The sequence below is a fragment of the Leptonychotes weddellii genome, chromosome 9, assembly GCF_054177405.1.
Source record: "Leptonychotes weddellii isolate Sample4059 chromosome 9, ASM5417740v2, whole genome shotgun sequence".
NCBI classification, from domain to species: Eukaryota; Metazoa; Chordata; class Mammalia; order Carnivora; family Phocidae; genus Leptonychotes; species Leptonychotes weddellii.
Window position 1 is genome coordinate 25,541,283 of NC_138377.1, and position 143,120 is coordinate 25,684,402.

Sequence of the window (143,120 nt, forward strand, 5' to 3'; positions counted from 1 at the left end):
CTTGATTTCAGCTCAGGTCATGATCTCAGGATCATGAGTCTGGTTGAGATTCTCTCTCTCCCCCTACTTCTCTCCCTCTCCTTCTGCCCCTTCCCCTACTTGCATGAGTGCATGCTCTCGCTCTCTCAAATAAATAAATTAATCTTAAAAAAAAAAGCAGTTGGAGTTTTAAAATTTTTTTTAGAAGTTGGAATTTTTATAGGAATTTCATTGAATCTATAGGTCAGTCTGGGGGGCGGTATTCCCATTATAACAATATTAAGTCTTTCAAAACATGAACACAGGATGTCTTTCCATTTGTTTTTTTAAATTAATTTTTAAACATTTTTTAAAGATTTTATTTATTCATTTGAGAGAGAGAGTGAGAGAGAGAGATCACGAGCAGGGAGGGGAGGGGGAGGAGCAGAAGGAGAGGGAGAAGCAGACTCCCCGCTGAGCAGGGAGCCTAATGCAGGGCTCCATCCTGGGACTCCGGGATCACGACAAGAGCCGAAGGCATACACTTAACTGACTGAGCTACCCAAGTGCCCTTGTCTTCTTAAATTTCTTTCAATAATGTTTTGTAGTTTTCAGCATATGAGTCTTGCATCTCGTTGGTTAACTTTATTCCTAAGTAGTTTATTCTTTTTGATGCTATTGTAAATGGAATTTTTTTCTCCTGAAACCGCAAAACTCCTAGAAGAAAATATAGGTGGTAAGCTCCTTGATATGGGTCTCAGTGATGATTTTTTTTAGGTTTGACAACAAAGCAAAATCAACAAAAGAAAAATAAACAAGTGGGATTACATCAAAGTAAAAAGTTTATGCACAGCACACCATCAACAAAATGAAAGGGCAACCTACTGAATGGGAGAAAATATTTGCAAATCATATATTTGATAAGGGGTTAGTATCCAAAACATGTAAAGAACTCATACAACTCAATAGCAAAATAGAATATTATTTTCATACAGTTGACCAACGGGTACATAAAAGGTACTCAACATTACTAATCAGGGAAATACAAATCAAAACTGTGATGAGATGTCATCTCACACCTGTCAGAATGACTATTATCAAAAGATAAGAAATAACAAGTGGTGGTAAGGATGTGAGAAAAAGGGAGCCCTCATGCAGTATCGGTTGGAAATGTAAATTGGTGTGGACACTATGGAAAACAGTATGGCGGTTCCCCCTAAAATTAAAAATAGAACTACTGGTGGGCCTACATGAGTCAGTCAGTTAAATGTCTGACTCTTATTTTGGGTCAGGTCATGATCTTAGGGTCATGAGATCGAGCCTGTCGTTGGGCTCCATTCTCAGCACAGAGTCGGCTTGAAATTCTCTCTCCCTGTCCCTCTGCCTGTCCCCTGGATCATGCTCTTCCTCTAAATCAATCAATCAGAGCAGAACTACCATACAATCTGGCAATTCTACTTCTCGATATTTATCTGAAGAAAATGGAAAAAAAAAAAAAGGGATGCCTGGGTGGCTCAGTGTGTTAAGCGGCTGCCTTCGGCTCAGGTCATGATCCCAGGGTTCTGGGATCGAGTCCCGCATTGGGCTCCCTGCTCAGCGGGGAACCTGCTTCTCCCTCTGCCTGCCACTCTCCTTGCTTGTGCTCTGTCTCTCTCTCTCTGACAAATAAATAAATAAAATCTTAAAAAAAAAAAAGAAAATGAAAAAATGCTAACTTAAAAAGATATATGTACCCCCATGTTCACTGTAGCATTATTTACAATAGCCAAGATATGGAAACAACCTACATGTCCATTAATGGATGAATGGATAAAGAAAGGGTGGTATATACACACAATGGAGTATTATTCACCCATTAAACAGAATGAAATCTTGCCATTAGCAACAACATGGATGGAACGTGAGGGCATTATGCTAAGTGAAATAAAAAATACTGTACATTCTCACTTTTATGTGGAATCAAAAAACCCCCCACAAAACTGATAGATACAGAGAAGAGATTGATGGTTGCCTGAGGTGAAGGGGGGGTGTGTGTGTAAAATGGGTGAAGGAAGTCAAAAAGTACAAATTTCCAGTTATAAATTAAATGTCATGAGGATGTAATGTACTACATAATGACTACAGTTAATAATACTCTGTTATACATTTGAAAGTTTCTAAGAGTAAATCTTAAAAGAGTTCTCATGATGAGAAAAAAAGTTTTGTAACTATATATTGTGATGGATGTTAATTAGAGGTATTGCAGTGATCATTTCACAACGTATACAAACACCTGACATAAATATAATGTCACATGCCAATTATACCTCAATAAAATAAAATAAGTCAGAAAGTGTTCCTTCCTCTTCTGTTTTCTGGAAGAATTTGTGTAGAATTGTATTTTTTTTTTCAATAAATATTTAATAGAATTCACTGGCAAAGTCATCTGGCCTTGGAATTGTCTTTCTAGGAAGGTTTTATTTTCATTTTTTAAAAAGATTTTATTTATTTATTTGACAGAGAGAGACACAGTGAGAGAGGGAACACAAGCAAGGGGGGGTTGGAGAGGGAGAAGCAGGCTTCCCGTGGAGCAGAGAGCCCGATGTGGGACTCGATCCCAGGACCCTGGGACCATGACCTGAGCCGAAGGCAGTTGCTTAACGACTGAGCCACCCAGGCGCCCTCTAGGAAGGTTTTAAACTAAACTTCAACTTAAAATCTGTAGATCTCCTGAGTTCTTGCTGAGAAATTTTCTCTTCCTTTGTATTTCTCCCTATAAATTCTAGTCCCTATAACTTCTCGATACTCTGAACTGTCTCTCTCTCTCTCTCTTCTAAGATTTTATTTTTAGGTAATCTCTATACCCAATGTGTGGCTTAAACTCACAACCCCAAGATCAAGAGTCACATGCTCTACTGACTGGCCAGCTCAGCGTCCCTGAACTTTGTCTCTTCAACTAATGAAATGGCTAGGATCCGATTGGGTTCTCACTCCCTGCACTGTACCTGGGAACTCTTTCCAGGTAGTAACACTGTGGCAATTGGCAATTGTAGGGCTCACCTCACTTGTTTCTTTCTTTCTTTTTTTTTTAAAATTTATTTATTTATTTGACACAAAGAGAGAGACAGCTAGAGAGGGAACACAAGCAGGGAGAGTGGGAGAGGGAGAAGCAGGCTTCCCGTGGAGCAGGGAGCCCAATGCGGGGCTCAATCCCAGAACCACAGGATCATGACCTGAGCCGAAGGCAGACGCTTAACGACTGAGCCACCCAGGCACCCCTCACTTGTTTCTTTTTTTTCAGACATTAATGTCTTTTGCCGCTTGTTGTCTCAAAATCATTGTTTCATATATTTTGTCTAGCTTTCTAGCTGCTTAATGTAGGAGGGTAAATCTGGTTCCTATTACTCCATCACGGCCAAAAGCAGAAGTCCATTTAATTTTTTAAAAGATTATTTATTTACTTGGGGGGGGCGAGGGAGGGCACGGAGCCCGACATGGGGCTTGATCCCATGACCCCAAGATCATGACCTGAGACAAAACTGAATTAGATGCTCAACCAACTGAGCCACCTAGGCACCCCAGAAGCCCATTGAATTTTTAAGATTACTTTTGTATTTTCTCCCTAAAAGTTCTGCCTCATCATTTTTTTTTAAGATTTTTATTTATTCATTTGACAAAGAGAGAGAAAGAGTACAAGCAGGGGGAGCGGCAGGGAGAGGGAGAAAGCAGGCTTCTGCTGAGCAGAGAGCCCGACATGGGGCTCGATCCCAGGACCCTGGGATCATGACCTGAGCCGAAGGCAGACGCTTAACCGACTGAGCCATCCAGGTGCCCCCATTTTTTATTTTTTACAATTTCTTGTTAGTTTTAGCAAACAATTCAAAAATTTCTCTCTATATAATTATTCTCTATATATAATTATTATATAAATTATTCACAGCAGTACTGCTGTATTAGTTTTCTGTTGCTGCTGTAACAACTTACCACAAATTTAATGGGCTTAAAACAACATAGATTTATTATCTTATACTTTTTTTAAAGGTATTTTTATTAAAGCAAGGGGACAGGACCCATCCTGTCCCTGGGCAGGAAGAGCTGCCCTTATATTTTATACGCCAGAAGTTGGATACAAGATCACTGGAGTAAAATCAAGGTGTTGGCAAGACTGTGTTCCTTCCTGAGTTTGTAGGGGAGAATCTGTTTCCTTGAGTTTTCCAGCTTCTAGCTGCTCCCTTCCCCTCCCGCACCCCTGGATTCCTTGGCTCTTGGTTCCTTTTCTCCATCTTCAAAGCCAGCAGCTCTGACTCTTTCTGTCATCCTATCTGTCTATGACTACAGCTGTGTAAGGCTGTCTGCTCTGTGATTAGATCAGGCCCACTTGCATAACCCAAGAAACTCTTCCCATCTCAAGATCCTTAACTTCAGTCACATGGGCAAAGTCCCTTTCGCCATGTAATGTAACATATCTACAGTTTCTGAGAATTAGAATGTGGACATCTTTGGGGGACCATTATTCTGCTTATCACCCTTTCTGTCATTTGAGAGTACAGTGGTGGCAGGACATAGAGAGTGCAGTGGGAAAGGTATTCAGTGGAGACAATGGTAATGATGGCATCCTACCCTGAACTCCCATGGTGAGAGCTTGGTTGTGATTCCTGCTAACTGCCTCCCTTGTACCTGCCCAGTTTTTGAGCCTGACATTCCAAACTTCTCAGCAAGTCTAAGATACCTAAGAGCTGTCCAATTGATTAATTTTCTTTTTCAATACAGAGTGACGTTCTGAGTTCTATCTTCATGGGTAACCACATCATTTCAAGGAGAAACATAACTTTAGAATTTAGTTATTCTGGTTCCCTGGGCAAAAACCATCTCTAATAAGAGGTCTATACATGTTAGCCTTTTACCATAAATATTCAATTGATCTGATTACTTTCGTTTTTTTTTTTTTTTAGATTTTTATTTATTTATTTGACAGAGAGAGACAGCGAGAGAGGGAACACAAGCAGGGGGAGTGGGAAGGGGAGAAGCAGGCTCCCCACTGAGCAGGGAGCCCGACGTGGGGCTCGATCCCAGGACCCCGGGATCATGACCTGAGCCAAAAGCAGACACCCAACGACTGAGCCACCCAGGTGCCCCTGATCACTTTTTTCTTGTTCTGATCCTATACTCACCAAGCACCTTTTCATCAGGCTTCTCCATAGGGATTTTTTTTTTTTTTTAAGATTTTATTTATTTGTCAGAGAGCAAGAGTACAAGCAAGGGGAGCAGCAGATGCGGAGGCAGAAGCAGGCTCCTCGCTGAGCAGGGAGCCCGACACGGGGTTTGATGCCAGGACCCTGGGATCATGACCTGAGCCGAAGGCAGCCGTTTAACCGACTGACCCACCCAGGCATCCCTGCAGGCTTCTCTATAGGACTATTCATGAGAACTATTATGGGAACAAATGTGTTAACTGTATTAATTTTGAGTATTCCAATCTGGGTAACAGTAATATTTCATTGTGAACTATTGGATTGGCATCCTCAATCTGGTAAGATTGTTTAGAGAGTGAGAGATCCACTCTAGGTGGGTGATAAAATAAAAATTCTGTACAGGTAAGGCTGAAGGTTGAATTCTGGGCTCTGGCAAATTTAACAAGGAAATGAATGTCATCTCTTAGCACCATTTGGGAAATGGATTTATCTTAATCCATACTGGATACCTGGATGTAGCCACTTAGAAATGTTCATTTTAGGGACACCTGGGTGGCTTAGTCGGTTAAGTGTCCAACTCTTGATTTCCACTCAGTTCATGATCTCAGAATCATGAGATCAAGCCCCACATCAGGCTCCGGGCTCAGCAGGGAGTCTGCTTGAGATTCTCTCTCTCCGTCTGCCCTTGCCCCCCTCTCTCAAATAATAAATCTTAAAAAAAAAAAAAGAAATGTGTATTTTAGTAGCTAAAGACCAATTGTGTGTCAGTTTATGTTAAGGATTCCCTTTAAAGGGGAAGTCGAAGGGCACAAGCCTGGAAACCTGTCTTCTACTTGTTTTATATTTCCCGTTGTGGCTAAATATTGTTGAGATCTTTTTCTTGTTCTTGTTCTTCTTCCTTTTTTTTTTTTTTAATGTAATCTTTACCCTCAATGTACGGCTCAAACTCACAACCCTGAGATCAAGAGTCACATGCTCTACCAAGGGAGTCAGCCAGGCGCCCTTGTTAAGATCTTTAAAATGTTATGTTGAACAATTTAAGGAAATGATTCTATTAAGTCCAAGGCCTTGGTTTGCTTACCCTGTAGAATTTACTTTTATGTTAACTTTTACTTCACTAACTTTTTTCCTAATTAAAATTTAAAAATTTTATCTTTTATGGTGAGATTTACAAATGGAAGAGTGCAAAAGACATATACATGGTTTATTTTTTATTTATTTATTTTTTAAAAGATTTTATTTATTTATTTGACAGAGAGAGACACAGTGAAAGAGGGAACACAAGCAGGGGGAGTGGGAGAGGGAGAAGCAGGCTTCCCGAGGGCTTGATGCGGGGCTTGATCCCTGGACCCTGGGATCATGACCTGAGCCCAAGGCAGACGCCTAACGACTGAGCCACCCAGGTGCCCTGACATATACATTGTTTAAAGCAAAATTATCAAGTGAAGATTAGTGCAACCACCACCTAGGTTAAGAGTTGAACACTGCCAACACCCAGAAGCCTAACATGTGTCCGGATCATCAGTTCCCTCTCTGAGCCAACCACTAGCTTGATTGTTTCGTTTTTGTTATATGACTCAGACTATGGCAAACAGTTCATCCTGCTAAAAACAACAAAAATGTTGGTAAAATATTGAAGAGTCAACAAGAAGATAGGTAAATATCAGACTAAAATCTAGGTAAAGGCAGGATCTAGAGAATAAGTGGAGTAATGATGTCACTTTTACCCTGGGGCATGTTCCTTAATTGGCAATTTAAGCTTGGTTTTTCTAGTCCTTAAGGGCCACGTGGGTCAGAAGACAAAGCCCAGGGCCTGGTGGATGTGGCAAGTCTAAAGCTGGGACCGCAAAGGGCTACAGTTTCAGTGTAAGGGTAAATTATCAATAAATAGACCATTCAACAGACTGAATGGAAAGAATGTTGTCTTGGAAGGAGGAGATTGAGGAGAACTGTAGAGGGGGCACTGGACGCATAAGACAGCCCTCCCAGAGATATGTAACCCAATACACATCTCCTGGTGATTTAAAAAAAATTCCAAACAGTGAATATACCCTAAAGTGGTCCCTCTGGGCAGAAGGAAAAGCAAATCCTCTCTGGAGGAATGAACCTTTATCCTAGGCCTCAAAGAATTCCCACAAATAATTTTCCAAGTAAAATGCTGCTCACAGTAAAAAATAAGCACATGAAGAATGAAAATGAATAAAAACAAGCAACAACAGGGGCACCTGAGTGGCTCAGTCATTCGGCTTCTGCCTTTGGCTCGGTCATGATCCCAGGGTCCTGGGATACAGCCCTGCATTGGGCTTCTGGCTCCGCGGGAAGCCTGCTTCTCCCTCTCCCACTCCCCCTGCTTGTGTTCCCTCTCTCGCTGTCTCTCTCTCTGTCAAATAAATAATAAAATCTTAGAAAAAAAAAGGCAACAACACAGAAATGGGTCTCATAATTCCAATTATCTGTTAAATAAAAACTATTTTTTCCATTATTATTGACATATTTGCACTTACATAGTAAAAAACGTCAAGAATATAAATTTGTTTTGGGGCGCCTGGCTGGCTCAGTCTATGGAGTGTGCGATTCTTGATCTCAGGGTTGTGGGTTCGAGCCCCACATTGGGTGTAGAGATTACTTAAAAATAAAATAAAATAAAAAGTACAGGGGTGCCTGGGTGGTTCAGTTGTTTGAACGTCCGACTCTTGGTTTTGGCTCAGGTCATGATCTCAGGGTCTTAGGGTCGTGGGATCCAGCCCTTCATCTGGCTTTGCCATCAGTGCGGAGTCTGCTCGAGATTTTCTCTCCCTCTCCCTCTGCCCCTTCCCCTTTCCCCCCCTGCTCTTTATCTTTGTCTCTCTCTCTTGCTCTCTAAAATAAATCTTTAAAAAAAGAGTACAAATGGCGTGCCTGGGTGGCTCAGTTGATTAAGCATCTGCCTTCGCTCAGGTCATAGTTCCGGAGTCCTGGGATTGAGCCCCGTGTTGGGCTCCCTGCTTAGCGGGGAGTCTGCTTCTCCCTCTCCCTGGGACACTCCATCTGCTTGTGCTCTCTCACTCTCTGTCAAATAAATAAAATCTTAAAAAAAAGTACAAATGGATTTATTTTTATTTATTTATTTTTTTAAAGATTTTATTTATTTATTTGACAGAGAGATAGTGCAAGTAGGCAGAGAGGCAGGCAGAGGGAGAGGAGAAGCAGACTTCCCGCTGAGCAGGGAGCCCGACGTGGGGCTTGATCCCAGGACCCTGGGATCATGACCTGAGCCGAAGGCAGCCGCTTAACCGACTGAGCCACCCAGGCGCCCCTGTACAAATGGATTTAAATGAAGTCTCTCTTCTTCCTCACCTTAGTTATACTCCTTGGAGGCAATCATTTTCCATGGTTTTAGGGGTGCTTATTACAACTTTAAAAAAATAAACTTTAAAATGGGTATCCTTGAGGCGCCTGGGTGGCTCAGTCGTTAAGTGTCTGCCTTCAGCTCAGGTCATGGTCCCAGGGTCCTGGGATTGAGCCCCGCATCGGGCTCCCTGCTCTGCAGGAAGCCTGCTCCTCCCTCTCCCACCCCGCCTGCTTGTGTTCCCTCTCTCGCTGTCTGTCTCTGTCAAATAAATAAATAAAATCTTCAAAAGAAATAAAATAAAATGGGTATCCTTGGTTTCAGAAGAGAGTAAGTACCATTTTATTCCCAAAATATATCCTCATTTTATAATTAGGAGTATAAAGCAAAATATTAAGCCTACAAAAAATTACAGTGTCAGTCTTAGGAATAAAACCCTCTAGGGAATTTTTCTTTTTTTTTTTAGATTTTATTTATTTATTTATTTTGTTTTAGCAAGATAGCATGGGCAGGGGGAGGGGCAGAGGGAGAGGGAGAAAGAGACTCTCACACAGACTTGGTGTGGAGCATAGAGCTCGACATGGGGCTCCATCTCACGACCCCAAGATCGTGACCTAAGCCGCTCAACTGACTGAGCCACCCAGGTGCCCCTTCTAGGGAATTATTAAGAGCCTAGCTCAAGGGGCACCTGGGTGGCTCAGTTGTTAAGCGTCTGCCTTTGGCTCAGGTATGATTCCAGGTCCTGGGATCCAGCCCCACATCGGGTTCCCTGCTCGGCGGGAAACCGGCTTCTCCCTCTCCCACTCCCCTTGCTTGTATTTCCTCTCTCGCTGGGTCTCTCTCTGTCAAATAAATAAATAAAATCTTTTTTTTTTTTTTAAAGATTTTTTATTTATTTGACAGAGAGACACAGTGAGAGAGGGAACACAAGCAGAGGGAGTGGGAGAGGGAGAAGCAGGCTTCCCGCTGAGCAGGGAGCCCGATGCGGGGCTCGATCCCAGGACCCTGGGATCATGACCTGAGCCGAAGGCAGACGCTTAACGACTGAGCCACCCAGGCGCCCCTAAATAAATAAAATCTTAAAAAAAAACCAAAAAAAGAGCCTGGCTCAAGACCTATTCTCTGAACTTATTAAAAATCCCTCCCCCCCCTTAAAGTAACCTCCACACCCAACATGGGGCCCAAACTCACAGCCCTGATATCAAGAGTTACACCCTCTGCTGACTGAGCCAGCTAGACGCCCCTAAAATCCCTCTTAAAAAAAAAAAAATAATGGGGCAACTGGGTGGCTCAGTTAAGCGTCTGCCTTTAGCTCAGATCACGATCCCAGGGTTCTCCCATGGAGCCCCGCGCCAGCGGGGAGTCTGCTTCTCCTTCTCCCTTTCCCACCGTCTCTCTCCCCAGCTGTGGGCGCGCTCTCTCTCTCTCTCTCAAATAAATAAATAAAATCTTAAAAGAAAAGAAAAGAAAATCTCTTTTCCTTTTCCTACTTTGAAACTTTGAAGTTTTAAGGTGCTATAGACAGCTTAGTTTTTAATATCCTGGTTTGTGATAAGCATAGGAAAAAAAATTCTCAGTCATTTGTGCAGTTAGCCCAACTGTTGGCTATCTGCCCAGTCTTGAAAACATAATTTTCAGCAATATAACCCTTATATGTGGCTCACTCATTATTACTCAGATTTGGTTTTACTATTGGTCTAATTATGTCCTATGAAACATAAAAGAGTATGTGACTAAGTCAGGAGATGGATTCTTGTCCCAGCTTTGTCAATAATTTGCTGTGTGACTTGGCAAGTCCCTTAAACTTAGTTTTCTCTACTGGGTTAACAATTGTCAAGATAGAATCATAGAACGTTAGAATTGGCAGAGACTTCAGAATTATAAAGTACAATTCCTTTATTTCATGGAGGGGTTGAGCGATTTACCCAGCTTTCTAGAACAAGCGCTCAGTCTCCCGCATCTCAGACCAGGGCTCTTTTTATTACATCAGGCTTTCTTTCAGTGTCATTCCAAGAAATAAACAAAAATCCCCGGAAAGTGAAAGCACTAAACAAATATATGGCTTTTTAAGAAAAGCCAGATAACAATGTTAACCATTAGCCTGCACCGTAGCCCGCAAGCTTGTCTGAAAATGAACCCCGTCTAACTTAAAGATAAAATTCAGAAGTTCTAAAACTATGTAGAGAAGGTCGAAAAGTAAAAGGTAAGGTAAAAAAATTCAGCTTGGAGAACACCCATAAAGGGAAAACAAAACTCCAAGAAGAGTAAATTCTTTTATCATTTCTTTCTGGTCTTTTCCTAACTTGGGCAAGGTGAAATCAGGGAAGAGGAGATTGCCTGTTTTTACACATTTCTGAAGGAATCGTGTGCAATATGTGTTCGTGAAATAGAGTTATTTGCCTCAACTATACTACACATTACATCAGTCATCTAACTTAGCGCCATTCCCTCTCCGGGCACTACCCAAAACAACGCGCTGAAATCTTCGAACACCGCAGTAAATGCAAAAACTCCAAGTCCCGAAACGCTCGACGGCCAGTCTTCACCGCCTCCTCACAAGAGCAGCCTTTTTCGTCCTGGGAGTTGTAGTCATTTAGAGCCTTGATTTCCGGGATGTGGGGAAGGACGCACGTCCTGGGAACTACATTTCCCAGGAAGCTGTGCGCGCCCTTCTCCGCCCTCGCCGGCGTAGGACTCCACCCCCTCCCGCTCCTCTCTCCCTGGACTGCACTGCTCACGCCTTCCTGGTAGTCTGAGCTGGGAGAAGTTCACTCCGATCAGCTGATCCCAACTGACAACAGGAGAGGAGGAAGCCCGGGAGGCAGAGAAGGAGGAGGGGGGGGCGAGATGGAGATGAGGATGGATCCACCGGTGCCCTGAGGAACAGCCCCCGCCCCCGCAGGCGCCCTGCGGTCCCCCGACGCCGCCTTACCGCGGCCGAGCTGCTCCGTGGTGGGATCCCCGGGCCGCCGCGGGCGGGGAGGGAAGGGCACGGCCCAGCGCCGGGCGAGCTATAGTCCTGGAGCTCCGGCTGCCCCCGGGGGGGGAGGGGGCCGGGTGCGGCTGGGGTGGGGGTGGGGTGGTATAAACAATGGATTCGGCTCTAGCCTCTGCTAGCGTGGGGGCGGATTTTGGGGGACCTTCTTTGTTTAGACTCTGCTCGTGCCCCTCGGGTTGTGGTGGTGTTGCCCGGGAGAAAGGAAGGGTGAGGAACCCCCGGCTGGAGAGAGGTGTCGAGGTGGGGGCCCGAGTGGGCAGATTGTTTGCTTGGCCGGTCGGGCGGTGAGGTGTTCTTTTGAAGGTTGATTTTATATTTTTCTAAATTGTGGCGAATTTCGATTTTTGTTCCCGTTGTGGGAGCTGCTTGGGCATGGCTGAGGTTAGGGTGTAAATAAGGTCTCCTAGTCACTCCCTTGCCTTCCTTGTTTGTCTAAAAATAAGATTGATTGATTGATTACTAGAGGGAGGACTTTACATTTCGTTGGGGTATTAGAATGGAGGTCAAGGCTAAGAGGGGTTAAGAATGTAATTGTAGAAGTGACAAAAGCCTCTTTCCTGCCCCAGTTATCTTTTTTTCCCTTTCTTCTTTTTGAAGTTATTTTTAAGTTAGTTTTTGAGTGACAGAGAGAAAAATTATTTGTTATAACTCACTGCAGGCCTGGCTTTGCAGTGGGCCTTAGAGGAGGAATTCTGTCTCCTGTTGCTCCCTTTTTTTGCAATTAGAGAAGGGACAAAAGGAAGTACAATAATTGTTCTTTATTGTTTTTAAACATGACATGGTGACTTTTGTTTCCAGGCTTAAGGTCCTTCATAGACATTTGTCTAGAGTTGAAACAATCTAACTAGATCTGCCAAAGGCTTTGATGGAGCTAAAGTCTACATTATTATCATTTCTTTAGATTTTTACAGGTCTCTTTATTCACCTCATAAGTGTGTGCTGCAGGTTAGGGGAGTGCAGAGGGTTGTCCCTCCAAGGACTGTTTGCTTAATGATTTTGATTCTGAATTATTATAATAACTGGATGAACAGAGAATTTCAGTCTGTGAAATGAAGAGACAAAGTCTCTGAAATGCCTTGGGCCTAGAGATAGTGGCTGTTTTCAAAGGGAGGAGCCTTGCCCATGATTTTGAGAAGAAATTTCTAGGATCAGAAGTAGCCTGTGTAAGTTTTATAGTAAGGATGAGATTTCTCTCAGGAGTTCTGGCCTCATATTTAACCACAATCTTTTTTTTTTTTTTTTTTTTTAGGTGACTTCTGTTTTTAAATTAGTGAAATCCTTTTCCTTCCTCTATTGTAGGTATCCCCTGAAATATTGACTTGAGGTTGGATTATATTGCAGAGCTTCTGACCACTCTCTTTCACTACCAAACCCTTGTGGCTGAGGCCCAGCTGATGAGCCCACCTCAGTGAACCTATCGGATCTCTCTCATATAGCCATAAGAGACCCTTTCAAGTTAACTTTGACCACAACTTTGCTTGCACTTTATGGAGGATAAAACCATCAAACCAAATCAACGTTGCTGCTGACACAGGAATCTTGGAGGCAGAAAATTAAAAATTCCAACATTCGTGAGTGTGAAGAATTCTGATAGGACACCGAAGGTTTGTTTTGTTTTTGTTTTTTTTTAAGGTGTTCAGAATCCAGTGAAAGTTCTGCAGTCCTCAGACTCAAAAGCCTTTGTCTTCACTCCTGGGGAAAGCCCAGGGACCGGTCTATGGTGGGTGATTTCCTTGCCAATCTGAGTATGAGTGCTCAGACGTCCCCAGCAGAGAAGGGCCTGAATCCGGGGCTGATGTGCCAGGAAAGTTACGCCTGCAGCGGGACTGACGAAGCGGTCTTTGAGTGTGATGAGTGCTGCAGTCTGCAGTGTCTCCGCTGCGAGGAGGAGCTCCATCGGCAGGAGCGCCTGAGAAACCATGAGCGGATAAGGCTCAAACCTGGCCACGTCCCTTACTGCGACCCCTGCAAGGGCACCAATGGGCATTCGCCGGGTATTAGGCAGAGGGCAGCCGTGAGGTGCCAGACCTGTAAAATCAACTTGTGCTTGGAGTGCCAGAAGAGGACTCATTCCGGGGGTAACAAAAGGAGACACCCTGTTACTGTGTACCATGTCACTAAGGTCCAGGGACTACTGGAGGAAGAAGAGCTGGATGAGGAGACCAGGAGGAAGAAGATGACTGAGAAGGTCGTGAGTTTCCTCCTAGTAGATGAAAATGAAGAAATTCAGGTGAGCCTGTGGGTGAAGTGCGAGTCCTGTGGTCGTGCAGCAGACTTGTTGTTGGAAGATAGCTCTCAAAAGGAAAAGTCCAAGAAGAGCTCACATTTGATCATTAAAGGGCAAGACCCCTGAAAGCTTAAGTTGGGTGGAGTCAGATTTCGTCATTTAACTGGTTGTGTGACCTCGGGCTGAATTACTTTATCTCTCTGAGCCTTAGTTTTGTCATCTATAAATTGGAGACAGTGCCTACTTCTTCGGGTGGTTGTGAGGATGAAATGGTACCATGTGTGTAAAGCCTGTTGCATAACAAATGCTCAGAACATGGTAGCTGTTGTTGTTATCGTGTTACTGGGGTTATTGTGAGGGAGATCCGACTTAGATCAGCTTTCTGAGTGAGAGCGCTTGGCAAGTTGATAAATGGGACTGATGAGGGGCTGTGTGTGCAGGGTAGGAGACACCGTGGGTCCTCTAGGAGTGCCAGGCAGCAAGTCATAAACCTGCTAGCTCAATTTAGAGAGAGGGGTGGTCTTTAAAAAGTGGCTTTTGATAAGGAGAGTATTCTGCCAGATGGCCTCTTTTCCTGTACAGGCTGATAGGAAAAGCCAGTGAGGGCACCTGCCATTACAGAAGGACTGGAGAATATTTGATTGGATTCTGAGTTGGGGCAAGGGTAGAGTGTGATGGGAGCAAGCTGGGGAGATTGTGGCGTGTGACAGTTGGGGGTGACTACGGAAGGGGTGGTATAACGTTTATACTTTCCAGGGAAAGTAGTATAATGTCCATGCTTTTGAGTGAAGACTGTTTGAGTTCCGTGCTTGCTTCTCCACTCACCGTGTAACCGTGGAGAGTGATTTGAGCTTTGTGCCTCAGTCTCGCTTGTACTTCCCAGTAGTAATTGAGAAGATTCTGAGAGAGAGTAAGGAATGGAAATGGAAGGGCCCTTATCACAGGGCCTGGCACATAGTGTCCAGTACCAGCTCCTTGTTTCTGTCAGTGTCTGTGGTAAATTGACTGGGTACTTTGCAGCAGTGATGACTCCTCAAGTCTCCAGGTTGGGGGAGAACCTTTGTAAGTTGCTGTTTGACACTCCAGTTGCTCACTAAGAATTTTTCAGCTCTGTCTTTTTCCTCCTTGGTAAGGTTATAGAAATGCATTACATCATGATTCCATTGTCAGCTAAATACTTTGCTAACACAGACTTCTTTATTGGCTGAGAGGGACTAATGGAGTTATGGAAGAGTGACCCAGATCCCAGTCTGCCTCCCTTGTTAGCAATAATGTCTTCATTATGGTTATGCTCTAATTGGGTGACTGTGGACTAAATATTTTATAAATGGAACACTTGGACTTGGATGATTCTTGTTGGTTTTGCCACCAATTCAGCCTATGGAAAGTCATATTTTGGATTGCTGTCACTTTTGTAAAGCAAGAGGAAGATTTGGAATGAACCAGTAATCCTCATGGATGTTGTGTTGGCACCAAAAAGTATTTTTTGAGGGGAGGAGGATGTGTATTTTTTTCTTTTTGTGCCATTGATACATGTTCCTTAGTGTAGAGAATTAGGAAAATATATGGAAGTGTAATGAAGAAGACAAATCCAACTACGCAGAGATGATATTTGTTCATCTTTTTTCTTGGAGTGTATAATAATGTATGTAATTGGGTTGTTTGTAAAGATTCCTCCTGCTTTGCTTTCCTTCTTAAACACTGACCACTTCCCATGAAGTAACAATTTCTTAAGCTTAAGCAGCACTGGTTAGGACTAACGGATTAGACATAGAATTTATTCTTTTTAGGTGGTGATTTGTTCTCCCAGAGTCACAGTGGAAAAATACTTTGAGAGAATGTCTGGTTCTGTTTTCTAATGTGAATGTCCAAAACAATTAGATGATTGTCTAATCTGAATCTAGATTATAAATTCAGCCAGCATGTGAACTCCTGGAGAGCAGGACCGGGTGTTAGGCCCTGTGTCATGCACAATGGTAGGTAGGTACATTGTCAGCGCATAAATACCTGTTGATAGGTCGGTGATGTCACGTTTCAACTTCAGTTTTTAAAAAATGGGTATCGTGCACATACCTAGTTAAAACCTAAAATAACATAAAAAGGCATATGATCGCAAGAGTTTCCCTCCTACTCCATCCCCTTAGTCTCCTCCTTTAGAACAATCACCACGAGCAATGAACTACGTGCCCTTTTAGAGTTTTTTGACATGTATTTATTAACGTATGTATGTATCCTTTTTATTTTTATTTATTATTTTTTAAAGATTTTATTTATTTATTTGACAAAGAGAGAGAGTGAGAGAGGGAACACAAGCAGGGGGAGTGGGAGAGGGAGAAGCAGGCTTCCCGCTGAGCAGGAAGCCCGATGTGGGACTCGATCCCAGGACCCTGGGATCATGACCTGAGCCGAAGGCAGACGCTTAACGGCTGAGCCACCCAGGCACCCTATCCTTTTTATTTTTAAACAAAAATGAAATCTGATATGCTTACTGTTCTGTCCCTCAGCTTTTTTTCACTAAAGGATACATCTTATTGCTATATCAGTACATCTTATCAGTACATTGAGGTCTACCTCATTATTTAAAGGCTGTCTACTATTTTGTTGAATGGGTTTTCTGTAATTTGAGCCTGTTAGTGGATACTTGAGTAGTTAAAAACAAGGATATATTGACTATCCTGTGAATCTATTTAGAAGTGGAATCTCTTTGTCAAATGATATGTGCATTTTATTTTATATATTTTATTTTTTTAAAGATTTTATTTATTTATTATAGAGAGAGAGCGTGCATGTGCATGAGCGGGGGGGAGGGCGCAGAAGGAGAGGGAGAAGCAAACTCCCTACTGAGCAGGGAGCAGCAGACTCCCTACTGAGCAGGGAGCCCGACCATGTGGGGCTTCATCCCAGGACCTGGAGATCATGACCTGAGCCCTAGGCAGATGCTTAACCGACTGAGCCTCCCAGGCACCCCTAATATGTGTATTTTAAATTTATAGATACTACCAAATTTCTGAACCTCATTTTCTTCGCCTCTGAAGTACTTCGGTGAGTCCCCTGGGTTCTGATATTGACTCACAATAGCTAAAATTTAAAAAGCTCTTAACTATGGTTGTTAGGAGCTGTTAGGAACTGTTCTTAGCACTTGTATGAACTCATTTAATCCTGATGATAACTGTGTATTAGTTTCTTATTACTGTGGTAGCAAATTCCCAACATTTAATGGCTTAAAACAACGCAAATTTATTTTCTTACAGTTTGGAGGTCAGAAGTCTGGAAATGGGTCTGTATGGCTGTGTTTCTTGTGGGACTCCAGGGGAGTGTTTCTTTCCTTTTCTAGCTTCAGGAGGCCACCTACATTCTTTGGCTTGTGGCCCCATTGTCTAGCTTCAAAGACAGCAATGTAACATCCTCCAATCCCTCTTTCTGTCTCTCCACTTCTGTTGTCATATGTCCTTCTTGGCCCTCTTGCCTCCCTTTTACAAGGACACTTTGATTAGGTTGGACCCACTTGGATAATCTAGCACTGTGTCCTCCTCTCAAGGTGTTTAATGCAGTCACATCTGTAAAGTTACTTTTGCTACATAAAATGAGCTATTCACAGCTCTTGGGGATTAGATCGTGGTGAGTAGGGGGTGCAGTTTCAGCCTACCACACCTCATGAAGTAAGTTGTAGTCAGTTTGGACTGCTGTGTATGATAGAATACCATATGCCATTAAATTATATATCGTCCGGTAGCATATAAACAACAGAAGCTTATTTCTTGCAGTTCTGGAGGCTGGGAAGTCCAAGATCAAGGTGCTAGCAGCTTTGGTGTCTGGTGATGACTGACTTCCTAATTCATAGACAGCCATCTTCTCTTCTCCCTCTGTCCTCAGATGGTGGAAGGGAGTTCCAGAATCTCTTTTATAAGGGCACTAATCTTATTAATGAAGACCTCCCTTCATGACCTGATCACCTCCCAAAAACCCCACCTCCTAATACGGTCACATTAGGGGTTAGATTTCAACATGAATTTTGGGGGAACACAAACATTTCATTTATAGCATTGTGTTTTATAGGTGAGGACATTGAAGCACAGAGATGAAGTAACTTGCCAGGATCAAGTTACAGTAAGTGGCAGAGGATTTGAACATAAGTATCGGGCTTTAAAATCCTTGCTGTAACTATGACACTCCAGTTGCCTCTGACCAAGTCTGTTAAGCTTTCTGATTAAGCTTTTTATGGCCAGTACCATCAGCTCATCAATTCCTCAGGGCTGCTTGCTGTGAGGAGCAAAGAAAGCACAGCTCTATAAAATGCAAGACAGGGTTTTTGAAGAACTGTTTACTCACAATAGTAAAGATTCTGTGAGTTAGGCCCCATCTTCATTTTTCTTTTTATGTTTCTAGGCATTTGTGGGTTTTGACTATTTTCAGTTTTGTCCATAGGAATTATTTTAGAAGCTCGTAGGCTGTAACATATGTGTGGTTTTCTCAAATTCTTTGGCCTAGTGTCTCCTAAGATTTGTTGCTTATGGTTTAAGTGTTATTCAGTTTCTTTTGGGAAACCTGAAAGTTCCTTTTAGAAACAAAAAAGTTCCTTTTAGAAGTGTGAATTTTATCATTACCTTGTTATTTGAGTGTGTACTATAGTGCTAAATTTGAGGAGAGACTGGCTTTTGGTCTCAGAAGCAAGAATTCATTTGTGGCTCTTAAATGGACACATTTGGTCTATTAGCCAAAAGCATTCATTAATTGATCACAAGTACTGAGCATATACTGTGTGCCAGGCACTTTCTAGGTTCCAGGGATACGTGGCTAATAAGACTTGGTTCGTGGCATCATAGACTTACCATTCAAGCAGGGAAAGTGGAGTTCACATGTGTAAAACGCATAAAAAGGGATCAGGTGTAGTATTAAGCAAGAATGACTTGGAAGCTACTTGTGCAGGATGATCAGGGAAGGTTTTATTGTAGAAATGACTTTTAAGCAAAGACCTGATGGATACTACCACCTGGGGATATAGACCTCCAGGCAGAGGGCAATGGGAACAAGTAGAAGGTGGATGGGATGTTCGGGGTGTAGGAAGAATGCCAGTATGGTTGGAGAGAGCTGGCAGAGAGTGGTAAGGGCAGAAGCACAGAGGTAAATGGGTTCCAGATCATGTGGGGCCTTGCAAGCCATAGAAAAAAGCTTGGCTTTTAAGTGTAATGGGAAGCACCAGACTGCTTTATGGTAGTTAAGTCACATGATCTGACAGAAGTTTTCAAGAAATGGCTTCAGTGTAAAGACTAGATTGAGGTGACTGGCGGGGGTGGGGCAAGAAGAAAAGCAGGGAGACCACTTAGGAGGCCATTGTAGAAGATAAGGTGAGAGGTGGCTTCGATTTGGTGTTACCGTTGACATTGGGGAGATGGAAGGACACTGATGAGAGCTTCGGGGTTGGTGAACACATGGCCATTGTGGGGAGAGGTGTGCCTGGAGAGGGCATGGAAGCTCCTCACCCTTTCCCCATACCTCTCCCTACACATCTCTGCATCTGGCTGTTGATTTGTATCCTTTATCATATCCTTTAATAAACTGGTAAGTATTTAAAAAAAAAAAGGAAAGACTGATGAATTTGGGACAAAATTTGGGTGTAAAACAGGAATGCTGTTGCAGAGTGGAGGGTGAGGAATGAGAGAACTTTCAGTGGTGACTTGACTCCTTGGCATTTTGTTTGTGCAGATCTCACCGGCTTAATACCCTGTATCTTCCTGATTTGATAAAACTAAAAGTCTTTAAGAACCTGATTCGTACAATAAAGAGTTAAATTAATCTCATTTGGTATTATCTAACACAGTGGTTCTCAACCAGGAGTGATTTTGCTCTCCCAGAGGGCATTTGGCAATGTTGAGAGACATCTTTGGTTGTCACAACTGGGGGATGTGCTACTGGCTAATGGGTAGAGGCCAGGGTGTTGGTAAATATGTTACAACACATAGGGCAGCCCCCCACAAAAAGAATGATCTGGTACAAAATGTCAGTTGTGCTCTGATTGAGAAATTGATTTAACGGATGAAGGTTTGGTCTAATAGGAGATCTGTATTCTGGTGACATGGCAAACATACCAGGGACAAAAAGTTTAAGCTATGCACCAGTTTTTCCTCCCTCTCTTGGTTCTGTTTGCTCCCCAGAAGTAATGTAGCTGAAATCAGTATTCTCTTTTGGCATACTTGGCAACCTCTCCAGTGAAATGGTTACTTTCTTCTGTGTTGTATTCATTGATTTTTGTAGGCCTCAGTGGAACTGTGCTAGGAAAACCAGAGGACTTGCAGGTCCATTATTTAGAGTCCATAGTGAGTAAACAATCCACACTGATAAGTCATCCATAAGCTCTTGAACTTAGAGACAACACCCTTAGCAAGTAACTCAAAGGTTAGAAGAATAAAGTTCTGACAATTGGATTTCTTAGTGGAGGAAGAGGATAGTATTTTTCTATTTGTTGTGTCTTGTGAGGGATTCAGACATCCTGTCTTATCTGAATGTTTACTGGTCAGAGAAAAAAGTGAACAATTGTCTTTTTTTTATTCGTATGCATATCTTTAAACCCCATATAAGTTTTTCTTTTTTTCATAACCACCCCATTCTCTTCTTTGTCCCTTTTCTACAAACTTCCTTTGGCTGTCTTCTTTCTGAGAAAGTAGAGCAGCAAACTGACGAGAAATTTCACCTGTTTCCCTTTCAGGGTCATGACCCCTGACTAGGACATTAGGAGAGCCTAGGAGCTTCTCATGCCAAAGACTCCTCAAGGGAAGTCCTCTCACGCTGAACGTGCAAGGTGATAAGGAAGCGCAGTGACCCAGGAACAGCCAATGACACGCTAAGCAAGTGTCCACTGGGGCAGGCCTTCCTTGACTCAGAGATCTACAGTCTTGGCCCACTCGGAAATGGGAGGCCAAAGTGAGCCTTCTTCATTCCTTCTTCAGCACAGTGGTGGACTTTCTCTCACTGAGACCGTTCCTTTAAGAAGACCCATCACGTTGCTTGGCTGCTTCACTTGTTTACAGTCCCAGAATAGTGTGGCTCAAAATACTGGGACTTGGCTTTTTTTTTTTTTTAACTGGTTAAAGGAGACATTATTCTTGTGAGATTCTGGAATGGAAACCAGCAGAGCATGTTTTCATACTGTATGGGAACCCTTGACCACAAACTGGCTCTGCTGGTCTGCACCATTTTTGTGCCCCTTCTGTCTTGGACTTAATCTGCTAGTGACCCCTCTGGCCTTGTCATCTGCTTCCTGGTCTAGGGTACCTTGTTGGGGCTTGGTCTTACAGACAGGCTGGCAGAAACCCTTGAGGACTTAATTCTGGCCAACAGGTCATGAGCCAGGGGAATCAATGTAAATCGTGGAACTTCCCCATTTTTGCTCTGCACATGGCCAAACCATTACAGTGTAAGGACTAGTTTTAGTGCTGTGGCTGGTTAGCCTTTGGCAAGTTCTGGTCAGTACCTGGATATATGTGCTGCAGTATTAATTCTTGGGTGCCGTATAAGAAAATATAACAAAAAAACCATAGATCTGCTTAGGGGCTGTCAAAATCATAAGCAATAATTGGCTGAGTAGCAGACGCTCCCTCCCCCATCACTGTTTTTTGCTTCTAGAAACCCAAGGAAAAGCCCCTTTTGCTTGGTAATAGTCAGGGGAAGGCATTGGATGGAATTACTGGGAAATGCAGGGTTGAGGATGACTCAGGCAAACAGAAGGAGGAAAGGGCCCCTATTATGTGCTTCCGGTTTCTGCTCAGCATCTTCTGAGCTTTCTCAGCCTTGGGCTCATTCAGTTCTAACAGGGTCCTGGCATTTAACTTGGGAGGCTATTTTTTTTAGTACAGGGCTTTTTAAAATTTGACCCATATAAGCCATCAAAACCACTGTGAGTCAGCTTTTCAGGGAACCTGTCTTTAACTCTTTCAGGTCACCTCCTGTTTGTGTGATTCTCTTTCTTTCTGTTGTTACTTCCTTGAAGTGATTGATTTTTCTGGAATAGGGCAAATATTTGGCTTTTTGAGCCAGGGTTAATAGAATAGGCAGATTTCTTATTAAGTTGACCTTATATGTTTTTCCTGTGGAGGCATCTCCTGCATGTAGCATCCTTGAGTTTATCCTGGAGATTGCGTAGCACGGAAGTGCTTCTGACAGCTGGTTAAACTTTCTGGGGGGGGGCGGCGCTTTGCAGGAGCTCCCATGAGACTATTTCTGAGGTTAGAACTGCTAAATGTATTGGTGAAGGAGGGAAAGAAAACAAGGACATAGGGGGCCACCTGGGTGGCTCAGTTGATTGAGCTCCTGACTTTGGCTCAGGTTATGATCTCAGGATTCTGGGATCGAGCCCCCCATCGGACTCCCCGCTTAGGGAGTCTGCTTGTCTATCTCCCTCTCGCTCTGCCCCTCCCCTCACTCGTGCGTGCTCTCTCTCTCTCTCAGATAAATAAATAAAATCTTTACAAAAAACAAAAACAAAAAAACCCCACAAGGATATAGAAAGTTCCAGGCAAGAAGAATTGGAAGGACATATGGGAAGGGATACAGAGGGACTTTTGGAGGCAGGAGAGCATGGATGTTTCCTGGGAACCTGTTTTGTTCATTTTCCCATTTTTCCAGTGGCTTTTGGCCAGCAGTTAAGAGACTCTTTGACTGGTTCGTGTGGTCAGTTTGGTGGTGACTGGAGTTCTTGGGCAGAGATGTAGGTATACCAGCCATATAAAGCACCTGACCTCTGGCTTGACCTCACTGGAGGATGATTTTACTTTCTGGTAGCTTCTGGAATTTTTTTCTGCTTCCCAATTTCCTTCTATTTGAGATTGAATTATTGCTGTCTTTCCCAGGGAATTTGACTCTAGATGTTAGAATGTTTGAAAAGAACTGACAGCCTGGTTCCTGCACGTAGTCACAGACATCCTAAATTCAAGTTAAGAGACAGCATGATCCTGAGCAGTTCAGTTCTAGAGTATTCTAGAAATTCCTCTGCTTTCTAGCCCAATCCTTTCTGCCTGGTGAGTGTCATCCAAATGGCTAAACTTGTTTTCCATAATCTCTCATAACCTTTTCTTTCAAAGTACTCAATTCAGTTTATCTGTATCACTCAGCAGCAGTCATAAACATTTATTGAACGTCAATTATGTGCCTTATTAGTTTGAGTAATCTCTATGGAAAATGTTTTAAAATGAAAATTCAGAGGTAAGTGAGCCTGGGCGGTCGGGGGAGGAGATGGCAGAGGCTTCACTCTCAGGACAGCTTAACTCTCTTTTGTACTTGTCTGTGAGTAGAGGCTGTTTGAGGATCCCATAATTCTTTTTGTACACCCTCTCTGGTCCTGCTTGGTGACCATGGTTTAGTTTGAGGTCATAGGTCATAGGTGACCGCATAGGCACTGTTGCCTTTTTCCCTCATCTTTCTCTCCAGTCAGTTTTGTTAATTAGATCTAGACTGTGACTGATGAACAGATGGACAGATGGACAGCCTGCTTGCCTGTCTTTTTCTGTCTTCTTTCTTTCCTACCCTGTCTCCTCCCTCTCTCCCTGCCCTCCCTTTCCTTGTTCTTCCTTCTCTTTCCCCTTCTCCTCCCTTGCCTTTCCTTCCTTCTTCCCTTCCCTCATCATTCTCTCCCACTGTCCTTTCCTCCTCCCTTCCTCTACTTCCCCCTACCCCCTTCATGAATTAAGAAGTTAAATCTGCCAGTGCCAAGGGGGAAAAGTTTCTTTCTAGAACTAAATAGAAATGATTTTAGGTTTATGTTCTGTTTTGGGTTGTGTATGACATTTCTCTTCCATTTTCATTACCACAGAAAATTGCATTCACTACATTGTTTTTATTTTTATTTTTTTATTTTTTAAGATTTTATTTATTTATCAGAGAGAGAGAGACAGAGGCAGGCAGAGGGAGAAGCAGGCTCCTTTGCTCAGCAAAGAGCCCGATGTGGGACTCGATCCCAGGACCTTGGGATCATGACCTGAGCCAAAGGCAGACGCTTAACTGACTGTGCCACCCAGGCATCCCCACTACATTGTTTTTAAAAGGATTGACCTAAAAAGTTTTTGGCTTCATAGTGCAGCCTTCCTTGGGCACCATATTAAAAAGAGTAGCCCCTGCCCTGGCCTTGTATTTCTAGTCTTCTCTCCTGATTTTTTCACACTACTTACCACCATTTGACATAACATGTACTTTTATCTATCTGTCTATTTATCTATCTATTTATTTTTAAGATTTATTTATTTTAGAGAGAGAGAGAGTGCCAGCGTGTACGGGAGCGGCAGGAGGGGCATAGGGAGAGGGAGAGAGAGAGAATCTCAAGCAGACTCCCTGCTGAGCATGGAGCCCAATGTGGGACTCGATCTCATGACCCTGAGATCATGACCCGAGCTGAAACCTTGAGCCAGATGCCTAGCTGACTGAGCCACCCGGGTGCCCCTCATATGTACTTTTAAAAATCAGGTTTGTTGTGATATAGTTTCTGTGTGATATAATATATGCATTTTAAGTGTATGGTTCTGTGGGTTTTGATAAATGTATATCCACATGTATAAAAACCACCACAATCAAGATACAGAACATTTCCATCCCCCAGAAAGGTTCCTCAGCAGTCACTGATCTGTTTTCTATCACTATAGATTTGGTTTTCCTAGAGTTTCATATAAATAGAATCATGCAGTACTGTTTTGGGTCTGGCTGCTTTCAATCACTGTAATGTTTTGGAGCAGGGGATCATTCATGTTGTATGTCCCAGGTCACTTCTTTTTATTGCTGAGTAGTATTCCATTGCATGGATCTACCACAATTTGTTCATCTGTTGACTTGTTTTTTGGTGTGTGTGCTATATATTTTAATTGTTTGAATATGGTCTTTCTTCTTCCCCATTAGAATATAGGCTCCATGAGGGCAGTTATTTATTTTTTTATTGAGGTGTAATTTGCATCACACGAAATGAACCCCATGGTAAAGTGAGTGAGTCGGTGGTGTGTAGTACATTCACGGTTTTGTGCAGCCACCACTCTGTCTAGTTCTCAAACATTTTCTTTTTTTTTTAAAGATTTTATTTATTTATTTGAGAGAGAGAATGAGATAGAGCATGAGAGGGGGGAGGGGCAGAGGGAGAAGCAGACTCCCCGCTGAGCAGGGAGCCCGATGCGGGACTCGATCCCGGGACTCCGGGATCATAACCTGAGCCGAAGGCAGTCGCTTAACCAACTGAGCCACCCAGGCGCCCAGTTCTCAAACATTTTCATCATCCCGAGTGACAACTCTGTGCCTATTAAGCAGTCTGTTCCAGGGAGGTGACTTTTTTGGTCTTTTTTTATGTAACTTTTATTATTTTCCTGTTATAAAAACGAGACTCTGGGGCGCCTGGGTGGCTCAGATGGTTAAGCGTCTGCCTTCGGCTCAGGTCATGATCCCAGGGTCCTGGGATCGAGGCCCGCATCGGGCTCCCTGCTCCTTGGGAGCCTGCTTCTCCCTCTGCCTCTCTCTCTCTCTCTGTCATGAATAAATAAATAAAATCTTTAAAACAAAACAAAACAAAACAAAAAAAACGAGACTCTGCATGTTAAAATACTGAAAATACAGAACTATGGAAAAGTACAGAATTTTATCTTAATTTTACAATAAAAGAAGGCCACTAGTACCTCATTTCTTTTTAATGTTGCATTTACTTTTTTTTAAAAACAGTTTTATTGAAGGACACCTGGGTGGCTCAGTCGGTTAGGCATCTGACTCTTGATCTCTAGGTTGTGAGTTCAAACCCTGCATTGTGCTCCATGCTGGACTTGGAACCTACTTAAAAAAACCAAAACAAAACAGTTTTATTGAGATATGATTCACATACTATAAATTCACCCATTTAAAGTATACAATTAATTGGCTTTTAGTATATTCATGGATATGTACAACTATCACCACAGTCACCTTTAGAAAATTAAAAAAAAAAACCACATCATTTTCGTTGGGCAGTGATTTTTGTCTCTTCTGTTCATCAGCATCTAGAACAGTGTTTGGCATATAGTAGGTACTCGATATTTGTTGAATGAATGAAATGCACTCATGAGGATAAATCAGCTTAATCATTAATTCAGTAAACATTTAATCAGTGCCTATGTGCTGACAACTGAGGACAGTAGAAAGTGGCACTCAGATACTGAGCTTGCCCTCAGGGAGAGGACAGTCCAGCGGTAACAGAAGACAAATACATGGAAATAAGATGGATGATGTCAGAGTGGTATAGAGAGGATGTTATAGAAATTCAGAGGAGGGGGATACTGCTGGAGGGGTTACTATTACTGACTTTGTTTTTATTTTTTAAATTTTTTAATGTTTTTACATTTCTTGTATTTTGTTTTCTAATACATTGCTTCTAGTGTAAAAACATAACAGTTACTTGTATTTTGACTGTATCTTGTGACATTGCTAAATTTATTAAGAACTTTGAGTGCTTTTTTTTAAAAATTTAAATTCAATTAACATAATGTATTATTAGTTTCAGAAGTAGAGGTCAGTGATTCATCAGTCTTTTTTTTTTTTAAGATTTTATTTATTTGAGAGAGAGAGAGCACAGAGGGAGAGGGAGAAGCAGACTCCTCACTGAGCAGAGAGCTCAGTGGATGCGGGGCTCGATCCCAGGATCCAGAGATCGTCACCTGAGCTGAAGGCAGATGCTTCACTGACTGAACCACCCAGGCGCCCCCATCAGTCTTACATAATACCCAGTGCTCATTACATCACATGCCCTCCTTAATGTCCATCACCCACTTATTCCTTCCCCTCCAGCAACCCTCACTTTGTTTCCTATGATTAAGAGTTTCTTATGGTTTGTCTCCCTCTCTGATTTCATCTTGTTTTATTTTTTCCACTCTTCCCCTATGATCCTGTTTTTTTTTTTTTTTTTTGGTGCAAAAAGGTGATTTTATTAAAGCGCAGGACAGGACCCGTGGGCAGAAAGAGCTGCTGATCCTGTTTTGTTTCTTAAATTCCACATATGAGTGAAATCATATGATAATTGTCTTTCTCTGATTGACATTTTACTTAGCATAATACCCTCTAGTTCCATCCACGTCGTCGCAAATGGCAAGATTTCATTTTTTTGATGGTGGTATTCCATTGTATATATGTACCACTTTTTTTTTTTTTAAGATTTTATTTATTTATTTGACAGAGAGAGACACAGCGAGAGAGGGAACACAGCAGGGGGAGTGGGAGAGGGAGAAGCAGGCTTCCCACTGAGCAGGGAGCCAGATGTGCGGTTCGATCCCAGAACCCTGGGATCATGAACTGAGCCAAAGGCATACGCTTAACGACTGAACCACCTGGGCGCCCCATATATATACCACTTATTTATCCATTCATCTATCAATGGACGTCTGGGTTCTTTCCATAATTTGGCTATTGTGGACATTGATATAAACATTGGGGTGCAGGTGCCCCTTCAGATCACAAATTGTATCTTTGGGGTAAATGCCTAGTAGTGTAATTGCTGGGTCATAGGGTAGCTCTATTTTTAACTTCTTGAGGAACCTCCATACTGTTTTCCAGAGTGGCTGCACCAGTTTGCATTCCCACTGATAGTGTAAGAGGGTTCCTCTTTCTCCTCATTCTCGCCAACATCTGTTGTTTCCTGACTTGTTAATTTTAGCCATTCTGACTGGTGTGAAGTGGTATCTCATTGTGGTTTTGATTTGTATTTCCCTGATGCTGTGAGTGATGTTGAGCATTTTTTCATGTGTCTTTTGGCTATTTGTATGTCTTTGGAGAAATGTCAGTTCATGTCTTCTGCCCATTTCTTGATTGGATTACTTTTTCTTTGGGTGTTGAGTTTGATAAGTTCTTTATCAAAGATAAGAACTTATATCTGATAATACATTTGCAAATATCTTCTCCCATTCTGTCCTTGGTTTTGTCAACTGTTTCCTTTGCTGTGCAAAAGCTTTTAATCTAGATGAAGTCGCAATAGTTCATTTTTGCCCTTGCTTCCCTTGCCTTTGGCGATGTGTCTAGTAAGAATTTGCTATGGTTGAGGTTGTAGAGGTTGCTGCCTGTGTTCTCCTCTAGGATTTTGATGGATTCCTGTCTCACATTTAGGTCTTTCATCCATTTTGAATTTACTTTTGTGTATGGCGTAAGGAAATGGTCCAGTTTCATTCTTCTGCATTTGGCTGTCCAACACCATTTGAAGAGACTGTTTTTTCCATTGGTTATTCTTCCCTGCTTTGTTGAAGATTAGTTGACCGTAGGGTTGAGGGTCCATTTTTGCGTTCTCTATTCTGTTGCATTCATCTGTGTGTCTGTTTTTGTGCTAGTACCATACTATCTTGATGATTATAGCTTTGTAATAGAGCTTGAAGTCCGGAATTGTGATGCCACCAGCTTTGGTTTTCTTTTTCAACATTCCTTTGGCTATTTGGGGTCTTTTCTGGTTCCATACAGATTTTAGGATTATTTGTTCCAGCTCTGTGAAAAAAGTTGATGGTATTTTGATACGGATTGCATTGAATGTATAGATTGCTCCAGGTAGCATAGACATTTTAACAATATTTGTTCTCCCAATCCATGAGCATGGAACAGTTATCCATTTCTTTGTGTCTTCCTCAATTTCTTTCATGGGTGTTCTGTAGTTTTCTGAGTACAGATCCTTTGCTCTTTGGTTAGGTTTATTCTTAGGTATCTTAATGGTTTTTGGTACAATTGTAAATGGGATCACTCTTTAATTTCTCTTTCTTCTGTCTCATTGTTAGTGTATAGAAATGCAACAGATTTCTGTGCATTTATTTTATATCTTGCCACTTTGCTGAATTCCTGTATGAGTTCTAGCAATTTTGGGGTGGAGTCTTGGGTTTTCCACACAGAGTATCACGTCATCTGCGAAGAGTGGGAGTTTGACTTCTTTGCTGATTCGGATGCCTTTTATTTCTTTTTGTTGTGTGATTGCTGAGGCTAGGACTTCCAGTACTGTGTTGAACAATAGTGGTGAGAGTGGACATCCCTGTCATGTTCCTGACCTTAAGGGAAAAGCTCTCAGTTTTTCCCCACTGAGCATGATATTTGCTGTGGGCTTTTTGTATATGGCTTTTATGATATTGAGGTATGTTCCCTCTATCTCTTCACTGTGAGGAGTTTTAATCAAGAAAGGATGCTGTACTTTGTCAAATGCTTTTTCTGCATCTATTGAGAGGATCATATGGTTCTTGTCCTTTCTTTTATTAATGTAGTGTATCACATTGATTGTTTTGTGGATGTTGAACCACCCTTGCAGCCCAGGAATAAATCCCACTTGGTCGTGGTGAATAATCCTTGTATTTATTTATTTTATTTTATTTTATTTTTTTAAAGATTTTATTTATTTATTTGACAGAGAGAGACACAGCGAGAGAGGGAACACAAGCAGGGGGAGTGGGAGAGGGAGAAGCAGGCTTCCCGCTGAGCAGGGAGCCCGATGCGGGGCTCAATCCCAGGACCCTGAGACCATGGCCTGAGCCGAAGGCAGACGCTTAACGACTGAGCCACCCAGGCACCCCGGTGAATAATCCTTTTAATGTACTGTTGGATCCTGTTGGCTAGTATCTTGGTGGGAATTTTTGCATCCATGTTCATCAGGGTTATTGGTCTGTAATTCTCCTTTTTGGTGGGGTCTTCGTCTAGTTTTGGGATCAAGGTAATGCTGGCCTCATAGAAAGAGTTTGGAAGTTTTCCTTCCATTTCTGTTTTTTGAAACAGCTTCAGAAAAATAGGTATTAATTCTTCCTATTATTGACTTTAAATAGTTCTAGCAATGTTCTTACTTCACCAGGGCTCTGCTGTCGCATTCCGCACAGAACGCAGGCCCTGCTCAGTCTCTGCCTCAGACACCAAAGATCTCCTTGTAAGGCTGTGTCATCTGTTAAGATCTTCGAGATAAAGTATGAGAAGAGCATTTTTAGTGAATCTGTGGTATAGTAATAATTCTTGGAATCACGTCACATCATTCTTCCGAAGACTGAATGCCTTCTTATGCATGATGTATGTATTATGCGATCTCATAACTGCTTTTTCTTTAATTGAAAAGACACATCCTTTTGAGGGAGGGAACAGTAAGTATCGAGTGAGCATCTTGTTCCAGTATCTCTAACTCTTTAATGAGAGCGCACTGGAAGCCTTCCCTCGGAAGGGTTTTTACTTGGGATAATGGAATGAAATTCTGTGGTGGCGGTGGTGACTCTGGCCTAGAGGCAAACAGTGTAGCTACAGCCATGATGTCAGCCAGGTCTTCTAGCATTTACTGCCTGATCGCACCGTGCCCAGGGCCCCACGTGCAGTGATCTCGTTTAATCCTCACAGCAATCCTCAGAAGTAGATTGTGTTATCCCCATTTTACAGGTGAGAAAACTGAGGCTCAGGAAAGTTAAAGGACTTCTTTAAGGTTATTCTAAAAATCAGCGAGTGGTATTGAGGCAGGTTGGTTGAACCCTTCACGGTAAAGCTATACTGTTCCCTTCCCCAGAGGGAATATGGCATTTAGATATTCATTCATTTATTTTACAAATATGTATATATTGATTTCCTGTTATGTGTCAGTCCCTGGGCTGGGGCTGCAGTGGTGAAAACACAGAACAGACCCTGGCCAGCACGGAGTTATGTTGTAGTTGGGAAGCTCAGAACCAGGAAGAACGGAAAATGTTAAAAGAGATGGTGGGTGGGGAACGGAGACTTCGAGCAGGAGAAGGGTTGAGTGAATTGCCCATGGTCTGATCCAGGTAGAGGTGGACCCGAACCTAGCTCTCTTGTCTTCTTCCTGGCCTGGTGCTTTTATTGCTAAGTCTTTTATAGCTGGCCAAATATGGGTATGCCGTGTCACTTAAGAGGGGGCTGTGTCTCCATCTGGAAGTTCTTTGGAAGAGTCTCTTGGAATGATGTGGGTCTTGAGGATGACTCGGTATTTCCAGTCTGTCCTCAGATTTCAGCTTTGCTTTGGAAAGCTTTTTGTTCAGATACAAAAGGATAGCTGGACAGGGTGAGTTGGGTGAGATCAAAGAAACTGATCATGGAGCTAAAAATGACTCTCTTTGGAGAATTCAGTTTGTGGATCATTTCTACATACTTTAGAGAATTCAGTTTGTGGATCATTTCTACATACAGACACTCTTTCTTGCTGGAGTAGGAGGGGAGCTGCAGGCGGAGTCTGAGAGGCTCTGTGTCAGAAGCACCGCTGGTGGTTCTAAGACAAGGGAGAATTCCTGACCTCTCAAGTAATGGAACACTTTGGGGACACTGGAGTGGAAGAAAGTGATCTTTGCCCTTACCAAATGTGCTCAGTGTGTTTGTGAAGCTAATCTCATGACTTCAGTGGTCTTAAGAAAACATTTGATTGAGAAACAATTGTGTTTTTGTATGAAATTCTGTGGACACATACATGGATAAACACAAAGTTACACACTCCTTTTAGGATAGAATGAAAGGAAATTTTCTGGACTTGCTGGGTTGGAGAAACAGGTTTACTAGAACTTTCTGACAGGGTTTTGCTATTGGAATGTCACCACCTTATCGTTTGGGTTGTAAAAGTAGACTGGCTAATGATCTGTTTGACATTGTTTTAGTAAAATCTTGTCTGAAAATTAGACCATGGAGTTTAAATCATTGCCTGGAGTTTTTTTCAACATGATGAAAATGGCTCTGGATTTTTTTTTTTTTTTTGAAGATTTTATTTATTTATTTGACAGAGAGAGTGAGAGAGCACAAGCAGGGGGAGCAGTAGAAGGAGAGGGAGAAGCAGGCTCCCCACGGAGCAGGAATCCCGATGTGGGGCTCGATCCTGGGATCATGACCTGAGCTGAAGGCAGACGCTTAACCATCTGAGCCACCCAGGCGCCCCTGGATTTTTTTTTTAAGATTTTATTTATTTATTGGAGAAAGAGAGCGAGAGAGCGTGCATGATCAGGGGCAGAGGCAGGGGCAGAGGCAGAGGCAGAGGGAGAAGCAGACTCTCCGCTGAGCAGGGAGCCTGACACCAGGCTCAATCCCAAGACCCCAGGGTCATGACTTGAGCCGAAGGCAGACAGTTAACCAACTGAGCCACCCAGGTACCCGTTTTTTTTGTTTTTAATCAGAGAGAGAGAGAGAGAATGGGGGGGAGAAGGAGAGGGAGAGAGAGAATCTTAAACAAGTTCTTTTTCCAGCACAGAGCCTGACATGAGGCTCGATCTCACGACCCTGAGATCATAACCTGAGCCAAAATCAAGAGTTGGACACTGAACTGACTGAGCCACCCAGGCGCCTCAGCTCTGGATTTTTCTAGGAAGAGTTCTCTCACCTTCCACTTCTCCTTTACCTTCCCAGGAGAAGGAAAATGTTACCTAAGTTCTATAACTGTCTTGGTCTAACATCATCAGGTCAGTGCCAGACACTAGAGGAAGCTCAGTATGTGTCCGTTGATTAAAATATGCAAAAAAGAAAAAAATAAAAGAAGCAGTCAAGCTCTAGTTTCCTTTTGGGATAGTGGTCCCAGTTCTGGTGAGAGTGAGAATTTGGTTTGGTTTCTTTGGGTTCTGTCTCTTCCTCTGAACCCAGGTAAAAATAGATGAAAATAAGATAAATCAGAGACCAACATGTAAAAGTAATTACTAGGAAGTTCCCTTTGGCAATAACTATTGAACTAGGCTAGTTTTAGAATCTTGGTGGGGAGGTATAAAATAATCTTTGGTTCAGAGGTGGGATGTATATAAGCATTGGGTTGTAATGGGTTGGTAGGAGAAACCAAGCTTCTCTTAGCTGAGCAACCAAGCTTTAATTAGCTCCTTCTGTGACTTTGGGGAAGGAGCTGGTCTTTGCCCTCATCCACAGGGAATATCTTCATAAAAACTTAAAGGTCTGTATGATTTTAGTTGACACAGATTAGATCCTTTTTGTCTCTAGAGGCCAGAACTGAAAGGACCTCAGTGCTGAGCTACTTTCCTCTGTAGTGTTTTTGGGTGCCTTTGGGATTTCGCTTCCGTGGTCTCTGTACTTTGTTGAACTTTCCTCCTTTTGAGGCTCTTTACTTCAGTTCCTTCCTCATCTCTTGCTTTTCCCTTTGCAGAGAACAAAGCTGTTTTCCCTCAGAACAAAGCTTATGTGGTTATTCTTTCTGGAATGATTCTCTAAGGGCTGAGAAGGAATTTCTTGTTGGAGATTGTCATCATTCCCATTGCTTGCTTGGGTCAGAGGTTGACTGCTGGACCCTTTTCACTACCATAAAGTGCTCTGAATTCTAAGTTGGAACAGTGGAGATCACTGAGTACTGTTAGTATTTCATTTTAGAAACTCTGCTTGGAACCCTATGCAAAGGGAAAAAGCTTTGTGGGTGAGATAGAGAGGTGTACTGTTTGGTTTCTTAAAAACTCTGGGTGTTAGACGGTCACTTTACTAAGAGTCAGCTGTAAAGCCGGTATTAATACCATTTTTTTTTCTTTTTTTCCAAAGATTTTATTTATTTATTTGAGAGAGAGAATGAGAGAGAGAGAGCACGAGAGCAGGAGAGGGAGAGGCAGACTTCCCACTGAGCAGGGAGCCCGACGTGGGACTCGATCCCGGGGCTCCAGGATCATGACCTGAGCCGAAGGCAGTCGCTTAACCAACTGAGCCACCCAGGCGCCCAATACCATGTTGTTTTGATGAGGGGGAGAGGAAAGGAGTTATCAGAGCCACTCAGCGAGTTCTTTCATTTTCAGGTGGAATCAGTTTAGATCTTTTTTTTTTTTTAAAGATTTTATTTATTTGACAGAGGGAGAGACAGTGAGAGAGGGAACACAAGCAGGGGGAGTGGGAGAGGGAGAAGCAGGCTTCCCGCGGAGCAGGAAGAGTGAGAGTGAGAGGACCCTGGGACCATGACCTGAGCCGAAGGCAGACGCTTAACGACTGAGCCACCCAGGCGCCCCGGAATCAGTTTAGATCTTAGCACATGGCTGATTTAGTCCCTGCATGAGCAACTTCTGGGCCACAAGCGGGTGCAAGCCCGGCCGTTACTGTGGTGCCCCCGGATGCGTTTGCAATGGGCTGGTCTTCAATAAGAATGGGTCCTGTTTAGTGAGTGCTTACCATGCACCGGGCAGTGCCTTTTACCTGCTTTATTTCTTTTAGCCTCTCAGGATCCCGAAGGGTTGCGGACTCTTACTGTCTCATTGCCCTGACGCGTCAGTAGTGAAGTCGCTTCTCCCAGGCCAGCAGGGGCAAAGCCAGGAGTGGAATTTGGGTGTTTCTGACTTGTCTGACATGCAAGAGATGGCCTAGTGGGCTCAGGAAGAGCAGAAGGTGGGAGTTGGAGAGGGCAGCCTTCCCGAGAAGCATTTCAGACATGTAGAGCTGGGCGCGGGAGTGGAGCAGAGTGGGGTCATTGATTGCAAACTGGCAGAACCAGTAGAGCTGGAGCCTTGTTCTCTTCTGCCTCCTTCCTTTCCTCATCAAAGGGAATCTTCTTGTCTTTTCTTTACCTACCCCCCCCCCCCCCCCCCCCGCAATCAGTCTTGCTACTGCCTAGGCTGCTCTCTCCTTTCTGGCTCAGGGGAAAAGGCCCACAGCTTAGGGTGAGCTGAGTAGTGTAACAGAGAGCAAAATAATGTGGAAGGCAGAAGAAGGAAAAAGGAAGTACAGCGCCAGTTCAGCAGGCATTTTCTCCGTTTCTCTCTTTACTGGACTAGCCATCACCACCCAGTTAGGGGAGGCAGCAGTGGCTCTGCCCTTATTTTACATGTGAAAACCAATACAGTCAGTGCAGGTTGTGCAGGTTAAATGGTTATCCAAGGCTCGTCAGATTCGGTGGCGTATGCCTGACACGTGAGCAGGTATGTTTAACCTGCCCCAGGACACTGGGTGCCAAAATAAAGCCCCCCGCGTGCTGACAGGGAGTGCTTTATTTTCATCCCATATGAGTTGTTTCTCTTTCTTTTTTTCTTTTTTAAAGATTTTATTTATTTGACAGAGAGAGATAGCGAGAGCAGGAACACAAGCAGGGGGAGTGGGAGGGGGAGAAGCAGGCTTCCTGCCCAGCAGGGAGCCCGATGTGGGACTCGATCCCAGGACCCTGGGATCATGACCTGAGCTGAAGGCAGTTGCTTAACGACTGAGCCACCCAGGCACCTCCCAAATGAGTTGTTTCTGGATATATGTTCCATGCATCGCCTGGTGGGTACTTCATAGGGATCCTGAGACAGTTAATTGTGTACCGAAAGGCCCCCGTGTGCCCCCTTTCCAGGCGCCCGCTCTTACGTAGCCCCGAGAGCAGCGACCTCATCAAACTCCTTGCCAGTAGAGCTTTAGGGCGCTTTTGTTCTCTTTCTCTTGCGGCTAGCCTAGCTGTTTGGGACCAGTGAGTGACACCAGTCCCAAATGGGCTGTTCTGTGTAACTTCTTGTTCCTCTCAGTTGTCTGGGACAGTGAGCCCATCACCGGCTTTATCGAATGCTGCTGTGTGTGAGGCCCTGTGGAGGATAGAGGGTGGAGAAAAGTGGTTACGGTACTTAGCAACATGCACGACATTCATTCATTTATTCATTCAATAACCAGATATTGAGCTATTCCTACGTTCAGGTTGTGTCCCAGATACTTGGGACGAAAAGATTGGATAGACATGGTTCTGCCCTCATGGATCTAGCAAAGGCACTGTCATTGTAGTGGGCATTGGGTAAATTATTAGCATTGTCATTAACCTTAATGCATTAATAATGCAACAATAGTGATATTATTAATAGGATATGAATAGTCTACTATCTTGATGAGGTTATGGGAAATGAGGGTATTATCATACCCATGGTCTGTCTACATTTCCCTAACTGCTCATTATCCAACAGCAGACTCTTGAGAATCAGGAAGGTATGTTTTCTCTTGTGGCTGGAGGATACTAGGTGTTAAGGTTCATCACTCCTTGCTGGAGTAGAACATTGCCTGTTTGGATTAGGAGCTTTGGCTCTGAGGTTCTGTATTTTGAGATTCGGGGCCCTGAGCATCTTTCTGGGGATCCAGTCTGGGATCTCACTGGCACCAGGTCTCTTCCCTCCTGGCCTGACTTTTTAAAGAATTACAGCATTCTTTAACTATAAACAGAGGAATTATGGATGGATGAAGTTTGACCAATACATTTTTTAGTATAATCTCCATTTTATTTTTTTTCCAGAGAACAGTTTTTCTTCAGTCCTTAAGGACTTAGCTCCTTACATGGGCTTTAGTGGAGGTCATAGGGCAGCATCTATCTGCAGGTCTAAATCGGGGTGGGGATGTTTGGTCCTACGATGCTTCACGAGAGCGATTCCTGACTATCTTGCTGTGGATGTATGTTTCACATACAGCTTGGGAAGCACATAGGCATCGAAGACACTTGCTTTGGAAATGTCCCTGATGGCGGTGGCCTCTACTATGTTCCAAATACCGAACTTCTTAATGGCCTTGTCCTTGGGTATGCAACAGGCGCAGTTGGTGCGGCAAATAGGCTGCATGTGGCCGTGGCCATTTTTGACATGACCATTATTCCTTTTCTTCTTGGTCATCTTAGAAGTGAGGGTCCAAGAGAGCCATTTTTTTTTAAAGATTTTATTTATTCTGAGAGAGAGAGAATGCACGCAAGCTGGGGAGGGGCAGGGGCCGAGGGAGAAAATCTCAACCAGACTCCATGCTGAGTGCAGAGCCTGATGCCCGGCTCGATCTCAATACCCTGAGATCATGACCTGAGCCCAGATCGAGTTGGACGCTTAACTGACTGAGCCACCCAGGTGCCCCCCCTTTTAATAACAGCTTCATTGAGATGTAATTCATATACCATATGTTTCACCCCCTTTTTTTTTTTTTTAAAGATTTTATTTATTTATCTGACAGAGAGAGAGACAGCGAAAGAGGGAACACAAGCAGGGGGAGTGGGAGAGGGAGAAGCAGGCTTCCTGCTGAGCAGGGAGCCCGATGTGGGGCTCGAACCCAGGACCCTGGGATCATGACCCGAGCCAAAGGCAGACGCTTAACGACTGAGCCACCCAGGCGCCCCTATTTCACCCTTTAAGTGGATAATTCGGTGTTTTTAGTATATTTTAAAGTTGTGCAGCCCTTAGCACTAATTCCAGGACATTTTTATCAACCCAAATAGAAACCCTCTACCCATTAGCAGTCACTCCGTAGTCCCTCCTTCCCCTAGCCATTGGCAGCTCCTAATATACTTTCTGTCACTGTGAATCTGCCTGTCATGGATATTTCATATAAATGGGATCCTAGAATATGTAGTATTTTGTGTCTGGCTCTTTTCACTTAGCATGATGTTTTCAAGGTTCATCCATGTTGTAGCATGCATCAGTACTTCATTGCTTTTTTATGGTTGAATAATACTCCACTGTATGCATACACCACATTTTGTTTATCCATTCATCATTTGATGGACATGTGGGTGTTTCCACCTTTTGGCTATCATGGATATTGCTGCCATGAACATTTGTGTTCACGTTTTGTGTGGACATGTTTTCAGTTCTCTTGGATACGTACCTGGGAGTGGAATTACTGAGATATACGATAACTCTAACTTTTTGAGAAACTGCCATACTGTTTTCCAGAGTGGCTTTGCCGTTTTACATTCTCAGCAGGGCATGAGCATTGCAGTTTCTGCATACTCTCATTAACACTTGTTAATCTTTTTTTTTTAATTTTTAATTTTTTATTATTTATTTATTTTTAAAGATTTTATTTTATTTTAAAGATTTTATTTATTTGAGAGAGAGAGTGAGCAAGAGCAGGGTGAAGGGCAGAGGGAGAAGCAGACTCCCTGCTGAGCGAGGAGCCCGACGGTGGGACTCGATCCCAGGACTCCGGGATCATGACGTGAGCTGAAGGCAGACGCTTAACCAGCTGAGCCACCCAGGCACCCTAAAGATTTTATTTTATTTATTAGAGACAGAGAGCTCACGTGTGAGCAGGAGCATGAATATGAGGGGTGGGGGGAGCGGCGGAGGGGGAGGGAGAAGCAGACTCCCCACTGAGCAGGGAGCCCCACGCAGGGCTCAGTCTCAGGGATGACCTGAGCCAAAGGCAGATGCTTAACTGACTGAACTACCCAGAGGCCCCTATTTATTTAATTTTTTTAAAGCTTATTTAAGTAATCTCCACATCCACTTCAGGGCTGCAGCCCACAACCCTGAGATCAAGAGTCGCGTGCTTCACCGACTGAGCCAACCAGTGGTGCTGGTTGGTGCCCCCAATAGCTATGTGAAGATTTTTGTTGTTGTTGTTACTATCTTTTTGATCATAACCGTTCTAGTGGGTATGAAGTGAGACTTCATTGTGGTTTTAATTCACATTTCCTTAATGACTGGTGGTGGTGAGTGTTTTTTCGTGTGCTTATTGGCCATTTGTAAATCTTTGGGAAAATGTCTATTCAAATTTTTGGCTTAATATTTAATCAGTTTTTTTTTCTTGAGTTAAAGGAATTCTTTTTTTTTTTAAGATTTTATTTATTAATTTGACAGAGATAGCTAGAGAGGTAACACAAGCAGGGGGAGTGAGAGAGGGAGAAGCAGGCTTCTTGCTGAGCAGGGAGCCCAACGCAGGGCTCGATCCCAGGACCCTGGGATCACGACTTGAGCCGAAAGCAGATGCTTAACTGACTGAGCCCCCCAGGTACTCCACTCGTATGTCATCTTCTAAGAGTTTTATAGTTGTAGCTCTTTCATGAGCACTAAATTGTACTGCCTAAATCTTTGAAAGTTCCTCCTAGCTGTTTGCTGGGAGTTAGGCTGGATGGGAGCCTATCATCCTGGAGCTTCTTTTCTTCTTTTTCAAAGATTTTATTTATTTATTTAATTCACAGAGAGAGAGAGACACACACACAGCATGAGAGGGAACACAAGCAGGGGGAGCGGGAGAGGGAGAGGCCGAGCAGGGAACCCGATGCGGGGTTCGATCCCAGGACCCTGGGATCATGACCCGAGCCGAAGGCAGTCGCTTAACCAACTGAGCCACCCAGGCGCCCCATGTAGCTTCTTTTCTTTGCCACCTTGACCATTCAATCAAGGACCTTGACCTTGGGAAGCAGTTGTTGTTCTTGCAAGTTTTCTAACTATTATGTGGTTTATATTTCTTTTTTTTTTTCTGAAGGTAATGAATGAAGAGGACTTTATTAGGAAATTGGACTGTAAACCTGATCAGCATTTGAAGGTGGTTTCCATTTTTGGAAATACTGGTGATGGAAAGTCTCATACTCTCAACCACACTTTCTTTTATGGCCGTGAAGTCTTTAAAACTTCCCCTGCCCAGGAGTCCTGCACTGTGGGGGTGTGGGCGGCATATGACCCAGTCCACAAAGTAGCAGTGATAGACACAGAAGGGCTCTTGGGGGCGACGGTGAATCTCAGCCAGAGAACACGACTGCTGCTTAAGGTCCTGGCCATCTCAGACCTCGTCATCTATCGAACTCATGCAGACCGGCTGCATAATGACCTCTTCAAGTTCCTTGGGGACGCCTCAGAAGCTTATCTGAAGCACTTCACCAAGGAGCTCAAGGCTACCACTGCCCGCTGTGGCCTGGATGTCCCCTTGTCCACCCTGGGCCCTGCTGTTATCATTTTCCATGAGACTGTGCACACTCAGCTGCTGGGCTCTGGTAAGTAGACAGAGGACTGCGTCACAGATTGACCTTTCTGGGTACAAGGAGGCAGCCATTGGGCTTCTGTAGTAACTTGGTGGAGGGCGATTGCCCAGCAAAATTTCTGCCTGGGCAAGACCTAAGGGAGTGTTTGAAGAAGGGTGGAGTGAGCAACAGTGTTAGAATCCAGTCAGGATGAGGGTTGAGGATTACCGATTGGCTTAGGCAGTAGAGAGCGCCTTGGTGATCCGGATAAGACCTGTTTCCCAGGGATGATGGGTGTGAAAGCCTGATCAGGATAGGTTAAAGAGAGAATAGGAGGAGGAGAATTAAGGTTGTGTATATATTCCACTCTTTCAAAGAGTTCTATTATAAAGGGAAGCAGACAAATGAAATGATAGCTAGAGGCTGATGTGGGATTTCAAGGGGTTTTTCCTCCTTTAAATTGAAGCTAGGAGGTATTGCAGATATTTGTGTACTGGTGCAAATGCTTTACTAGGAAGGGAACAATGCAGATGGAAGCGAGCAGAACAGTTGGAGTGAGGCCCATGTGTGTGGGTTGGCCTTAGAAGCATGGACAGTCCCTCCGTTAGCACAGGAGTGAAGGCAGAGTATACGGACATGGTTGCAGGTAATTGGTAGATGTGGTATGTGTGTCGGACTTGTCTTACTGGTTGTTTCCTTAGAGAAGTAGGAAGCAAATTCCTACCTGAGGATGACCTGAGGATGAGGGAGCAGTGCAGCAACAGTAATTGGACACAGGTGGGGACAGCAGTGTTAGCCCCTCACTCACTCATACCATTTACCTGTTCATTCAGTCAACGTAGTTTCTTTCTTTTTTTTTTAAGAGAGCGGTGGGAGGGACAGAGGGAGAGAGAGAGAATCTGAAGCAGGTGCCATACCCAGCGTGGAGCCCAACATGGGCCTCGATCTCACAACCCTGAGGTCATGACCTGAGCCAAAATCAAGAGTTGGATGCTTAACCGACTGAGCCACCCAGGCGTCCCATCAGTTAACAAAGTTCCTTTTTTTTTTTTTTTTTTTAGATTTTATTTATTTGAGAGAGTGAGTGAGAGAGAGAGCATGAGCAGAGGGAGGAGCAGAGGGAGAGGGAGAGGGAGAAGCAGACCGCCTGCTAAGCAGGGAGCCTGACGTGGGGCTTGATCCCAGGACCCTGGGATCATGACCTGAGCCGAAGGCAAGACACTTAACTGACTGAGCCACGCGGACGCCCAGTCAGCCAGATTTCTCAAGTGACACAATGTCATGTGCTGAGCACTGGGGCACAGAGCTGAGAAAAGCAGTTCTCACCCTCGAATAGCTCCCTGTCCAGTTGCGGAGCCCACACGTGTTCTCTAATGTAGCAGGTGTGGGTTCTGGAGCTGTGGGAGTGTGGAAGAAGGACACGTTACACCTCCTGAGGGGGTCTGGGAAAGAGGAGTGGAGATGGGGCTTGAACCTAGACACGTGGCTTGCTAGGGCAGGAGAGGAAGGATGCTCTGGAACGTGCAAACCCCTGGTGGCTTGAAGGGGCAGCTTGTGTCCCGGACCCCGCAGGGTTCGTGCAGGTAGTTCTGCCAGAGCCTCCTGAGCCCCCTCTAGCCCCTCCGTGCGTGCTCCACGCAGCAGCCAGGTGCTCTTTCCCAAGCTTTATTTATGCTTTAGATCGTGCCGTACTCCTGCTTACAAGCTGTCAGTGGCTTTCCCTACAAACTCATGACGGTGTCCTTACTCTGAGTCCTGCCTGTTCTCTGAACTCCTTCTCTGGTTATCCCCTTCCTCCCCTCCCACTGCCCCACATGCCCCCATCGCGCACAGGCGTGCACACACCACCTCTGTGTATGCTCCGTCCGGTAGCCACACCAGCCTTTTCTGTGTTTTCACCTTTGCGTATGCTGCTCTGTCGACCTGGAACACTGTTCCCTCCGCAGGCCGTACTTCATACTCAGCTCAGCAACCACCCCCTTGGAGCCTTGGCTCACCATCCCCTGTAGAGTGGTCCTTCCTGCCCCCGAGTTTGCACGCTTACTGCATCGCTCTGTTCCTTTGCATCAGGACCCTTGTCACTATCTGAGATCCTCCTGTGTGTTTGCTTACTTGTTTTTGTTTCTCTCCCATTACAACAGAAACTCCATGAAGGCAGGAACCTTGCCTGTCTTATTCACTGCTGTGCCTAAAGAGCCTGGATGAGTGCTTGATGCTCAGCGTTGTTGGATGAATAAATGAAGAGGTTCTCACTGTGTCTGAAGCACAGATTGTATGGGAGGGAATGGTGGAGTTACTTGGGGGTCAGAGCATGGGCTGCCTTGACTCAGTTCTCAAATAGGACAGGAGCCCCTGAAGGATTTTAAGCAGGGAGTTACACGATTGGATCTGTATTTTCTAAAGATCGCACGGCAGCCTGTTGCAGGATGAACTATGGAGGCATGGCTGGAGGCAGGGAGACCAGCCAGGACATTACCATGGTGCTAGATGAGAAGTGATAGGGGCCGAGCCTGGGCAGTGGCACAGGAGGGAAATGGACAGACTGGGGCTATATTAAAGAGTTAGAATCGGAAGGACCTGAGTCTAGCGGGAGAATGAGAAATCTAAACGTTCCAGCAGATGCTTCTTATCAGGTGATCTGAGGTAAGGAGAGAAGGTTGGAAATACTGACTTGAGGATGCTTCCTGTGATCCACATTTCTTTTTTTTTTTAAAGATTTTATTTATTTGAGAGAGAGCTCATGCGTGCTAGAGCACAAGCAGGCAGAGGGGCAGAGGGAGAGGGAGAAGCAGATTTCTTGCTGAGCATGGAGCCCGATGTGGGATTCAATCTCAAGACCCTGGGATCATGACCTGAGCCAAAGGCAGATGCTTAACCGACTGAACCACCCAGGCGCCGACCCCCCCCACCCCGTGATCTGCATTTTTATGCCACTTTGGATTTTTACAACCTTCATAAGGGGAAGGTTTAATTTCTAGTTCAGGATTTTGAAATAACCAGCCCTTCACAAATAACTTTTTTTTTTGCTTTGTACCATACCATGTTAGGTGGTTTTAAAAAAAATAAATGCTAACTTACTGTATCCTTGTTATTCGGCCCACTCAATAGCAGCCCCATTTTACAGATGAAGCTGAACTCAGAGAGCTTGAGTTATGTAACCAAGAGTTTTCCAGCTAGTAAGTTGCAAAACTGGGGTTCAAAATAAGGTTTCCTAATTCCTAAATCCAGAGCTCTTTCTAAGGAATACTGTTGCTGCTGCTTGAAATTTGGAGATGGAACCAAGGCAGCCAGAGTTTATGCAGGGTAAAGGAGAGGTGCCACAATTGTGGGCAAATTGATAATTAAGAGTTTTCTGTCTCATACTTTCTGATTTTATTTTATTTTATTTTGATTTCTTTTTTAGAGAGAGTGAGTGAACAGTAGGGAGGGGCAGAGGGAGAGGAAGAGAGCATCTTAAGCAGGCTCCACGCCCATCGGCGGGGCTTGGTGCTTGATCTCATGATCCTGAGATCATGACCTGAGCTGAAATCAAGAGTCGGACATTCAACCGACTGAGCCATCTGGGGCGTCCCATTTTCTGATTTTATTTGATCCTGTTCCTTTTCTGGACTGAGGATTCTAGGTGGGAGTTAGAAGGCAAATGAATTCTCTGTTTTACAAATGAGGAGAACCCAGCTCCCATAATCATTTGGGAGCAGAGATTCTATGTCCAGAGACAATCTGTGAGATGATGTTGGGTTGGGGGGAGGGGGGCCAAGCCGGTACCTGGGTGGCTTTGGGAGGAGTCACTCCTTGATGGTTGACCCTGGGATACCCTGGGACCCAAAGTCATTGCCACAGGAAAAATTCAGGGAGAGATGGATTTAGGGATGAACTACGGAATTTTGGCTACTTCTTTTTGATGACTGTACTTTTAAATGAGTAAGGCCGTATCTCCAGTAGTAATTGGAGTGATTTTGTTGTTGTTGTTATTAAAATATTAAAGGAAATTAAAAAGTCCTTCTAACATTTATCTCCAGGATATTTATTGAATTCATTTGTAATACTACTCCACAAATTTCTGGATAAATATTGGTGAAACTACCCTCAGCTACATTGGCAGTTTGTCTGTAGCTTCACCAGCATAAGACCAGCATGTTCAAAGTAGCCATTTGTTTTAAATGTTCATTTGTAGGTGACTGGTTAAATATGTCCATAGGATGGAGGACTATGTAGCTATTAAAAAAAATAAGGAACTTCTCAGAGTATCATGAAAAGAATAGGTCCTTACAGTATGTAATTGATTCAAGCAAGTTGCATGTATGTGTTGGTACGTGCGTAGGAAAAAGAAGTCTGAATGGGCAAACAAACACTGAATTGTAGTCTCCTCTGGCAAGTAGGAGGGGGCAGAGGAAATCTATTTCTTTCATGCTTTGACCTGTTTGGATTTTTTTACAATGAGCACATTAAAAAAGACTTTCCCTTGAAGTATGTATATACAGAGAGTGCACATCCTATCACAAGTGTATTAATATGATGAATTTCACAGTCTGGTTGTACCCGTGAAATCAGTAGCGGAAAATGACATGAAATGCCAGCACCCTCTTCATGGGGAAGCCCTGCTCATGCTGCCTTCTGGTTAACAGTAACCTGAATCCTAACAGCGTAGATTAGTTCCGCCTGTTTATGTACTTTAGAGAGTCAGATTATATATTACTTTTATGATGCAAGACAGATCTTTTTTTTTTTTTTAAAGATTTTTTTATTTATTTATTTGAGAGAGAGAGAGTGAGAGAGAGCGCGCAAGAGGGGGTAGGGTTAGAGGGAGAAGCAGACTCCCTGCCGAGCAGGGAGCCCGATGTGGGACTCGATCCCGGAACTCCGGGATCATGACCTGAGCCGAAGGCAGTCGCTTAACCAACTGAGCCACCCAGGCGCCCAAGATCTTTTTTTTTTAAAGAAACGTTATTGTTTACGTACCTGTTTCCTTGTCCAGATCACCCCTCGGAGGTGCCTGAAAAGCTCATCCAGGACCGGTTCCGGAAGCTGGGCCGCTTCCCTGAAGCCTTCAGCTCCATTCACTACAAGGGAACGAGGACTTACAACCCTCCCACCGACTTTTCTGGGCTGCGGCGAGCTTTGGAGCAGCAGCTAGAGAATAACACCACCCGTTCTCCCCGGCACCCGGGGGTCATCTTCAAAGCCCTGAAGGTCAGTTGGCTCCTGCCCTGAGTGCTTCTTGTTGGGGTACCAGTGGGTGGTGAGAACACTCAGCTCCCCTTTTGTTGGTGCTGGGGATTGGAAACGGGCTGGAAAGCGAGGTTGTCGGGAAAGGAAGCACAAGAGTGGAGTTTGCACCTGCCGAGGGAGAGCTCATTCTGCTAAGAGCATGAGCACAGAGGGATCTTGGGTTAAAGTTAAAAAGTGACAGGTCCCCATGTTGGAGAAAAACCAGGCTTTCAGACAATAGGAAACAGCATTCATTTCCTGTGGTATGGCCCCGCCCTGGTGAGTTGACCTTGTATTGAGGCTCAGTTATCTGAACAGGATTCACCTTTTTTTTTTTTAATCTATATTAATTTATTCAAGAGGGCCACTTTCTGTTATCACTATAAATGGAAAACCAGGACCACAGGTAGAAATTTCCCAAGACAAAAAACAAACACAGACACACGATAACAAAAATTGCTGTTTATTATATACCAATGTTCAGGGGACTCTGTATGAATTAGTTCATTTAATCCTCCTTACACCACCAGTTTGGGGCTTGATTGGCTCAGTCGGTAGAGCATGCAACTGTTGATCTCGGGGTTGTAGGTTCAAGCTCCATATTGGGTGTAGAAATTACTTAAAAAATTTTTTTTTTTTTTTTAATTTATTTGACAGAGAGAGACATAGTGAGAGAGGGAACACAAGCAGGGGGAGTGGCAGAGGGAGAAGTAGGCTTCCCGCTGAGCAGAAAGCCCGACGCGGGGCTCAATCCCAACCTGAGCCGAAGGCAGACGCTCAGTGACTGAGCCACACAGGCGCCCCTAGAAATAAAATCTTAAAAAAAAAAAAAAATCCTTACACCAGCTTCATGTGTTAAGTATTGTTACCCATCCTCATTTTGCAGATGAGGAAATTGAGGCACAGGGAGGTAAAGTAATTTGTTACACACAGTTACTAACTAAGTAGCAGCTCTGGCTAGTTTACTCTAGAGCTCCTTAAAACCAGGAAGAATCTCCTGCCTCTCAACAAATATAACAACATATTATTTCCTTTCTAGGGACTGTTGTTCATGGAAGGTTCTGAGACCGGGGCTTGTTTTTTTCTTTATTTAAAAGGGGGATTAGCAAGTGTTCAGGAGATGATAAAGATAATGCTGTTACCTGAGACTTTCTCTTTAACAGAATCTGAAATTTTGAAAATGAATTTAAACAGGAGTAATTTCTTCTGTGGAACTTGATGCTATTCACTGTATCACCTACAGTCCTGTGCCATGCCCCTAAAATTCATCTTGTATACACCAGTGATGTGAGGCCTATCTTTTGGGAAACATCTCTAAGCATTGTATCTTTGTCCTTTTCAATCAGGCAAATTGTTTTTCTTGTGTATCTCAGCAGTATTGTCAATGTATTGTTTTGATAATACAGTAAAATCCTGTTTATAAAGCACCCTGCTCTTCCAAGGATTTTTGTTTCCCATCCTTTTTTTTTTTTTTTTTTAAATTTATTTGACAGAGAGAGGGAGTTAGCGAGAGCAGGAACACAAGTGGGGGAATGGGAGAGGTAGAAGCAGGCTTCCCGCCGAGCAGGGAGCCCGACGCGGGGCTCGATCCCAGGACCCTGGGACCATGACCTGAGCCGAAGGCAGACGCCTAACGACTGAGCCACCCAGGCGCCCCTTGTTTCCCCACCCTGATGGTTGGTGCTTACGTCTTTGTAACAGAGACCCTGCCATCTGGGTGAGCTGCAAGCCCACCAACCACAGCAGATGCTGTATAACCTGTCTGGGGCCCTCAAGGGTTAAACTGTTGCTCCTTCTTTATCAGATGGCATCTTAGGCCTCACAAGTGTCTGGGTAGGTGGGATCACTGTGCTAGGTAGTACCACTTCACTCCCATAGCAGTATGGCTACTCTACCATTCCTACGTCATTATGGCATCAACAGGCAAGAAATCACTAAAACAGTGGTAGTGGTGGTGGTGGGGCGGAGAATGGGATAATCGGAAAGTATGCCTTAAAAAGTATTTTCCATTATTGAAAATTGTCGTTTTAGAATTGACTAGGTCGTCTCAGTGAAATCTTGATGTCTTATCACAGGGCATTGATCAAAGCATTCCCTGGGCCTAGTAAAAGCTGGGAAAAGACTTCCCAAAAGGAATGTCAAAGTTGTTGATATCATTGTGGGAATAGGAATTCTAAGTTTAGGACAGTTTGTTCAGTGATCCATTTATATTGTGTTTGTCTAAATCCGTATCCCCTGGCTTATGTTAGGAATACGTGTTAAGTGTAAAAGACGTTGGATACTGTAGCGGAGTTAGGGCAATGGAAACAAGAACCAGCTACAATCCCTCCACCTGGGGATAGCCATCGTCAGCATTTTAATGTGTGCTCTCATAGTGCATGTTCTGGGTGTTAAAAAATATATATATATAGCTTGTTATCACATTATAGATGTAAACTTGTAATCCTTTCCCCGTGAAACTTCATAAACATTTTACTGTATTATGTTTTTAGCGTGAGAGTGAGCGGGGGAGGGGCAGAGGGAGAGAGAGAGGAGAGAGGGAATCTTCAGCAGGCTCCACACCCAGTGCAGCACTCTTGTCTCACGACCCTGAGATCATGATCTGAGCTGAAACCAAGCGTCGGACACTTAACTGAGCCACCCAGGGACCCCAACATTTTACTGTATTATTATATGGTTTTTATAAATAGTTTTGATAACTGCACAATATTTCTTTGCCTCAACATACCAAAATAACAGTTGTTGGATAAGAGATTATAAGTAAAATTTCTCTGTTAAAAATAATATTGTGGGGCGCCTGGGTGGCTCAGTCGTTAAGTGTCTGCCTTCGGCTCAGGTCATGATCCCAGGGTCCTGGGATCGAGCCCCGCATTGGGCTCCCAGCTTGGTGGAAAGTCTGCTTCTCCCCCTCCCACTCCCCCCTGCTTGTGTTCCTGCTCTCGCTCTCTCTCTGTCAAATAAATAAATAAAATCTTAAAAAAAAAAAATACCACAACTAAATATCATAAAAGCTCTTTCTGTATCTGGAATTATTTTTCTGGGTTATATTTTCTTGAAGTAGATTGTGTCAAAAGTGTGTGTGTGTGTGTGTGTAAATATAAACATATATGTGCATATATATATAAATATATTCATACAGTGAATGTCGCATTTCTGTCATTTCCTATAATTGGACATGGAATCCTATTTAAGTACTTTTGCTTATTTGGTGTCTTTTTTTTTCTGTTTTGCCTATTTTTAGTATTTCAGGGATTTTACTTCAGTAGTTTCTGATCTTTAGGGCACCTGGGTGGCTCAGTTGTTTAAGCGACTGCCTTCGGCTCAGGTCATGATCCTGGAGTCCCGGGATCGAGTCCCGCATCGGGCTCCCTGCTCGGCAGGGAGTCTGCTTCTCCCTCTGACCCTCCTCCCTCTCATGCTCTCTGTCTCTCATTCTCTCTGTCTCAAATAAATAAATAAAATCTTTAAAAAAAAAAACAAAACAGTTTCTGATCTTTACTATGTACATATTTACTTTAGCATTCTTTATAATGAATTCATCAAAGGGATCCCTGTGAATACAGCTTCCTTTTTGCAGTTTGCTTCCCGCACAGCTCTGTGTTACCATGCCTGCAGGCTTAGGATAGAGGAGCAGGAAGGGAGCAGGGCCTTTGGGGCAGTGCTGGGTGGGTGGGATCTGGAGAGAGGCTGGGAAATGTTGGCAGAATTGGAGCTAGGGATATGAGGATGCCCTGAGGACTAGGGGATAGAGACTGGGGCTGGGAGGGATAGGAAGGAAGGGATAGGAGAAAGATGAGGCAGGCTCTGGTGCACACAGGAACAGACTTTGGGCATAGCGGATTTGCTCAGTCCATTGAGTTTTTAAAAGGTTTTGGGCGCCTGGGTGGCTCAGTTGGTTAAGCGACTGCCTTCGACTCAGGTCATGATCCTGGAGTCCCGGGATCAAGTCCCGCATCGGGCTCCCTGCTCGGCAGGGAGTCTGCTTCTCCCTCTGACCCTCCTCCCTCTCATGCTCTCTGTCTCTCATTCTCTCTGTCTCAAATAAATAAATAAAATCTTAAAAAAAAAAAAAAAGGTTTGTGGGATTCAATGTAGACAGTTTGTGAATCTGGGTAAATTGCGGATCAGAGTTCGTTGTACCATTCTTGCAACTCTTCTACAAGTTTGAAATTATATCAAAAGGAAAAGTTGTTTTTTTTTTAAGATTTTATTTATTAGAGAGAGAGAGCACAGGCAGGGGGAGCAGCAGAGGGAGAGGGAGAAGCAGGCTTCTCACTGAGCAGGGACCCGATGTGGGGCTTGATCCCAGGACCCTGGGACCATGACCCGAGCCAAAGGCAGATGCTTAACTGATTGAGCCACCCAGGCGCCCCTCAAAATGAAAAGTTACCCTTTAAGCAAAGTTTGTGGTTTTTGCATTGTGGTTGCTTTAGGCGGGATGTTTGTGTCCTCCCAAAATTCATATGTTGAAACCCTAATGCCCAAAGTGATGATATCGGTGGGCCTTTGGGAGGTGATTGGGTCATGAGGATGGAGCCCTCACGAATGAGATTAATGCCCTTGGAAAGAAGCGCCAGAGAGCTCCCTTGCCCCGTCCACCAAGCAGGATACAGTACAGAGGCACCATCTGCAAACCACGGAGGCAGGTCCTCACCAGAACCTGACCTTGCTGGCATCCAGATCTTGGGCTTCCAGCTTCCAGATTTGTGAGAAATACATTTCTGTTGTTTAGAAGCTATCCAGTCTGTGATATTTTGTTTTAGCAGCCTCAACGGACTAAAGACAGTGGTTAAAAGCTTGGGTTCTGGGGGCGCCTGGGTGGCTCAGTCGTTAAGCGTCCGCCTTCGGCTCAGGTCATGATCCCAGGGTCCTGGGATCGAGCCCCGCATCAGGCTCCCTGCTCCGCGGGAAGCCTGCTTCTCTCTCTCTCCCACTCCCCCTGCTTGTGTTCCCTCTCTCGCTGTGTCTCTCTCTGTCAAATAAATAAATAAAATCTTTAAAAAAAAAAAAAAGCTTGGGTTCTGGAGTCAGACAGACTTGTGTTGGAATCCCAGTTCTACTTACCAGTGGCTTGGTCTTGGCAACTTACTTTGTTTGTTGGTTCATTCATTCAACAAATAAAAGAGTGCATCCATGTGCCAGGTAGAGTTTGAGGTGCTGGAAGTACAGTGGAGAACAAGATAGACAATAACCTTTGTCCTCCTAGTACTTCTTCAAACCATTTTCCTCATCTGTAAAATAGGAATAATAAAAGAATGTTCCTAATGAAGTTGAGCTGAGGATCAAATAGAACAGCACACTTGAAGAAACAAAGTACGTGGTATATAGTAAATGTTCAGTACGTGTTAAATAGTGTGGAGACTATTAAGGAAAAAACTGTGAAAAATGATTGTATTTGAATAATTCATGAAATAGATACTTCTAATTAGATTTGAGGTTAAGGTCTACTTAGATGTACTGGTGAATGTCCTTGAAATGGCTTAAGGGTAGTCACAGTGGAGGATTACACTCAGGTATTGAAAACATCCTCAAGAGAGGCTTAGGCCATACTGTGGTATACAAAGGGCTGTGAATCTGATCAGTATAAATTTTAATGATGAGGCCAGTGGCTGGGTTCTAGAGTTCCTTAGGTTTTCTCTAAGCTAACCCAGCTTAATGTTTAAATTAGACTGTCAGGGACACTGACTGCTGGAAGCAGTAATTAATGCTCAGGGATTTTACCCTCAGGGGACTTGGATGTCCTACTCCAGGCCAGTTTGTTAGGCAATTTTGAGAAAAATAGTTCCACTATGCGTATGAGGTGGTATGAGTCATGAAGTTTTCTGTAAATACACTGAGCCTGGTCAGCTGGAGTTGTAATGATTCGTGGTAACTGGTGTCCGAAGAGTTTCACCTGGACCCTATATTTAGTTCTGTTCTCTGGGGCAGAGACTGGGATGTGGGACCTGTTGCTTCTGTCCGTGGGAAGGAGTTATCGGTTTCAAAACTCACGTGTTTTTGGCTCTCCCCAGGGAATTGTGGGGTGCTTGCAACTTACTGAAATCCTTGAAAAATTTGATTTTATCTTTTTTGGTTGTTGTTTTGCTTTTAATCTCTTCTTTAAATTAGAAGTTTGTTAATTTTCCGATTATCGTTCTATAGAAAGCTACTTGTAAGGTCTGCATTAGGCAAATTGACCCACTAGAGTTTTTATAGCTGTTAAGACACACTAACTGAAGTTTTCATAGTTCATAGCAGTGTATAATAGAATGGCTGTCTTTTCTTCATTGATTTTATTTGGCTTTACGTTGTATTTATTTCTACAAGGAACCTTGAATTCTTTTTGGAACAGAAGAGTGGGGATGGGCATAAACATAAATTATCAATGTCAGACTAATTTGTTTGGCTTCCAGCTTCTCCCAGTTTTTTCTTTCTCTTTCTGGTATTTTTAGCCTTGTCCAATTCCTCACTAACTCACTGAGTAAAAACACTTTGTGAAGGCCAGGGCTATGTTCTAATATGATAAATGTAATTTTTTTTTCAATATGGTTTTCTCTTTATTTTAGATAAAATATACAGGAATATGGTCAGGAAAAAGTATATAAGCTTTTGGGAAAATGGAGAGACAAATCACCTAAGAGGTGATCAAACCTGTGATGCACAAATGAAGAAATCTCAACTCTCTAGCAATCAAAGAAATGCAAATAAAAACCACAGCATTAGGAGGGCAGACACTGATAATTCTGGCAATAAAATTTTAAAAAGGATGTGAAGCGATGTAAACTCTTACAGACTGCCAGTTGAAGTTCAACTCAGTACAACCACTTTGAAATGTCATTCAGAAATACCTAGTGTAGGTGAAGAGATGCATAATATATATTCTAGCCAAATCATTTCTAGGAATTTGCCTTAGAGAAACTCTTCCACTGGAAAACAGGGAGACCTTTATGAGGATGTGAATAGCAGCTTTCTTTGTAATGGCAATGTATTTTTGTGTAAAAAATGGATAAATAAATGGTGTTAAGTGATCCTTTCTACTTAATTTTATTTGTATTTTAATTTTTAAAGAAGATTTTATATATTTATTTGACAGAGCGAGCGTACAAGCAGGGGGAGCGGGAGAGGGAGAAGCAGGCTCCCCACTGAGCAAGGGGGCTTCAACCCAGGACCCTGGGATCATGACCTGAGTCGAAGGCAGACGCTTAACCTATGGAGCCACCCAGGCGCCCCTTGCTACTAAAGAGAGAATTGGGGTCATAGTGTATGTATGTGCAGTTACACACTTCGCTTTTCTCATGGAACATTGAAGCCTAGTATTTTTTCCCCACACCATTAAATATTTTATGAAAATATAAAGTAGCTGTATGCTTTTAAGATGGATGGATCATTTTTTACATTTAATTTTGCCCTTGTTTTAGTAGTGGTTTTCATTTTTTCCTGCTTACAGTTTCCATGTATTTAAAGGAATGGGCCACATTTTGCCTATTTCCTTAGGATCAATTACAGCTCCTAGTACTATTTTGGACTGATGTTGGAATGCTTACGATGTACCATGCTCTGCACTGCACATGGAGTGAAATTCACTTCATGCTCGTGCCAGCTCGATGAGGTAAAGACGTGGAGGCACAGAGAAGTTAATTAATTTGCCTAATATGACTCACTTAGTAAGTGGTGGAGAATTTGAACCAGCTAGTCTGGCTACCAAGTCTATGCTTTTAACCCAGTGCTATATATTTCTTCTCAATAGTTATTCTACTTCTAAGAAGGTCAGAGGGTGCAGCCATCTTTAAAGGTTCCCGAAACATATTGCCAGTTGCCTCTTGAAAGGATATTCCCATAAATTGTATTTGTTTGGTTATTTTAATGTTTAAAAAGTCATTCCTTAATTTCTAAAAGCAATATGTGTTCATGATAAACAATTCAAATAGTACAGAAATGTGTAAGGTTCAAGTTAAGGTCCCTCCCCACCCCCATCGTAACCATTGTTAATACTTGTATATGCCTCTAGAAATTTTTAGTCCTACATAAGTGCATACATAAGTATATGTATGTGATGTATATATTTTCTCCCTAAATGGGATCATATGATTCCTACTGTTCTACAACTTGCTTTTTTTTGCTTTATTATGCATCTTGGTCATCTTTCTATAGTAGTACATAAAACATACCGTATTCTTGGGGCTCAGTCAGTTGAGTGTCTGCTTTGCGCTCAGGTAATGATCTCAGGGTTCTGGGATCGAGCCCCACATCGGGCTCCCTGCTCAGCGGGGAGCCTGCTTCTCCCTCTCCCTCTGCCTCTGTTCTCTCTCTCAAATAAATAAAATCTTAAAAAAAAAATACCACATTCTTAATGCCATTAGTATATGTTAAAAAGTTATTAGCTGTATCTTATTTATGAGGTTCCACCTGATTCATATAGCATTGTTGGATTCAGAGGGAGCCCAAGTGCTACTTTTCATGTTCATTATTGAATAGGAAATGTGATGATGAGGAGGCAAGAGTTTGCAGAATGTGTGCAGGAGAGAGGTCTGCAGGCCTTTTCTCTAGTGGCCTGCTCAGTTGTTTCCTGGTGTATCATGCTGACCTGATCGTTCTTCTGCCAGTTGGCCACGGTGTGGTCCAGGCTCCAATCCCTCTTTTCTAGCAGGATTATTTCCCACTTCTTGACCACTCAGTGCTTTGCTCAGGTTCCATGGGAGCAATAGCTGAGACATCTCCCAGTAGAGTATACCCTCACTGAGCAAGTAAATCTGTTTAAAGATAGCTGCTTAGTTTTCTATTGAATAAGGGAATTGATACTGAATTAACTGTTGTCTGTATTTACAGTTCTGAATACGTGAGAGAACCATTTTATAGTTGAATTTGTATAGGTTTTATATAATACCTTTTTTAGCCTCTGATCTCTAAGTGTAGAAACTCCGACTTTCCAATTCTGTCACATCAGGAAGTATCTATTTATATAAGTTATTATATTTTGTGGGGAGAGGTGGCATCAGTGATTACGTAAGAGTCTCCATTTTGAATCAGAAAATTCCCTGCTAGCCTTTGATGACTGGGACTAAACCTTACAGATTCAATAGAAAGGGCCATACTGTTGCCAAGGTGACTAAAGTTCAAGATCATCTGGTCTCCAGGCAACCTTTTCTGGAGTTGCCTCAAATGCTTTCCCTAGCTTTCTCAGGAGAGGTCTCCCTGCCTTCCTCTAACAGCTTGGGGCCTCAGGAGGAGGAGAGCCCAAGAAAACCTGGAATGATGGGAGGTTTGGAATTTTTTTTTTCTTAAAATATTTTATTTTTAAGTAATCTCTACACCTAACATTGGGCTCGAACCCATACCCCGAGATCAAGAGTCCATGCTTTACTGATTGAGCCAGCCAGGTGCCCCTGAGGTTTGGAATTTTTGAAAGACAAATATGTGGATTAGGTGGCAGTGTCTACATTGGAAAGGAACAATCAGGCTATAGAAGAAGGAGGATAGTTTCTCTTTACCCTTGTGTCTAAAACACACTAACATCAGGATTTTTTTGTAAACAGTTCTACTGTTACATTCCCCTACTCTTGATTGATGTCAGTCCTCCTGAAGCTTGTTAGGGTCTGATTCATTACCAGCTGCCAGCTCTTCATTGACTTGTGAGGGAGGTGAGATGCTTATCGTGTTACCCAGCGGGTGAGAGGTCGGGTGACCAGTGTCTGAGTGAGGAGGCTCGTTAGCCTGGGAGTTCTTCTCTTTCTGATGTCATAAGAGATTATGGCTGCCCTGGGCAGCATAAGCCAGCAGTTAATTTGTCTAGGGCAGGTGACAGTGGAGGTTCTGTGGGCACATGCCCCATGGAAATCAGCCTGCAGGTTGTTCCATGCCAAGCTTTGAGATCCTTGCTGCCATTTTTCTGGAGAACCTTCAGAGAAGTGAGCCAGGCCACTTGGAACAGAAAGAACCTCGTGCTGTCACGGTTACTCGGCTGCAGTTGTATATTTGCTGGGGAGTGCCATCGCCCCTGAATTCAGCCCAGCTGGTGAACTCATGCCAGATTTGATATGTTCCCTAAGGGCAACTAGTACTTAGGTTATCCTTCCAGTTACCTGTTTAAAAGAAAAAACCCTGGGGCTAAAAATATTATTTTTTTGGTTTCCCCTATACCTCTTTAGTAGCTTTTACATTCCTTAGTGATCTCTTTTTTTTCCTTCCTCTGTTCCGCCATTAGATACATAAGCATCTTTTTAAAAAAATATTTTTATTTTTTTTTAAAGATTTTATTTATTTATTTGACAGAGAAAGACACAGCGAGAGAGGGAACACAAGCAGGGGGAGTGGCAGAGGGAGAAGCAGGCTTCCCACTGAGCAGGGATCCCAGGGTCCTGGGATCATGACCTGGGCTGAAGGCAGACGCTTAACGACTGAGCCACCCAGGCGCCCATTTTTTTAAATTTATTTTTTAAAAGATTTTATTTATTTATTTGACAGAGAGAGGCACAGTGAGAGAGGGAACACAAGCAGGGGGAGCGGGAGAGGGAAAAGCAGGCTTCCCGCCGAGCAGGGAGCCCGATGTGGGGTTCGATCCCAGGACCCCGGGATCATGACCTGAGCCGAAGGCAGACGCTTAACGACCGAACCACCCAGGCGCCCTTTTTTTATTTTTTTAAGATTTTATTTATTTATTCATGAGAGAGAGGCAGAGGCAGAGGGAGAAGCAGGCTCCCCACTGACCAGGGAGCCCGACACGGGACTTGATCCCAGGACCCTGAGATCATGACCTGAGCCGAAGGCAGATGCTTAACCATCTGAGTCACCCAGGTGCCCTATTTTTATTTTTTTACATTTGATCTTAGCCAAAAGGCCGAGAAGCAATTATTTTTATTTTTTTAAAGATTTATTTATTTGTCAGAGAGAGAGAGCTTGCACACGCACAAGCAGGGGGAGTGACAGGCAGAGGGAGAAGCAGGCTCCCCACTGAGCAGGGAGCCCGATGATGGACTCAGTCCCAGGACTCTGGGATCATGACCTGAGCCAAAGGCAGACGCTTATCTGACTGAGCCACCCAGGTGTCCCAAGATTTATTTATTTTTAGAGAGAGAGCGAGAGTGTGTTCACACACAGATGGGAGGGGCAGAGGGAGAGGGAGAGAGAATCTTAAGCAGACTCTGCGCTGAGTGTGGAGCCCCACATGGGGCTTGATCTCATGACCCTGACATCATGCCCTGAGCCTAAACCAAGAGTAGGACACTTAACTGACTGTGCCACCCAGGCACCCTGATACGCAAGCATCTTTTTGCAGCTAAATATTCGCCCACTGAGTTCAAGCCCCACGTTGGGTGTAGAACTTATTAAAATAATAAAATAAAATGTTCACCAGCAAATGCAAGCAGCTATGAAGACCAGTGAGCTATCATGGAAAGGATGGAAAGGAGAGAGATCCCTTGCATTACCTGGGTTAGGTAGGAGGGTATCTAAGGAAGAAAATAAGAAAATTATCAGCATAAAAAAAAAGCAATAAAAATGGTTAATAATGGCAGTGAATGTTTTGAGCTCTTAATTTATGCCACGTGCTCTTCATCTGTAAGTTCCATTGGTCTTGACCGTGTAATCTGTGAAGATGCCTACTGAGGAAGGTACTCCTAGCAGCCGCTTGTTATAGATGAGGAGATAGAAGCACAGAGGGTGCAGACCCACCAGTGACAAGCTGAAATGACTGGGGCGGGGGGGGTGTCTTATTTATTTATTTATTTATTTAAGATTTTATTTATTTATTTGACAGAGACACACAGCAAGAGAGGGAACACAAGCAGGGGGGGAGTGGGAGAGGGAGGAGCAGGCTTCCCGCGGAGCAGGGAGCCCGATGCGGCGCTCGATCCCAGAACCCTGGGATCATGACCTGAGCCGAAGGCAGACGCTTAACGACTGAGCCACCCAGGCGCCCCTTATGTTTTGTTTATGCAGATTGTCCATTCAGTTTCATACTCTACCCATGTCTGCTTTATCTCTATCAAACTTCCTCCCCCAATCTTTCAGTAAATTGATGCATTAGGAAGATAATGCTCTATTTTCGCACCAGCCAGTCCCGGACAGCTATGCACCTACCTATTTGAGAAATACAGCCGTAAGAATTCTCAGTAATTTGGCCAATCAGGGAGCAGCTAGCCTTAAATTTTTTTTTTTTAAAGATTTTATTTATTTATTTGACAGAGAGACACAGCGGGAGAGGGAACACAAGCAGGGGGAGCGGGAGAGGGAGAAGCAGGCTTCCCGCGGAGCAGGAAGCCCGATGCGGGGCTCGATCCCAGGACCCTGGGATCATGACCTGAGCCGAAGGCAGACACTTAACGACTGAGCCACCCAGGCGCCCCTAGCCTTAAATTTGAGAGTCTGTGGGCATGGGATGAAGCCTGGCACAGAGGCAGGGCCAAGGTGAGGAGGGGAGGGCGGGTTTGGTGTGCACATGGGGGTTGGTGCTGGACCACCTCATTCCAGAGGTCCTAGTTGAGAACCTTTTAGGTTCGCTGCTTCGCTAGGAGCAGTGGAGGATACAAAGGTAGGAAACGACTTTCACAGCATGTGTGATCTTGTCTGGGAGGTAATATCCATACAACTGGGCCATAACTTTGCATCATCGCCCAATTACTCAATATGTACCTCAGGTATTGAATATAACTGGTGTTCAGAGAAGGCAGAGTGTGGTATGTCTAGAGTGGTTGGGAAGGCTTCGTGGAAGAGGGGAGACCAAAAAAATCCTGGTAGGATAGGTTATTTAGAAGTAGGATAGCGGCACCTGGGTGGCACAGTCTGTTAAAGCTTCCAACTTTTGGTTTCAGCTCAGGTCTTATCTCAGGGTCGTGAGATTGGGCCCTGCATGGGGCTCCGAGCTTAGCGCCAAATCTGCTTGAGTTTCGCTCTCTCCCTTACCCTCTGCCCCTCCACACCCACCCTTGCATGTGTGCTCTCTCTCACGTAAATAAATCTTAAAAAAAAAAAAAAAAGAAGGGGCGCCTGGGTGGCTCAGTCCTTAAGCATCTGCCTTTGGCTTGGGTTATGATCCCAGGGTCCTGGGATTGAGTCCCGCATCGGGCTCCCTCCTCAGCGGGAAGCCTCCTTCTCCCTCTCCCACTCCCCCTGCTTGTGTTCCCTCTCTCACTGTGTCTCTCTCAAATAAATAAATAAAATCTTAAAAGAATAAAAAGGACAGAGGAGAGCAGTGTAGGCTAGTGAGTGATTCTGCTTTTGATTATTATTAATATTCATCTGTATATTCATTTGTATCCTCTCTCTCTCAAAGCTCAGTGTTTTCCTAGGTTACTCCTCACAAAATACCCCTAAGAGGACAGGACTTATATATATTACTTGTCAGACCTTTATTGTTGGTCTGAGTCAAGGATTGTGACCTGCTCGGCCATAGCTGGCAGATCCCAAGTGTGATCCACGCAGAAGCTGTTTGAACGTGCCTGGGTGAGTCATGCACCCTCACTTTGACACACTCCTTGCCACTCTTCCTGTCTTACACCTGACCTGACTCAACATTGACTTCAGGTGCTTTTATCAGCACTCGAGTTCGCAACTCGGGATATTAACGATTTCACTGAGAAAAGGAGAAGGAACTTTAACAAGTTCCCATTAAGTGAAATTCCCTTCAGAGCTTGAGAACTTAGGTTTAAAACCTAATCTGCTCTTTTCCCAAATCTCCTCTTAAATTTTCTTTCTTTTCTTTTCTTTCTTTCTTTCTTTCTTTCTTTCTTTCTTTCTTTCTTTCTTTCTTTCTTTCTTTCTTCCTTCCTTCCTTCCTTCCTTCCTTCCTTCCTTCCTTCCTTTCTTTCTTTCTTTCTTCCTTTCCTTTCCTTTCTTTCTTTTTCTTTCTTTCTTTCTTGATTTTATTTATTTGAGAGAGAGCACAGCAGGCGGAGAGTCAGAGGCAGAGGGAGAAGCAGACTCCCCACTGAGCAGGGAGCCCGATGTGGGGCTCGATCCCAGGACCTTGGGACCATGACCTGAGCGGAAGGCAGACAGCCAACTGGCTGAGCCACACAGGCACCCCTCCTCTTAAATTTTCTTTTGCCTTTTTAAAAGGAAGTAACATCTTGTCTTTTTGTTGTAGGCCACTTTTCTCTTCCCCCTGAATAGTGTGTGGCTGCCTCAGAAAGGGAGATTGAAACTTGGAAGCTGGGAGCTGCATGCATATGATGATTTTTAAAGTCTGAAAAGGCCATTTCTCTTGAATTTATATAACTTTTCTCCACTGCATATGAGTAAGGGCCTGGGGGGCAGGGGGGAAGAAATCAGCTTGAAGGATGCTTTGTGTGTAAAGTAGTGAGTGAAAACAGAGGACCAGACATGGAAGCTGCCTTTCAACATAAAATTTTCAGTTTGCTTTTGCAAATACTTTATCTTTCTTCTTGGCATTTATTTTGGCCGTTTGCTGTGTTTTAGGTTACTGTTGTTGATAAAAGGCTGCCAAACACTACAATAATTCTTCCTTGTTTTTTGGCTGATGACTTTTTTTCTACATCAAGCTAGTTCTGTGGCCTAGTAAACGCCAAAAGAGCGCCTGTGGTTAGAACTGGGATAGAGGCCCAGGGAACTCCCAGCTCACCACTCAGCTCTGCCTGTCTCTGACTTAAAGACGAGGCCTCTTCTCAGGTCTCCGTTTCTTGGTTCTAGCTTCAAAGGATGAAATGGCATTAGGATCTGTGGTGGTTTTGCATGAAAGACTGAGTGTGTGAGATGTTTATAACCTCCAGGGTAATTAAGAGAGCACAGTAACATTGTTGGCTTCCTTCTGACCTCCAGGGGGAATGGGCTGGTTCTTCTGAGGTTTCCTCTGGCGAGGATGGGTGCAGGTTGGGCCAAGAAGGTAAGGAGCAGAAGTCATTGGGTTGCCTCTTCCAGCAGTGGAGACTGTAAGAAATAAGCCAGTGACGAGGGGAACTTAGAAAGGCAAGTAGCGGTAAGAGCCAGAGCGTGGGGCTCTCTGCCAAGTGCCTTCATGTGTCGCCTTCCCTCCTCGGCAGGCACTGAGTGACCGCTTCAGCGGTGAGATTCCTGATGACCAGATGGCGCACAGCTCCTTTTTCCCAGATGAATACTTCACCTGCTCCTCCTTGTGCCTCAGCTGTGGGTAAGTGAGGCTGGCCATCTTGGGCAAAGAGACGCAGACTTCAGACTTCAGTGTGCGTGCAGGTCCCCTAGGGTCTGGTTAAATTCCAGATTCTGAATTAAGGGTGGGTTGGGGTCTGAGAAGGTGTATTTCCAACAAGTTCCCAGGTGAATCCCGGTGGTCGGGGGACCACACTTTGAGGTTGTAAGGGATTCTAGGATACATGGCTATGAAGAGTCCTCTGACGAGTCCGAACTGGTTTAGATATGAAATTGGCTGGCTTCTGGCTTGGGCAGGTTTTTACTACAGAAAACGTTAGGTTGCTTTGTTTTTCTACGTTTCTCCTACCAAGGCTTTTCACTGTAGTCATTCCGCTTGCTTAACTCACATTTGCCAGCCTCGTGTGTACAAAGCTCTGTTGTAGTAGGTGTCAGTCCTGGTTGATTCCTTTCACTGTGAGGGCAGACTCTGAGAGCACATTAGAATTCTCCAGGGAGCTTTCAAAGTTACCAAGGCCTGGGCCTCACCTCTGAGGATGCTCACTTAACAGAGCTGGGGTGGGGCCCTTCGTGTTGGTGCGTTTGAAAGGGTCCTCAGATGATTCTGATGTGTTGAGAACATTGAGTTAGGGCAGTGCTCCTCAAACTGTAATCTGTGTGTGCAGCACCTTGGGGTTTTGTCAGAGTGCAAATTCTGCATCAGCGGCCTGGGTGAGATTGTGCATTTCTGACAAGCTCCCGGGTGACGTGGTGCTGCCCCGTCTGTTGACCGCACTTTGTTACCAGGGCCTTGGAGCCTCGATTCTCACATTTGATCATGCGTCAGAAAAACCTGACGGACATGTTAAAATACGTCGGGCCTTGCCTCCCCAGTTTCCGGTTCAGTAGGTCTGACAGAGGATCTGAGAATTTGCATTTCTGATAAGCTCCCAGGTAATGCTGATGTTGCTCATTGGGGCCACACTTTAAGGATCCCTGGATTAATTTGAGCTGTTGACGGCTATTAAATCACAGTCTGGTGACTTGTCTGATGGAGCTCAGGGGACTTAAATGCAATGTGTCGGTGAGATCGCAGTCTCCGGGTCCCCACCCCGCCATCTTCTTCACCATTGAATTGTCTTCACTCCCATCAGGACCACTGCCCCACATCCTCCACCTGTATCCCTCTAGAGGAGGAGACCTGAGCCTTTTGTTGTGAATGGTCTTCCTGCATTGAACCCTGTATGCAGGCTACCTGCTGGGCACTGAACTACCACCACCTTGGCTCTGAATCTGTAAAAAGGATTTGCTTTTAGATGATATGGTCTGGGCTGGGGAGAGCTAAGGATTATGTTGGAGAGGAAAGCGGGATGTTAGTTGCCAGCGTGATTTACCTTCCTTTTTGTTTACCCCATAGCCCAGCATGAGGGGCTTAGGTTCTGTTGGATCATCACTTTTCCATTCTGACAGCCTCACCAGGGTTTCCAGAACTTTCCCTTCTATCATGGTGAAATTCTAAAGTCCTGTTCTCTTGTTTTTGCGTTGTCAGGATGGCAGAGCTCACTGTTCATTTGGAATGTTTTCTTGTTCAGCTTAAGCCTCCTTTTAATGCATTGCCAAATTTTGGAGGTTGGTTTTTGTTTTACATCTTGGCAGCCTGTTCTCGTTCAACTTCCCATTTTGTGCTCTTTTGGATTTTGGGGTTTCCTGAGCGCCATTCAGGTTTTATCACCTGTCAGGGCGGCATCTTCCGGCTCCTCCATTCCTTCTGTGGGGCCGTCCGCGCGGGTTTTCCAGGAGGAGAGTCCTCCCTCTCTTCTCCTTTCTCCGCACACAAGGGTGATAGTGGCCTCACTTCCGTCGTGCTGTTGAGTCTCGTATCAGAGAGGCGTGTGGATTTCTGAGACACACGCGGCACTCTCTGTGCTCAGGATTCGGGGCCCAGTTCATAACCCTGGGTCCGGCTCAGGGTCCCACTCCCCCGTGTGAGTGCCGGGGTCTCCTTTAGCCACCTCACTGTCAGCTTTTGGGCTTCACTCAGGGCTGGATGTAAGAACAGCATGAATCATGGGAAAGAAGGAGTCCCTCATGAAGCCAAGAGCCGCTGCAGATACTCCCACCAGTATGACAACCGAGTTTATACCTGCAAGGTGAGTGCTCTGCTCTGGCAGCTGGCTTGCTGATCCTGCTCTGCTTTTGGGAAAGACTAGTGGCCACCCTTTGCTGTGTCCCGAAGTATTTGATGTTCAAATCCACTCTCTCTGGGACTTCTCCCCAGCTCTAACCAGAGGAACTCCCATGCCTCCATTGCTGGGGCCCCTTGGTTTATTTATTTGTTTACTGATTTATTTCCCAGTCTGTTTTCCCTTTATTCTGTTGAGCTTTGTATGCCAGGGGCATATACACTGACTGTTCATTCTTCTCCAGAGCGGGAGTGCTCTGCAGGAACCCAGTCTAATGGCTTTTCGGGGGCGGGTATAAATTACAGCTCCGTTTTGGGGCCTGGGATGGGTACACATTCAATTCATGATCTTTTAGGGCACTGGCCTTTTTAGAGAAACGACCCTTCCCCTGCTGCGCTGAACTCAGGGTCTGCAAACCCTGATATGGTTTGTGGGAAGGGGCCTGGCCAGGGACACGAAGGGGCCAGGGGGTCTGGTGTACAGAAAAGAAGCTGGTGGAGTGCTCCATGTTTCAGGCGTGCTATGAGAGAGGCAAGGAGGTCAGCGTAGTGCCCAAGACATCCGCTTCCACGGACTCCCCCTGGATGGGTCTCGCAAAGTATGCCTGGTCTGGGTGAGTTTAAATGGCGACGATGTAGCTGAGGGTTGTGGTGTGTCGGTCTGCCAGGCACCTGGCCCGGTAACAGTACCTCTTTGCTCTGCTTGTAGGTATGTGATCGAATGTCCCAACTGCGGCGTGGTCTACCGGAGCCGACAATACTGGTTTGGGAACCAGGATCCTGTGGATACGGTGGTCCGGACAGAGATTGTGCACGTGTGGCCTGGGGTAAGAGCTGCTTCATTTCTCGTATCATTCAGTTATTCATGGGTGTGGAGAATGGAACTTGTGTAGAATTAAGGTGCACCTTGAATTTTAATATTTTGGTGGTTGAGGGAGGCAGGATCTGGAGAGCCTTTCTTGTCCTAGACCCTTACTTATTTTCATTTCTTCTTGCCTGAATATTAGAAGCACAACTTTAAACTAAATGTTGAGCTCTTATTATACTGCCTTAGCAAATAAGGTATTTTTTCATATTCTCATTTCCACATGCATGTGTGTGTAGATGCAGGTATAATTTACGTGCCATTTACCGGCTTTTTCTCATACCTCCGTTTTACTTTCACATTGCTGCCACTTTTCATGATTCACATTTGTAGTCACTGGAACATTCTGTCGCATGTTCTGGTTTGATTCTCCATCCCCTTCTTTTTGACCATTCATGCTGTTTATGATTTTTTTTATTATCAAAATGCTATAGTGACATTCTTTATGTGTGAAAGCCTCTGTTCTGGAAAATTCTCTTGAACTACATTCTAAGAAGGGGGATTTCTATCGACCCTTACTATTTTTTAATTTGACTTTTGAATTCAAGATATTGGAAAAACAAATCTGTTTGGAGGCAGTGATGTGCTCTTGTTCTTACCAGTAAATCTACAATACACCCAAACCTTGTCTCTTCGTAGAAAAAAGATGAGTGATTTTCTCGAAGGGACTTACCTTACTTGGTGCTGTTCCCCTTGCTGGGTGACTCCTAAAGGTACCGGTCAGCCTCACAGGCCTACCTGCAGAGCCATCTTGAGCTTTCTGGGGTCCTATAGCTCCCATAAAACCGAAGATTTCCTTATTGTTTGTTCTTCTCTCCAGTTTCCAGTCCCACCAAAATGTGTTCCTGTGGTATGGTCTCATTTCTGGAGCCCACCCTCTTGGCACGATGGGCCGGGCCATCCTGTCCCAAGGACTTAATGTGGCCTTGACTAGTATAACTTTCTCACTACACCTTTTCTGAGTAATGTCTTTTGTTTTTGGACCTGTGTTTTTTCTTGTGAATGCCGCTGTCTCCATGGTAAGATGGTTCTGTTCCAAGAAAGCAGTGATATCATCGTTCCCTTTTAGGCCACATTCGTCATGGTTCTTGGGATTAGGGGATACAGGCCCCTCCCCTTCTGTTCGTTCACTCAGTCATTATGTCAGCCCAAGTATTGGTTGAGTACTCTGTGCCCAGAATTGAACCTGATACTTTAAAAATACAAGAATGAAAAAGGTAGGCTATTTTCAGAGAGCTCAGTCTAATAGCGAGTCAAATACATAAACAGGTACTGTTTTTACACATGGAAACAGGATTCTTAACAATGTACAGGTATTAGAGGAAGCCAAGAGGAAGGGCTCCTAACCCAGCCTGGGGTGGGGGTGGGGGCTTCCTGAAGGAGGTGCCCTCTTTACTCGAATACCTCCTGGATTGTACATCTTGCTAATGGGCAGGTAAGGCCTGAGTTGAACAGTTGTGCACCACGTCTTATGGTCGCCGTGAAGGGAGTAAGTCAGTAATGACTGGTGGGTGTGATACTGCCTAGAAGCTGGAGGGATTCGTGATCTGTTCCCACTCTTCTCTGCCAGGGAGTTTGTGGGTTCTGAGTTGGCCATTGATGAGTGTACAACTCACCTGAGATCCCGTCTCCCTCCTTGCCTTTACTCCCTTCACTCAGAGCATGATGGGAGCCTGCATTTTCATTTCAGACTGATGGATTTCTGAAGGACAACAATAATGCTGCCCAGCGCCTCTTGGACGGGATGAACTTCATGGCTCAGTCGGTGTCTGAGCTTAGCCTTGGGCCCACCAAGGCTGTGACTTCCTGGCTGACAGACCAGATTGCCCCTGCGTACTGGAGGCCCAACTCCCAGATCCTGGTATGGTGCGGCAGGACGCCCCTGCATCCCTGGCGTGGCCCCTTCTGCTGGTGCCATTTTGCCCTGGCCTAAGCTTGCTCTGTGAGGGAGGCGTGGGATTTCTCTTTCAGCCAGGTTCGATCCCAGAGCGTTAGAAAGCGGGGGCACGTGAGGAAGCCATGTTCTCTTGCCCATTGATTTCTCTTTGTCTTACTCTGCGGTTACTCTTTTTGGTGGATTATAGTTTCTTTGCCTCCAAGGGGTAGTTCTTATTGGTCAGATGTCTGAGGTGGTAGATAACAGAATCTGGAGTAAAAGGGGCATTTAGAGGTCATGTGGCTTGATGCAAAAATCTCTGCCCACAGCAAGGGAGCCCTCAGCTTTGGTCCACACACTTTGGGACAGGAAGCTTGCTCCTCACCCCCTTCCCAAAGGCTCCTTTGAGAAGCCGCGGAAAAAAAATGAATTCTCATTGGTCTTCTTGCTAGACTTAGCAGAGTCCTTTCTGAGGATGCTGTGACTCAGCCAGACAGATTTGAGGTGGCTTTCCAGGCACATCTCAGGAGAAAATGGGTCACAGCTGGGCTTCAGTGGGTGCGCTCTATGTGACTGGAGGTCTCAGGTTCTCTCCATTACTGCTGTCGGGGTCCTGCCGTTCTCAGTGGTCCTGGGGTCCTCTGCCGGGGTCTCGCTGGCTTTCTCAGCTGGTAGAAACGAATAATACCTGCCCTTCTGTTTGTTTTGGGCTTGGAACAGAGCTGCAACAAGTGCGCTACGTCGTTCAAAGATAACGACACCAAGCATCACTGCCGCGCCTGCGGGGAGGGCTTCTGTGACAGCTGTTCGTCCAAGACCCGGCCCGTGCCCGAGCGGGGCTGGGGCCCTGCACCCGTGCGGGTGTGTGACACCTGCTATGAAGCCAGGAATGTCCAGTTAGGTAACGTGGGGCCCAGGAGCTGCAGGGGTGGGGGGGCCCTCTCTCATGCCTCACCCCGTTCCAGCCCCGTCACTCTAACGACGGCAGCTGCCCGCCTGGCCCTGGCCGGCGTCCTCTAAGCTCTTTGTTCATAGAGTCCTAGGGGTGCGAGTCCTGGGGGTGGGGGGTTCACCCTGTCCTGTGTTTACCAGACATGGCTTAGACTGGGTCTTCTTCCTGGAGAAGGTTCTGGGTCCTGCTCCTAGAACCTTTCTGGCTTACCCTGAGAGGAAGGTTATAAAACAGCTCCAGAGGGTGGAGGTCAAGGACTACCAGAGCTCACTGCAGGGCAGGAAGCACAGTGGTATCCTGGGAGAAGAATCCAGAAGCGCTCTGCGGTTGCCCCGAGTTTCCCATTTGGGAAATGACTAAGAGGTGACGGCTTTTCCTTTCTCACTGTCTACAGATGTGACTGAGGCACAGGCTGACGATGAAGGCGGGACGCTGATTGCTCGGAAGGTGGGCGAGGCCGTGCAGAGCACTTTGGGAGCCGTGGTGACAGCCATTGACATACCACTAGGTGGGTGTAGTGTGTGTGGGATGAGGGGTTTCAGAGTGCCCCGGGCTGTCACTGTGTCGGGCTTGCTGACCTAGATTGAGCTGGGCAGCAAGGAGTTGACGGAAAATTTACGTTTGCTTGCTTCTGCTGAACCTTAGTGGTTTCATGTTTAATCCTGGAGGCCATCTCTTACACCATCCATTGCTGCATAACAAACTACCTGAAAATGTAAAGGCTTGAAACAACCGCCATTTTTTTTTTAATTATTTTATTTGACAGAGAGAGACACAGTGAGAGCAGGAACACAAGCAGGGGGAGTGGGAGAGGGGAGAAGCAGGCTTCCCGCAGAGCAGGGAGCCCGACGCGGGGCCTGATCCGAGGACCCTGGGATCATGACCCGAGCTGAAGGCAGACGCTGAACGACTGAGCCTCCCAGGTGCCCCGAAATAACACCATTTTATCATGTCTCACAACTTTGAGTCAGGAAGGGTAATTATTATGGTCTAGGTGGCATTGCCTGGAGTTGCCACCTGATAGTCCAGTGTGGCAGCCTGTGTCCTGAGGGGCCAAGCCAACCTCGCTTACACGCTGGGCACTTTGGCAGGACTGCCTGGAAGGCTGGGCTTGGTAGACCCCATCTCCATGTGTTCTTCAGGCGCCTCTACATGGTTTCTCCAGGGGTCGTTGGACTTCTTACGTGGGGGCTCAGGACTCTTAAGAGCCAATATCCCAAGAGATAGGAGGTAGAAGCCACCAGTGTCTTGAAGGTCTGGGGCCGGAAGACTCCTCTGCCGTAGACTCCTGTAGTCACAAAGCCTGCCTGGATTTGAGGGAGGGGGCAGGAGTGTCAGTTTGTGGCTGTCTTTAATCAACCACACCAGCCAAGCCAAGCTGTTACTCATTAAGGATTTAAGATCCTTATTCACCTCCAGTTGTGAGGGGTACCTGTAACTAGGAGGGTCAGAGGGAGGGGAAGGGAAACCCTCCAGTGTGTGTGTGGAAGGCTTGGGCACGGTTGGCTGGGCCTGGGGTGTTTCTGCCCATTGCAGGGGAGCGACTGAAGGCTCCTGGGTGGGTGGTGGTAGAAATCACTTGGATCTGATTTACCGTCCTTGTGGCTCAAAGGTGAGCAGATGATGAGCTTTTGACTCAAGGAATAGATTTGGTAGGAATAGATTTGCCCAGGCTTGAAGCTCAGGTTGCATCCGCTCTCGGCTGCCTGGGAGAAGCGGGGCTGCCCTCGGCACAGAGAGCTGGCCGCCTGTGCTCCCCAACGGCTCACCTGCGCAGCGCCCACTGGCTGTTGGGTCCCAGGCCAGTGTGTCAGACGTGTCACGTTATTTCTTGTAATCCCCGTAACTGCTCTTGAATGTGGGTTGTTGAAGAGGAGGAAGCCAAGGTCCTGAGAAGTTAGATAACCTCTCTTGATCCTGCAGCCGCTAATTAGCACGTGCTCAGTGGAACTGGGATTTGAATGAAGAGATATCCTGACTCCCAGAGTCTGGGCTTCTTTTTTTTTTAAAGATTTTATTTATTTATTTGAGAGAGAGAGTGAGAGAGAGAGCACAAGAGGGGGGAGCAGGAGAGGGAGAAGCAGACTCCCTGCTGAGCAGGGAGCCCGATGCGGGACTCAATCCCGGGACTCCAGGATCTTGACCTGAGCCGAAGGCATTCGCTTAACCAACTGAGCCACCCAGGCGCCCTGTGGGCTTATCATTATTCCAGTGGTTATTTTTTTTTAAGATTTTATTTATTTATTTATTAGAGAGAGAGAGAGAGCAAGCACAAGCAGGGGGAGAGGCAGAGGGAGAGAGAGGGAGGAGCAGGCTTCCCGCGGAGCAGGGAGCCCGATGCGGGGCTCGATCCCAGGCCCCCGGGATCATGACGTGAGCCGAAGGCAGACGCCTAACGACTGAGCCACCCGGGCGGCCGGCCCCGATGGTGCTTGATGCAGCTGCGCTTCAGGATCACCTGTGAGCTCAGTAGATGCGCAGATCTCAGCACCTGGGCTGCAGCTCCGGGTCTGACCTGCATGGTGTGGGCGCAGGCCAGGGCTGTGCGTGTTTTACAAGCTCCGTAGGTGAGGGGCGCCGGCGTGGCCGTGTAGGCGGGCGCGGGGGCGGCAGGGCCGCGAGCCGGGGAAGAGCCTGACGGTGCCCCCTGGCCCGGGGGGCCTCGCTGTTGTCCCTCCGCAGGGCTGGTGAAGGACGCGGCCAGGCCGGCGTACTGGGTGCCCGACCACGAGATCCTGCACTGCCACAGCTGCCGGAAGGAGTTCAGCATCAAGCTTTCCAAGCACCACTGCCGGGCCTGCGGACAGGGCTTCTGTGACGAGTGCTCCCACGACCGCCGGGCTGTCCCCTCGCGAGGCTGGGACCATCCTGTCCGAGTCTGCTTTAACTGCAATAAAAAGCCCGGTGACCTTTAACCCCAGCTCCCTCTCCGCGTCCTTCACAATTCCTTAGGTTCTCAGGGTTAGAAACAGAAGTCTCATTGAGGTCGGCCCTCCTGCCGGGCACCTGTCACAGTGTGTGTCCTCTACTCCTGGGGCCACTTTCCTGGGGTGGGGGTGGGGCAGGTGGCCAGCCGGGGCGAGCCTGGCGGCCGGCCCGAAGGTGTGAGCCCCTCAGCGCAGGGGTCCGGGCAGCTTCCCGCAAAGGGGAATGAACCTGAATCCGTTGCGTTTATTTCAGTCAAAAATAATAAAGATACAAATATACGTGTAGATACATCTGAAGGGAACGTGGAGCATATTCAGGCTGCTGCTGGCTCTGAAGACTTAGCACAGTCTGTCCCCAGCACGGGGACAAGGTGGCCGCGGCCACAGGTCTTCCCCACAGAACAGAGCCAGGTACAGAGCCACTGTGTCGCTAGTCACCTTTTGCTTCTTCTCTGTGAGCCTTTGAAGCCTCTCCTTTCCTTGCCTTTTCCCAGGTACCTCTTGCTTGGAATGGCCCGACAGGAATCTCCGGGGGCCCTCTGGGGTTGGATCCCTACTCTAGGCCTCGGCCGATGTCAGTCATCAGAGACTGCCCAACTTAGTGTGCGGGTCACCGGCATGGGTGGAGGGTAGGGGGTAGGGTCCTCGGCCCCGAGTACTGGGGAGAGCACGGGAGGAAACGGGCCTTCCCCAGCGGGGTTTCCTGCTTCGTGATGCTTCTGTGTCCGCTTGGCTTTCCCAGAGGCTGCACCCTGCTCCTAAATAGAGCACCTGCGTCCTTCCCCTCCGCCCCTGCGGGCCCACCATCTGCTTCTGAGTGTTGCACTAGGATTTTTATTGCTTATTTTGAAGTGTCTTAATTCTTTGTTCCCTGATACATGTCCCCTCTGGCTATTGGAGGGGTGATAACGAGAATCTTCCAGGGAAACAGCGCTCCGAATGGACTGTTAGTTGTTTTAAATATATATAAATATTTCAACGGATCATTAAGAAAAAAATTCTCTCTGGTTCTTGCAAGAGAAGTCAAGTGAACTTTTGTTTCTCACCAAGAGCCGGGACATCCATCTCTCATGACTGGAAAGACTGTTGTGCTGAAACCCTGTCATCGGGGCGGATTTTATCTTCAGTGGCCAAACGTGAAGAATGAAGTGCGACGTAGTTCCTGACAGAGCTGGTGGGTGGGCCGCGCTTCAGGGAGGGACGTGGCAGGCGGTCCTGGCATGAGTCGGTGTGACGGGAGCCCCGGCACGCGCTGGTCCTCCTCGGACCCGCGTCCTTACGGCCTCCCGTGGCCCAGTGACTCAGGCCCTACTCTCGTACTGTGTATTCTCAAATTCGCCATTATAAAGGAATCTTCCTGCTGAATATGGACTGTGCTCTTTCCTTTAACCTCCTCAGTAGACCTGGCCTCTTTCTAGTTGATAGGAAAGTAGCTGGTGGCTTTCAGAGCAGAAGCCAAGCGAGAGGCATGCTTCTGGGGTAATATTTGACCTTTAATACCTCCGTCTATTACTCTAATAAGAACTTAGAAAAAAGCAGAGCTAAATACCACAGAACTGTGATAGGGGTTTTCATCTCACGACGACGGGCTGTTTTCCCTCAGCTTTTAGACAGATCGCCGCCTCCAGCTGTTTGCTAACAGGGAACTTGGTGGCTAGTCCTTTAGAGAGGGTACTATTGGCTGCTCACAGAACTTTCTGGTGGTGAGGGCTCCACGCATGCTCCCTGGCTGTGCCATGGCCCTGCACTTGCGCTGTTCATCAGAGTTTTCCCCAGCGGGCGGCCACTGGCCGTGGGGTGGGGGAGCCACATCAGCCCGGCCCCGAGTAGGGCCGCCTGTGTCAGACGCAGCGGGGGCCACTGCCTGGCGACTTGTGTGCTCAGTTTCACTTGGGAAGCTGTGGGGCCTCAGTCCACGGGGAGTCCTCTCTCACGGAAGAGTCTAGGTGTTGCTACTGACCTAGGGAAACCCTGGGAAAAATTTTTCTACCTTTTTATCTGTTGCTTCCCTTTTCAGTCCCTTGCCCTGCCTTCTCTGTTCAACTCCCACGTCCGTCCTCCATGGCCTCCTCCTCCTCCTCGTGGGCACGGACACTCTCATCTTTGTCCTTTCCCTCGACTTTCCCTGTCCTGTTCTCATCCCTTTCATCCTTACCCCTGCTTTTTGGGTGAGTGGACCGGAGGGGTGTATGGTGGTGGCCCTTTGTCCCGTTGTCTTGCGGGGGCGGCCCTGAGCACGCGTCTGCCGGGCCACACAGGAATGACGCAGGACAGTCTTCTGCACGCCCTTCCTTACATTAGTCAGACCGAGAGAGTAAAGAGAAGCGACCCAGTGTTGAAGTAATCAAACGTTTGCTTTTTTTTTTTTTTTTTAAAGATTTTATTTATTTATTCATGAGAGAGAGAGAGGCAGAGCGAGAAGCAGGCTCCCAAGGAGCAGGGAGCCCGATGCGGGACTCGATCCCAGGACCCTGAGATCATGACCTGAGCCGAAGGCAGACGCTTAACCATCTGAGCCACCCAGGCGCCCCAAACGTTTGCTTTTCTTGTCCTATACTTCCAATCCCAGCCTCAACTGAAGGGGTGAAAACCAGCTAAACTCGGGATGAAAATGGCTTAAACTATTGAACTGTTTTAATACAAATTTCCACTTGATAAATCTTCTGAAACTGAACATAACATCAACCAGTGTCCAGATGAAGAAACAGGACATGATTGCAACCCCAGAAACTGCCCACCCGCCGGCCCCCACCCGGAGAGCCCACTATCGTGACATCTAATAGTGCAGATTAGTTCCCCCACCCTTTAGGGGGTGGCTGCGTAAAGGCTTTAATAAATTTCTAGTTTGGGGCACCTGGCTGGCTCATTTGGAAGAGCACGCAACTCTTGATCTCAGGGTCGCGAGTATGAGCCCCATGTTGGGCACAGAGATTACTTAAAACAAATTTCCAGTTTGAAAGACTTGCTCCGAGGTGGGGATCACTGGTGAAGCACCTGGAGAGCTGGGATGGAAGGCTTTAGCTGTGGCTGAGAACCACATGGTCTCCTGAGCAACGGGACACAGGGGGACCCTTCCGCATCCGTTGGGTTTCGCTCTACTGGTTTGACTTCCCAATACATGGGTGCCAGTTAACACCAGGGACTGCTGGGACTAAATATGGTTGATATTCTCGAAAACACCCACACTGGGAGGGAGGGAGTGTGTTCGTGTTTTATAGCTGAAGACACTGGCTCAGAGAGGTTCGGAAGCCCAGCGTCGCTTGACCAGTGAGACTCGAAGCTGGGGTTTGATTCCAGGCGGCCCTGAAAAGCCTCAGTGCCTTCTGCGCTCCGCCCTGTGTCCCCTGCCCAGGGAGAGCTTAAATTTCCTTCCTCCTCCTCGGGTTGTGAATTCTGCATTTCCAGATAAGAGAAAAAGGTACCTGCTGTGTTGTATTAGGAGGCCTTAGCTTTACATCTGTTCATCATGGTAAAGGGGAGCACTACTTCCCTTTCACTAAAACATCACAGAAACTGGCTCATAGATGAAGCAAGTTGATCTGGCTTGTACCATTGGAGCTCAGCTTCCGGTTGTAAAAAAAATGGTAATTTCCCCCTCCATATTTGTATCTTCAATTTCAGAATTTCAGAACTTTCTGGTGGTGAGGGCTCCAGGGGGAGAAAACTGAACCCATAATGGCAGCCCATAACTCTTACCACCGATGGGGTTCGTTTTAGAATCTGAGTTCTGCCTTCTGTTAAATTACACCTGGTGCAACTTTTTCCTTTTTTTTTGTTCCTGGGAAACTCAGACTTAAGAGCACTGAAGCACAAATGGGACAGAGGTATGTGGAGTTAGAGAAGGTGTAGTTTAGGGATATGCTCATATGACCGACGCCATCTTTGAAACTGCCACTCATAGACCACAGCATGTCCTTCTGGGTCTGGTGGAATTTGGCAGAGTCCACTGGCCCATAATGCCAATACTGGGTGACTTCATCCACTGCTGTGGTTTCAGCTGCCACCTTATCCTTAACTCCAGCCTGAATCACTCTCGAGGCTCTGGCTCCTCCAGCCCTAGACATCTCGCTTCCATTTCCCAGACACCATGTCACCTCGGTTTAGGCAGCCCTGGGCTATCGGCAGCATTTATTATCCGGGTGCCTTTGCTCAGATTGTGGCTTCTGCAGAGAAAGTCCTTTTTGCTGTAGCTGCTCTTAATTGAGATGAAGCCAAGAGCGCAAGTGGGTGGGGGGCAGGAACAAGCCAGGAGATGGAACAGAGACAGGCCAACCAGTCCAGAGGTCACTTGTGGGGGACAAAGATGGCTGGTCTTGAGGAAAGAGGACAGAAGGGAGGATTAGGTTGAACCGAACCCAGATCTTAAACTTCCAGGCTTAAATAAAAAGTCCCATTCTGTCAAGCCCAAGGGGCCTAATGGATCTCAGGGTTGAGCAGGAGACGCTTCTGGGTCTTCCACTTATTAGAAGACCTGGGCTAGTCACTTTGTTTTTTTTCCTTCAGTATATTGGAGTGACCGTCACCTACTTCACAGGATTGTAAGAATGAAAAGGCGATGATGCTGGCAAAGCTAAGCTTTCTGGAGGTTTCTGAGACTTAACAGTGGGACTTTGACAGATGGAAAGGAGGGGAGTCCGTCTTGCTCGGAGGCCCAGGTGAGGGAGAATCTTGAAACATTTGTGTCCTGAGACCAGGCAGGAGGTGGAGATGGGGCAAAAGGGGCAAGGCACACATGACCCAATCTCAAGGCCACACATTCTGAGGCACAAGACCACACTGAACGCAGGGACCCAGGAAGATTGCTCCTGTGGCAGGGGCCACGCAGTGGGTAGCCCGGAGAGGCATACGGGAAAGGGCCCAGACGCCGCAGCATGCACAGAATGAAGAGGAGACCGAGTTTGGCCTGCAGTTGTTTACAGAGATGGTTGTGGAAAATTTCGGCCAGGACAGATCTAGGGCTGACAGGTGAGTGGGGCTAACTTGGTCTCAAAGGACACTTCTGGGGAGCCGTTGGGGGACACCAAGGAGGCTGTCCGCCCTCCCGAGCACGTTAGGCTGGCTGAATTCTAAGGTGGCTACACAGCAGGATGGTGTGAAGCAGGTGTTTATCTTGTGGGCGTTTGTTATCCCCAGTGCTAAGCAGAGCAGCCGTCCTCTCAGCCGCTTACAAGGTGACAAACCAGCAAGCAGCCATGTATCATCACAGCGTGGTGCTGCGTCCCATCGCCGGCTCATCCTCCACCTCTTGCTGTCACTGGGGAACAGGGCAAAATGCCCTAATAGATGTGCAGGTGAAGAGAAAAAAAATACTTCATCCGGACTGTGGGGCATTATGTTAACAAGCAAACAGACCATAATGTTTAATTTCTCAGCTAAGTCTGACTTTTCATACAACCTATACCAGATGTTAGAAGTGACTGCTAACCAGAGATCAAGAACAAATTTGCTAAGTTTAGAGTTTTTAAAGAACCACTCCCTCCCTTTTTAAAAAGCCTAGGGGAAATCGAAAACGATTCTTTGATAACTGTGTCTGCCTAACAAGGAACTTGGGCCAGGACACAGGTGTTGTTTAGAAGGTATATGGGGACAGGGCCATCATGTCAGAACTCCCTGCTACTCTCCTGAGTAGTCCTGTTGTCTCCACTGCTTGGGGAGGGATCCAAGTTGGACAGGGTAGCCACCCATGGGCTCCCAGCTCCACAGAAACAATACAGAACCGTGGGGGAAACTGCGTTAGATGGCCAGTGCCAGCAATTTTAAATTGCAGATCCTGTAATGAACTTGTATACTGCGGTAACCTAGAACTTGTGGGGACAAGAGTGAGTGTTCATGGCTCAGCAGTTCTGCTTGTGTGTTGGGCAGGGACACGCCACCAAAGTTGATCCAAAAGACCCTGCAGTGACAGTGGCCACCTGGACCCTTCAGTCACGTAGGTGTTTCCTGAGACCGCTGTGCAGGTCAGTGCCAGGGCTGCAGAGATACGGGGGCCAAATCTAAATGACTGACCACCTACAAATCCTACCATTGCTGAGGACCAGAAAAGTGCATTTACCTGGTGATTTCAAGATCATGGGCTGTTAGCTGCACACGTACGCTGGCACCAGGCCACTTCCTGATTTCTCCACAGCACTTGCCTTGATAACACGAGCGTCGTCTGCGACTGGAGGATCCTGAGCAGCAGGGAATGTGGTCTCAAGTCTCTCTGCTGAACAGGCCTGAGATCTGAGCAAGTCAGTGTCTCTGTGCCCAGACTTCCCCACCTGTAAAGGGATGCTAATAATTTTTACATTACTCCTGCTGTGCCACCTTTATGGGTTGTTACAAGGATCAAGGAAGATGGGGGAAAGTTCTTTATAAAATGAGACACTAAAAATATTTGCCATAACGTGTAGCTCATCTATCAGATGACCAATCTGATGGTCTCATCATTTTTGTTTTTGGATTTGGTTCTCGTACTAGGGTTCTGGCAGGAAACAGAATTAACTACCACTCAAGGGAGTAACTGAAGAGCTTAACTGGCAAAGTTCCTGGGCTAGCAACAGTGAGGTACAGTTACTAGGAGATCTGAAGGGACGAATGGAGAAGCTGCTGGAACCCAGAGAGTGCGCTGTTCCAACAGGGGCTGCGGCCTTGGGTGGAGGGACACAGCCACGGCCGCCCACAGCCCAGCCAGAGGGGGACCAGGGAGCTCACCGTTGTAGTCCCTGCAGGTCAGCTTCTTGGGGCGTGCACAGAGCAGGCGGGAAAGGGCACGGCGGCTCTGGAGGGCCAGGTGAAAGCTCTCTGGCAAAGCCATTAAAGCTGGTCTATCTCTATTACCCCGCCCCCAAGATCTGAGTAGACGTTACTGCAGCTGGTTCGTTGCTGTAGCGGACAAGCATCAATCCTGATCTAAATCATTCACAGAAGCGAGGAAACATGCATGGTTCTTTCTAGTTTATTGTTTGGTAGAAAGACAGGTTCTTGAACGCTGTATAAACATCTCACAAAGTGCTTCTTGTAGATTACAAAAAGTCAAAGCCAATTTTCTTTGAGATGGGGCCCTTAAATCTGACATTCAAGTCACCGTAATAGAAACAGGAGCTATTATACCTAACGTTCTGGAAGGCACCCCAACAAAGGCACGCTAGGACCTGTTTAAAACCTTTAGCATCTAGAAAGATCCATCTTTCCTTCCAATGCCTATGAATGGTGGTAAAAGGAGAAAGCGAGGTCTGCTATGGATGCTGAATAAGTCTTGAGAAGCCTTTTTAAAAATGACTCCAAAATCCAGCCTTCAGTCTTCATCTCTAGAGACTCAGAGAAATGACCCCCCTTCCCCCCGCGCCTTCCCGGTCTCCCCAGCTGACTTTCTCCAGTCCACGCGCACAGCTTTCCGGGACCCAGGCACTGACTGCACGAACAGCCTCACCCAATGTCCTCATTGGGCTTCTTAAGAGGGCTTTTGGTGAAAGCAGCAGCTTTAATTTAGTTACTGCCAATCTTCAGCCCTTAGAAAAGTATTTCTTGTTTAAAAAAAAAAAAAGGGAGGGGGGGCCACAGACTATTCTAAGGAATTTAACAAGGAAATAAGTACCTTTTATGAAAAGGACTTTTGAGTTCTCTGAGCTCACAACTTAACTGAAAGAACTTTACTGAAGTGTCTCCACATAAAACAGCACCTACTTCCCGGCAGCTGGATGGATGGGATCTGTGTACACAGAGCATCCATTTAAAATGCCCTCAGCGGAAACAGCAATTGTGGCAGAAGTCTGGCTGCTCCTTCCTCCCTTACGTCAAATCCACATCCCTCCAGGCTGCATCCTGTAGAATTAGGTGTAGGAGAAACAGTAAAGGTCCTGCTGGACGGCCATGAGCAGCCCTGGGGCTCCCCGGAAACCCCCAAGCCGAGAAGAGAAGGCCACACTGGGGATGTCAGCCTTGGAGGTGGGGTGTGGGGAGGGTATGGTTCTGAGCAGGCAGGCATCATGGAAGCTCCAGATTCTCGTGTAGCAGTCCTGGCCCACTAAGAAAGAGGGAAGACACATGGCAGGTTAGAACACACAGGAGCACTTGTATACATGTGGACACGGCTTCTCACGATTCCTAAGGGACTCCACTGAGCCAGAACACAAACTCAAATGGAAATTATTTCTGCTGATAATCTGTACTTCTTGAAAATCAAAGTCACAGGTCTCCCTGGTGCTCCAGAGTTACAACTAGTCGCAGGTACTCCAAGTGACAAGATGCACTGGCTGGTGTCCCCAGGCATCCTGGCGAACAGGTGGCCACTCTGCTTCTCTTATGTCAAGGGCTGCTCAAGGGAGAGCCCAGCCCCCTGGTCTAGGTGACATGCAACTGATTTCCTTTTTGTGAAAGAGTAACCAGGAAGATCTCTTCCCTTCAGTATATCCTGGGGACACACCAGGTGACCATTCTCACCAGAGCGGTTTCTGGTTTGACGGCTCAGTTTCTAAGACCAGGTGAGTCTCTGGAGCTCACAGCCGGAAGGAACGTGGCGCCGAAGCAGCCCTGGCTGCAGCAGCCCAAACAGGCTGCTGGAGATCTTCAGAGGAAAGGGGGGCAGATATCAGGGTCTCTCGGACTTCACCTCACTCCCTCAGCTGTGATGGCTCAGGCTGCCTGGCACGTCGAGGACTGCACTAGCCCACCACCCACGTCTGCCTCTCAACGGGCTCCTCTCTTTCCTGTTACCTAGAGCACAGCGGCTCTACTGAGGTGGAAACTAGGCTTAAACAGGAAGCTAAACAGCCTGAGAAAGTTCTAACAAAGTGATGCTTCTTTGGCACAAGAGAAGATTCACAGAGAATAAGTACATTCTGGAGGCGTATCTGCAAATCTGAGGACATGTCAAGACCAAGAACATATTCCTTGATGTCAAGGGCTTACTATTTCATGTGTCAAACCACTGAACTTCCATGCTATCAGAATATTCTGTTGCCCCAGAAACAGCAAAATCTGCAATCAACTTGTAGCCCTTTTCAAGGGAGTTTAGTAGCTCAACACCTCTGCTCCTATTCTGCAGATAGGGATCCCCAGGGATAGTGTTAAGGGGACCAGGAACCAGTTCCATCACAATTACCTTAATTTCTTTTCTCAACATCCAAAACTGGAAAGTGAGCACAAAGTACAGGGAGCCTAAGCTTTTAAACAGGATAGGATAAAGGTCACACTGAATGCTGACCAGGTGGACACCCAAGTCTCAATGTTTTACTGCACGTAACTTGCCTGTTACTGAGGTGATGTTCTCCCACCAATGTGAGGACAAAGGGCTGTCCCACCTGGCGGCCATTTAACTGCTCCTTACTAATGTGCTGTTCTATGTCCCATCTAGTGTCTCCGACCAGCAGCCCACAGTCCCACGTACGAGGTTGTGATGTGGAGTAATTTCTCCCTCTGCCATTTGATAGGACAGAAAGAGCTCCCCTTCCCCAGGTTACCTGCTACCACAATTCCTTCTTCCTCATGCACGTGCAGGGGCAGGTAGGCGTACTCGTTCACATGACCTTCGTACTGCCTTATACACTTAGTGGTCCTCAGGTCCCACAACTTGATCTGTGGAAAGCACAAGGGGCCATTAGAGGGTCCAGGAGGTACACTAGTGAACCCAGGCAGGGCAAGGTGGTCTCCAAACACCTCTTAGAGTGAGGGAAGTCTAAATTTCAAAAGCACCAAAACCAGTTTCATGTCAGTCTACACCAGGCTGGGCTCCCAGGTGGAGAAAGCAACTGCCCTACACAGCCCACAGCTCGTCTCCAGCTGCCCTTCCCCCGCTACTGTCTGGCGCAGGCTCTCTCTCTCCCAAAAGATTTTAAAGTAATCTCTACACCCAACATGGGGCTCGAACTCATGACCCTCAGATCAAGAGTTACACACTCGTCCGAATAAGCCAGCCACGTGCCCCACCACGAGGGTCTTTGCTGAAGAGTCCTTCACCTGGCAGAGCTCTACACCAGCGGCTCCAGTGGCCTGAGTCATCAAGTGCTACCCCCCTACCGTTCCTGCCATGTCGGATGCCATCAGGTTTTGCTCTTCTTGGAGGATTTGCACAGAGGTCACTGCTGAGTCATGGAAAAGGCGGGTGGCCTTCCAGCCCTTGCCCTGATTTCGACAACGCAGATCTATGGCAAAGATCTCCCCAGAACGACAGCCATTAAACAGCAAAGGAGCCTATGGAAAGAGAATGAGTGGTACCACCCCCTCTAAGACTGGGAGGGGTGCGCCCTCCAGAATACAACTCCTGCCTCGCCTCCCCTCTCCCAGCCCTGGGTTAGCGGTGTGGGCGATGGTGTGGTCAGGCTTTGAGCCTCAGTATAGCTGGAGGGTAAAAGAACTGGACCCAGGTGTCTTCCAGTGTCCTCCCCACTGGCTGCATTGGCCCCTTAGGCCTCACTCTGTGAAGCTCAAGTGAAGGTGCCTTCTCTCCACCAAGATCCTTTGTGAGAAGCCAGGGGGAGGAATATGGGGTAGGAGAGATCAAAGATCCAGGTAAGGCTTGCAGTCCCAAACACGGCAGACAGCTGAAGCAGCCTGAATAACACGCCCTGTGCTTACTGCACAAAGCAGGTCGGCACACTCTCTCCTCCATGCTTAAAGAAAGATGGCATTTTCAGTGAGCAAGTCTCTGAAGTGTATTGTCTAAAAGTAGGATTTTTAAACTTATAAATTACATAACTTGAAAACTGTATGAACCTAATAAGTATGATGAATTGGGACTTAATTTATACATTAAAAAAATTACTTGTCCTGCTGGCTAATCCAAGTACTCAAGAACTGCTAACAATTCATTTAAATAGGAAGCTGTTTAAAGCCAGTTTAGCCAGACCTTTCTGAATCAGCCAACTTTCATCCAGTGCAAATATAATCACCAAGTAACCCGCTAATCCTTTCTGATGCCCTCTTTTTTTCCCCCTGAAAAAGCGAGACGGCCAGATGCCACACAGAGGGATCCAGTTTCAATCCAGCAAAACTTCCACCCTTGGGAAACTTTACATTGCTCTCCTCCCCTAATCCAACCAACCATGAGAGCAAACTGCTGGGCCAAGACATCACTGCTGGTCCCAAAGGACTGCCGGTGTCCCGTCACCACGTTGGTCACTAGGACCCGCCGAGACAAGCCTGACAGAGACAGAGGGGGCAGAAAGAGAAGCATCACTCAGTCTGGAGAAGGGGTCCGAAGCCTGTGAACACCTTTCCTCTGGGGACCCGTCGGGGCAGCCGCGGCTCACCTGTGCTGAAGGAGTTATTCGCCTGAATGTTGAGGGACCACGCACAGGACCAGGCCCCAGGGATCCGGAAACTGCAGAGCATGCCAGGCCGGTCTCCTGCTGAGGGCAACAGTGAATATAAAAGGTGGCTGCTCTCGAGGGACCTTCCCTCCGTGCTGCCTGCCAGGCCAGTGACCGCCCGATCTCGGAGACCTCCAGGAATGGTTGCTCAGAGATCTATACCTTGGCCTTTCTGGCTTTTATGGTAACAAAAAAGACACTCAGCTAGGGTACCTGGCTCAAAAGGGGCTATTCTGAGAGGGAGCACATGAATCTTTCCTGACTTCGCAGTAGTGTTAGAACTAACTGCCGTCAGGGAGGCAGTGTGGCATCTTGACAAGAGGGTTCCAATCCCACATCATACTATTTGATGGGTGATCTCAAGCAAAACATTTTTAAAATAAGCCTTTTAACTAAGAATCCATAAAGGGCACACACCCCAAATAGAGAGTGCAACGAGTGATCACAAAGTAAATGTAGCCACATGACCGTCACTCAGGTTAAGAAGCAAAACATTCCAGAACCCTGATACCCCTCCCCGTTACGACCTCCCCACTGTTCCTGAGAGGGAACCACTGTCCTGGTCAGTTTTGTAAGGCAGGCTCTGAACCTCTCTTCGCCTCAGCTTCCTCATCTGTAGAAGCGGTGGTTAACATACACTCCTGCCACACAGGCCTGCCACACGATGAAATGTCAGGCACCAGGCTGAGTCTGCATCACCTCATTTAATCCCCCCGTAACCCGACGGGGTGGGTGTTCTCTTCACAGAAGGTAAGCAACCTGATCACGTTGGTAAGGGGCAGAGCCGGGATTCATGCCAGGTCTGCCTGAAGGCCTGCACTCTTAGAGCCTTGAGTCTTGTCTAATGAGTCCTAAGTCTCTGAAAGACTGAAAACTTAATACCCAGAGTGCCACCTGGAAGGAGAAGTCCAGCTGCCTTCAGGCACACAGATCGCAAGCAACGCCAGCAGCAGGTGCCAGGCTTTTCTGCACCATCTCTACGGGCAGCCCAAATAAATACTTTAATCTCGCACTTTTAACTGTTCTGGCTGCTGAAATGACCCCAAAGGAGGGGTATGTAAGGACGTGCGCACTTGCAGTCCGAATCCTGGGTCAGGTTGCAGGAATTCTCCGACAAGTGCTTTCGCAGGCTGACTCAGGCTCACGCAGCGTGTGCTTCCCACCCCTCCTGTCCAAGCCTTGGCCACGGAGTTTACACCATCGTGGGCTGCAGCTCCTGGAGGCAGGGACCGAGACCTCCCTCAGAGCACCTCCTCCTCCGAAGGGAAAGGACCTGGTACCTGGATGACTACTGACGAACAGCGACGCTGGGAGCAGGGTGGCACAGCCCGGAGTCTCTGCGATGCCCATGAGGCAGAGCCTGCAAAAGCTGTTAAGGACAGTCAAGTACAAGGGTCTCTTCTGGGAAGAGAATGGGCATTAGTACCCTTCAAGAAACTGTAACACCACGAGCCAGATTTAACACGTTCCCATATTCCATATTTAGTTTCAGATTTATTATTTATTTATTTATATATTTTTAAAGATTTTTATTTATTTGACAGCAAGAGAAGGAACACAAGCAGGGGGAGTGGGAGAGGGAGAAGCAGGCTCCCCACTGAGGAGGGAGCCCGATGTGGGGCTTGATCCCAGGACCCTGGGATCATGACCTGAGCCGAAGGCAGATGCTTAACGACTAAGCCACCCAGGCGCCCACAGTTTCAGATATTTTAAAAGGAAAGAAAATGTCACACAGTTGAAAGCCTCTCTGACCCCTGCCCAGTCCAATTCTTCCTTCTCCTCTACCCAGAATCACATTCTAAAACTGCTCTGAGTTCTGCGCCGTGCTCTATTCTTTCCACAGAGCATCTTTTACAACTCTCCATCTCCACTGTCTTCTAGATTCATCTAGGTTGATTTTGTAGCTCCAATCTCTTCACTTTCACAGTGGAGCATGCCTTTGTATGAATATACAACTCATCTGTCTCGTCTCCCGCTGATGGGCACTTCCGTGGTTTTGGGTTGTTTTGCTCTGCTGCTGGAATGAGCATCCCCTCCTGTTTTCCTGTCTCATACGTCATGTGTGGGAGGCTGCTTCAAGGCAGTGTTTTCTTGAACCCACGGTACAAGTTTCATTTTGCTACCAAGCTCTACATACACACAAAGAACTGAAACAAAAGTTTCATAAAGTATCTGCTCTTACTAAATATGGGACTCATTATTTTCTAGTCGGCTTCATTAAAAAAATGCCGCTCACAAATGGACGTAATGGCCCACAGAGGGAGGTCATGCCGTGCAGTCTGGAAACAGCCTGATCTGTGCTCATCTGAACGGGCATAATAACTGACACGTCATCATTTTAACTTCAGTTTCCCAACTACAACCGGGTGTGCTGATGCATCGGATCACAGTTGCTTGGGTTTCCTCTTCTTTGAACCTCCTGTCTGTGCCTTACCCATGTGTCTGCTGGGCTGTCTTCCAAGTGATTTGCGTCCTCTCCCTTCACAGCCAAACTTCTCTCAGAGGAGTCTGTGTTTCTCCCACTCCCTTGTCTTCCTTTCACTCTTCAGCCCACTGAAACCCAGTCATCGTCCAGTTAAATATCCTCCCCGAGGTCTCCAAGGGACTCTCTTTCTCACACTGATCAACACTTTCCAGCCTTGCCTGTGGCCACGCAGCACTGTTTCCAAAGACACGCTCGGTGATGGACTCCAGAACCCCCTCTGGGAGGTCCCCTTGGACCTTCTATCACCTACACTGCCTGGCCTAGATCCTGAGCTGCTTCGACTCGTGCCTCTCCTCCACCCCTGGCTCATCCACCACACCCTCTCCCCTGCCTGCAGTCTTACAGCAACCGCCCCCCCCTCCCGCCCCGGTCTGAGGTCTCACCCTTGCCAGCTTCTCATAAGATACGCCTCCAGGGCCACAGTCCTCCAGAACATCCCAGCACCAGGTGCCCCACCTTGCCAGAGACCTTACGGATACTACTAGACCACTTCCCGCTGCCCCAGGTGCCACACTCCCTCCTGCCGCTTCCTTCTGCTGGGAGCTCCGTCCCCTCCTTCCCATGCGGGAATCACCTCCAGGAAGGCCACCCCGATCCCTCCATCCCGCCAGCATCCTGCTGCCCCTCGGACATCACGGCAGAGACCGAGCGCCTGCCGTGCTGCCCACTCTAGCACTCACAGGGATGCGTCTGCCCGACGGCCTCTGGTGGAGCGGACGCGCACAGCCCTCACTGAAAACTGTAAATGTCTGCAAAGTTTTCAGGCAACATTCCTGGTCGTCTGAACGTGTGACGTGTGCATGTCACGCTGCCTTGGATGGCAGGCCCCGTGTTAAGTATCTCTAGTTAGAGAGACTGCCGAAGCTATAAACGATAACCCTGCAGCTGGGCAGCCCAAGTCCTTCCTAAAGAAACCTCTTTTGCTTCTGGGTTTGGAGGGTGAGGATGTGGGGAGGAGTCCCTACCCAGGTGCACTTTTAATTACTAGGACTAAGATCCAAACTACCCTTACACTTCGTGTGATGCTAATGGGGCCATATCAGTTGGTCCTTTCAGAGGCCACAGGGGTCGAAGAGCCCAGGAAGGGCAGCCTCGGCCTAACCTCTCCCCATTTTGTGGGGGGAACTGCAGAGGACCGGGCTCAACAAGGTGCCATTTTGGTAAAGGGAGAAAGTTCCATGACCTTCAGCAGAAGCAGCAGGTGCACAGAAGCCTGAAGATTACCGAAGTGACCACCAGAGGGCAAGCGACTGAAGAAGCTACCACAGACCACGCTCTGTAAACCCAATTATACGGATTTTTATTCTCTCCTTAGCGTAAGGAGAGAAACCTGGGAAAATGTCATCCTGTTTTAAGATCAGAAATGAAAGCAAGGTTCTTGTTTTCTCTCCTTTAAGATCTGGTCTCTTCTGTCCTCTGGTAAGATCATCACAGTAACAGGTGGTCCTATCCCTCCCACAGAATCCCATCAAATGAAAGCCACATAAAATTTTCAATTTACAGGCCACACAGTTTTGTGTTGGTCTTACGTAAAATGATAACCAGATCTCTAATGTACTTTAGGCTTTTAAAAATAGAGTGCTGTGGAACAAATTCAAAAAACCCCAACTGGTTCCGATTCAGCCATCATGTGCGGAGAACCCATCATGTGCCAAGCACTGTGCTAAGTGCATTCACAGATGTTAAATAATGTTAGCCCCGGAACAACTCCCGAAGTAGGTGCTAGGTACAGTGAGTGGTCAGAGTTTTAAGAACTCATTTATTATGAAAATGAACCATGGACAAGACTCATGCACATGTGGCTTTGGCTCAAACCGTATTACTCCCAGAAGCACAGGACAGACCGTTGTCTTGTCCATCATCAACAGCCCCCAGGGATTCCAGAGGAAGGGTCCAGACAGACTGACGCTGTACTCCTGTGCTTTTAGCAAAAGAGCCCTGATTGTTCACTGAGACGGCAGAGACTAGAATGAAGAGAGCTCTAAAGGCGGCTGTCTCTGGGGGCGCCTGGGGGGCTCAGTCAGTTAAGCGTCTGTCTTCGACTCAGGTCATGATCCTGGGGTCCTGGGATCGAGCCCCGCATTGGGCTCCCTGATCAGCCAGGAGTCTGCTTCTCCTTCTGCCTCTGTCCCCCCACCCCCTGCTCATGCCCTCCTCTCTCTCTCAAATAAATACATAAAATAAAAAAAAAAAAAGAAAGTAAGAAAGAAAGAAAGAAGGCTGTCTCTGACAGGGACCCTAGGCACAGAGCCCACACACTCATGTCCAACGCCGAAGGATTCCCCTCTCCCCTTTACTGATGTCCACCCTCAGTCTCCCCCCACAAGAGGCCCGGCCCACCCTCAAACCACTGTAGCTCTGAGCTCCTCCTCCTTCACCTCAGGAGGATGTGGGGTTCCTGCCTAAGGCTTTACCGTTCCTAAGTGTCCGGCACACAGTGACATCAGTGTCACCGTGGGAACTCCGCTATTGCTCCATGGCAATCCTCGTTCTCTACCGAGCTGCACTATTCTTTCCTAAAGGGTGAGATGTGCATACAAAATGGGGCAGACCTCTGGCCACTAAGATGCCATCTCACAAAGCCCACAGATGCCCAGCTCCACACCAGGGCATGGCCTGCCCACCAAACCTCTTCATCTGCCAAAAGATACAGAATGTGGGAGTCCAGGTGATTCAGCGAGGCCCAGCACACAGAGTTTACCTGGTGAGGAAGCACACAGCAAGACTGGTTTGCCCACTTGCGGAGAGAAACAGACAAATGCTTTCCTATGGAATAACTAATGCGGATGTAGACACGGGACTTCTTTCTTCAGGTCTCACTCCTTTTAAAGGGGCTGGAACAAGCTCCAGAACAGGCAAGTCTCCCCTGCTCCACCATGTAGGGCCTTGAGAGGAACAGGGAGGCAGTAACCCCCAGACTTTGGTCCTCTGTCATTAGCATGGACCTCGCAGTGAGGCCTCTGGTATACTCTGGTTTGGGGATGGAGTCTCTGCAACAGCAGGGGACAAACCTAACTCTGAAAGGCATACTGTATTCTCACTTCAACCAGAAACCATTTTCAACCTGTATCCATCTTGTGGCTCAGGTCCCAAATGAACAGAATGTCACTGCTTCTTACACATGCAGTCATCACCCCCGTGGAATTTAAAGGTTGCTCCCTAGACAGCAAGCTGTGCTGTATTATATTTATTTAACCTCTGTGTAGGTCACAGACTGGCTGAGTGACTGATGCACCAGAGGACTCCCCACTCAGCTACCTCAGCCCCCAGCCCAGGAACTCTGTGCTTGGCAAGGGCTCCTTTGGGTCACTTCAATCCTCCTGGAGGGAAGGTCTGTCCAACCAGTTAAAGAAGCCTTTCAAGCATTAAGAAGTTTCACGCCTTCTCCCAACTATCGACAGTTATTTCTCTTCCAAGAAAAGAAACTTCTGAGGCCGTTTTCTTCCCCTACGGGTTCTCAAGAGCTACGACTCCATTTTCCCTGGGGAAAATAGGTACTCAAGCTCCACCTTCTTCACAAAGTTCTCTCCTCTCCTCTGAATTGGGCCAACTACAGCAGGGCCCTTGGATCCAAAGTGCAAAGGGGGCTGCAAGGCTAATTAATGGGAAAGGCAACGTACCTTCCGGTTGGTGAAGTAAAGGTTTTCGTGCATATGCACCTTGAGTGAGGGGGCCTTCAGACCTCGTAGGCTGATGATGCCATACTTGGAGCCTCCGACTTTGACATCATTCACTGTGAAGAGCCGGTCACTGTTGGTATCTGCCTGGAGGGAAAAGAGACTACAGGTCACCTCCCTGGCTGAGCCAGGCGAGCTGAGCTGCCCAAGACCATCTGCCCATCTCTCTAGGATCCCATGCTCTGTGCATTTTCATGTGAGTGCGCCTACCCACGAGGGAGCGTGGAGCATGGAGGTCATCTAACTTGCCCCTACTCAGCCCAGCTGTCACCCGGCAAGGCTGACAGCTATGTGGTCTCATAAGCAGGAGCAGGGCTAAGGGCAGTGAGGGAGCGCCGTCAGGAAGTCTGAGGTCTGTATAGTGACTCCACTCAGCATTGGGTTTGGAAGAGTCCCAATGTCCACCCAGGTGAACTGTTTAGATGGGCCATGTGGTGACATGTAGCCATCATGAAAGCCACACACAATGTGGAAAATGCTAGTTGTATCCCTGTGAAGGGGTAAAAGGAGGATACAAAATTGGATTCCCATTACACAAGCACTTTTCTCCCCACCAAGTAAAAAAAAAAAAAAAAAAAAGCAAGCCCACTGCACTGAAAAAAAATTACAATAGAAAAGACTGCATTGGGATCTGAGTTTTTTTTCCACTTAAAAAATGTGATTACTAATTACTTCACAACAAAATGTGTTTTACATATATTTATATACACATACATGGGTTTGGATGCTGGTGAAAATGTATTCACTTTCCAAGTTTATTCAGAAAGCACGCTTCCTGAGCGCCTGGGTGGCTCAGCTGGTTAAGCGACTGCCTTCGGCTCAGGTCATGATCCTGGAGTCCCTGGATCGAGTCCCGCATCAGGCTCCCTGCTCGGCAGGGAGCCTGCTTCTGCCTCTGACCCTCCCCCCTCTCATGTGCTCTCTCTCTCTCATTCTCTCTGTCTCAAATAAATAAATAAAATCTTTAAAAAAAAAAAAAAAAAAGAAAGCACGCTTCCTGAAGAATCATTACAGTGACTAGAATCAGATTGGAAAAACTGATCTCTGGGTGGCAAAGCACCCTTCCCAAAACTCCAGTCCACACAGCCAGCCAATCAGCTCTAACTCCGGGTGACTGGGAAGGTCTCTGAGCCAGTGCAAGGCCTGTGTGAGGTGAAGCACGAAGACTGGGGGCTCGGGCCATACTAAGCAGCACGTGCATCCCTACCTAGTTTTACCGAGGAACCCGAGGGAAGGGGCTCCTGAGGAGAATGAACCGCAAGAAAATATTCTACTGATTCAGGTCAAATCGTACCCCCAGACGATTAAAGTAAAGCCACAGGAGAGAATGTGAGTCCTGGAATACCCCTTACGTAAGGGTTCTCCTGTTGAGGTCTCCTGGGGCAAGACCTCAAGGGTCAGCTCTGTGGCTTCAGATTCCAGTCCTGTCCAGCAGGATCCAATCTGGATCCTTCTCCCATTCTCCTTAGCCTTTCCCCGGCCTCCAGGAAGGACAGGGCTTGCAGGGCAGGCCATGCTCTCCTGTAACCTCGAGCTTCTAGTCTAACTCGGCGGACCATGAGGTCCTCTGCCAACATTTCTCTGAACTCTGGGTTCAAGCACTTGGCTCTGGCTTTAGCCTTGGCTTCCAGCCCAGGTCTAACCTAACGAAGAGAAGACTCTCTGCTCCCTGTAAACGATATGATAAAGGTGTGCCAGATGTGCAGGCCCAGGAGTCCAGGCCTGTGGGCCCCTGCTGCTCAGGTCAGAGCCAGCGAACAAGGGAGTAACACATGGTTGCTACTGAAGGACACTGGAGCTTCAGGTGTGGCCACCACATAATGCCCCAGTATAGGAAGGATTAGAAGCCCCTAGTCCACTGCATATCTTTTAGTCTGTAACCAACACACCCAAGGGAAAATTACTTTGTGACAGTTCTCAGTCAATGTGTGGTGGGCCCAGGCTCTCAGACTGAATGACAGAGCTATAGTGCGGGTGAGCATTGTCAGCAGGCCCGCCCTGCCAGCTCAGCACCTGCTAGCGGGTAGCCAGCAGGCACACGTTAGAACCGTAAAACCACGGGGACACTGCCTGCTTTCATGGCACTGGCTTCCACATAACTAGGCCTGATGAAAGCCAAGGTTAAGCCACGCAGTGTCAGGGGATAAAAGCTATACCTCTGGCACCCACAGGGAGCTCCCTCCCACTCACCAGTATGAGGTTAAATCGGTCGCTTGCCAAAGCGGAGGGATCCGAGCTCTGAATCTGGACCTTTTTCCTCTGCATGCAGCTCACTCGCAGCTCATGAGCTAAACTGCAGAGGGAAAGAGGGGCGGGGAGGGCATGGACACTGTGCCTAGACACCCATGAAGCAGACTCCGAGGCTCTGCCCTGGCCCACACCCTGGAGACCACCTCCCCTAGTCAGCCGACTCTCCTCCCGAGTAATTCTCAGCAAGGGAGCTGAGCGGGATCCCAAATCATCTCAGTTATAGAACTCTTAGGAAAACTAAGGCCAAGAAATGGGTGGACCATCCACAGGGTCAAAGAAAGTTAGAACTAGACAAATTTGGTTTTGGATCATCTAGTACAACTCTTTCCCGAGATGAAAAGAATGTGCCTGAGAAATGAAACAGCATGCCGAAGAAGAGGGCCCAATTAGTAAGAACCAGGTATGGAGACCCTTCCCTCTCCATATCACGGCCACCACCCCACTAAGAACAAAGCAGGTTTTAAGGTGAAGAGAGATCTACCTAGACCTTAACTCTTTTCCTTCTGAAGAGGGGGATACAGGAGAGAACTGCCCTACCTACTCTGGCGGGTAACCCTTGCGTGGCCCACCCTTTCTAGCTTTACCTTGAGCCAATCGCTCTATTCTGAGCCTCAGTCTCTTCTGAAAACTGGGGGAAGTACCAATCTAGCTCACAGGGTTTTAGTTGGAGTATCAGTCATCACAAGTATATGAAGTTTAGTACACATACATCCCTTTAATGCTCTCTTTTGGGTGACAACTGATTGGAAGGGGAGGAGGCAGAAATCTCATGGTAATGAAGTTATAGGACCTTCATTACACTGACAATGATTTCGAGTAACACAGAGAAAATGTCTTGAGAAATTTCTGCTGAGTTTCTCTGCCTAGATCCCTTCTCCCTCTGTGGCCTCCTGCAGGAGACTCTCCCCTTGCTCTAAAGGGAAATGATTTTCTCAGGGCTGGTTTTAGCAGAAGGCAGGCTATGCTCCTCCCCCCTCCCCCCCGCCCCCAACTGTGAGGACTCCTCAGAGTGGTTATGTGCTCTAGCCTGACTGGCTTCTTGGACCATGGAAATAAGAAACAGGAAAAGAACATTCATGAAAAAAGCTTAACGAGGCTTTGTCTTACCGGCAGTAACTGGTGACATTGAGAAAACCCAGCTTGCTTTTCTGTAGCAATGAAGATGCATTAAAGCCCATTCTGGCTATTTTCTAAATAAAACCAAAAAGATTCAATGAAGTTTTAGGTTATGGGATAATGGAGAATGTTTCTAGTTTCATAGGATCTAATGAAGAAGCAGGTGTACTAAGTTGGCAGAAATTATATGCATAGAGATCTGAGGGTCTCCTCTCCTTGGCAAGAGGAAAAGTCCATCACAAGAAAGCACATGTGAGCTGGAAAGTTGGCCTGGTGCCCATGTCTAAGCTCCCCATCAATTCACCTGGGGAGCCAGGTGAAGAGATGAAGCCACCCCACTAGTGAGCACAAGAACCGTACTGGTCACTCGGGTCTTCACCAGGCTTTTCGTTTGACCAGGGGTGACCACGGAGCCCCCATAAAACCACTGAAAGGTCCTGGCATTTAATCCCCAGAAGGGATGCAAGAAATCCTCATATCCACACACCTTGGTTTTCTATTTAAGGTATACAGTTACTGAAACTGTATCATACCAATTCCCAAGATTCCTCTGGGGAAGGACAAGATGTGAGTATCACTGATGAAACTTCGCAGGTAGGGCGCCTGGGTGGCTCAGTTGGTTGGGCGACTGCCTTCGGCTCAGGTCATGATCCTGGAGTCCCGGGATCGAGTCCCGCATCGGGCTCCCTGCTCGGCGGGGAGTCTGCTTCTCCCTCTGACCCTCCCCCCTCTCATGCTCTATCTCATTCTCTCTCTCAAATAAATAAAAAATCTTTAAAAAAAAAAAAAAGAAAAGAAAAGAAACTTCACAGGTAAGAAAAGGGGCGGTGGGAGATTTCTTGCCTGTTCTCATCAGAATCTCTTCATCAGATCCCTACAGGGGGAGCTCAATGCCACACCCCCAAGTGCACCATGCTAAGTGTTATCGGGGCATCTAATCGGCACCTCCCATCACCAGTGGAGGGGACAGGGTGGCCACCAGGAGTATGGAGCCCACCTTTTTCTGCTTGTCTTCTTCCTCCAGCAGCTGCAGCCTTTTGCTTTCCATCTCCTTCTGCCGGATGCCCTCCTTTGTGAGGGGGTTGCAGTTGTTATGTCCAGGGAGCAAGCGGAAGTATCGTTTCTTTTCAGGGTCAAAGTAATACCCTGGCAGATCTTTAGTCAAAAGAAATGAAATCCACTTCAACTTAGAACACTGCACGGACCCACCTCTGAAGAAACCCAGGGGTCTGTCCACACCACCCCACAGATGTCTGTCTGTTCTGAGGGGCAGGAGGTGGGCTAACGTTGTCAGTCACCATCCTGTGCCCATGGGGGGAGCTGTCTGCCTCAGGATCCCCATTCCTGACACAGCCAGGATGTTTAGTTAGTGTTTCAATTTGCTCTGAAATTTCCTCCAAGCCAGGAAAGGGCTGGTGACCCACATGGAGTGTACCCACATGCAAGTGAAGACACACAGGGCTAAGCAGGGCAGCCCAAGCAGATGTAACCAGATGATGAGGCAGGACGAGGTTTCATCTTTCCCCACAGGCAGGGCCACAGGAGGTCTACTGTCCAACAGACAGCCTCACCTGGCACGGAAGAACTCCCAGCTGTGCCGGATGAGGTCGATGGGGCCTCGTCATCGCCGACATGGCCAGAATCCTGTGAGCTCTGCTGTGTCACTGAGTTACCCCTGTTGACACATAGTCATAGTAACTCACAGTGAAGGGCTGGAGTCCCAGTCATTCTCTTACCGTAGGATCCTGCAGGGGTCAGTTCAGGCAGTTCCATGGCCTTCACCCCAGCCCTCTGACCCTTCTGATTACTTGGGGAGCCCTGACCTCTCCCTTCTCCTTGAAAGCAGTTTACCTACTTCAAATATGCAAAAGTTAGGACAAGGTTTTGGTTCCTCATCCTTAACAGGATGTGTGTCACAGTAAGTCCCTTTCCTTATCTCCTCACTTGAGCATTTTGTAAGGTCTTTTTGAAATTTCCAGATGGAAAGAGGAATAATCTTTGCCAATAAGAATATTATCAGCTAGGCTCATTTGTCAGTTCAACAGCAGTTACAAGGCAGGTGCATTTTATTCTTTACTGGATTTAGCAATACAAAGGGTTTAAATTTTACTTGGGCACACCACCTTACAGATGGAGAAACTGGCGTTCAGGGCACAGAGGTGATTTGCTCAGTTAATACTGGGATAGAGCCATGGTTTAAACAGTTGATTTGCAAAGCTACAAGCAGCTTCTGTGGCAATTACAGGCTGAAGGATATAATGATAGAGCAAAACACCTAATTTTAGAATCCTGACAAAATCTGCTTTAAAATCAAGAACTTCCTCCCCATCCCCCAAAGGAATACAAATTGAATAAGTATGCTGAAGGAATGAAAGAACTTTCTCTTTAAATAAATGTCTGTAAATACTAACCATGCAGTTTCAGAGAAAATTATTTATTCTCCCTTTTTATGGCCTGGAGCTTTCTGAGGCAGCTCATGTGTGATCAGCAGCAAGAGGAGGAAGGATTAAGTGTCACAACAAATGTCTACATTTCTAGTCCAAGGACTGCTGCTCCATTCTTTCCACACAGAGCCCAGAAGGTGGCTGCCCAGCGTGTTTCCACATGACTCTGCCAAAGCAGAGTTGAGACTCTCTTCTTGCACAGATCACATTTTGCTACACATTGTACTCTTGTGGGAAGGCCTGGGGCCCAAAAAATATCCATGGTTCTCCTTACAAAACATACAAACATTGGGCACTGTCCTGATCGTTCTACAATATGGGTCAAATCTGCGACTCTGCCTTAGAGTAATAGATTTTATTCTGCCCCACCATGTATGAAGGGCCTACTCAGAGCCAAGCAGCCCATCAGAGGCTTTCCATGCAGTATTGCAAACCTCGTATTAGCTCTCTTTTGTATAAGAGTGACTCAGAATGATTAAGTAACTTGCCCAAATTCATACAGGAGAAGGCAGAATGTCAAATCCGGACCTCCCAATTCTGAAGCCCTGTTCTTTCCACAATATTTTGATGGTTTTTGTTACTGTTTAGGTTCACCTGTTCTAGAGAAGCATCTTGGTATTTGTCATCTTCTGACCCTGTAGCTAGAAATCTGTCCATTTTAGGAGGAGGTCTGAAGTGTGGAAGAGTTTTAAAATTGGCAAGTGGGCCTCTTCTGGTGCAAAGACTTCTGCACGAAGGAAATACAATCTAGTCTCAGCACAAGATAACCCGCCCATACCAGGAGAGGACACCTCCTCACAGTCCAGGGCCAAAAGGACTTCTGGCCATAAGAACAATAAGCTGAAAGTGGAAAATGTTTGCACTGGGGGCTTCAACTCAGTATAAACTAGGTTTTACTTTCTAAGCGGGGTAGTGGGTACATGATGTTCACTGTATTATTCTGTATACACTTTTGTGTTCATTAAATACAATATGATATATTTAGCCTTTCTAAGGACTTAGGCTGAATTAATGAAATTAGATCTCCAGGAAGCTATTTTCATTGGCTGGGAAAAAAGGGAGAGAGACAGAAAAAGTGCAAACTAGAAAAACAGCTTTCCAGTTCTATCTGATACTGTCTACTTCTAAGCCTCTGGCTAATGCTCTGGCCAGAGGTCATGGTCACTCTGAAAAGAAAGAGCGTGGCCATATCTCCTGACTACTCCAAGTGCAGCAGGCGGGCTGACTTGCGGCAGCGGCGCCCCCCTCAGACCCTGTGCTGCGGTGACAGCCCTGGTGACTCGCGCGCACCTGAGGCCGCCACAGGGCTCGCGTGGTCCCGGGTAGCAGCACTTGCCTCTCGTCAGAACCCTGTTGCCTGAACCGAGGGTTCTGCTGGTTGCTCCTTCTCCCACGTCTTCTATTCTGCCAGCTGTTTTTATGCATTTCTTCTCCTAAAAGAGAAAAAAAGCAAGTTCACATGCAAATGTGTGTGCGCGCGCGCGCATGCGCATGCACGTGCTTTGCTGTCTGCTTGACAGCTCCTTCATGCTCGGAGCTAGGCAAGGGGGTGGCCCGACCTGGGTTCTCACCGGAGCCACCACACCACGCCTCGCCTGTAAGGGCTGCCTCCAGGTGGAGACAGCGATGAGACCCCAGGCTTCTGGAGCCACTTCTCCAGCTACAGTTCTTACCTCACAGTTGACACCTGGCCTGCCAATCTGCTGACCTTCGCTTCCTTGGGTCACTGTGTGAGGTGATGACAGATTCTCGCAAGTACTTTAAATGGCAGCTGAAGCTGGCATGAGAACTCTTAGGTTATTCTTCTTTCTTTTCTTTACCAGATAACACCAGAGCATATAATCTTTCAATCCACACACATCCCTATTCATAGAGAATAGTTGACAGTGAGCACTTTCTCCTACACAATTCCAGCACGGAGCAGGGAAAACTGTGAACACAGTTAAACAACAGCCCGTGTGTAGGATTTCTCAACGTGCTTTATAAAAGTTTTAGCTTCCCGAAGTAAGCAAGCTGTTAAAGGGACAGATGTGCACATGCATTTTTTTTTTTAAAATAAGGAATGAGAAAAGAACGCTTCTTACTGATATTGCCATATTTCAGGTGGCTTTTTCAAGTCTTATCTTGTATAGCCTGAATCTATCACTTAACTGCCAGTTTCAACATTGGGAATCACATTAAGAGTTTTTTTTTTTTTAAGATTTTCTTTATTTATTTGACAGAGAGAAACAGCGAGAGAGGGAACACAAGCAGGTAGAGTGGGAGAGGGAGAAGCAGGCTTCCCACCGAGCAGGGAGCCCGATGTGGGGGCTCGATCCCAGGACCCTGGGATCATGACCTGAGCCGAAGGCAGACGCTTAACGACTGAGCCACCCAGGCGCCCGACACATTAAGAGTTCTTAAAAAGACCAAAATGGTACACGGACCAGCTGCTGTGAGTTCCATGCCTTCCCAACGCCTGATTTTTCCCCCACTCACAGGAGACAGTGATGACATCTTACTGAATATGCTTTTATTTATTTTTTACTGAATATACTTTAAAACCACATTCAAATGCCATAACAAAATTAGAAAAACATTTCTAGGGCTGAATGAAACCCAAGAATAGATTAGAAAACTATTTGCCTTTATTTCCCAACTTCTCCTTCTGAGTGGGGAATGCCTGTTGGCATCAGAGCACCAGAAGTCTGGACTCCCGGTCCAGTACTTACCCCAACATTTTGCGAATTCTGTAACCAAGGCCTCAGTTTGCTTGCTTCAGACAGTCAGTCTGCCACCCCCACGGGGCCATTCCACAACCTGGATTACTTGCACCAGATGCTCTCCAGTCCTGTGCCAGAATTAATAAGCACCACTGAAGAAAAGCATGTAGCCGTGCTGAAGTGGAGCTATGAGAAATATCTTATTTTCATCCTCTGATGAATTAAATGACTTTAATTATTCCTAGTCTGAGTCACTCCTGACAGCTCAGGGTGTTATCCCTGTCCCAACATATCCCTTTCCGCTTTCTTCCAGTCCTCCTTCCTTGCTAGCATAGCTCCCTACCTCACAGAGAAGAGAGATGTTGCCAGGTATGAATACTCCCAACTTCTCTCCCTTCCCTTCCACAAATACCTGCCTTTAATATTTCCAATGGTCTTCCCGCTTGTCTTGGGAGAAACGGGTGTCCTTGTGCCTTTTCCTGGCAAACCCACCCCACCTGGCTATTGCTCTCATTCCTTCTCAGACCCTACAGATACCTTTCCCGTATGTTTAACCAATTTCCCCTGTCCTTACCTCACCTATGGACATGCTCAGGTTTTTCATTTGTATGTGCTTCATCTCTGACCCAAAAGGAAGAGGATATCCTGAGCATGTGGTCTATGTGCACACATCCCACTGCTTGTTTCCCAGTCACTCTTCAACCCACTGCAGTTAGGGCTCCTCCCTCGCCTTTCTGCTCAAATGCTCTTGTGAGGTATTTAACTAATGATCCCCCTACCTGCCAAAGTTAGTCGTCTCTCTTTATTTAGCCCTTATTCCTAAAACATGTGATGCCACGAAGCTTCACTCTTCCTTTGGCTTCTGGAATAGCTTTCTCTTGTTCTGTCCTAGATCCTCTTCTTTTCATACATATACCAACTCACCTGCCAACACAGGTTCATCTCCAACCCCTAGCATCCCTCCTGGGCATCAACTTCTACCGTCACTCCTCCTTCCACAGCGACAGCAGATTCAGCAGGTTCGGAGCCCAGAATCTCTCCCTACTTCCCTGCCTGCTCTTGTACCTATCCATATTTCCCTTCTCTGTAAATACCACTGCCGCCCTCACCCCTGTCCAGTAGTATAATAACTTTATTCAATTTCCTAAGCAACCCACTTTCATGGCTCCTGGACACCACACACATGGGTCTCCCTAAGGATCAATCACCTTAATCTTTATTTACGAATAAAGTTGTATTTACTAACTAGTTAAGTTACAAGCTAAGAGGCACTATGCAGAGGAAGGGAAATAGGGCCAGTGTTAAGAAAACTGGTAAGAAAAAGAAGCCATATTGACCTAAAGATTATTATTAGCAACTCTATAAAAAGATAAAAATTTCTCTAGATTGCACATTCTGTACATAGGACTCCAGTTTGCTTTAATTATGAAATAATGCAGGACTACATTGAAGAACACATATAATGGTAAGTCAAAGGCTTCAGATCAGGAGGCAGGAGCATGGCATGCCTGTATCCTCAAAAGAGGGGTGCGGGGCGCCTGGGTTGCTCAGTTGGTTAAGCGACTGCCTTCGGCTCAGGTCATGATCCCAGGGTCCTGGGATCGAGTCCTGCATCGGGCTCCCTGCTCTGCGTGGAGCCTGCTTCTCCCTCTCCCACTCCCCCTGCTTGTGTTCCCTCTCTCGCTGCGTCTCTCTCTGTCAAATAAAGAAATAAAATCTTTAAAAAAAAAAAAAAAAGAGGGGCGCAAAATCAAGGACATAGTAAATAATGAAATAACTGGTGACTGCTGATTTTGGAACATTTCTAAACCACTAACTCACACAAGCACAGGGTCAGGTCCTGCAACACAAGGAGAGGCTGACGACATTAACTGATTTAATAAACATGATCAAGCCAAAGTCATTTAAAAAAGTCACGATAAATAGAAGTTGACTCAACACAGAAAGGGTTAGAGTGGGATGAAATGATACCTTTTCGTACTTTTAAGCCTATTTCAGGGGTGGGGAGAGTGTCTTCCCTGAATGCAGACATAGTTCACTCTCAGTATCCACTTTATGCATTATGCTTGCCCTTATCACTCTGTACTAAACTTTGTACTCCCATCTCATATTAGGTGTAATGTGAATTCTCTAAGCAAAGATCTTGCCTTGTTCCTTCTGTTCCTAACACCCATGACCTAGTTGGTTCTCAGTAAATGTTCACTGAACTAAACAAAAAACAAACCCAAACAACCCTGCAGCTACTTTAAAATCCCAGGTAGCCCCTTTCTGCTCTAGGCATTTTCATTTGCTATTCAACACAGATTTACGGAGGGCCCACTGGGCCCTGGGGAGCAGGCAGAGATAAATAAACTGTGGTTCCCATTCTCAAGACACTTGCTGATCACCAGGGACATAGTCGTGAATGAACCGATTCCTGCAGTGCCTCATAAGTGAAGACCCAGGTCTCTCCAGGTGTAGCAAAGGAGGAGAGTCATTCTTTGAGTGGAAGGGCTGGAGGAGAGACAGAGTTTGAACTGCATCTAGAAGAATGAGTGTCAGGCAAGGGGGTGAGGAAAGGGGCCTGCAAGCAGCTTGGTATGGCCAGAGGCTGGGGGATGAAGCTGGAAAGGGAGGCAGGGCCAGCCCATGAGGGCTCTGACAGGATTAGACACACATGTTGGAAAGGGCACTTTACAGGTAGCAGAGAGAATAAGCTGGAAGTTAAGGGCTGCTGCAGCAAGCTAGGGGAGATGAACCTTCCCACTATGGAAGTGACACTTGGGACAGAGGATCTTGAATTTAGAGAGACTCAGGAGGTGAATTTCATGGGAGAGGTGGAGACAGAGAAGTGAAGAACCAGTAAGTGACTGACTGGTAGGGTCCTGACCTGGGAGACCAAGATTAAGGACGAAGAGCAGTTTGGGGGAGAGAAGAGAATCAGTCTCATTTTGAACAAACCAATCTCAAGACGCCTGTAGAACACCAAGGCAGGTAACTGTACACAAGCTCTGGGAATCCAGAGAGGAAACAAGGCTAAGGATAGAGATTTGAAAGTCATCAACACATGGTGACAAAGACTCAGACAAATGTAGATCCAAAGCCAAATATATAGTGAGGCTTTGATTTCAAAATTAGAGATAATTTTATTGGATAGTAATAGGAAATCCAGCATGTATCAGTTTTTAGATCAGTGTGTCTTAATGAGGACAATTTTAACCACCAGGGGACATGTGACAATGATGGGAGACATTTTTGTTTGTCACAACTTGGGGGGGAGGAGGTGGGGCTGGTGGTGGCTGCTATTGCCATTTAGTGAGAAAAAGCCATTGATGCTAACCATCTTAAAATACACTGCGAGTTAATCCAGCAACAGTGCTGAGGTGGAGAAACTCTATTCTTGATAGAAGTGCTAACAGTTTGCTGGATCAAATGCTGAATCCTGGCTCCTTTGGAGCTGCTCTGCCAGGCAGGTACTAAGATGTGTTCTGAAAGGCTGGACCTGGCTTTGCCTTTCAGAGAATCTTTTAAGTACTTGAAGGAGTAAAGAGAAATAATTTCTGAGAGACCATTATTAGTCTGGAAAGACAATGTTAATCTCAAACAAATAAACATGATTTAGCTTTTTGGAAAATGACCAGGCAATACTTATCAAGTAATTTAAAAATGTGCAAGCCTTCTTTTGGGAATCGATCCTAAAAAAATAATCCAAAAGATTATAAAAATTACAACTTTCCAATCACTTTATGAGGCTAGTATTACCCTGTTACCAAAACCAAAGACATCACAAGAAAATTATACATTGGGGTGCCTGGGTGGCTCAGTCGTTGAGTGTCTGCCTTCAGCTCAGGTCATGATCCCAGGGTGCTGGGATCGAGCCCCGCCATCGGGCTCCCGGTTCCCTGCTCCGCGGGAAGCCTGCTTCTCCCTCTGCCACTCCCCCTGCTTGTGTTCCCTCTCTCACTGTGTCTCTTTCTGTCAAATAAATAAATAAAATCTTAAAAAAAAAAAGAAAGAAAACTATATATCAATATATCTAGAACACAGACACACAAAATACTAGCAAACCCAATCCAAAAGCTCATGAAAAGGATTATACATGAGGAGCAAACAGGATTTATCCCAGGAATACAAGGTTGATTCAACATAGGGAGATCAATCACTGTAATACAGCATATTAGTAGAATAAATGTAGGGGAAAACCCCATGTGACTATCTCAATAGATGCAGAAAAAGCACTGGGTAAAATCCAGTGGCCTCTCATGATTAAAAACTAGGAATAGAAGGTAACTTCCTCAATGTGATAAAGGGCATCTACAAGAAACTCAAAGCTAACATACTTTATGGTGAAAAAGTACAAGCTCCACCCCCTCCCCCATTCAGGAACAAGACGAGGATGTCTTTTCTCACCACTTCTATTCAACACTATACTGGAAGTTCTAGCCAGGGGCAATTAGTCAAGAAAAATAAATAAAAGACACTCAAACAGGAAAAGAAAAAGTAAAACTACTTCTATTTGTAGATGGCATGATCTTATAAACAGAAAATCCTAAAGAATCCACAGTAAAACTATTAGAGATGATAGATACATGAGTTAAAGTTTCAGGATACAATCTGAAAATGAAATTAAAGAAAACAATTCCATTTACAGTAACATCAAAAATAATAACTTAGGAATACATATAATAAGGTAAGTGGGTAACTTGTATATTGAAACTACAAAAGAAACTATAAAACACTATGAAAGAAATTAAAGAGGACCTAAATAAATGGAAAAACATCCATGTCAGGAATTGGAAGACTTAAGATGGCCTCCAAATTGATCTAGAGATTTAATGCAATCCCTATCAAAATTCCAATTGCTATTTTTTGAGAAATGGACAAGCTGATCCTAAAATTCACATGGAAATGGCAAGGGGCCCAGAATAGTTAAAAAAAAAAAAAAAAAAATCTTGAGAAAGAGCAAAGTTGGAGGACTCACACTTACCAATTTCAAAACTTACTACAAAGTTACAGTAACTAAGGCAATGTGGTAGTGGCACGAAGACAAAAATATAGATCATTGGAGTAGAACTGAGAGTCCAGAAATAAACCCACAATATCTCTGGCCAATTGATTTTTTAAAAAATTTTAAGTGGGCTCTACACCCAATGTGGGGCTTGAACTCACGACCCTGAGATTAAGAGTCACATGCTCTACTAACTGAGCCAGCCAGGTGCCCCCCAATTGGTTTCTGAAAAAGGTGCCAAGACTATTCAGTGGGCGAAAGAATAGTATTTTCAACCGCTAGGACAACTGGATATCCACCTGCAAAAGAATGAATTTGAATCCCTACTTCACATCATATATAAAAATTAACTCTAATGGATCCAATATCTAAAACTATAAAACTTAAAAAAAAAGTTTTTTTTTAGAGAAAGAGAGAGAGTGTGAGCATGAGCAGGAGGGGTAGAGGGAGTGGGAGAGGAATCCCAAGTAGACTCCATACTGAGTGCAGAGCTCCACACAGGGCTTGATCCCACAACCCTGAGATCACGACCTGAGCTGAAACCAAGAGTTGGACACTTAACTGAATGCACCACCCAGGTGCCCCTAGAACTATAAAACTCTTAGAAGAAAATAAAGATATAAATCATCATGATCATGGATTAAGTAATGGTTCCTTAGATAGAACACCTGAAGCACAAGGAAAAAATAAATTGGACTGGAAGAGGTGGTTTCCAGGGGGCTGGAAGTAGGGGAAGAGAAGGCAGAGAATGGGGAATGACTAACTGGCACAAAGATCCCTCCACTCCCAAATATTCCTTTTGAAAGAAGCTTGTTGGGAGTCCTTTTTTCTGTTATGAGTAAGTGCTTTTCCCAGTCACCCCAAATTAGTTTATAAAGGCTCTGACTAAATTGTTTTATATTTCTAGGAATAAGAGTCACTGTTACATCCTTTCATTATCTAGGTGGTAGCTTAGTAAAATTTTTATAAAACTTTAAGTGATTTATAATGTTCCATGTGTACCTGTTTATGTTTTCATGCCACCAAATTTTTAGCTTTGGTACCAAGAGCAATAGTCACATATATAATACTGCACTATGACAGTTTTGTTTTAAAACCAGAATCAGGTTGAATGTGACTTTTATTTAAACTAAGATTTATGCCTGTGCATTCATAAAACACTGATACACTAGTACCATATTTCCTTTACTTTGTTTGATTAAACACTTACTGAAAGGTAAATACATAGATCAAATGATGAGACTTCATGTTTCAGTAAAAGTTAAAAAAAAAAAACTTGTCTTTTTACTTAACACTTCATGAAACAGAATTTTTTTAAGAGAGTGGGTAGGATGAGGGGCAGAGGGAGAGAGAGCCCAGCACCAGCCCTATGCGGGGCTTGATCTCACAACCATGAGATCATGACCTGAGCCAAAATCAAGAATTGGACGCTTGATTGACTGAGCCACCCAGGTGCCCCATGAAATAGAATTTTTTTTTTTTTAAAGATTTTTTTAATTTATTTGACAGAGAGAGACACAGCGAGAGAGGGAAGACAAGCAGCGGGAGAGGGAGAAGCAGGCCCCCCGCGGAGCAGGGAGCCCGATGCGGGGCTCGATCCCAGGACCCTGGGATCATGACCTGAGCCGAAGGCAGACGCCTAACGACTGAGCCACCCAGGCGCCCCTGAAATAGAATTTTTTAATCAGAACAACTAGATAGGATCCTTTCCTGGAGTCGAACTTAAAAGAACTGGAATTGGCAGATTTCTTTGGTTTCTGTTATCTACTTACGATAGCATTCCCAACCAGGAATAGTGCAATAATATGAAACACTTTGAAATCCATAATCTTAAAAAAAGGAGGGGAGGGGATTATACAAAAAGACCACACATCACAAGGTAAGAGGTTAAAATGACTGAGTATGTAATATTTTTTAAAACCTTCATTTTAGGTCAGCACAAACTTCCTTTATTTTTTCCCCCTATTTTCAGTAGCATTTCGAGGTTTAACATAGCAAGCCAGTATAAAGTTTTACAATTCAGTCCAGCAGACCCCCTGACCCAGTTTCACTTTCCCCGGGTTCAGTTATCCTCCATTAGATCCAAAAGCAGACGATCCTCCTCCGGATGTATCCTTGGGAGATCAGTTAACAGTCTAATGCCGTGTCACAATGTCTATAAGTTGTCTCATTGCACTGGCATTTTATCATCTTACATTATCACAAAAAGGGTGAGTACAGTACAATAAGATTTTGAGACAGATCATGTTCACATACCTTTTATCACAGTATATTGTTGTAATTGTTCTATTTGATTATCAGTTAATTGTTGTTCATCTCTTACTGCCTAATTTATGAATTAAACTTTATCACGGGTATGTCTGTATAGGAAAAAAACAGAATATACAGGTTTCGGTACTACCCATGGTTTCAGGCATCCACAGGGGGTTTTGGAATGTGTCCCCCTGGATAAGTGGTACCACTGTAATCCTGGATTGAGTCATTTTAAGATGAAAATGGAAACAAGTATAAGAAAATTAATTTTCTTCTGTAACATCTCAATCATCTGCTTGTTGACCCTTTCTTAGTCGACAGGTGATGTCCTGTTGCAGATATACACTTAGCTGACAGTGATCTCTGGAAACTCTGAATTTGTTCTTGTCAGTGAGCCCTCTTGCTTAACTACAGATCCCAACAGTTAAAACCAGAAATAGACAGGATGCCTAACTCAAGCTCTAACTGAAACCTATTGCTCTTATCTCTAATCATGCTTTCTTGAGGCACTGATGAAGAGGTTTTGCAATGACCAGAACATTGGAACCGCCAGGCCAGAAAAGCCCCAACAGCAACAGAATGCCTAGAAAGACCACATCCCATACATCCCCTCCCTGCCCACGATCATGGGATGCACACATACCAACCCCCCAACCTGTGATCACACACACTGTCTGTTCTTTGGCACGTACCCCTCTGAACCTCTCCCTATAAAACTCTAGGTATCCAACTTGTGGGCTGAGAGGTCAGTTAAGGCTTGAGTCTGCCACCGCCTCTGGCTGCTGGCACCTGAAATAAATTTCTCTTTCTCTTTTCCAAACCCTGGTCTCTTGAGTTACTGGCTTCTCTTGCGATGAGTTTATCCGAGTTTGTTCGGCAACAGGTTTGTTGGCAAACCTAGCCAGGAGCTGTGCTTTTGATCTGTCCAGCTCCCTCGGTATTCCTGGAGATGGAGCACTTGGCCTCACAGTGCACAAAAGCTTTCCTTTTGGTTTCCGGAGTTACTGGCTGAGCTAGATCATTGGGTAACATTCTTACATTATCTAAATGAGGTTGATAATCTGGTGGATACCTAAAGCTTCTGAAAAACCTGTAAATCCTCCTCATCAACCTTTGGTGCATTTTGGTAGGCAGCAGTGTATACCTCTAATGCTTTGCTTTACTGCTTTTCAATAGTGATAAAATTGAAATACAGTATTGGTATCCTTTACTCTTTGCTTTTCAGAACTGCCAACAGCTTTCTCCAGATGAAAGCTGTTTGGATAGTATCCACTGCAGCTGCCTGTAATTGGGTTCCGCCCGTGAAATAACATGCCCATCAGATGGGTTTGCAGTCTTGCCCTTTCTAATTCAGTTTAGCTTCTCCATTCTTTGCTGTTATGTTGCTATGAAGTCATTCCGTTTCATTTTTACCTTGGTTGCAAGAGCTTTCAAAGGTTCACCTCCTTTGGCTCCAAGTCTGAACCCCCGCTTGTTGATAATCCTGAAGTTTGGCAAATTCCTGAGTTTTTCAGGCCCTGCTTCAAATCTAGTCTCTGTAGAGGCCCAGTTGTGGGATCTCATCTGGAAGTTGGCTTGGCCTGGAAGTCGGGCAGTTCTCCCCATAGGAATGGCCAAGATTTGGCACAGCTCTCCCAAAGGCTTGTGGTTGGAACATCCCACAGTTTCTTGGATAACTGGCCCTCCCCCTCTCCCGAGACACCTCCCCATGCCAGGGGGCTGTGGGTCAGCCTCTACCTGGGCCTCTGCTCAGCAGGTGTGCTGGGAGCCCAGGGCTGAAATTCAGGGTGGGAAGAGGCTCCATCTCCCCCACCCAAGACCTCAGGTTGGGAGGCCCTGGCAGCTGGGCCTCAACATCTGGCCTGGAGTCCAACAAAACTCCTCTGAGTTGCCTGGGCCACACTGGGGCCACAGGGTTTCTTTTTGGGGTGATGAAAATGTTCTGGAATAAGATCGTGGTGATAGTCACACAACCCTGTGAATATATTACAAAACCCACTGAACTGTACCCTTTAAAATGGTGGATTTTACGGTATGTGAATTATATCTCAAAAACAAAAAAGATTTACTACAGGAGAACTATAATACTTAAAATCCTAAAAATCCAACGGGGTAATTACGATTATGGAGACTACCGGATTGTAATACGGAAAATGCTAATGCTGAATGGTTTGTAAAGCCGAATACAAAATGGCCTCTACAAGGAGCTTGCCATGCCCACCTTGAGTTGGTTTTTCTATTTTTACAAATGAGGAAACTGAGGCTTCCAGGACTAAGTATCTTACCCAGCAGGACACAAAGAGTGGAGAAAAAGGAATCTCACCCCGGCTGGTCAGGTCCCGGGGGTTGGTTACCCACCGACCACCACCTCAAGTGTAATTTCCATTGTTATTTAAAACCAGACTTTGGAATTTCGGAATTTCGTCTGTTTCCTCCAGGAAGTTATGACAGTTTTCTTTCCGCCCTGCTGTTTCAGTCACAAGAAAGGGACTGTGGACTACCCCACGCCCATGGTGGGCGGGGGGAAGGGGGTGGTATCACCGTTTCTGAGGTCAGCGGGGGCGGGGCGCGATGAGGCGTCCGGGACCCCGAAGGCACGAGTACGAAAAGGTGGCTTTCTCGCCAACACACGACTCGGTGTGGAGGTAAACTCGGAACGCCTGGGTTCAAACCGGGGCTCTGCTACTGACTAGTTCAGTAGTTATCCTGGACAAGCGAAACCTCACTAGGCCTCTTCCTGCGTCTGACAAAGGTACTCCTACCTACCTCACAGGGCTGGTGGGGGGGAAACTGAGTTAAGGCTTGTAAAGCAGTTAGCACAGCGCGGAGCACTCAGTACGCGCTCAAGGTGCGTTAGCTGTTCTCACAACCTGAACTCTCAGGGAAACGGCCACCAAGGGTCCGCGCTCCAGCCAGAGGCAGGTGTTGCGTGCTACCTTCAGCACCAGGGCTTAATAAAACGCTCTTTCGGGTCCGACACAGAGCGGCGACACTCGGGGTCCCCCCACGTTCCACCGTTTACGGCTGCAGAACCGACCCGACAGGACGAGCCGGGCTGCACACGCCCACGGAGCCGGCGCAGCCGGAGCTCGCCGGCCCAGCCCCCCATCCACGCCACGCTCAGGCCGGCGTTCCACGTGCTCCGCTGCTCCCCGCCCCTTTCTCGGGCCTTCCCCCACGGCCCATCCCACCCCGAGCTCTGAGGGAGAGCAGCCGCAGGAGAACTATAGTATTTAAAAGTGAGAACATCCTAAAAATCCAACAGGGTAGTTACGATTACCGGACCGACGCCAACGGCCACCGCCGCGGCAAACACTTACTTAGTAGACGGTCCTTTCCGGCTCGCCTTCAGGGCCGGGACCCGCAGGAGTACGGTCTAAGCGGGGAAGGACCCGGAAAGACCACGGTGTAGCGTCGGCCAGTTAGTTGCGTCCGTTTTTTGTGTTGTCGCAGCGGATAGGACCAGGCGGCCGCCCGTTCCGTCTCATTGGACGTGGCTTCTGACTGTCTACGCCAATAGGATGGATCTTAGGGGGAGGGCGGAGATTGGAGCTCGGCTCCGCCCAGGCCAGGCGAGGGGGCCGCGTGTCGGCATGCGGGTCTGGGGCGGGGCCGAGCACGTTGGGGGCGGGGCCGGTCGCGTTGCGGGGCGGGGCCGGGCGGGGTAGGAGGCTGAGTTCTGATCCCGGAAGCTCGTAGGAGTCGGCTTCTTCTGAAGAAGTTGGGTGTCAGACCCAGCAACGGGTACTTTCTCTGTCCGCAGCCAACTGATCCAGCCCAGAGTCGTCCTCTCGCCGCCCTGGGCTACTATCTTTAAACCTGAGACTTGGGGGGAGGAAAGATTTTACTGTGGGAAGGACAAAGGGGTCTCTGAGATGAGGGAGAGAAAACAGGTGGTGACGTGTTGGGCAGTGACCACAGGTGGCTGAGTCGGCTGACCCTAGGTCTGTATGGCTCCAAGGTACAGAGGAGCGTGGCCTAAAGGGCCGTCATGGAGGGTCACTTCTCGGTCTAGTTGTGTTTTCCTGCTTTGTTGTGTGACTTAGGTCGAGTCTCTTCTCTTTTTTGTGCCTTCATTTCTTCTGTTGTTGAACAATGAAGTTGATCTGATGTTCTCTTCAGCGCAAAGTCTGTTCGTACGACTAATAATTCCAGAATGTTCTGTGTGCTTTGACTGTCCCAGATATCAGCCGGCAGCTATCAGAACTTCTAGAAGCCTGTGATGGGCACTTGGCCAGAAGTGACAGTTTTGTGAGAAGATCTGGGTTCAAATAGGCCAGGCTTGGAGGGGAAAAAAAATTAAATAGGCCAAGCTTGGTTGTTGCCACTAGCAGACCTGGCACACCATGTGCCTTTTTAATCCGGGTCCCTGTGAGTGGCTGGACCAATTAGAAAATAGGTCGTGTGGTTTATCAGTTGTATCTCAGTGTGAAAACATTTCAATCAATAATGAAGAAGGTAGAATTTCAGCTCTCAAGGAGTTTACAAATAAATGCAGGGTGTGGAGCGGGGAGAGGTGGTGAGCAGAATGAGAAGTGAGTATAGTCAGAATAAAGCACAGCTTTGTGAAGCTTGAATGGCCCAGAAGAGAAGGCAGACAGAAATTCTAAGCTGAACAAACAACCTCACTGGAAGTCTGTTCAAGGAATAGTGAGGCATTCATTTTGGCTGTATGGGAGGGGAGTCTTGGAAGCAAAACTGGCAGGGTAGGTTGGGTCAAATATCAGGGAAAGGAGCAGGCAGAGGGGACCTCAGAAGGTTTGGAAGTTGGGGAGTGCAGGACTAGAGCTGAGCTTTGGAGAGATCACCCAGGTGGCACAGTGGGAGAGACTGGAGACGACAGATTGTGGAGGCTGGGAGCCTCCTTAGGAGCTTAGTGCAACCACAGTTCCTGTGAAAGGTAGTGAGGGCTGAAGCAGAGTGGTGGTTGCTGGGATGGAAGGGAGGGCAGATGGGGGACACACTTAAGAGGAGGGAGGATCTGCAAGGTTTGCTGAACCCTGTGGGAGGAGTCAAAGGGGATTGCAAGCTGAAGAGCTAGGGTCACTGGAGGAAGTCAGGAAGGAGTTGGCTTGGGGCATGCTGAGTGAATGGCCGCCAGCCAGGCAGAGGGCTCAGATGCAGGTTTTGCCTTCGTGATGTGCAGTAGGCACGCCAGAGAAAAAAGATTTAAGAATATTTGCAAATCAAGGCACAAAGGGAGCTTGGTCTCAGATGAGAGTCATTTGGTGTCTGTGAACCCCAGTTTTTTCATAGATAGAAGGAGGATGATGCTATGTACTGAAGAGAATTATTGTGAGGAGTAGATGTGGTGACTATAGAGCGCCTCACTGCTTGGTCTACATGCCTATGGATTGAGACCCTCCATTATGAGGAAGGCTGGATATCTGGATGGTACATATTACCATCAAAAGTAAAAATAGGGTGACCTTTGGGTGGCTCAGTCCATTAAGCAGCTGCCTTTGGCTCAGGTCATGATCCCAGGGTCCTGGGATTGAGTCCCGCATCAGGCTCCTTGACCAATTTAACAATTAGTAATACAGGTTTTTTTTTTTTTTTTAAAGATTTTTCTTTTTTTATTTGAGAGAGAGAATGAGAGAGAGCACGAGAGGGAAGAGGGCCAGAGGGAGAAGCAGACCCCCCGCCGAGCAGGGAGCCCGATGTGGGACTCGATCCCGGGACTCCAGGATCATGACCTGAGCCGAAGGCAGTCGCTTAACCAACTGAGCCACCCAGGCACCCCAGTAAAACAGGTTTGATGCAAAAATATACGAAACAGAAAAGCACGAAGTAAAAAAAAAAAAATACCCAAATTACCTATGATAAATCCATTCCTTGAAATAAACCACTGTTACTATTTGGATGTCTTTATTTCTAAGCATGTGTTTGTTGTACTTGTTTATGTAGTTCATTAATTCATTCAAATATTTATTGAGCACTTGGAATGCCATGCCTGTTCTAGGTGCTGGGGATTAGTTGTATTTTTTTTTAATAATTAAAAACTTCTTTTTGAAACAATCACAAACGAATAGAAAATTCCAACTGTAATACAGAGGAATTTCACACTGGAATACTCTTAGTTTGTATTTTCCACAGTATAACCACTATATATATATATATATATATATATACATCACAATATAACCATCAAAATCAGGAAATCAGCATTTTTCTACAATCCAATCCTCGGCCCCACTCAAGAATCACCCATCGTCCCAATAATTTTCTTTATGGCAAAAGGATCAGAATCACATTGTATTTAGTTATGTCTCAAATCTCCTTCAGTATAGCACAGTTCCTCAATCTTTAATTTTCATGACCTTGACACTTTTGAAGATTACAAGCCAGTTAATTTGTAGAATGTCCCTCAATTTGGGCCCTCATCTTAGGTTTGCCTGCTGTTTTCCAGGATTAGATTCAGACTGTGTCTTCCAACAGGGAAATCACAGAGGTGACACTGCATTCTTCTCCTTGCATCCTATCAGGCTGCACATAATTTTGATTTGTCCCATTACAGATGATGTTAACTTTCATTTCTTGATTAAGGTCATGGGTCAGACAGGCTTCTCTAATGTAAAGTTGCTCTTTTTTTAAAATTAAAATTTATTTTATTTATTTTTTTTTAAAGATTTTTATTTATTTGACAGAGAGAGAGCACAAGTAGGCAGAGTGGCAGGCAGAGGGAGAGGGAGAAGCAGGCTCTCCGCTGAGCAGGGAGCCGGACGTGGGACTCAATCCCAGGACCCCAGGATCATGACCTGAGCCGAAGGCAGCTGCTTAACCGACTGAGCCACCCAGGTGCCCCTAAAATTAAAATTTATTTTAAATTATGAAAGAATTACAGACTCACAGGAAGTTGCAAAAATAATATAAAGAAGTCCCTGTACGGGGCACCTGGGTGGCTCAGTCATTAAGCGTCTGCCTTCGGCTCAGGTCATGATCCTGGGGTCCTGGGATCAAGCCCCGCATTGGGCTCCCTGTTCTCAGGGAAGCCTGCTTCTCTCTCTTCCGATACCCCGGCTTGTGTTCCCTCTCTGTCAAAAAATAAATAAAATCTTAAAAAAAAAGAAAAAGAAGTCCCTGTATCCTTCATATAATTTCCCCCATGGTAACATCTTACATAACCATAGTACAACATTACCTTTTTTTGGTAACTTGGTAAGTATTTGTCTGTCTATGTAAATATCCTATTCTTTACCAAGCATTCAATTAATCAACTGATTAATGTGCCCAGAGTTTCCTATGTTATTTGATGGGTTAAATTCAGTCTCATCATTATTTATTTTTATGCTAAAATAGTCCCAGTTTGGCTAGTAGAAGCTCTTCAAACTGACTTCTGTGTCCTTTTGACATGTCTTCATTATTCTTTGGTCATTCTTTTCTGGCAAAAGATGTTGTAGGCTCATCTTGTACTGCTCCTGCCCCGGGCCTGAGTCCTAGTATCATTTAGTGGGACAGTGGTATTTAGAAGCCAAGATCTAGGGGCGCCTGGGTGGCTCAGTTGTTAAGCGTCTGCCTTCAGCTCAGGTCATGATCACAGGGTCCTGGGATCGAGCCCCGCATCGGGTTCCCTGCTCAGCGGGAAACCTGCCTCTCCCTCTCCCACTCCCCCTGCTTGTGTTCCCTCTCTCTCTGTGTCAAATAAAAAAAAAAAAAAAAAAAAAAATCTGAAAAAATAGAAGCCAAGATCTGAGTGCTAAGCATACTCATTACTATTAGGGCGTCCCTCTTGCAAGGCCCACTCAGGGTCACAGTTGGGAATATACACCCACATACTTCCACACAGAATGTACACACTAACACATACACACATTTACATCTATATTTACTTGTACATTTATCTATCTATCTGTCTTGCTATCTTCACTTGATCTTAGCCAAAAGGCTGAGAAGTAATTAACTATCTTGAAAACCATGAATTCACACCAATACTTCTAATTCCAATCCATCACCATAAGGCTCATTCAGGTTTTCTCCCTTTCCATATTTGTATCTTCTCTAACAGTGAATTATCTTTTTTTTTTTTTAAGATTTTATTAATTTATTTGAGAGAGAGACAGAGAGAGCACAAGCAGGGGGAGGAGCAGAGGGAGAGGGAGAAGCAGACTCACCACTGAGCAGGGAGCCTGACACGGGGTTCAATCCCAGGACCCTGAGTTCATGACCTGAGCCAAAGTCAGCCGCCTAACTGACTGAGTCACCCAGGCACCCCAACAGTGAATTATCTTTAATGTATTTACTTATTTGATCAATCCTTCTAGATGTAGCCATACATATAGGAGTCTCTGCCACCATTCCTTTCCCAGCGCAGATGCCCTCCTAACCCTGTACATGTTCTGAGAATGTGTGCTGGGCCATACTCTCCACCGCCCTCCAAAGAGGATGCCTTCTTCATTCTTGGGTTCCAACACTCCATGTGGGGATATAGTTTTGGAGAGACAAAAATCCTTGCTTTCAAGGAGCTTACATTCTAATGGTGGGAGAGGGGGAACAGAGAGACAAAAATAAAACATCAGGTAATGATTAGTGCAGTGGAAAAACCGGATAATGTGATAAGAAGGAACTGAGATACTACTGTGAATTGGTGACGTGAATTGATGTCATGCCCCACTCTCCATCCTTCTTTGCCCTGTTCCATGCATACCCACACAATGCATTACTTTAGGTCCTCTGCTGCCTGCTTTCTGATTGAATTCAACCAGTAGGAGACAGGTAGGTGAGAGGAGAGAGAAATCTCTTCCTGCTTTGGGAATGCAGTGGGCATTTCTTGGGCTCCAGCTCTCACCAGGCTCCAGAAATGCCATTTCCTCCCCTTGTCCCTCCAAGCCTCCTGGTAGTAATAGCTTCCCACTGTCGCTAGTGTATGGGTGTCCCAACGATCTTGTTTCTCTTTACCCTGCTTCCACCTTTGTTAATAGTTCCATCATTAAAGTCTCCTGAACCATCTGAGCTGGGTTTTATTTCAGGAAAGTGCTCTTTGAGGAAATGACTCTTTTTGTTTAAACAATTTTTGTGAACCATATTTTTTTCAGGTCAATATATGTTCTTATACAATATGATTTTCGAAAACTCAGTCTGATCAGTTAAAAAATGAAAACATCAGCTGGGTTTGTCTTTCTGGAATTGAGTGCAGAATGGACTGCCTTCTTGTCCTGCCCCTGACCTGAGGGCTAAGTGGCTTACGCTGTGCTTTACTGGGGGTGGAATGCATGCTGTTGTGACTCCCTCCCTTCCCCCCACCCACCGCCAGACATCCAGTTTATCCAAATAATTCCATTTTGGGCTTCTTTATGCTACAGACTGTAATTCCTTCATCAGGCTTCATCCTCAGCTGTGCATTTCTCCAGTCGCTGCCCCCTAAGGAGGGATCTCAGTCATTAGGAGTCAATGGAGGCCTTTCTTGGAAACAGGCCATTGCAGGAGCCTACTTTTTCCACTTTCTTATGTTACCCTGTCTACTTGGTGCTGAGAATTGTGCTTCCATTTGGGGGATTCTTCAAATAATTTCTAAAACTTTTCTCCTCCTCTGCAAATACTGAGCATTTGCAAGCCTGGGGTGTTCCCAGGGTGGCCTGGATTTGAGAATGAGAAGGGGCCTGCAGGACGGGTACTTTGCCATAGCTTCAATGAGCATCACTCATTTTCTCGGCAAGCTAGAAGAATGTTAAAAGGATGTGCCTTGTTTCCCGTGACTGGCTTTATCAGTGACAACAGCTTTATAGACATAAGAAGGTATGGATTGAAGAAGGAGAAAAAAATCCTGCAGATTAAGAGCAGGAAAAAAAATTGAGGCATGTAATTGTTCTAAATCTTACTGCATCCCTGGTTTCTTCTGCATTTGGATTTGTATTTAACACTGATGGGGGAGGGGATTGTCTTTAGGGGACATGAGGGAGGGAGCAGGGAGAATTGGCTTCAGCTTAGCCTTAGGAGACAGTGAAAGACTTGAAGCAGAACCTGCTTTATCAAGAAACCTGTGTAAGCACGTGCCTGGGGAGGCTTTTAGAAAATCAGATGGACATGTTGTTCCTGACCTCAGGAGAGGACATAAGGGACTGGATTAAGCTTTTCTTTTGTTTTGTGGGATCATATATGTAGAAAATCAGATAACTCAAGAAGGCTAAAGTAAGGGACCTCTTTAGCCCCCATTTCTCAGATGAATCCATACTGAAAGCCAGATGCTTTCACAAAATTAATTTCTTCCTTGTTCTGTCCCAAATTTGATTACCTAGACCCCACCTTTCCAGATTAGAAAAGTATTTCACCATGGATAAGTGTGACGACATATTTGAAGGTGTTTTGTGTATTGGAAGGAAGACACACAACATTGTGTTGCCTAATATTGTTAGTCATCACTTGATAGAGTTAAGACTGTGTGCTCTGGAACCAGTTGGCCCATGTCCAAATTCCTGTTCCTTTACAGTTTAGCTGTGGGCCCCTGGGCATGTTAATTGGCCTCTCTAAGCCTCAGTTTCCCCGACTGAAAAATGAGGCTACCAAGGATATCTACTTCAGTGTGAGGGTTAAACGCGCTTGGTTCCCACAAAGCACTTAGAACAGTGCCTGACCCACAGTGAGCACTTGAGAACTCAGGGAAACTGAATGCAAACCTTCCCCCGACTCCACCCCCAAACCGAAAAACAAACCTTCTCCATAGTGGGAGTCCTAGCCGCTTCGCTGGACCTCCTTGAGGAAGAGCTGGGAAGGCAAGGGAGAATTGCAGAGGGAGGTTTTGCAGGCACCTGTCTTCCCAATCTGAGGCATGGGTGTGATTTCCTACCTCCCCCTGGAGAGGCCACTCCTTCCTACAAGGCTCAGCGTCAGCCACAGTGGGCTTTTGCTGCAACGGCTTTAACTAACACTTCATCTTGCAGCGGAGGTTTCAGCAAAATAAGCTTCTCTTTCTATAAATGGCTTCTTCCCACCTCACCTCTGTGGGCATTGTCTAATGGGTGGGCTCATTTTCTGGAACCAAATAAACATTTGTTCCCTCTAGCCCCATGGTGATAGATCCACTATTAATGAGCTGCAGTGTTGCCCATTGCTTCAGGAGCCATTAGGGAAGCCCTAATAGAGTTCTGTTTATTGCCAGGGGAGGTGTCGGAGGCAGAGAAAGCACAGCTGGGGCTTCCAGCCCCCAGCAGGTCGTGCGGTGCAGACAGCCGGAGCAATCATTCTTGGACTTGTGAAGTCAGGACATAAATTCCAAGAGGAATAAAAATGAGTGAGATAAGGAACTGGGGTCTGTGATTTAGAGTCATTTTTCAGGTTTCCGAAATTTTGAGTCAGTTAAGGTAATATGGTAGTGCAAATGAAAGCACACTGCCTAAAGGGGTAGCAATCTGAGCAATGCCCTATTAAGGTACAAGCTCTGAGTTGGTTTCCTTGTCAGAGATTGCACTCTCCGGTGCTCAGTAAATATGCATTGTAGGTGCTGCGGATTGGATGAGCCATTGGGGAGATCTTCAGAATGAATAGGGTCTATCGCAGTACAATATACATAGAATATATGTTGTGACAAAATCCATTGGTTCCTTCACTAAACCAGCCTCTACAAACACTGAGATTGTGCACGGCTAGTTGGTTGGCAGCGAATACTGAACTTAGACGAACGAGAGATCGCTACAGAAATAGGTGCTTCTTAGAATTCACTGAAGGCAGGCTGGGCCATCCAGCACGAAGCATTTGTAGGCACTGGTTTTCGATGATGTTTTTGGCTGGATGGACTGAGATTTGCAGATAAATGAATGTCTAAGACACACCTCTCTGTGCAAAGCTCCAGAATCCCAATCAGGCTAGCACAAGCCAAAGGAGAATTAGTGGTAGCATTCTGGGAGTATGTCCTGTCTATAAGGAAGCACTGGAATTAGAAACTGGAATGTCAGGAACCCAGGTGATTTTTTTCTTTGCCCCCTGAGAGCTACATCATCTCTTAGCTCTGCTACTCTCTGTAATCTGAATGTTCTTGTTCTTCCCCCTCCCCCAAGATTGATATATTTATCTTATTGAGAGAGAGAGAGAGCGTGGAGGCCAGGAGGGCCAGAGGGAAAGCGAGCGAGAGAGAGAGAATCTCAAGCAGACTCCCTGCTGAGCATGGAGCCCAATGCTGGGCTTGATCCCATGACCCTGAGATGACCCCAGCCGAAGTCAAGAGTTGGTCACCCAATCCACTGAGCTCCCCAGGCACCCCTGCAGCCTGATTGTTCTTGACACAAATCTCTGCAGCCTCATGCCCACTCTGATGAGCTGTAAAATAAAGTAGAAAAGGTATAATAATGTTTTAGAAATGAGTAGATATAATTTAAAAAATCTAAGGAAAGGAGTCCTCTGCCCAAAAAAAGTAAATCCCAGAGTTTAAGGAAAATGAAAAAAGATTCAGATCTCCAGTTGGCATCACCAGCACCTCAGAGAGAGGAAACATCCAGGTCCCCGGATTCTAATAACACCACAGTGGTGGGGACCAGGACTTTCAGACCACCCTGAGTGATTACCAGGTAGGAACCTGGGTTGAGTCAGGAGACAGAACAGAAGGAATAGAGGCTTTTATATTATATAAATGTCCAACCAGGTCTGTGTGCTTGAGAACTTTTTGATTTCTGCAGGTCAGTCCTGCTGACTCAGGTCTAAGCAATGCGTGTAATAGATTGGACACATCCCCGCAGCATCCCCGCAGCCTCATCGGTTTTTCTAGTTGGCACCGATGCCCAGAGAAAGCTGGCCTGGAAAAGGTGAAAGTATCTTGGAAGAATGAAGGTGAGATTTAGTCCAAAAGTCAGTGAGTAAGGCTAAGCAAGGTAAACATCCATGTGATGACGTCTGTGACCTGGCGCAAGGTGTCTAGGCCTGAGTGGGACAAGGGGGGTGCTAGAACAGGGGAGGGAGTGCATCAGGGACTGTGGTGGTCCATTATGGGGAATCAGAGCCTAGGCTGGGTGAGGTGGGCAAATACATGGGGGAGTGAGCTTAATGATGTTAGTAGCAGCAGGGTCAGCCCAGTATGGTGTGTTGGAGCCTGAATGGGGTAAGGAGGGTACCCACTCAGCTAAGGGGTGGGTTGGGAGGATGTGAGGGACCATGATAAGAGACTGGTTACATGTTGGATGGGGGAGGGAGGGAGGAAGGGAGATTGATTTGTATTAGTTTACTACGGCTGCCATAACAAAATGCTATAGACAGTGTGGGCTTTAAACAATAGAAATTTTGGGGTGCCTGGGTGGCTCAGTTGTTAAGCGTCTGCCTTTGGCTCAGGTCATGATCCCAGGGTCCTGGGATCGAGCCCCGCATCGGGCTTCCTGCTCTGTGGGAAGCCTTCTTCTCCCTCTCCCACTCCCCCTGCTTGTGTTCCCTCTCTCGGTGTCTCTCTCTCTGTCAAATAAAGAAATAAAATCTTTAAAAAAAAATAAATAATAGAAATTTATTTCTCACAGTTTCAGGGTCTATAAGTCCAAGATCAAGTGTTGGCAGGGTTAGTTTCTCTTGAGGCCTCTCTCCTTAGCTTGCAGATGGCTGCCAGCTCACTGTGTGCTCTCATGGTCTTTCCTCTGTGTGCGCATTCCTGGGGTTTCTCCATGTGTCCAAATTTCCTCTCCTTATGGGGACCCCAGTCAGATTGGATTGGAGCCCATTCTAATGGCCTCATTTTAACTTAATCACCTCTTTAAAGGCTCTCTGTCTCCAAATACAGCCACATTCTGAGCTACGGTGGTGGTGGTGGTGGGGGAGCTTGGGGCTTTAACATATGGATTCTGGGGAGACATCAATCCGTAACGTGATCCAATAAATAAATATATTGAGACTAATAGGAGACAGGGTTCTCACTGTCAAAGAAGGGAGCTAGCAATACAGAAAGATAGAAAGCTAGATTGGAATTGAGGTACTAAAGTGAATCATGATTTTCAATAGAAAGAAAACAAATACAGATATAAATGTGTGTGTCCACATGCACGTATTCCCTCCCTTTGGCCCCTGAGAGGGCCCAGGAGCAGCAAACCCGTAATGACAATAAGCATACCTAATGTTCAGATCTTGGCCCCTAAACACTATTTTTTAGTAAAAGGAACCAATTTTTTTTTTAATTTAATTTTTTTAGAAATGTCTGACTTCAGGGTTAGGGCAGAGAAAGTCCAAGATGAATCTGGAATATCCAATTTGAAGGGACTCCTGTTGGCCCAATCTGGGACTACCTGAGCACCTAAATGAATGATGGTATTAATGGATTCTAGCCCACTGAATAAGTAGGAGTCGTTGTGTCCATACTGATATAACAAACTAAATGAATAAACAAATGAAGAGAGAAGAAAAGTTTTTCTTCCAGCAGAATGCCAGTGAATAGAGATGACAGAGTTAGAAAATCATGGTTTGGCAACCATCATCATCATAATTAATTCAGCAAAGAAACGCCAATGGATGATGAAACTAGGGGCAAGTGTTTGATGAGGTAAGGACATAGACAAAATTTCAAAATAGCTGCTAAAAATGCTTATTAATGACAAGGAGGGAAAGAGTAATTACACAGTAGAGAAGTCTGGCAGATACCACCTTGATCAAGTGACCAAGTTAATATCACTGGTAATAGCACAAATCTTGATTGGATACCATCTGATAGATGCAACGAAAAGAACACAGCATCACTTTTGTCATATTCTTGCCAAAAACACAGAACCTGAATCTAACCATGAGGAAACATCAGGCAAACCCATATCTCCAAAATAACTGTCCTGCAATCTTAAAAAATTTTAGGGTCATGAAAGACAAGGAAAGTCTGAGGAGCTATTCCAGATTGAAGAAGAGTAAAGAGACATGACAATTTAATGCAACATGTCATCTGATTTGGATCTTCTAGTTTTCCAGAGGATATTATTGGAACAATTGGCAAAACTTGAGTGGGTCTCTAGATTTGATAGTGGTAGTGTATACTGTTAATTTTCTGATTTTGTTGTTTGTATTCTGATTATATAGGAGAATGTCCTTGTTGGTAAGGATTATACATTAAAGTGTTTAAATGTGATGGGGCATTACGTTGCTACTTATTTCCAAACGGTTCAGGAAAAAAAGAGGTTATGTTTACAATTCTTTCTTTCTTTTTTTAAAAGATTTTATTTATTTGAGAGAGAGAGCATGAGCAGGGGCAGGGGCAGAGGCAGAGGGACAAGCAGACTCCTTGCTGAGCGTAGAGCTAGCTGCGGGGCTTGACCCCAGGACGCTGAGATCATGACCTGAGCCAAAGTCAGAGCTTAACTGACTGAGCCACCCAGGCGCCCCAAAATTTCTATTGTCCCCTACAATTATTTCTTTTTTTTGCCTTCTCTACCAATTTTATTTATTTATTTATTTATTTATTTATTTAAAAATTTTTAAATTTTATTATGTTATGTTAGTCACCATACAATACATCATTAATTTTTGACGTGGTGATCCAGGATCCATTGTTTTCATATAACACCCAGTGTTCCATGCAGTACGTGCCCTCCTTAATACCCGTCACCGGGCTAACCCATACCCCCTCCCCCCTCCCCTCTAAAACCCTGTTTGTTTCTCAGAGTCCATAGTCTCTCATGGTTATTTATAAGTTACAAAATTATCTAGACAAAAAATGGGGATAAAATTAAAACAAATCTTTTTTTTTTTTTTTGACAAAAACTGAGAGAGTTTTTCTATCAGTAGACTCACTAAAGGAAATTCTAAAGCACATTTTTTTTTCCAGTCAAAATGAAAATGATCTCATATGGAAGGTTAGAAATGAAGGAATAAAGGGGCAAATAAATCGGTAATCTAGAAGAATAGAAACTGTAGAGTTTTAAAATAAAATACATGTCAATAATGACACGTAAATTGGGAGGGGGATATATTGAATTTTCTGGGAAGAATGTAGTTGTACTGATTGAATTAGATTTTGATAAGTCAAAGATGCATTTTTGTAATGCATCTTTGTAATTTTTAATGTGCAGCACGCTAACAGTAAAAGAAGATAATATAACTTCAAAAAATGTAAGAAACTAAAATGATAAAAAATGCTCAGTTAATCCAGAAGAAGGCAAAAAGGAGAGAAAAAGGAACGTAAAACATATGGAGCAAGAGTAAAGCACATAACTGTTGGCGAAAATGCAAACTGGTGCAGCCACTGTGGAAAACAATATAGAGGTTCCTCAAAAAACTAAAAATAGGGGGCACCTGGGTGGCTCAGTCATTAAGTGTCTGCCTTCAGCTTTGGTCATGGTCCCAGGGTCCTGGGATCGAGCCCCGCATCGGGCTCCCTGCTCCACGGGAAGCCTGCTTCTCCCTCTCCCCCTGCTTGTGTTCCCTCTCTCGCTATGTCTCTCTCTGTCAAATAAATAAATAAAATCTTTAAAAAAATTAAAAATAGAACTAACCTACAATCCAGGAATTGTACTATTGGGTATTTACTAAAAATACACAAAAACACTAATTGAAAGGGATACATGCACCCCTGTGTTTATTTATTTATTTTTTTTTAAAAAAGATTTTATTTATTTATTTGAGAGAGTGCATGAGTGGGGAGAGGGGCAGAGGGAGAGGGAGAAGCAGGCTCCCCGCTGAGCAGGGAGCCTGATGGGGGGGCTCCATCCGGGACTCCCAGATCATGACCTGAGCTGAAGGCAGACGCTTAACCGACTGAGCCACCGAGGCGCTCCCACCCCTATGTTTATTGCAGCATTATTTACAATAGCCAAATTATAGAAGGCGCCCAAGTGTCCATGGATAGATGAATGGTTACAGAAGATGTGGTGTATATAAACGATGGGATATTTTTCAGCCATGATAAAGAATGAAATTTTGCCATTTGCAACAACATGGAGGGATCTAGGAAGTATAATGCTAAGTGAAATAAATTAGAGAAAGACAAAACCATATGATTTCACTCATATGTGGAGTTTAAGAAACAAAACAAATAAGCAAAGAAAAAAAAGAAAACCCAAAAAACAGACTCTTAATTATAGAGAACTGGTGGTTACCAGAGGGGAGGTGGTGGGGAAATGGGTGAAATAGGTGATGGGAATTAGGAGTACACTTATTGTGATGAGCAGTGACTAATATATAGAATTGTCAAATCACTATATTTTACACCTAAAATTAATATAACCCTATATGTTAATTAGGAATACTAGAGTTAAAAAAAGAACAAAGCACATAATATTTTTTAATCCAAATATATCAGAATTTACATTAACTGTATCTGAACTAAGTGCTTCAGTTAAAGACAATGATTATTAGACTGGATAAAAAACAAAACAAAACCTAACTATCTGTTACTTGTAAGAGACACATCTAAAAACATAAGGATACAAAAATTTTGAGAGTCAAAGGAGAGTAAAAACCTCATGTGAGCTAGCGGAGACAGTTGTGTGGCTGTGTTTGTATTAAACAGCATGGATTTTAAGGCAAAAACCATAACTAGAAATAAAATAGTCACTTTGTAATGATTACATGTTCAATTTACTGGAGTGATGTGAAGAATCTACCTTTGTTCTTTTTTTTAAAAGGTTTTATTTATTTGAGAGAGAGAATGTGGAGGTGAACAGGGGGAAGGGCAGAGGGAGAGAGAGAATCTCAAGCAGACTTCCCGCTAAGCACGGAGCCTGACACAGGACTCGATAGAACGACCCTGAGATCATGACCTGAGCCGAAATCAAGAGCCGGCTGCTTAACCAACTGAGCCACCCAGGTGCCCCAAGAATCTACCTTTGAATCACCTGATAATGAAGGCTTACAATGTATAAAACAAAAATTGACAGAACTACAAAGAGAAATGGGCAAAATCTTAATAACTGGCTGTTTTAGCATATGGGTCTCAATAACTGATAGGATAAGTGGACAAACGGTAAGCACACGGAAGATTTGAACAACATGATGAGCAAACTTAATTTAATGGACATATTAGTAGATAAAACCACATCCAATGACTGCAGAATACATACTCTTTTTAAGACCAGATAATATTTGTAAAACCTGGATCTATATTTGGCTATAAAGGAATTCTTGACAAACTTCAAATGATTGGAATAATAGGGTGTGTGTTTTGTGACCACAATGCAATTATACCAGAAATCAATAACAAAGAGATAATGGAAAATAAATCCCCTTGCATCTGCAAATTGTTTTAGTTAGCTTTAGTTAGGTTATCGTGCAAACAACCTCAGTCTCTCCTTGACTTACAACACATTTATTTATTTCTCATTCATGTTCATGTTGTCCGTATTGCAGCTCTGCTCCAAGCCATAGGCTAGCTTCAGGTCTCTTTTCTGTACCTTTTTATTCTATTTATCATATCTGGGATCCAGGAAGGAAGGAGCAACCTCCATGTGGGACATGCCTTTCTCCTGGCAAAAGTCACTGGAGTGCAAAAGGCCTAGCCAAGCCACACAAGCAAACTTAAAACTCTGCTGTAATATAGTGTACAGATCTCCCTGGACTTATGGTGGGGTTATGTCCCGACATACTCATTGTAAGTTGAAAACATTGTTAAGTTGAAAACACATTTAATACACCTAACCTACCAAACATCAGAGCTCCGCATAGCCTACCTTAAATGGGCTCAGAACACTTACTTAACTTACAGTTGGGCAAACTCATCCAACGCAAAACCAATTTTACAATTAAGTGTTGGATATCTCATGTAATTTACTGGATGCTGTACTGAAAGTGACAAACAGAATGGTCATATGGGTGCAGAATGGTTGTCAGTGTATGGGTTGTTTACCCTCCTGATCATGGCTGGAAGCTGTGCTGGCAGCCATTGCCCCACACCCTGAGAGAGGATCCTACACGTATCACTAACCTGGGAAAAGATAAAAATTCAAAATTCAAAGTACAGTTTCTACTGAATGAGTATGACTTTTGCACCATTGTAAAGTAAAAAAAAATGTAAGTCCAACCATCCTAAGTCAGGGACCATCTGTACCATCTGCTCAGTAGTCCATTGGCCTAAGAAAGCCACATGGTCAAATCTAAACTCAGTGGGCATGTATTATCCTACTACGGGTGAGGAGGGAGTAAATAATTGAGAAAAAAAATATATCTATAACTTAAATGAACAGATTCTAAATAACCCATGGGTTGAGGAAGATTTTTTTTAAAGATTTTTATTTATTTGTCAGAACGAGAGAGAGAGCACAAGCAGGGGGAGCGGCAGGCAAAGGAAGAAGCAGGCTCCCTGCTGAGCAGGGAGCCTGATGTGGGACTCAATCCCAGGACCGTGGGACCATGACCTGAGCCAAAGGCAGATGCTTGCTTAACTGACTGAGCCACCCAGGCGTCCCAAGGAAGAAATTATAGTGGACATGAGATTAAAAAATTGAATTAATAATGAAAAAAACCCAACACATTACAATCCTAGGATGCAGTTAAAGCAGTTTTTATAGGAAAATTTATACTTAAATACATATGCTAAAAATGAAGAAAGACGGACAATTAGTGGGATAAACATTCATCTCCAGAAGTGAGAAAAGAGCCACCCTGTAGTGGTTGTGTCTCAGGAGGGTGCTGAGTGGCTGGAGGACATGAGCAGAAAGAATTACTTTCCACTGTCTTTTTTTTTTTAACCTTTTAAGTTTCATATCATATGCACTTATTTATCTTTAGGAAAATAAAGTATTGAATATGGCTTATAATGCATCCGTTTCTTATATACATTTGGTTTGAGGGGCTTGAAAGGAAAAAGAAAAAGCAAAAACAGACTAGTTTAGGGATGATAAGGGAGACGTAATCAGTACAAAACAGAAAAAGATTAAAGGAATTTTGGTAGACTGCAACATACAACTCTATGGCAGCAAATTTGAAGTCCCAGAGAAAATGGGTTGTATCTTATCAAAATACAAACTATCAAATTTGACCCAAAAAGAAATGAAAAAGCAGAATAGATTACTTACCAGAGAAGAAATCAGAAAGATGTTTCAAAATCTACCATTAAAAATGGGGACCAGCTAGATTTAAAGCTGAGTTTTATCTAATCTTTAAAGAATGGATGATTCTGAAGTTATTTAATATATTCCAAGCTACAGGAAAAAATTAACCCCCTCAACTTGTTTTACAAAGCCAGCATAATTTTATAGCCCAAACCGGATAAAGGTAGTACAAAAGAGAATTCTAGAACAATCTCACTAATGAATATATATTTGCAGAAACTCAAAATATCAGTAAATTGAATCTAGCAAAAAGAGCCTAGAAGTTTATCAAACGCACGCACACACACACACACACACACACACAACAAACAAAACAAAGCAAAACAACAAAACAGCAAAAATAACATCCCTTCCTGATATACCAGGATCAGGAAGGCTTTCTTGAGATGATTCAATATCAGGAAACTTTCTGATAAAATTCATGATAAGAAAAACTATATGATCATATAATAGATGCTGAAAAGGTGTTTGATAAAATTCATCTCATTCCTAATAAGAACTCTAAGGAAATAGTAACAGAATGAAACAAATATGACAAAAGCTATTTACCAAAAACTAAAAGCAAATAATGTCCTACGTGGTGAAACATGAAAATAATTTCCATTAAAATCATTATTATAATTTGACTGGCAAATTGGAAAAAACAGAAAAACTATCTTTTTTTCCCTGATGATATGATTACATACCTAGAAAAAAGTGACAGACTCCAGTCAAAAAAAAAAAAAAGTACAAGAATTAATAAGGTAATCTGGTAATGGGGATGGAATTTAAATACTTATAAAGATCAGGGCACCTGGCTGGCTCAATAGGTAGAGCATGTGACTCTGGATCTCAGGCTCACGAGTTCAAGTCCCACATTGGGTGTAGAGATTACTTAAAAATAAAATCTTAAAAAAAAAAGTGGAAACGGAAAAAAGTATTACATTTACAACAACAACAAAAATAATGAAATACTTAGATATAAATCTAACAAGACACAGGATTCATAAAGGAAGCCACAAAATATTATGATAAAAACACAAATGAAGGTCTGAATAAATGCAAAGGTCTATCATATCCTTGGATACGAAGACAATATTTAAAATGTTATTTCTCCACAAAATAATATATACATTTAATGCAGTTCCACTTAGGATGCTCATAGGTTTTTTCTGAACCAGATAAAATAATCTCCAACTTTATACAAAGAATAACTGATATGCCATGGGAAAAAAGAATATCAGCTATCAGAACTTATTAGTATAGTTATTGGTGTTGGTCTAGGAATCATTAGCTAGAGCAGTGGAAAGCTGAGAATCCAGAACTGGCACATTAGAGATTAGTATTCACAAAGGAAGCATTCGAATTCTATAAACTTCAGTAGCTAGAGGATGAGATACTTAAAAAAAATTTATTTATTTATTTATTTATTTTAGAGATAGCGTGCAATGAGTGTGAGCCCGGCGGGGGTTGGGGGTGTGGGGAGAGGGAGAGGGAGAGAGAGAATCTACAAGCAGACTCAGCCCTGAGCACAGAGCTGATGCAGGGCTTGATCTCACAACCCTGAGATCATAACCTGAGCCTGAGATTATGACCTGAACCAAAATCAAGAGCTGGCTGCTTAACCAACTGAGCTACCCAGGGAGCCCAAGGATGAAACTCTTTAAAACGATGTGGGTTTGGGGCTCCTGGCTGACTCAGTTGGTGGAGCATGCGACTCTTGTTCTGAGTTCAAACCCCACCTACAGTGGGCATAGAGCTTACTTTAAAAAAATTTAAAAAAAATAGATAAAATGATGTGGGTTCAACTGGTATCCTGCTGGAAGAAAGTAAATTTGGACCTCCATCTTACTTCATACACACAAATAAATTCCAGGTGGAAAAAATGGTAAATGTAAAAAATAGAATAAATATTTTACAAGACAATTTAGGAGGCTACATGTGTTTTCTAAGGATCAAAGAGGTCTTTTTAACTAGGACTGGAAGCCCAGAAGTTATAAAAGAAAAGATAAACATATTTGATTAGAAGATTAGGGGTTAAAAAAAAAAGGGGAAGGGGTTTAAAAAAAAGATGGAAAAAATTAATATCATAAATAGTACCATAAGCAAAGTTAAGGGACAAATGATAACTAACATCTATATATTGGAGATGGTAGTCAAATAGTTTCTATAAACTTAATCTTACAAATTTCATTTCTTGTAAATCGACAAGAAAAATATTAAATAATGCCAGAGGAAAATGGGCAACTGATTATAAAGAGAGAATTCACAGAAGAGCAAGTTCAAATATCCTGCCATGTAACTGCCATATAAGAAGATGCTCCAATTTCTTGAGGTCAGGACAGGAACATTGGCAGCACCTTCCCATCAACTAGAAAAGGTCCTTCCTCTGCACTGAACACAGCCAGGATGGTTGGTTTTGCAAGCCATTTGTGGGCTAGATTTCAGCCCCAGCAAACTATGCACACATTGCACAATGCATGTAGTAGTCCAGATTCAGAGAAATGCAAGTTCATAACGAAATATTGCTTTATATCCGTCAAACTGGCAAAAACTCAAAAGGAGCTATAATACCTGTTGCCAACAGGGATGTGGGGGAAAGTGTGCTCTCGTATATTGAAGTTGTAAAGCGTCCCAGCATTTTTGGAAGGCAATCTGGCACTATCTGTTAAAATTAAAAATACATATTCCCCTTGACCCTAGAATCCTACTCCTAGGAATCTATTCCATAAAAATAAAAGTGCTAATTTGTAAGGACATGTGTGCAAGAATGTTTATTGCAGGATTGTTTGTAGCTGCCAAGAACTGGAAACATGGTGAATGGCCATTAATCAGGGAATGGCTGAAAAATTAAAATATATTACTCCATAGAATATTACATGGCCATTAAATGAAATGAATTATAGCCTTACCAGATGTCTGAGAGAGATTTCCATGAGATACCAGTGAGTCAGAAAAGCAAGATGCAAAATGAGTGTAATATGATTCCATTATGGCAAAAAGCAGAACATAAAAACCTCCCTATATATGTGGGCACACAGGAATATGTATATGTGTGTGTGTGATTGTAACAAAGGGAAATCTACATGGACACACTCTAGTTAATGTTAGGGGGAGAGAGGAAGAGTTGCCCACAATAAAAGCAGCAGGTGTGATATAATCCCGTTCATGTAAGATTGTGGAGGTTTCTGTGCATAGTGTGTGTGACTACGTGCGTACATAAATGCATCGAAGGATGAACCCTTCAGTGTCACTGGCTGGGATGGTGAGATTTCAGGGGACTTTTATTTTCATGATCATTTCTTGTGTAGTGTTCTGATTCTTTATAAGGGACATATATTATTTTTATATCCAGAAAGAAGACGAACTTATTTTCATTTTGAAAATGAAAAAAAAAAACAAAACAAAAACCAAATAAACCCCAAACTCCAAATACTAATATGACTCCGTAATACACACATTCTTATTTATAGTTGGCTCGAGGGGACTCAACTTGAAAAAGCGATGCAAAAGAATGAACAAAGCAAATGTCTGTTGCTCTGAAGTATTACCTTCATCACAAATTATGGGGCAGTTGGGAAAATGTTTAAAGTTGCACGTATATTTTGTTACGGCACATCTTCTTGATGGGTTCACGGTGTCAGCAGAATTATTTGCTGCCTTTCGTAAACTTTTCAAAACTTTTAGTAGAAGTTTGATAGTTTGGTGTTTGGTTTTTCTTTATGGGAGGACATGGAGGGGGGAGGGCCGTGGGAGGGGAAAGAGCAGTGTAAGTAAAAGGTGGGGAGGCGTCTCCAGCAGTTGGGGGCACAAGCTCAGTGTTGCCTGCTGCCTTGAAGGTGTATGGTTTTAGCCATTAGAGAGGGAGGTTTCCTCTTTACTTTTCAGATGGCTAATGAAAATAGCACTATGGGATATTACAAACCCAGCATTGCAAATTTTAGATTTGGGGGAGAAACTCATTTTTGTGTTTTGGACTTGAGAGGAGAATTATTGGCACTGGGGTTTAGAGAGCGGGAAACGTGTTGACCTAGTTTTAAGTCAAGGCTGCTAGTTAGTATGTGTTCGCTTTTACCCAATTATCCCTTTACAAACCGAGAAAACAAGGGAAATCTTTCCTGCCCGTTGAACGAGGGTTCTAAGAATACGTACATTTAAATGGGCTAAAATGAAGAAAGCACTTTAGAACGGTGCCTGCACTTGGGAAGCACTATGTAAGTGTTGCTCTATTATTACTATTACTGTTATTAATCTTGTCTCTTTGGTTGGGCTCAACTGCTTGCATAAGAAGCACTTACTTTGTTTTGGGAATGGCTTACAATGTAAGGCATTGATGTAGTTTAAGATTCTGACATGCTGTCTGAATTACTTTGTGTATGATACTTCACCCAACACTGTCAACTTGAGGGCACTCTATTCTATTTGACGGCAGAATTAAATCAATAGTTACTTATAGTCACTTCATAATGACACTTAGCAGTTTAATAGGATATTAAAAATACTTTTGATCCTTTTAAAAGATTTTATTTATTTATTTGAGAGAGAGAGTGAGCGAGAGAGAGCACACGAGCGGGGGCAGAGGGAGAGGAAGAGGGAGAAGCAGACTCTCCTGCTGAGCAGGGAGCCCGATACGGGGCTCCATCCCAGGACCCTGGGATCATGACCTGAGCTGAAGGCAGATGCTTAACTGACTGGGCTACACATGCCCCAATACTTTTGATTTTTAAAGATAAATGTGTTTTTCAATAAAATCAGGTGTTGCCCATGCTCAGTTTGGGATGGGACACGGAGAAAGTATAGCCTTATTGGGATATCCAGCAGTTTTCACCAAGGATGTCTTTTTCTAGTAATTAAAAGAAGAACCTTTGAAAACATCATGCGATGAGGATGAATTAAGGAGTTTTGCTTTTGGGTTTGGTGTTTTGTTTCATCCTGTTACAATGTCCCACCACCTCTGTGACCTCTATAGTTCTGAGAGCAGAGTCTTGGAATGCCCTACTCTTTCTTCCTCCCTTACCCTTCCTGAATTCTGGATAAGCTATTTTGACCCACCCACTGGGAGAGCACTCCTGGTGTGGGAAGGTCAGGAGCCCAGACGAGAAGGCTGGAGAAGAGAAGGCCTCATTCCTCTGTGTTAGCTGAGAGCCAGAAAAAGCAACCCCCTGCAGGGCTCCCACATTTGAAAAGTACCCTGGTGCCTAATGACAATCGTGCGAGTGCAGAGCAAATGTAGGAGGACTCTGCCCCTCTCTGACCTCATTCCTTGTAGTCCTTACTTAAAATAGTAACCAGTTAAATGTGGTGGCCAGTGGTAGTCTGAATTTTTACTCCCAATGCTCACCTGCCTGCCTTACTTTTGGAAATGATGAGTAAGTGCCTGTTGGGCACCCTCTCCTAAGGGATTTTATCTGGGGAACAGATTTATACCCCCTTCCCAATGACACCTTCTGCCCTTGATGCATTTAAGGCATCTGGTCTCCCTTTGTCCTCTTGGTCCTGGAAAGGAGATTGGGAATGATCATTGGAGTTCTCATAGTTTGTGCTCTGGGTGCCTCTCGCCAGAGTGTCCGAGGCACAAATCTGTCTGTGACTTGTAGGCCAAATGAATAGTCATCGGAAGGATCAACAGTCAGTAGGTATGGCTTTGGGGATTTTCCAAAAGGCAGGGCAGGCCTGATCTGTAAGATACCATCTGAGGCAGTTCTGCTTGGATGTTCAATTTCAGGTAATCAACCATCTGGGGGACATAGATACAGGCTAGAGATACAATACGTAGGTATACTAGGCTGCCATTCACATCGGAAGGAATGAGAGGTGTTGCAGATTTGGTAAGCTAAGAAAGTAGCATGGTGCATGTCATCATTTGCACTGCAGTTGTATAGGGCATGTCTTTCGAAGTTCTCTCCAAGTGGGGATAATGCCGGTCCCAATACATTGCTGGCTTTCCCAGAAATCCAGGCACTTGATTAAAGTGGGTCATTGCATGCTAGGGCTTCTGCGCGCCCCCCCCCCCCCGCCCTTTAAGACTTGCGATCCTTCTTGGCAAAATTGGAATAGTCAGGGAAGAGTCGTTCCATATTATGTCGAATCTACTGAATCTGAGTTTCTGACAGCAAAAGAAACTGGAATGGCAAGCAATTTGAAGTAAGGCTGTGTGGTTAATTTTTTATTCCCACTCTCAATGTAGTAACACATCTGATGCCAAAACAGCTTTGGCTATAGAACTGAGCATGTTTTTTCCACCTGACTCAGCATGGGTGATAAATAAATCAAGTACGTTTTACTGCTCTAAGAGTATGTAGGATCATGGGTAATCTTTTCTCAGAGGCAAACCATGTTCCCCACTCCCCCCAACTTTGCAGATGGACTCGCCAGAGCTTAGAGAGGAAAAGACGACTTGCTTTTATGACATGCACATTTTGGTTGACCCAGTGGAGCAGTTTCCTTAATTTCAACCAGGTGACCTAGCCGTAGTTCTTACTCAACTGTATCACTCAGAAAGTATCCTAAAATCCAGACAGTCAAGTTTTCCATTGCTGCATCAGTTTGACAGGTGGTGTATTCATTGCATGTCAATGCCCTGATGTGGCATTAATCCAGGACCTAATGCCATGGACCTAATGCCATTCACTCATTCAGCAAATATCTTGTGAATACTGCTATGTTCCAGAACATCATGAAAAAAGTACTCAATTGTGTTATACTGATGCGTTTTCAATCTTTTTTTTTTTTTTTGCCTTCGAGGTATCCATGTGAACATTGCTGTGTTTGACAGTTTCTTCCAGAGTTGGAACCCTGCAGGGTTTCCCAATTTTATGACTTTCGAAGGGGGCCTTCCCCACTGGCTGACACTAGAGGGCGCTCAGTCGCCAGTAACAAATTTGGGTACTTGGATTTTGCGCACTATTTCAAGACTTTGGTTTTAGTCTTTTCAGGAAAGAACAGTTGCACAACTCCATTCCCCTCCTAATGGAATGTCAAAAGAGGGGACCTTCTAACGTGGACTACACGTTCGTTTCCATGAAGGCTTTCTCCCTTAAAATCCAGACTTTTGAAATATCCCTGTTGTTAATAGTGATTAACTTGCTAGGAACTGCACGCGCTGCACATGACATTTAATCGCATCCTACTGCCATCCACCACATCCACATCGAGTTCCATGATACGCCAAAAGGAAATTCTGGAAAGGACGGACTCCTTTATGAACTCAAAGAATTTACCGACAGGCCAATTCGGCTCTTACTTACTGTTGCGTCCAACGCCCTTTCCCCTTGAGCACAGGCGAGTCTGGCCTCCCATTTTGGCCCCAGGATTTTCTGGCTTCCGCCGATTTAACGGATCACATTCTGTTACCCCTGGACTCCACCTAACTCCCCCATCCTGTATCTTACGTTCTTTCTTTTTTTGTACCTCTTCAGCATCAACCCGTACTCAATCCTTTCAAATGCTCACTGTGGGTCAGTTGCTTTTCCTTTATTTCCCTTACACTATCACATGTATGCCTCACCACCACCCTTAGAAGCTGGTATCAAGCTCCCCATCTTAGAGATGAATAAACTGAGGGTCAGGATTAAGTCACCTGCCAGAGTTTGTGTACCTTGTAAGTAGTCAAGTCAGGATCTAGTTCTAAGATTTTCTGATTCATTTTGTTCTGCACTGCCCTCCTTAATCAGACTTTCACACTGTTTAGTACTGTCATCCACTTGTATCATTCCTGGTCACGCTCCTTGGTTTTTACCAGGTGAGAGTTGAACCAAAATTCACAATGCATGATAAAAACTAGCGAAAGACAATATAAAAATGGAAATGAATCTCAATTGGATGAAATTGCCTCTCCTTCTCCCATTATATTTCAGAATTAAAAAGAAGCCAAACTTGAGATAGGAGTCGCTTTGGTCCTTAGGTAAAACGGGTTCTTGGTTCGGCCCTTCTATGATGAAGATTTCACCTTAGGAGTCACGCCAGAGTGGCTAATATGCAAGATTAAAATATTTGTATTTGACTTTCTAGGAAGACTTCCTAGAAACCCAAAGGCTTTCAGGATCTCTGTCAATGAGCTCATTTGTTGGGTCATAGTTACAGCTTCAATATTTTGAGTTTTTCAGGGCAAGGAATTTCTGTGTTACTTAGTATGAAACGAGGCTAACATGAATATAGAATCACCAGGTTGGAAATTGAATTCCCTCCAATAGTTTACATTTTCTACATGTCTAATGTGGTTCTAAAGAAGAAAATGACCACGGAAATGTCTAGGTTAGCGAGTGTTTGGCATTTATTATGAGTAGAGATTTTTTAAAACACAGCTTTATTGAGATATAATTTATATACCATACAATTCATCTATTTAAAGTGTATGATTGAATGGGTTTTCGGATACTCACAGCTACGTACATCTATTGCCACAGTTGGTTTTGGAATATTTTCATCACCTGCAGAAGAAATCCTGTATCCTTTAGCTGGCACCCTCCTTTCCCCTATACCTACCCCCACGTCCAGCCCTAAGTAACCACTAATCTACTTTCTGTCTCTATGGATTTCCCTACTCTGGACTTTCACAGGCATAGAATCATATAGTATGTAGCCTTTTGTATCTGGCTTCTTTCACTTAGCATAATGTTTTCAAGGTTCATCCACATTGTGGCATGGATCAGTGCTTCATTCCTTTTTTATAGCTGGCTAATATTCTATTGGATGACGCACCACCTTTCATTTATCCATTTATCTGTTGAGAGGCATTGAGGTGTTTCCACCTTTTGGCGATTAGGAACATTCGTGTATGCATTTCTGTGTAGACATGTTTTCCCTTCTCTTGGATATACACCTGGGAGTGGAATCGCTGGATCATAGGGTAACTTACGCTTCATTGTTTGCAGACCTGCCAGATTATTTTCCAAAGCAGCTGGATGATTTTACAATCCCACCAGCGTTGGGTGAGGGTTCTGACTTCTCTCCATCCTTGTCAACACTTGCTGTTCTTTGACTTTCTGATTCTAGCCATCCTGGTGGGTGTGAAGTAGAGTTTTTTTTTTTTTTTTTTAAATAGGGTGGGATTTATGTCCCTATGACATTAAGTTTTTATTTATTCTTTCCACTACCAATTATTAACCATCTACCAGGCCTTGGGCCAGGCTCAGGAGATTTAAAGGTGCCACACCTGCCCTCCACATCTCGTGGGACAGGGAGCCAGCAAATGGGACACATGAAAATACAAGTATTTCTCCCCCTTTTATCTGTTTTACTCATCTCCCCAACCCCCTCCCCTCTGGGAACCACCAGTGTGTTCTCTGGAGTTATTAGTCTATTTCCGATTGTTCATTTGTTTTGTTTTATAGGTTCCACATATGAATGAAATCATATGATATTTGTCTTTCTCTGTCTGACTTATTTCACTTAGAATAATACCCTCCAGGTCCATCCATGTGTCACAAATAGCAAGAGCTCATTCTTTTTTAATGGCTCAGTAATACTCCATTGTGTGTTTGTGTGTGTGTGCACGTGTGTGTGTGTACCCCACATCTTCCTTATCTGTTCATCTCTTGATGGACACTTGGGTTACTTCCATATCTCGGCTATTGTAAATGATGCTGCAATAAACGTGTGCACATATCTTTTCAAATTAGTGTTTTCATTTTCTTCGGGTAAATATCCAGTAATGGAATTACTAGATCATATGGCATTACTATTTTTAATTTTTTGAGGAACCAAGTATTTTAATATAGCTATGGATAAAACTCTGTGAATGCCAACAGTAGCAAGTGGCTAATTTGAGATCCATTTAATCTGCATAGGTTTACATTCAAGCTATGAAATAGATAAAAGTATTTAATATCAGCTTTATGAAAAGCCATTCTAGAAACATGATGGCTTTCAGAGTCATCATCATTGAACCAACTCATGTCTAGAAAATAGCCCTGGTTTTCAGAATCGTCACTGAGTTCCAACTATTACAATATGGCAGCAATACAAGTTTTTGCCTGTTGAATGGGGATAAAATAAGTTGATTGGTGAGAACAGAGGACAAGAACATATGGTAACTTTGGGAATCCAGGTACCAAAATAAATTTCATTTCTTGCCTAGACCTTAATAATCCCATTTCATTGGATTTGTGCTTTTCTCCTTCACCAGAACCAGTTGCTTCCATTCTGTCTCACCTCCCATAAGTACCCCTCACTCATTTCCATGCCCGGTTCCTTTGCCGTTAGTTTTTGGGGGGTTTTAGACTGCCAAGCCTCTGTCCTGGAATCCAAAGCTGCATCGCAGAAGTGATCATCAGGGTGTCTGCCCCTGTTGGCTTAGATGCATTGAAAATGCACTGGGCCCTCTGTGGGCTTCTGGAACATTTTCTTACCACCTCCCTCTGCCCTCTTGAGTAGAATAAACATGGAGTTGTCCTTTTGCAGCTCTGCAGACCAGAGTTCACCGCCTAGAGCTGTCAGAGAACAGAAAGCACCTGCTGCAATTCGGCAGGGCCGGGTCCCACTCTTTGCCAGAATGTGGGACATTTTAGGTCCCGTGGCTTCCGTCCATCTCTCCTGCTTGTGGACACCTATTTTTATGGGGCGTAAATATCTGCAGAACAACCGGACTTAATGTGTTCTCCTGTGCTTGGCTTTCAGACTTCTCCTGGATGAGCTTCTCATGGCAGAGGAGAAGCCTGAGGTCAGAGAAATGGTGTGAGTGAGAGAAACAGATGCCTTGGAAGTGTCACCGTACTTAAAGCCATACCCCACAGAAAGGCCTCTCTGGGGGCCCTTGGGGCAGCCACTTTTGCAGATGAAAAGACATTTCTTTCCCCAGGAAATGGCTAAGGGAATACATTTATTTCTTTATACGTGGACTCAGGCTTAAGAGAAATTGGTTCATGCGTGTCTTGGTCCAGACATGGTTCTAGTCCCTCCTCATGGTGGTAATGGTGGAGTTCTTTTTTCTTTTGTTTCCTTTGTTCCATCCTGTCCTTCTCTGCAGGAGGACCTTGCCAGTTGCTTTGATTTAGGATGCAGGGGCTGCCAGGCAACGAGGCAGCTACGAAGGCAGCCCTGACCTTCCTGTCTGGTTGGTGCCAGTATTTCAGATCTGGTGTCCACGTAGACGGGCCAAGGGGGGACTCAGAAAACATGGATTGGCAGGTAGAGGGGGGGATAAGAGAGCGGAATTAGTTCTCTTAGACAAATAGACACAGCAGAAGCTCTATAAGCAGTGGCTCTACCAGGAAGAAGAACCAAGGCCCACTGGTGGTTGTCTAGCATTAGTGAGGGAGAAGAGGGACCTGGGCCAGTTCTCAGAGTAGACTGTGATTACTCTGTGTGATGTGAGTGGAGAAAGCTCCTGTATAAAAATATCCCATTCGCTGTCTTTCCTGGTGCCTGAGATTCTAATCAAGCCATTGCTTCTGCATGCCTGCGTGTGTGTGTGTGTGTGTGTGTGTGCGCCTGCGTGTATATGTACACCGTGTCTCATGAAGTCTTGATTCCCCTCCTTGTGAAGGTTTTGGGGTGTCCTAGAATCCCCTATTAAGATGCAACTACCCAGGAGGGAGAGTCCTTTAAGCCGATTCAGAGCATGCCCTGAAAGAAAGGGTGGGGATTAGTAGGAAAGGATTTGGAAGAGGCCCTTGACACAAGGTGGAATCCATACAGCAAGGAGGAGCCAGAGGATGGGGCCTAGAGAGAATCCCAGCCTAGGTCACTGTCCTGCCGGGAGAAGAGACTTATACCAATTTCAGGGGGTGATAGGTGATAGAGGGATGGGGGCTAAGGTATTCTAGTGAGGCAAGCCCCTCTCCCACAACTGAAGGTCTCAGTGCTTCATTGGCTTCCAGCCTTCAGGCCTTAGCTTTGACTTCATGTTTCTCCAGGCAAGTGGAGCTGACTGATGTCCATTCCCAGAAGCTCAAAACCTGGCAGCATCCTGGGCCTTTCCATCTCCTGCAGGCCCATGGCCTGCCTGCCACCATGGCCTGCAGGTTCTAATTCCTTAGAAATCCCCAATTCTGCCCCTCATCTTCTCCCTGATGCCCCAGACCTTCAGCTCGCCCTCCCTCCAATTCATGGTCACACTGCTGATGGAAAGGGCTTTCTAAAAAGGCAACCTCTTCATTTTCACCCCCAGCTTAAAAATCTTTCAGTGTTGCCTGGTTGCCTTCCAGATAAAACTCTTCCTCTCTTAGTGTTGGCACCCACTCCTCGTCTCTCCAGCTTCTTCGGGCTCGCTCAGATCTCTGCCACTCCCTTCCTACCAGAGGGATCCCCGAAATCACGGTGCTCTCTCTCACTTCCCTGGGGGCTCTTCTACGTGCTGCCACTTCCGTGGGGACATCTTTCCTCCTACAGGGTATTCGGGATTCAGCTCAGGAGTCACTTCTAGGAGGGCAACCCTGACCTTCCTCTCTGGTTGTTGTGCCTCATCCAACCCCACAGTGTCCCCTGTTCCTCTGCTTCATGGCTCTGTGTTGTCACTGCCTGCTTCTCTCTCCCTCCCCTTTAAAGGTGGGAACTGTCTTAGGTCTCTCTGGATCCCAAGGCCCAGCATAAAGGAGGCATGGTGGCACAGAGTAGGGAATCTACAAATATTTGCTGGATGAATGAATTGTTCTTGGATTATGGTTTGGGTCTGGAAGACCTGTCATTCCTTGGCTCATTTCTGATGTCTACCCAACCAAGGCCTGAACTGAATGGGACCGTCTCCATGAAGCCTTTCCCTGCCCCCAATGTTGGAGGTCCTTGCTCCCTCCATGAAGGTTCCTTGACATATATCACTTCTCCCCTGTTTTAGACCAATTTGTGAAAATCTCAATACCATGAAACCTTGAAAACCCAAAAGAGTGAATGCACTCCGTAAACACCCAAGGATGCTTCCATTGGGATTATGGGCATTGTTCCAGGAAAAGGAGAGCCTGGCTGGGCAGGCTGCTTTTCCCTTTTAAGTCACATCAAGTAATTACTCTGCTTGCTTGTAGGGTTGGGCCTACTATCTTTATTCTCTCTCCAGATGGATGGGAATTGCTTTTTGCAGGTTTTTTCCCTGTCTGGTTTATTTTTATTTCGCCACCTGTGCCTAGCACAATGCCTCCCTCAAAGAGAGCCTCCAATGGATGAGTGAATGAATGGACTGAGTTAGTGGGAAGCAGCAAGCATTGGTTTCTGTTTGGCTTTACCTTGAAATAAGCGGTTTCAGAGGTCTGGCCCTGGGAGCATCTCAGATACCCAGAACTTGACTTTTTTTTTCTTCTTCTGTGCTTTGAGATATCGTGAGGGGAGTAAGACCCTCTCCATCCACATCCCCAAGAGGAGAGAAAACCAGATTATAGTTTTGATGTCCCCTTTTCGGCTTAGTGTCTAGAACATACCAGAGCTGGTTCTGGATCTCAGGGAACCAGTGTGGCCAATCAGCTGCCAAGGCCATGACTGATTGTTCTGTGGATGAATAGAGGGATTGAGGGTGGGAGCTTGTTCTTATTTTTTAAATACCCATAGGACATAAAACTCCTTCAGCTCCCCGAAACTGCTAGGTAGTGCATTTATTTTGGATGGCTTTTGTGGCACACTTCCTCTTTCAAGTGAACTCTTTGGCTGTTGGTGATTTCTGCATCTCCTTCCGCCCTCTCTCTTATTTTGATGTGCCTCAAAAAAAGTCAGCCACAAAGGCCAACACTTGCTACAGAAATGCCGTTCTTCCCTGCTTCTGCACTGGCATCTCCTCACAGCTTTGACTCAGGGTCTGCTGAAACAGCCCTCAAACTTTTTTTTAAGATTTTTTTTATTTATTCATTTGAGACACAGAGATACAGAGAGAGAGCATGAACAGGGGGAGAGGCAGAGGGAGAGGGAGAAGCAGGCTCCCCGCCGAGCCAGGAGCCGGATGTGGGGCTCAATCCCAGGACCCTGGGATCACGACCTGATCTGAAGGCAGACACTTAACCATCTGAGCCACCCAGATGCCCCAGCCCTCAAACGTTTTAGAAGAAAACAGATTTGGGTGCCTGTAGTGGTTTGGGTCCTTGGGTCTGTGGTCACACCCCCCAGTGATCCTTTGGATGGTGGTGTTGGACACATACCTGAACTGGGCCAGGGAGTTTTGCTAACTGATATTAAGGCTGAATTTGAGAAGGGTCCACAAGATGGATTAACATGATTGAGAAAGGCCTCATCCTCCCTCCCCTGGTCACACCCACTATCTGGAGCAATCCTGTATCATACAAATACAACACCTGCCACATGAATAATTTAAAATTTCCTAGTAGCTACATTTCAAAAGAAACAGATGAAATGAGCTTTAATAACATTTTTTTACTTAACCTAGTAAGTCCAAAATATTGTCATTTTAATGTGTAATCAATATGAAAATTATTAATGAGCTATTTTACATTCTTTTTTTGGTACTAAGTCTATGAAATTTGGTGTGTACTTAACAGTTACAGCCCACCTCCATTTGAACTAGCCACATTTCAAATGCTTAGTAGCTACATGTGACTCCCAGCTCCCATGTTGGATAGCACAGCTCTAGACTTCCCAGGTGAGATGGAGAGTGGTTATTCTGGGCCCACTCTAACCTCCAAATTAAGCTACCCAACCAGCTGAATCAAGATGAAAGAGATGGGCAACTATACCCCCCCCCACCCAAAAAAGGGAAAGAGATGGGGAGGGATGGAATGTATTTAAATCTATATCTATCTATAGCTATAGAATATCTGTAGAGCTTTAGAGATGGGATTTTAAAAGCGTCTTGATGTCACAGTCAGCAAGAAGACATTTTTTGGGTTTAAGTAGTTATATGGCTCCTAACTGAAGTAGTCTGATTTATTATTTTGTTCTCATGAAAGTTGTTCTTTGGGGCGCCTGGGTGGCTCAGTTGGTTAAGCGACTGCCTTCGGCTCAGGTCATGATCCTGGAGTCCCTGGATCGAGTCCCGCATCGGGCTCCCTGCTCAGCAAGGAACCTGCTTCTCCCTCTGACCCTCCCCCATCTCATGTGCTCTCTCTCTTGTTCTCTCTGTCTCAAAAAAAAAAAAATCTAGAAAGTTGTTCTTTGTTCATTCTTCTCGAATTCATGAGTTTAAAAAACTAAACTTGATAGACAGTTTTACTTTTTGTAGTGTCTTTTTGTTCAGATCCCCTACATTCCTTATGCCATCAGGAAAGAATTAAATATCTCAATAAAAAATGATAATCAACATGTATTGAGAGCTTGCTATGTGCCAGACACTTGATACGTGTCCTGAAAAAGAGCCATATGAAGTAGGTTCCATCATTATTGCCATTTTTCAGATGAAGAAACTGAAACATTCAAGTTGCTAAGTAAACTTGACCAAGATAACCCAGCTGGTAAGTGGTGAACTTAGGCAAGTGGATTTGAAGGCCCACACCTCTAACCATATATACTACTTCTTTGCAAAATTAATGTAAAACTTAACATTCTCCAGAACTGTTCAAGATTCCAGTCTCCTTTAAACATGTCCACTCTAAACACCCTTGCTTTTGAGTGTTCTGGCAAAAAATATATGTCTTTTTGTGGGGTGGGATCAGTACATTTTAAAGTCCTATTTGGAAAATCTGGCCTCACTGCAGAGGGATCAGGCCATTTGCAAACTGACAGAATCTGCCTTACCATTGGCAAAAAAATAACTTGATCTGTTATGTAAAAACCAAAGTTAAGATAATAACTCTTACATGTCTTAGAATTATAAAAGGTAGATTCACAACAATTCTGTTTACTCAAAAGTCATACCACTGATAGACTTAAAATGACATTCCATTAGATTATAAAAAGCATGCGTATCCTACTTAAAAAAAAATTCTGTCTTTAATTCATTATTTTTTTCAGTTCAATCATTATAAAATGCAACTTAAGTGTTTAAGTTCTAGGTTAAAATTTCTCAAAGTGAAGACAGATCTGATCTGCCATTTTCAAGTGTGCCAGGTAGTTAGGAATTATGCTGGTTTCTGCATCTGGGCCTTAACACATAAATAATTATACATGCTGAGAGTCTATATATTTTTTAAATTTGTAATATGAATTTGTCTTCCCTCTCCTATTAAATTGTAAGCCTCATTCAGGGTAGGCTCCACATTTCCTGCTTCCTTTATCAAGCTGTGTATATTAAAATATGCTGTTGTCTTCCAGTCTGAGTTGCTGTGGTTTTGATACCTCAAAGGGGTTGGTGGGAGTTCTGGCTGATACTTCAAACTCATCGTAGTTCTTGGGTCTGAATACAGTTCTTGCTTTTTGATGTTCTCAAACCCCATCCCAGGCCAAGAACTAGCTTCTGAACCATTCCCTTGACAAATTAGTAAGAAAGGGATTTTTAAAACTTTAATTTTAGAAAAATGGATAACTTATTTTCAAATGCCAAGATGCTGTGCAAAGGAGTTACAAAGCAATCTATAGGACTCGCCTATGCTATTACTAGGCAGAAAGGAGTTAAAAATTTCAAGTCTTACACACATACCCATTCAGCCTTGTGCTGTTTTTCTGTAACTTGAATAGTGTATAGAATTGAACTCTGAAAGTCCTGGAGCTTTATTATTATTATTATTATTATTATTTTTTAATTCATTGCCTTGAGGAGCCCTGAGAAAGGAAGTGAGAGGGCACAGCTCTGAAGAACTGGCAATTTGGCATCTCCTCTCCCCCTTTCACCCCTCCTCCGCTATTTTAGCTATTTGACCTGATTAAACAACTTTGGGATGTTAGCCAGATTTCTGTATGCTAACGAGGCCCCTATTCATGATGTAGTGAGATTTCATCCACCGGGAAGCTCGGGAGCTTCCCGGCTGCTCAGTGGAAGCCTGGCTTCACAGAAGTCTCCCAATTTTGTCAGGGGTTCGCTAGTGAGGAGTTCACGCTGACTTGGAGCAGACACAGACTCCAGAAGCCTCGGGTCATACCGGATTATTCAGTAGCAAATTTTCCCACCTTGTATCTAAGTAGTGAAAAGTGACGCCAGAATCGCGTGTGCTACTCCCCTAAAGAGACTCTGGCAACACCTTCTGTCTAGTTACTCTTTCCTAGTAGCAGAAAGCGTTTCCAAAATTTCCTTAAACCTCGTCTGTCCCTAAGCCTAAAGGTCAGAGCGCCAGGTCCCACTTGGCTCCCCAGCCGGCCGGAATCTGATCGTTTCAGAAGTTTCTGCGGTGTGTGTAGATGAGAAGTGGTGGTAGTGGGGAACCGCGCCGAGTGACCACCGCGCATTACGTAACGAAAGCCCTGGCTGCAAGAGGGAGCGAGCCTGACATTGAGACATTCCAGGGGGAGGGGAGTTGCTGTCCTGGAGTCGCCAGGAACGGCGGCAGCAGTTCCAAGAACAGAGAGAGAGAGAGAGAGAGAGAGAGAGAGAGAGAGAGAGAAGGTGGCTGAGATAAAGAAAACACTACGGGAATGAGAATGTTAAAAAGCCTTAGGACCCAGAGCATTAGCAAACGGCTGGGCACGTGTAGTAATTTGTTAGACGAAACGGCAGCCTTCCAACTTTTGCACGGGAACAAGGGGATTTGCCCTTTGGGGGATTAAAAACGTAACAGCAAAGCCAAAAGCTAATGAATGGGGTTCGGTGGTTTGTTGGCAATACTTAAATATTTCTGTCCAGGAGCGCAAACTCTCTGCAATTATTCAGAAAGTAGGGGCTCAAACCAAACTAGAATACTCTCCCGTGCGTCTCCACTTTTCCAAATCCGAAAAGGAGCTGCTCGCGCGGTACTGCCCCTTTAAGACCTGCTTGCTCTCGGGCTCTACAAAAGGGAGTGACCTCTGGGCTTTGACAGCTCCCCTAATAACTACCACCGTGCAGGCCCCGCCCATCTGGCGACCAGCAGCGCCAATTGGCCAGCGGGCCGGTATCCCGTGCTCTGATTGGCTCGCCGCTTCCCCTGAGCGAACCTTTAGAACTCTGAGACAGACAATATTCTGTTACATTGTAGCAAAATGGCGACTGTCATTCACAACCCCCTGAAAGCGTAAGTAAGACTAAAAAATGTACATATTCCGCCTGGTTTCAATATGAAAAAAAAGGCGCCTTCCGCGTGCCGAGCGCTGCCAATGCACTGCGCTTGCAGGCGCCTGCAGCCGCGGCGGGGCTTCTCTTTTCTTTCAGCTCTTACTTCTTCATCTTCTTTTTTTTTCCCCCAACGCGCAGAAATGTCAAGAGATGCAATTAACAAGAAGAAAATTGTTACATTTGTGTTCTGCTTAATTGGAGGACGCACCGAGAGGGGTTTTCGGCAGGGGAACCAGGCGCTCGAGCGCTCTACAGGGGGGTCGTGGGCAGCTCGGGGACAGCACGGTCCCCCGAGTGCCCGGCCTCGCGGGGCGGCGAGCGCGGCGCGGGGGGCGGTGGAGCTGGGGGCGAGCGCCGGGCAGGGGCCGCCTGGGTGCACTTGGCTGAGCCCCGCGCCTCCTGAGTCCGCAGCCCCTGTCCGGCTGCTGGGTCCGCCGGGGCGAGCGGACCGTGGCAGCTCCGGAGTTTGCAGGGCGCTTTACGCCTTCCGATCGCTTGCGGGGAGTTTGTGCAAACCTTCCGGAGTTGGGAGGACCGCAGGGGGAGCAGTAGGTCCCGGGAGCCCTGCGGCCCAGGTGGTTGCCCGGGGCTTTCCTGCCGGGGCAGCCCCCCCGAGCATGACGGCGCTCCGGGCGGTCACCGGTGTGTCTGTGTGTGTTTGTGGGCGAACTGGCTGTAGTATATTAACGACTCGGGTTAACTTGGGGTTGATTTGGACGCAGGGAAGCTGCAGGTCTTATGAATGGTGTTCTCGCCTTCTCTGGGTGAAAAGCCGAGGCGGGCGGAGAGGCAGCTTGGGGCTCCCCGCCTGAGCGGGCAGCTTCTGCTCCCGGCCAGAGCGAGGGGCAGGTGCCTCTGGCCGCCGCCGGGAGACTTTGAGCGGACGCCCAGATCCCGGACGCAGGGGGGCGGGCTGGGCGAGGACATGCGGGGACCAGTCCCCGGGTCCGACAGCCAATTCTTGCCTGCCTTCCTTCCTCCTCCTTTTCATCCTGGCTTCCTTCCTTCCTTCCTTCCAGTCGGTGGAACTGTTAAGCCGCCAAGTCCGATCGTGATCGCGGAGCTTCGGAAAACTAGCGTCGCTCTACAAGGGGTGCTATTGGCAATGATGTTGGCAGAGGAGAGCTCCCCTCCCGATCGCCGCGCGACGTGGGTCGGGGTCCGCGCCTCTGGGACCAGGACTTCCCAGCTGGGCTGGAAGCCGAGGGCGAAGGGAGGGGGAGGTGCGGGTGGGGGGCGTTTCATGCAGAATTCTCCTGGGTGTGTGGCCGATGCCCGTGCAGGTTCTTTCAACTCAGCACACCGCGTTGGCACCCCGGGGTCCTCCTGGAGTTGAAAACCAGGTTCGCACCGGGGGCGGGGGAGGGGGGCGGCAGGGGGGCCGTTCCTAGCGCGAAGGAACGCGCGAGGGTAATCGGACGTGTTTGCACCAGTTTATCTCCCATCAGTAATAGGGAAAAAGGTAGTAATATCCCCGGTATCGGAGTTTTACATGTACATATATATTAAAGCTGCCGTTAAGAGGATCCTGGAAGCTGATGTTCATCACATAGCAGCTCCCGGCTTTAGTTCTCGCTCGCAGGCTCGGATACACTGCACTTGAACGCCACAGCGTTTCACCCAAGAAAGAAAATGTTTTATGGCAGAATAAATGGGCGTAACTTCGCCGCATCCTCGCTCCCAGTCGCTCGCGCAGCCACACCACCGCTGATGCTGAGTTTCTACTGAACCTACAGCTGATTTGCAGTTTCCCCATTTCCAGCCGAAATCACATAGGCGGGCCGCTGCCACCTGGTAAACTCAAGTTAGAGAAATCTATTTCATATGTGCGCCAGGTTTGTTTCCTACTGGGAAAGCGGTACCATCGTTACCCTGGAGCCCGCTCACGCGCGGGCAGGCGCAGTATCTCTACGCTCCAGGGTTTCCCAGCTCGCTCCAGTTTTTTGTTTGTTTGTTTTTTGAACTGCAGAAGGGTGCGTGTTTGGCGAGGGTGTCTGAGTGGGGTGGGGTTAGAGGTGGAGGAAGGGACAGAGCATAGGGCTGGTTTAGAGGAATTAGTTCTGAATTATTATACTTGTACTTTGTATAATTAGAGACAGTTGCAATGAGATGTTTTGTAATTCTGTGTCACCACACTCACACGCACACGCACGCACGCACACGCACGCGCTAGCATATACACAACACCCTTGCCTGCTTTTTCTAGATGGGAGTTGAGTGGTCATTTTTAATTAGCCCCTCCTTTTTGCATCCCAAACCCTTTCCCTGGAGGTAAGGGGGTGTAAACAATACCCACCCCCTCTCCCCAACTAGCCGAGCTCCTGCGCTCCGGACGGTTTTTAAACTCCTAATGCAGCAGCACACGCGTTGTTATTGGGAGACCTACACCATCTGCCTTTATTTTTGAAAACAACTTGTTTAATAAAACATCTTATACATTTCATTTGTTTTTTAAAAGTTGCTGATCGGGAAACAATACACACGTAAATAAATTATGCATGGGATAAATTAGAACAAAGCGCAGAGACACATCCAGCTAAAGGGTTGGATGGTGGTGTTGGGAGGAGGGGAGCAGGGAGAATGGTTTGGAGAGCTAGGTTTTTATCCTCTTGTGTCCCTCCTGACAATGAAACGGAGCTGAACGACATTAGCATTTTCTCTGTGTGCGCCCGAGTCAGTCTCTCCCTTTCCTAAAAAAAAAGCCAACAACACGGACGCCCCCTACAGAAACCAGTCACACAAAGGTTTCCTCTAGGATTGGGGAATAAAGTGGTGGTAGGTTAATATGCTGGGGAGAAACAAGCTCAGGTTTCATGAACACTTCCGTGGGGCTCTGCCTACCCTGAGTATGAACTATTTTTCATTATACTGGCTTTTCCATGTGGGACATTTAATAATTCAGTAGCTCGGGTGACTGGATGGTACAATTTGAATCTCATTGCTTTGGGGTCTTCCTTAGGGTCCCAAGCTCCTGGAACCACATCTCCTCTCTTAGCAGTTTGGCTTTCTTCCTGCCTGTCTTTGATCTCCCCTCAACTCCCTTTCTTATTCCTCCTCCTTGTACCCTTCACCCCCTTTCTCTCTGAAGCTGACAGCCTGGCTTCTCTCTGTTGGCGCCTTTAACATCTTATTACTGCCCAACAGGGTGTTAGAGGCAGAAACAGGAGCCGCCTGGACTGATCAGATCACAAAGAGGACACGGCGGGTGGCCCCACAACCAAGCAGTCACATCTGGACAAATAGAATTTAAAAGCATTGATAGACTTGTCTGATGTGTAAATGGGTATTACACATTATTTAACTTAGCAGCTACATTGTCTGAGCTTAGATGTGTGAGTAACCCTCATTTCTTACATGGACAAGCAAGAGAAGGGCTATGTAGTGAGGTAAAACCCATGCAGGTAACATAGATATGGGTTTGGTAAAGGTCTATGTAGAAGTAAGTCACATAACATATTCTGGTTGATTTCTGCATACCTAGGAAACATGATGCTTTTAATATAAATTCTAATCTTACTCAATATTCTAGTTCAAGTAAACCACCTTCCCCCAAATCTGCTATCAACACTTTAAACAACTTACTCTTTTATTAAGTTATCAAAACCCTGGTTTGTATGCACTTAACTGGGAATGTCTGCCACCTTCTGCCAGACTTGATTATGCACATATGTATCTATTATTATAACTGCCTGCTTAGAAAAGAATAACTTATTATTATTTAATTATTCTATATAAACCAACAGGGCTTTTCCTCAAGTAA

The 143,120-nt window shown here is 45.3% G+C and overlaps 2 protein-coding genes across 9 annotated transcripts; one reads left to right on the top strand and one right to left on the bottom strand.

Annotated features, from left to right (window-relative positions):
- Positions 1-11,171: 11,171 nt before the first annotated feature.
- On the top strand, positions 11,172-69,633 carry ZFYVE1 (zinc finger FYVE-type containing 1). 3 transcript variants are annotated; one of them, XM_081830285.1, is made up of 12 exons: positions 11,172-11,409; positions 12,755-13,685; positions 38,751-39,255; positions 44,198-44,412; positions 59,403-59,509; positions 61,508-61,616; positions 62,165-62,262; positions 62,358-62,475; positions 64,204-64,374; positions 65,110-65,290; positions 65,736-65,849; positions 68,024-69,633. In XM_081830285.1, the coding sequence occupies exons 2-12, from the start codon at positions 13,173-13,175 to the stop codon at positions 68,254-68,256; spliced, it is 2,364 nt and encodes a 787-aa protein (XP_081686411.1). In that variant the 5' UTR covers positions 11,172-11,409; positions 12,755-13,172; the 3' UTR covers positions 68,257-69,633. The 3 variants fall into 3 exon arrangements, with proteins under 3 accessions (XP_081686411.1, XP_081686412.1, XP_081686413.1); XM_081830286.1 differs by lacking the exon at positions 11,172-11,409 and adding an exon at positions 11,559-12,618; XM_081830287.1 differs by lacking the exons at positions 11,172-11,409; positions 12,755-13,685; positions 38,751-39,255; positions 44,198-44,412 and adding an exon at positions 58,337-59,245.
- A 5,556-nt stretch (positions 69,634-75,189) lies between these two features.
- DCAF4 (DDB1 and CUL4 associated factor 4) lies at positions 75,190-104,929 on the bottom strand. 6 transcript variants are annotated; one of them, XM_081830305.1, is made up of 16 exons: positions 104,791-104,921; positions 94,240-94,358; positions 93,202-93,391; positions 92,865-92,961; positions 90,656-90,759; positions 90,082-90,239; positions 89,076-89,158; positions 87,909-88,011; positions 85,662-85,805; positions 84,693-84,742; positions 80,837-80,916; positions 79,497-79,592; positions 79,289-79,386; positions 78,265-78,438; positions 77,709-77,823; positions 75,190-76,273 (listed from the first exon to the last, which is right to left on the bottom strand). In XM_081830305.1, the coding sequence occupies exons 4-16, from the start codon at positions 92,951-92,953 to the stop codon at positions 76,080-76,082; spliced, it is 1,488 nt and encodes a 495-aa protein (XP_081686431.1). In that variant the 5' UTR covers positions 92,954-92,961; positions 93,202-93,391; positions 94,240-94,358; positions 104,791-104,921; the 3' UTR covers positions 75,190-76,079. The 6 variants fall into 6 exon arrangements, with proteins under 6 accessions (XP_081686431.1, XP_081686428.1, XP_081686429.1 ...); XM_081830302.1 differs by having other exon boundaries at positions 79,497-79,595; XM_081830303.1 differs by lacking the exon at positions 94,240-94,358 and having other exon boundaries at positions 79,497-79,595; positions 104,791-104,929.
- Between the last annotated feature and the right edge of the window lie 38,191 nt (positions 104,930-143,120).

Coding starts and splice junctions, on each gene's coding strand:
- DCAF4 (XM_081830303.1), bottom strand. CDS start 92,953: ATGCATAAAAACAGCTGGCAGAATAGAAGACGTGGGAGAAGGAGCAAC. Junction 84,743..85,661: donor TTTACTTCACCAACCGGAAG/GTACGTTGCCTT, acceptor CTTCCTCACCAG/GTAAACTCTGTGTGCTGGGC. Junction 80,917..84,692: donor CACCTGGACTCCCACATTCT/GTATCTTTTGGC, acceptor CAGCTTTTGCAG/GCTCTGCCTCATGGGCATCG.
- ZFYVE1 (XM_081830285.1), top strand. CDS start 13,173: ATGGTGGGTGATTTCCTTGCCAATCTGAGTATGAGTGCTCAGACGTCC. Junction 39,256..44,197: donor CACTCAGCTGCTGGGCTCTG/GTAAGTAGACAG, acceptor TTCCTTGTCCAG/ATCACCCCTCGGAGGTGCCT. Junction 64,375..65,109: donor GGCCCAACTCCCAGATCCTG/GTATGGTGCGGC, acceptor GGCTTGGAACAG/AGCTGCAACAAGTGCGCTAC.